Source organism: Artemia sp. Qi Xiang Cuo, chromosome 17 (assembly GCF_049724085.1).
Source record: "Artemia sp. Qi Xiang Cuo chromosome 17, ASM4972408v1, whole genome shotgun sequence".
NCBI lineage: Eukaryota > Metazoa > Arthropoda > Branchiopoda > Anostraca > Artemiidae > Artemia > Artemia sp. Qi Xiang Cuo.
In genome coordinates, this window is record NC_142810.1 from 10,837,574 (window position 1) to 10,981,752 (window position 144,179).

General features: G+C 34.1%; 1 protein-coding gene across 2 annotated transcripts; it reads right to left on the minus strand.

Annotated features, from left to right (window-relative positions):
* Positions 1 to 18,420: 18,420 nt before the first annotated feature.
* LOC148941882 (putative sodium-coupled neutral amino acid transporter 12) lies at positions 18,421 to 86,581 on the minus strand. Of its 2 annotated transcripts, none has more exons than XM_089103730.1 (8): positions 86,461 to 86,581; positions 79,384 to 79,505; positions 54,493 to 54,640; positions 48,644 to 48,832; positions 38,707 to 38,837; positions 30,782 to 30,884; positions 26,556 to 26,649; positions 18,421 to 20,545 (listed from the first exon to the last, which is right to left on the minus strand). In XM_089103730.1, the coding sequence occupies exons 1-8, from the start codon at positions 86,494 to 86,496 to the stop codon at positions 19,764 to 19,766; spliced, it is 1,605 nt and encodes a 534-aa protein (XP_088959856.1). In that variant the 5' UTR covers positions 86,497 to 86,581; the 3' UTR covers positions 18,421 to 19,763. The 2 variants fall into 2 exon arrangements, with proteins under 2 accessions (XP_088959856.1, XP_088959857.1); XM_089103731.1 differs by having other exon boundaries at positions 86,445 to 86,541.
* Positions 86,582 to 144,179: the final 57,598 nt, after the last annotated feature.

Sequence of the window (144,179 nt, forward strand, 5' to 3'; positions counted from 1 at the left end):
ACAATGATGGAGTAGACCAAGACTTGGTTGTAATGAAATATAGACACTACTGTCAAACAGGTCAGTCATGTTAAAAGATAAATACAACATTTTTGTTAACAACATAAAAATAAATTTCACAATAATAAAAAAAAACAAGAATCGGCTATCTACATACCAATTGTTTAGATTATACCAATATAGTGGTTTAATGAAGAAGATAATTCTTCTAATTACACTCATGGCTAGAGTAGCTATTACAAGAGGTATTTCTGGTACTTTTAATATTCAGGCTGATTGTCAATTGAAACTTCTTTGGTCAACTTGGTATCAACACTTCTGTGACTAAACTTCATGTGTTTGGCAAAAATATAATAATAATTGTGAAAGTTATTTGACTCATATGGAAAACTTCATATTCTGAGAATTAAACTAGAACATCTTGGGTTTGCCCTCTAAGGCCATAAATCAAGGTCAGGCTAGTGGGTGTAGCAAGCTTAGAGAATTGGGCCACTTAAACCCCAATAAAAAAATTAGTGATTAATCATTCTAATTTGCATTTTGAATCAAACTATGGTCCTAAAAGATCTATATGACACTGTTGGTGACATTTGATTACAGAATTGCAATTAAGTGTGAAGGCTCATTGCAATACCAAAATGCGCCTTATAGCTGAATCAGTTGAAAATAAAAATCAATAAGTGAAATATTTGAACATTATTCAATGGGTCAGGGAGGAGTCCTAATCATACTTGAAAAAGTATCATTACACTCCTCATCAGCTCTTCTCTTAAATGCCTCATGATGGAGCATGAATTTTGTTCTTTGTCAATGGACCCTAGTATTGGCGAAGTTATCTTGCCTGACTTTGGTTTTAACTGATGACTTGTACAGTTCCCAACAATTTTCTCTACTATAATATTATTGGAAAAGGTCAAAAAGCTTACTTTATTTTACAGTTTTTTCATGCAAGCATAGCATAGCAGACCTTTTGCCAAACAGGCAGCTGTCTGCCAGGCTCTATCTTATAAGTGATCAAATAGCTAAGTATCTTTTTATGCTTTTTTTTGCCATTTACAAAGGTGCTACAAATATGTGTTATTTTCATTGATTTCACAATTTGATAGACTTCTTTTATGAAATAATGTCAGTGTTGTAAGCTATATAATATTACACATTACACTGAAATGTAAGAATTAAAGAGTCCAGATTTCTATATATTAGAGCATTGCTACTAGAACAATGAGAATTATATGATGGAATTTCAAATGCAAATATCCTAAATTTACAAATTCCTTAATGTTTGAACCTTGAAATGGTATTTTCTTGAATGGTAAATTTCTTGAATTTTAGTAGGCTGTGAGTCAACATATTTTAAGGTAAACAAGCTACTTACTGCCCGTTTTTCTAAAGAAGAAAATACAATGAGAATACTCAGAAAAGAAGCTGGGGCATAATTTGCTATGGAGAAGAGAGGGGACTGCCCCTCCCAGACCTCAGTTTGTCCCCTCGACCGCCCCCCCGGACCCCAATTTGCCCCCAGCTAAACTTTAATTTCTCAAAAAATACTCTCAAATATAAGATAAATTCAAGCATCTACAGAAACAGGTCAGTTTTTTTAGTACATCTTTACCTTTTTGTTAATAAATGGTTCACTTTTCTATCTTCACAGTGATTTTCACTTGATTTAGAAAAATTAGAAAGTTTTTTCAACGGAAGGTAAAGAATAACATTAAAAATTAAACAAACGGAAATTATGTGTATTAGGGAGGGTGCCCTCCTCAATACGTCACTCTGAAGTTTTTAGTACTGTAATAAAAGCTTCCTATAGTTCTAATTAAACAGCTCTTGTGTTTCAGGAGTTGTTCTTAAAGAATTGGGACAAAAAGTCAAACTTTAAAAGAGCATGGTACTAAGGAGGGGGAGGCCCCCCATGTACATAATAATTTCTATTTGTTTCAAGTTTTAATGTTGCTCCTTATACTCAGTTGATAACTTTTTTTTTATTCAGTTTCTGATTGTTTTTTAAACAATGCTGGTAAATCCAGTTCCCCTTCCATGAAATTCCCTCCCCTTACAAAAAATCCTGCCACGGAAAGTTCCTCCCACATAAAATACCCCCTCACACCAGGAATATTCCCCCCAGACTATTTAAATCTTGCCAAAAAAAAACTCCTTTGCAAAATTTCTTGCAGACAATTCTGCTTGAAAAATTCTTCTTAGTATACATTCATTATAAAAAAACTTTCATTTCTGAATGATGCACGAGGTTCCCCCTCCATCCTGGACGCCCATAAGGGGGGGGCTGCCCCCTGGCTGAATGACGGCGTCATATATTTGTATTAATTTAAATAACGTTACACAGAATAAGTTTTCAAAGAAAAGTAAAGAGCTCTTTTAATCCAAAAATGGGCAAAAATAAAATCAAATAATCTTCCAAGCGTAAAACTACCACAAATCACTATCAACAATTAAACAAAACTCAAAACGAACAGAAATTATTATAAATTGCCAAATCAAACTGAAAACAAGCAAAAATTAACATTACTAGGGCTGACAAGCCCTATGCCTTCTCAAAAGGAAAACATAACTTAGGTTTTACTGAAAAATAAAACCAAATGACCGTGGATTGTCAGTTTAATTTACCTACACTGATATTTATTCATTAAAATAAAAATGGGTAAAAAAAGTGAAAAAAAAGTTTTTTACTTATTTAAGTAAAAAAAAAAGTGAAAACATTTATACATATTTTGTTTTCAGTAAAGCACAAATTATGTTCTGGTCTTGAAAAGGCATGGGGGTTATCAGCCCTACTAATGTTAATTTTTGCTTGTTTCTAGTTTGACTTGGCTATTTATTCTAATTTTTGTTCATTTTGAGTTTCATTTTTTCATTGATAGTTATTTGTGGTATTTTTATGCTTGGAAGATTACTTGCCTTCATTTCTGCCCATTTTTGGCTTAATGGAGCTCTTTTCTTTTTTTGAAAAGCTTATTTTGTGGAAAAAGTTTATATAGCTTAATTTCTGTTTGTTTTTTATTGAAAAAGTCATTTTCATGAAAAAAAAATATTTTATATCTTTTCGTTTTTTTTCTATACAAATCCATAGTTTGGCATAATTTTGGGGGTTTACATGCCCAGTATTCCTAAAGACATAGATGCTGGACCGTTCTACTATGCTGAACAAAATAGTTGTCTAAAAATTTTGACTAGATATGTTTGGGAAATAAATTGGCTTAAGAGACGGGCTGATTTCCCTCCAATCACTTTTTACTCTTAGAAATGATCCTAGAACTTTTAATTTTGAATCGAATTAGCTTCTTTAAATGTTTCAATAATATTTCAAGCTATTATAGAGTAGTGCTGCCTATGATATTGCTTATACGCCTTTTTGAAAACCAGCATGTATACATTTTTTTCGTTTAATTGGAACACTCCCTAAACACTTCCTAGAAGTTTCACCTTAATGCTATAAGCATCATTAAGTTACATAAACTGTAGTTGTAGTACTAAAAGCATACACATAGTGCTTTCTGGCTAGTTCAAAATCCCCCACAACTTACTCTTAAAGGTCTAACTTCACAATATAAATTGTTATCTGAATACTGCTTTGTCATCTTTTTGAAGGTTCACATGGTCATAATTTCTTTTGATTTACTTTTAGGTCTACCTAAACATTGCTTATATTTGACTACTGACGATTTTGTTATGTTCTCTTTGGGCTATTGGCTACAAAATGGCTGTCTTCAATCAAATGTGTTTGGGGAAAAGAGGATATCAGGGAGAGGGGGGCTATTTTTGCTCCATCACGCTTGACTCTTAAAATGAAACTAGAAGTATGCATTTCCAATCAAATGAGCCTCCTCTAAAGTTCACAAGGCCACCTCTTAATAAAAATCTTACATCCCCCAGGGGTATAACCTAAAACCCTTATCCCCATACTTTGAGGGGTTGTGTCAACCCCAAAGGCTGTGTTATGAGATCTTTGGACTATTTTTGAACAAATGGCTATCTTAGAATTTCTATCGCATGCATTGGGGGAAAATATAACGTGGGGGGAGGGGGGGGGGTTGTTTTATAGCTGCCCTCTAATAAATTTAACTCTCAAAAATGGCTCTTAAACTTCTGATTTCCAATCCAATGAGCCCCCTCCAAAGTGTATACCTTGTTTCCATAAAAACCTTAAATACCTTGGGGCATACCTTACAGCCCTTGCCCTGAGGACCATGAGGAGGTTCTCATCCTCAAAGACATAATTTCTGGACTTCTAAACTAAGCCAAACAAAATAACTATCTTGAGATTTTGACTGGAAGTGTTTGGGGAAATGATAGGCATAGAGGGGGGGCTGCCCTCCAATCACTTTTGACTATTACAACCACCATTTCCATAAAACCTTATATGCCCTCAGGGCATAACTTACAACCCTTGCTATGAGGTTTGTGGGAGGGGGGGGGTTCATTCTAAAAGTCATAATTTCTGGACCTTAAAACTACACTGAACAAAATAGCTATCTCAAAATTTTGATTGGATGTGTTTGGGGAAGTGATTGATGTGGGAGAGGGGGAGATGGCTGCCCTCCATGAGCTCTTTTGGAGTTCCTGTGGCAATTCTTTCTAAAAGAAGTGCCTTGGTCTAAAAAAAACAAAACAATATATCGTGCCCACATTGCTCTTAACTTAGGCAGCACTATCGCGCTGCCCACAGGGTTACCAAAACTTTTAAGGACAAAAGTGTCCAAATCAGCCAAAAATGGACACTTTTAGTGTCCCTCTAGAAAACTAGCCAATATACAGGGTTGCCGCTATGAATTTTCAAAGCCTGTGAAAAAAGTGCCAAGAAATCTGTGAAATTCGTCTTTCTTTGTTCCACTACCTCGCGGTCTGTTACCTGCATGAGTTCTGCAAGTAATTCCATCTTTGTCATTAGCGCTACCAATAAATTAAGTTTAGTACTAGTTCAATCTGAAGATATGGCATAAAAAATCGTCATTAGAATGTCAACAGAGCAAAATTTTATATCGATTATCAATACCGCTACCTATCTTATTCGAAAAGTAAAGAACCAATCATAGAGATTCATTTTCACAAGTTATGCGAAAAAGATGCGAGTCTTTTTTATTCGGTAGATATTAAGGATCTTCGGTTGCGACAAAATCCGAACGGTTTTAGTAATTAAATTTATGTTTTAACCTAAGTGGTTTTAGAATTCAACAAAATACGTCAATCTCCTAAGACGATCATTCAACAGGCTAATCATGGGTTTGAAGTCCCTAGACAACTCATTTATCTTGTCGTTTTATGAACATTTACAAGTAGCCCGGAGAAAAAATGACGTTTCGAGAACTAATAAAGTGAGAAGACAGGGTCGATTGAAATAAATTCGCTTGAGTTATAGTCGGTAGAAACTGGCGACAAACGTTAGACAAAAAATCACAGCTGAAAGTATAGAATATAAAACAGAAACATTCACTAGCGGCTATCAATAAAATTGAGCGGCAACACAGCTTTTCTGCAAAACTCCTTTCTTTCTATGACAGCAGTATAATAACAACCTTGTGCTTACTTGTACTTGTTGCACGTTCAGGCTGTAACCAGACTCATCATGGCGCCTAGCAGATGACAACTTGTCTCCTTCCATAGGTTTCGCTCGAGAGTGGCAGGCTCCACCATTTCAAACCACTGGTGATCCCAGCGACGGCCGTATTTTTGGAATCCTCCGATTGGCTCCACATCCGACTTAACTATTGCTGCCAAGTCTTCTTTAAGCCTCTTGCCCTCTTCTTCTATTCCGGAAGTGGTAGACATTTGAGACATATTTTGCTTATATGGTCATGTGGTCTGCGCATTGTGTGGCCAAACCTTCTCAGTCTCCTGTGCTTAACAATGTCAGAGACAAGTGGGCAATCCCCACATCTTCTCCTTACTTCTTCATTCGAGATTCTATCTGAGAGGTGGATACCCAGGACATAGCACAGGCATTTGTGGTTGAATATATTCAAGCTCAATGCTTTGGCTACTTTAAGTCACCATGTTTCACATCCATAGAGGAGGACAGAGAGAACCATAGCTTCATAAACTCGGAGCTTTGTGTGTGGCGAGTTAGCCCCAATACCATTATACTAATTCTTATGGTTAACACGGTCATTTATCACAATTTTAATATAAACCAGATATTTTTCTCTTTTGGAAAGATTTCCCCCCTGTCTCTCTTCAAAATAAATTTTTCAAAACCATTAAACTAATTCTTATGGTTAACACAGTCATTTATCACAATTTTAATATAAACCGGCTATTTTTCTCTTTTGGAAAGATTTTCCCCCCGTCTCTCTTCAAAATAAATTTTTGTGCACCTACCTGCCACAACCGTATACAATTAACCTTTTATAAATAATACTATAACTCTAAAATTTTAAACGAGATCGTTTAAGAATAGTGTAGATGCATGGGCAAATTTTGAATTGTTTGTAGAATTTGTTGTAAATTAACAAACATTTTGAATTTGTCATGGTCATTCTATCATATAATGGCAGTACTTCCTATATTGGCCTGCCCATGATATTTTGTCTTGAGATTTCAATTATACAGCACTGGAAATGCTGATTAGACCAGGTAAGCCCCCCGCCCTAAAATTCAGTCTATGGGTGCCCATGCCCTCCATGGAAAATTCCTCCTGATCCAGTGAAAAGTTACTCTTTGGAAAATCCTACCTCCCCCCCTCTTGGATATATCCTTTAGAAAATTCCAACCTGGTGAAAATTTACCCTGGAAAGTAACTTTTAAATCTCCTCGTGTATAACTGAGTTGGCAAAGAGAAAGTAAGACAAATAAAAATAATTATGTAAAAGAGTTCTGGCAAATTCCTCCAGTGTACAATTTCCCATAGAAAGTCACCCACCCCAAGAATTCTTCCCTTGAAAAATCCCCTAAGCAGAAAATTCTCCCCCCTCCATCCCAAAGAACTCCTGTATACTTTCCAATTACAAAAAAAATACTATGCATAAACAATGGACAAATTTCATAACTTACAAACCTCCCCCCATAGTCTGTTGGGGGTCATGTTATCCCTAAAGTCATAGTTATTGGACCTTTCAACTATGCTGAACAAAATGGCTATCTCAAAGTTTCTATTGGACAACTTTAGGGAAAAAGATGTGTGTGAGGGGGCTAGCTGCCCATCAATCTTTTCTATCACTTAAAAAATGCACTAGAACTTTTAATTCCCATTTAAATGAGTCCTCTCCCAATATGCTAGGACAATTTAATTGATACCAAAACCCTTGAAAAAACAATAAATAAACACACATTTGAGATCTTTCTTTTGCCAAAAAATACTAAATTCCACATTTTTGCAGATTGGTGCTTGGAACCTTCTATAGTAGAATTCCTTGATATGATGAATCTGATGGTGTGATTTTTATTGAGATTCCAAGTTGCTCCTTACTTTGTAACAAACTGTTGGATTTCAATCAATCAACTGTAGTCAATTTGAATAAATCATAAACAAGATTTCTTTCACTTCTTCTGAAATCTGCTTATGCTATTACTTATGTGATATGTAGAGAAACTGCCAGTTGCAAATACACAATGGAAAACAAAGCTGGCTTATAAGGCCAACAAGTGAAAATTATTATAAATATTGACTAATAAAGCAATTTTTTTGAGAATTGAACTTATTTCTTTTGTCCTAATTTATTCATCACAATAAACCAGTATTAATAGGCTAACTGGAGTTCAGTTATGATTCTGCAGGATATTCAAAAATACAATTTATCTCATGAAGTTTCAATTATGTTTTAAAGCCAGTGGTGCAATATGTAAGTTTTGGGGCTAAAAACTACTAGCCAGGGACATTTATTGCTAGCAGCTAGGATTTACTTTCCATGTCAAACCAATGGTCATCTTCCCACAAATATTGGTCTAGAAAAGTCTAGTAGCTTTCTGCTAATTAATGAATATCAAGAAAAAAAAATATTACAGCTTGCCAATACAACTTTATAGAATTATTTTCAAGCAATTATTTGGGTATTCTGTTAGCTTTAATTAAGGTACTTGTATGATAGACCAATGGTCATCTTCCCACAAATATTGGTCTAGAAAAGTCTAGTAGCTTTCTGCTAATTAATGAATATCAAGAAAAAACATTACAGCTTGCCAATACTACTTTATAGTATTGCTCTCAAGCCTTTATTTGGGAATTATGTTAGCTTTAATTAAGGTACTTGTATAATAAACGCCCTACCACTCAAGTTGTTCATTCATTGATACATTGCAGAACTGTTTTTTTTTATGTTAATTTCTTTCACTTAGTGTGAGACAAGAGAAAGAGAATTGACAGAATAGACGGGGAAAATATATAATTTGGGCTATATATTTGCACATTAGGGTGGGGGATAGGGTGTTGGTAAAGTATTTGAACAGTGTAAAGTTAGAAAACAATTCTTACTACATAATATGGATAATAATTGTACCTAAAACATTACACATGCAGACCCACTATACTTACCCCCCCCCCCCCGTATATGCAAAAAAATAGCCCAAAATTGTTTATAAAAAATTATATTTTTATCATACTTAGGTATATTTCATTAGGATTAGACATCAGAGAAACACATTAGAAGAATGTTAGGTGGGGGTGGGGTATTAATTAAGTACCTTAATTAACTGAAGAGGAGTAGGCAAACTTCCAGTTTTATTAATTACCAAAAAGCTTCCAAGAGTAATGTTAATTAATGTTAATGGTAATTGTTAATTACCAAAAAGCTTCCCAAGACCTTTTTAGTTAACTAAAGATAACATTATTCCAATTTAGTGGAATGAGGCTTTCTTAATGAAACAAATTTAAGGCCTGTTTATTAGCTTTAGTCAATAAAAGAGAAATAGGCTACTATGTATACTTCAATGTGGAACAATCAGAGTTGTTACACAAAAACTAAACTTCATCTTGTTATTCATCCTGTTCTTTCTAGCAATTCTGACAAGATGGATATTTTGCTATGGCTAACAATCTGATGCAATGGAATTGTTAGAATAGGGCTCAGATGGTGTCTTGCACAAAGTTTCAACAACTTTTTTAACTCAGAACTATGGAATTGTGACAACCAACTGATTTATATTTGGGTCACAGTGATGAACATTCTAAAACAGAGCTTTAACTTATACTAGATGGAATGTTTCTTTAGTGGCTTTCCCTTTCAAAATACCACAATTTCATCTACTGTATGATGCCCTTCAGTTGGGTGTATCTTTATATCATTATTCCATATTCTGATATCCACCACTATTCTAACAAATATTACCATTCTATCTACTGCATGGTGCTCTTCAGTTATAATATTTCTTTGGCAACTTTCCCTTAAAAAATATTGCTATTTCATCTGCTGCATTGTCTTCTTCAGTTGGGTTTACTTAATCTTTATCTTTGAGAGTGCTTCCAACATATTTCTTGCTACTGTCAATACTAAACCAACAACTACAGGTATACAAACCTCTGACAGAAATACTACAAAGACATAGTTCCAACTTGTCATGAGGCCTGTTTTTTCACTCATCAATGTGCTAAGATCTTACATCTTTTGTCAGAAAATGCTTAAAAGTGAAATCTTTGAACTAAGATCTTACATCTTTTGTTGTTTTTATGCAAATATCTTTCATCATTCTGCTCTGATCAGCAGTCTGAGAACAATAGTCTTCTAAGTCTCATAGCTTTTTTAAAGTCCAATTTGTAAGGTTTTGAATAATTTGGAAAAATGTGTCCTAAACAAAACCAAAAAAAAAAAAAAAAAAAAAAATGTAACATGACTGAAAATCCTGCTCAAACCATTGAAACTGAATTTTCAAAACCTGGAGTCAACAAAAAAGTACATTCAAACCAAAACTAATGGAAAACATAAGCAAAATATTTTTTCCAAATTTAAGATTGATTTTCACTACAATATTCTTGGTTTTAAATAAACATTGTAAGAAAAAAAGGTTGCTAGGATTCAAAGAAAAATCCAACAAGTTCAGTGTTTATCTAAGGCTGTATCCAGGGATTAGGGGAGCAGATGAGGCTAGGATGAAATTAGAATAAAATGAAAAGGCTATGAAAATCAATTAAAAGAGTTACTCAAAGATGAAGCAAGGATTTTTGGTAAATTTGCAGTTTACAGCATAATTTAGCTAGGCTGATAGTGAACATATTACTTGATGACTTCTTATGCTCTTTCCTAACTCAGTACTTGCTTCTCGGCTAGATTGCATTGTGAGCCTTAAAAGGGTTCAAAACAGCTCAAATTAGCCAACATTTTAAGAACATTTATCCCAAAAAATTCTAGTGACCAAATTTCCATTTAGCCTATAGCTGTTTCAGAAATGGTAATTGTTATTTTACTTAGGTTAGCATAAATAGTAAACTTTTATTTTGAAAATAAACTTATAGGAATTCTTAAAGAGAGATAGTGCCCCCCCCCCAAAAAAAAATAACTGCAGTTGTAATGCCATTTTCAAGGGATTTCAGGTTCTTTTTAATAATTCATACAAATTTGTTTTCAAAACAACATTTTACTATGAAGCCTAGAAAAATATTAGGGTTGGTCTTTTGAATTAAGATCCTACATTTTTCTGCAAAGATCTCTATTCTTTTGTTCATCTTTGTTTTAAAATTTTACAGCTTACTGATGTTAGCAAGGATGCTATTTTTTTGCCACATAGGCTAGAATAATGATGAGAGGACTTTGATGGTATACTCATCATTGTTCTTAGACTGCTGCTTAGAGCAGAATGACAGAAGACATTTGCAAAAGAATGCCATAAGGTGTAAGATCTTAGTGCTAAGATTTCACTGTTGAAAGATGTAAGATCTTAGCACATAGATGAGTAAAAGAATAGGCCTAATCTATTATAAAGATTAGCATTCCTGGGTAAATTTTTTTACAAATCATATTATTGACTTACAAATAAAGTAAACATACCACTTGATGCCTTTTTTATGCTCTTTCCAAATATTATAATCATTTTTGTTGGACATGAATTTTACTCCCACCCCTATATATACTAATTCAGGGTATACAGGCTATTTGAGCATTAGGGAGAGGGGATAAATTTTATTTCTGATGTAAATGGGAGGTAAGTTTAAAGGTAAAGTTCTACCAAATCATATTATTGAGTTAGGAATAAAGTGAATACACCATTCGATGCCTATTTTTATGCTGATTATAAATATAATAATCATTTTTATTGGAAATGAATTTCAGCCCCCCCCTATATATGCCAATTCAGGGTTAGGTTAGGTTGTAGAAATATATAGCCTACCCTGAATTGGCATATATAGGGGGGGGTACTGAAATTCATTTCCGATAGAAATTATTACTATATTCGTAATCAGCATAAAAAAAGGCATTCAGTGGTATATTCACTTTAGGCATAAGTCAATAATAGCCTATGATTTGGTCGAACTTTACCAGTTTAAACGGTAAAGTTCTATGAAATCATATTATTGAGTTAGGAATAAAGTGAATACACCATTCAATGCCTTTTTATATGCTGATTACAATATAATAGGCTAGGCTAAAGGGATATGTTACCTTTCATCATAGCTAAATTATGTTGAAAACCGCAAATTTACTGGATTTTTTATTATAGTAGCTAGTTTAGAGGGATAGTTTGTGGATATCACCAATCATCACCATGATTATGAGGGGAATAGGCAGATGGGCATTTTCACTCTGGGCTAAGAGTAAAAAATAGGCTACTCAGTCGCTTAGTTCATTCCTAATAGACAACTAGTTCCTATGAGCAATGAAATTTACCTGAATTTGGCCTTTCAGGTGAGAGTCAAATGGAGGAAGTGGTACAAAATGCATTTCGGTGACCAATTAGGCTTGCGTTCAAATCTATTCCAATTTTCTTTCCTTCAAAAAGAATATCCCGCCAAAATTATATTTTCAAAATTCATGGGTGGACTTTGCCACATAAATAAGATAAGCCATCATCATACCCCTCTAATTGTTTTCAAAGTTCGGCTAGACGTGAACAGTGCTGATGATTTCCTAAGTGTAGAAAAGTAATTATGTAATCAACCAGGATTACGGTTCATGATTATAGTTACAGGTAAATATTGAGCAGTTCCCAAAAATGACATACAAATAAAGTGGACATACCACTCGATGCCTTTTTTTATGCTCTTTATAAATATAATAATCGTTTTTGTCGCAAGTTCAATTTTAACCCAAAATTCATAACCTTACTCAAATATATCTATCATATTATGTATTTCCTATGAATTTAGTGATTCTCGAATTTGCCACTGTCGATTCAATTTACGGGTAAACCGGTTTTGACAAGAATGACGCCAACCGAGGTATATAAGCCGTATCTAAACAAAGAGAAAACAAGTATCATCTTTGAGGGTCCATAAACGGCTTAGAATTGAATTTACGACAAAATTGACTATTATATTGAGAAAGAGCATAAAAAAGGCATCGAAGGGTATTTTCGCTTTATTCGTAGGTTATTTGTGTGAACAGCTCAATATTTACCGAATAATGTATTTAGCTGCATTGTAGTATTTATCATATTCTTGGTTTTACATAGTTGCTTACATTGAGTAGCTCACATTACAGAGTTATTAAAATATGATTGGTGAACTTAAAGGAATATACTTATCAGAGACTTGTTTATTTTATATCAGACCTTGTATAAGCCAGTGCGTTAATTTCCTTCCAATTAGAAATCAAAATTCGGTAAAAAAAAAAACAGCTATAGATGTTGTTTTTCGTCTGACTTGTTTCTTCAAAGTTGTCTAGCTCATTTCATGCTTATATGTGGATTTTCTATTATAAATTCATTCCAAACCTCAATTTTGAAATTATGAACAAAAACACGAGTTTAAACTTTAAATGCCACAAAGAAATGATACTGATATTCCCTGAAATTCATTGAAAGCCATGAGCGTTGTCTATGCTATATCGAAAACTATTTAAACACCACCGTTCTTCTTTTAGAATTTTATCTTCATCATCCAATAGACTAAAAAGTATCATCATACAAATAATTTGGTTCCTACAGAAACCAGGCTAATGCCTCTGTAGTTGCCACACTCACTTTTATCGTCTTTCTTATAGAGGAGTTTAGTTAAAGCTTTTGTAAAATTGCTAGGTATTTTCCCTTTCCAAAAATCACTAACATAATCTCAGGAATTCATTTCTAACTTCACAACCTCCTTTTCTAAGAAAAACACACCACACTATTATCATCTGGGGCCTTATTATTTTTATTCCTTTAAGTACTGTCACTAATTCTTCCTCACTAAATAAGTTTTTCTTCACTTCCAAAGTATTACAACTCCTTTTGTTTGGATCTGTCATTTTCTTTACTTTTAAAGAATTAATTTAAATATAACCATATTAAGCATAAGCATATTAGATTAGTATAGGTACTGATGAATTTATTATAGAATATTGACTTCACTTTGGTAGGAAGCGAACTGCTTAAAAAACAGGATAACACACAAAGATACACTTTAGATAAAGGTTTCAGAAACGAACTGAGTAATTTCTAAGAAGGAAGAAGATGCATTGACAATAGTAATTTCTATATTTCGTCGCTGTTGCGCCTAAGGTTTATATCTCACTTTTGGACTTCTACCACTTCTAATAGCTCACTGCAGCACCAAGCCACGTGTGGCCGACATGGCTACGCACGCTCCTCCTCCTCCATCCCAACCTAACTAAAGACTTCCTCTTTACACTCTACCAAGAAGTTCCATTTTCCATTAAGTCATTCCTTATGACCTCTTCCACCCCCATTCTTGGACGACCTGCTTTCCGTTTGGCTTTAAATTGTTGGCCAAAATACGATCTTAGGCAATCTGAGATCCTTTATCCGTAGAACGTGTCTTAGTCATTTCAACTTTTCTCTTGTTATAGCCTTAGAAAGGGCTAACACCTAACAGCAATGAATAATGACCAGGCATTTAATTCTCCAGATGGAATAAATTTAGAGAATGATTTACCTTAGTGAATCATTTTATATTTATCTACTTGTTTAATTGATGCAATCTTGTATAATGCGTGGTTATTGTAAATACCATGAGCCCTGTAGCCCGACTATTGACTCACGCAAATTCTATGCTTCAATAGAACAAGATAAAATTTTAACCCGAGCGGGGTGAGATAGGAAAATTTCAAAGTGTAAAATTTTATAACGCTTCTTCTAACAATGTAAATGGCAATGTTTATAGTTTACAATTTTAGATCAATTTTAAGGCTCAAGAAATTTTTCGTAGATGAAAAAAAAATTGTAAGATGAAGAAGTCTCATGACTAAATTTTAACACAGCCGCGGTGATTTTCCTTTGCAAAACACCCCAGGCACAGCAGGTATAGAAAATATAGAATTTGTAGGTCAAATCGGTTGATTCTATATATTAAAGCAAATTCGGCAAAACTAGAAACAGAAAATCGAGTTGAACACGATTTTTATTTAATAGATAAGTTTTTCAACGGCTCAGTTAAAATATTTCAACAAATCCGTTATATGACACATGCACTTACCAGCAAAAACCGCTTATAGCCAAACGGCCTTACATTCAACGGTCATTTTTGCGAAAAAAGTAGCTGTCTAAGCCTAGGGTTAGAGCTACGATCAGGAAAATAGAAGCTAGACAATAACAGGCATTCAGCATAACCCTGAAATGTTGACCGTTTAAACAGCTTATAAAGATGCGTTAGATGTTGCATTTGGAATGGTCTCCCGAGGAGGGGTATTTCTAAAAGCCCATATGTTGGTTCCTTTAAAACGAAGTTCAACAAACACAATTTTAGGGTAGCGACAAACACAATGTTTGAGTAGCGACAAATATGGTACCAAGTTTTAGCAGACAGGCACCATGAATGATGTCATAAATGATATTTTCCATAGGAACTAAACAAGGGTACTTTTAGATACTCGTTTAGCAGGGTCGCTGAAAGGGGGGAGGCGTAGACTTTCCCAGGGACAGTGGATGGGTGGCACACCAGCTGGGGCTTTTATGTCTATGTTTGAGTCAGGATGGGGTAACTAATTTTTCCCCGGGTGCCACCAGCCCTAGGAGCGACCCAAAGGTGAAGCAACTGCATACCAAACAATAAACCAATAAAAAATATGGTTTGATACCACAATCTAGGTTTATAAGGAAAAAAAGGTAGGGATCGTCTGGTCACAGGTTTGGTTTCCAAGATGAAGTTCCAAAAATTATGATTCTCTCAATAGATTCCTAAAACCCAACTAAAGCTCACTTCCCCCTCTCTCCATTTTCTTTGGTGAAGTGTTTTGTTAAGCTATTCTGTAGATTGAACAGCAAAACTTGGTATTTTTAAATCTCATTAGAGTTAAGCCAAATTGCAAAAGCTGAGTTCTCTCGTGTCTTCTGTCCTCTTTCGCACAAACTTTTACAAAGCTATCCAACAATTGGGACAGCGGAACATTTTTCATCTTAAAAATGCAATTTTTAATAATTAAATTTATATTATTTTTTATTATTTAATAAAAAATGCAATTTTTATTAATTTAATTTACGTTACATGGACAATGTGAAATCTTGCAACAGCCCTTTGTCGGCTTTACCAACAGAAATATTGCATGAGCAACACTGATAAAAAAATCAAGGCAGGGATTTAAAGATATTTTATTGAATTTGCAGCCGGGTTAGCCTTGAATGCATACTACAACTACAACTGCTAACAACTCACCACAGCACCAATCACCAGAACACCTGAGGTATACATGTAGTGTATCATTAAATGCACCGAAAATAAATAAAATGCAGACAAATTTGTTTAAGTATTCACTGAAAGGGAACCCCTTCCAACTTCTGCCATCGAGGTTAGATCCGACAGGGACACCAAAGAAGGATAACATTATTTCTAAAACCCCGTTCTTATATGTCCCTCTCTTTAGCGAACAGGAAACCGAATTGTTGGTACCCTCAGACGCATCAGAAGCGAATAATAGGTATACCCACTAGTAAATGACACTAACCCATCATAGACGAAGATGACCATGGCAAAGAGTATGGGTAATAGTGCATTTACACACTGCAGAAATCCGTCCGGATTTAGCAGTCCGTACATCTCCGTCCGTTTTCATGCTTGAAAAACTCTAGCTTTCTGTAAAGATTTGGTCGAATAAGGGCGGATTCTTGGCAGGGTTTTTAAATGAATAAAACTATAACTATGAATCATCAAAAACTTGATGATCTTATAACATTGGTTCAAGGCTACCCCAGCTTGTATGGTACTGCTCAACCAGGCTGTAAGAAAACCAAGAAAATGATTGTCATTTGGCCCTCTATTGCTCAACAACTTTCCGAGGAGGGTAAGAACGTTATATCCTTGATATTTTGATTATAGCTACAGGCGCAGCGGCTAATTCCCAGATTTTATTGTTTCAGACAGAATTTCTTTCTCTTTTTGTCTTCTGCGCCTCCTTCAAAGTATAAGGACTAAAGCGAGAGTCAAATTAGCCAATATTTTTCTTTTAGAACTTGTCCTTGTCTGGAAAACATAGGTCATGCTGATACATTTATTTGAAAACTTTTCCTTAAAACGTGGCGTTTTCTGGGCCATCGTTTAAAAATATACGGACGGATTCCCGCAATGTATAAATGAACCATAGCTTATAAGATTGGGAACTGGTATTAGTGTCGGCGAAAAAGCTATAAATACCATCTAGCAGTTGACGACAATTGACATTTTCCCACTGTAATAATACGGATAATTAATTTAATTAGTGTAATTGGTAAAATCAGGGAAGAAATAAGCGTCTGATCTCAGTTCCTGACAAAAAAAAAAAAAAAAAAAAAAAAAAAAAAAAAAAAAAAAAAACGATTAGAAAGTTTGAAACATTCCAAGTGTCGCCAAACGCTAGATGGTGGTAGTGATAGTTTTTCTGGTCAATACTAGCGCCAGTTTCCACTCTTACAAGTTACCCACATTCTTTAGACCATGGTATACGAAGTCATTGAAAAGAAAATATACACTGACTTTGTGAACCTTATTGACCTTATGTGACCACTTGAACCTTATCATTTTTAATCGGCGGCATCAATACGGATTAAAACTTAAAATATCATATAGCCTAGTTAGTATATAGCCTATATAGCCTAGTATAAAACCTAGTTGGTACCATGAATTTCATACCAGCTTTTAGGAATTATATTTCTGCAGCTACTCTTTACTGTAATAGTTGGAAAACTAAGTCATAGTAACGCAATTTTATTTACAATCGCTGTTACCGAACGGAGACAATATTTCTTAAAGCTAGTCTCCATTTGGTAGATTCTGCCATTCTGACATCTTGCAGAAAAAGCAACGTCGAAGGTTGCAGTATCTGCAAACTGCCAATACAAAAGGAAAAGAAGTCTCCATTGAAATAAAATTATGCAGATTGGCGGTGCAGATTTGCAGAATCTGCCAAATGGAGACTGGCTTTTACCCTCAAATGTATCGGAAGCAGATAATAGGTACGTGAAGCAGCAAAAGATGCCAACCACTGATCACAAAGATAACCAAGGCGTAACAGCAAATTGTTACTTACAAGTCTATCCCTCATCTCAAAATTTGAACCAGATCTTTTTCAAATGCGTACAACAACACTATAGTTGTTAACCCCACGAAAATTTTAAAACAGTGTATCGCATGAAGTTCATCAATGTGGCTGACATTGTCGTTGATGAGGCCCCCCTCATAGCAGCACCTTGATCCACCCGGAGGGGTAAAATTTTGGTACTTTTTACGCCGCCAACCATGCGGCAGTCTTGGTCAGGTCTTAAGGAGTCTTAAGTCAAGTATCGATTGAATGGATTTGTGTACGAAAAACTAATCTCATATTCTTTGATCAGCTCCATCAATGACTTGAAATCAGCGTTGTAAAAAAAAATTTTGTTTGTCTTGATTCAAAAGTTGATTTTCTTGCCGTGGGCCAACTTCCTAATATTATTACTTTGAAAGGAACAAAGGACATACTCGACTTCTTTATCGATCTGACCAGATAACCGTCACATATCTTAATCACTTTTCGATTTTCAAAAATTCGATTCGAACCTAATCAACTATCTATTTTCGAGTCCATAAAACTCCCCACCTTGAACATAGCCTTGAAATACGGGGGATTGAGGCACTGAGGGTTCTCGATTTTACCATAAAAAAGAACTCCTCACTAACCATACCTCTCCAAGAAAATCACAACGCCAAAGCTCTTCAGCCTACAACTTCCTAACACCACAGAACCCCACCTACAAAGACCTATGGGGTAGACCTCCACCGATACATCTTGCTTTTTACCATTAATTCTATAATTACGTATAGCTCACATGTATTTTCTAAATTTGATAGCAAATATTGCAAGATATATAAAAGGGGCTGTATTTGCCAGGCAAATACAACAAAACCAGAAAAATATGTAAAAGATACAAAACCTCAAATAAATCGCTTTAATAGAAGAAACTCCGTCTATACAAAAATAGTACAAATGAAGAATAAGTTTGCGAAAAATCACAGCAAAACAAATAAACTGTTTCGAACAATATTTACATACACCCTAAAATATTCACACAAAAAACCCTGATCTTTTCTAACAGGAACAAATATGGTTGCTCACGTTAATACACTTCAGTAAATCTAAGGCAAAAGTGCAAAAATGAAATTTTTCTAATTTTATACTGAAGCAAATTTCAGTCGAAGAATAATTGGCAAAACAATTTATTTACCTAAATTGATAAATAACGAACCTATATATAGATAATATTACAATCGCTGTTACCGAACGGAGACAATATTTCTTAAAGCTAGTCTCCATTTGGTAGATTGTGCTATTCTGACATCTTGCAGAAAAAGCAGCGTCGAAGGTTGTAGTAGCTGCAAACTGCCAATACGAAAGGAAAAGAAGTCTCCATTGAAATAAAATTATGCAGATTGGCGGTGCAGATTTGCAGAATCTGCCAAATGATAGCTTGATAGTTAAAAATTGATAGTTAAAAATTGCGAAATTGATAGTTAAAAATTGCGAAGGAATGAGAAAGGCTGTATTCAAAGTAAGATTTTGCTTTACAGAAAAACTTCGAAAGCGACTCAGAAAGAATTTTAAATCCAAACTGTAATCATATTTTCTGAAAAAAGAAAAGAAAACGTAACTATACCAATCGAGCCAGCGTAAAATGTTGCGCAATACAGTAATTAAAACAGTAATTTAGTGAAAAACAAGTTACTTAAAAAATTTAGCTTTAAATTAATACAAATGGGAAAGAAAAAACAGCTTGTAACTTACTGCCCTAAAATAAAAGCCCACAAAAGCAGCATTTTCAAACAGGTATCATCTTCAACAAAGGGGGAGTCTAAACCCTCCCCTCCCCCCATAATGATGGCAGTGCATTTACGTTTCCTATAAAAGTGTAAAAAAGTGAGAAATAAATGAACTCATTTCTTGAGTAATTTCTTATTTATTATAATATTTTCTCAATACCTAAACAAGATCCTATTTCGAGTTTACGATTTCAACCATCTTTAAAATAACATAGAATCACGAACTAATACCAACAATTGTGCATTTTGAACATTTTTGTGCATTTTTATACATCACAGACTCATTTTTCAAATAATAAGATTTCCCATGATTAATCTATTAGAAATGTTTCCCAAATTAGTCAAAACAATAATCAGAGAAAAATTAAATTCTAAATGGACTTATTTTAGTTCCAGAACCCCTTCTTCAGGAACGACTCACTGATACCCCTCAAACCCCAAAAACGGTGATCCCTAGCTTTCCCCTAAATCATCCCTCGGACGAAAAATGATTATATGTAACTAAGCCAATACAAGCAGTAGCCCAAACAATAACAAAAACAATCCAAACATTCCCTCCAAACGGAGATCTGTATTTATTATCAACATTCTCCAAACGCAGCTTTCGGGAAAGAATTCTCCTAGCAGAAAATACAAGAAAAGCGGGGATGAAATATTGAATCCCTGAGCCAGCATAAGACCCAGTAATACCAATCAGTGTTTGAAGATTATGAGTGCAAAAAGCTAACATTAATGGCGGCAAAAGCGCTAGCAAAGGGAAGAAATAAGTAATAAACCCCTTATTATAATGAATATCAGGTTTTTGTAAAAAAAGCGACCTTAAATTATTTCTAAGCGTAATGGCAATAATAGGAAAACTTGCAGATAATGTAAACACTGGAAATAATGCCAGAAAATATCGAAAAACTTGATCGGCAACACTGGACGATCCAATATCACAACGACTAGGAATAAAATTCAACGTATACAAGTCTTCAACAAACGGAAATGCAAATATCCCAGTTAAGGATAAAAGTAAATAAAAAAGCAAGATTAGCATATAGTCTATAGATAATAGAGAGAATATATGTTTTTTGTTTGAGATCGGAGTCACCAGAGAGGGTAGGCTATGGTGACACATAAAAGAGTAGACACAAACTCCAAATAAATTTGGGAGACCTTCCCAGTTCACCATAGTGGGAGTGGGAGGTTTCTCTCCGGTTGGAGTATGAATCAATCGACGGATGGCCAAGACAATCATGCTGGCGAAAGCTATAATTAAAATAACAAAAATTAAAATAGTACGCGATCCAGGAAAAAACAAAATCCAAAACAAGATTAAAGGCTATTACACTGTTAAGAAAACAAGCAATAATTAACTGTTTAGTATGATTGAATTAATTGAGTATGATAATTAAAACATAAAACACAGCAAAATAATTAAATAAATAGTAATTTATTCTTTCTAAGCGTAATCTTACATTATTAAACGAACAATTACTGTATATATATACATTTATCTATTTTTCTGATAATTTTACTCAAAACAGAACTATAATTTTTTCTGATAATTTGCAAAGTACAATTTTTCGGTGAAAACGATCAAGATAGACCATGAAAAAAAAATCGTTTAGGACCTTAATTTTGGAAGGACCAAATTGCTTTAATTTTTGGAACCAATTAAATTTTTTTAAATATAATCTTATAACCAGGCCAGGATTTACCAATATACCCACTAGGTCCAGGACTAGGGGCGCACAATGTCGGGGGGCACGATAGATTATCACTGAGTGATTTTTTTTCATATCAAAAACTGGACTGATGTGATTTAACGTCAAAGTGCCAGGTGCACTCCGCCGCCGTGCTGCCTATTCACAGAAAAGTGATTTTAAAACAACAAAGGGATTCCATGGCCACTTATAAACTGTCAGATGTCTCCCAAGAATAGTAGTTGATAGCTTGGTATCACCTCCCTCTTTCATTACTGTTGGCTCATCAGTTACGTTCTGTTCACTGCTTCCAATATCCCCGAGTTTTTGGGGATTTCCCCGAAAATCTCACAAAAGGGAGTGGCAAATACGGCTGGGCCGCGTTTCAACTCTTGGGCCGCGCAAAATCAAAGCTTTAAATCCGGCCGTGCTTATCACATATTAAATAAATCATATTGTTGCCGAAATAAACAATACTGTGACAGAATACTAGGCCCAAAGGTCCGGTTAGCTTGGCTTAGCATTAAATCCTACCAAGATGAAGTTATTTCTGAGTCCAAAAACTATTTTGACGGAATGTTGTGTTGGGAAAATTTTTTCATAAGAAGGATGTCACAAATGCTTGGAATAGTTATAATCAGTTTTGCTGAGAATGAGCATCTGTGATAAATATTTTAAAAAGCACATTACAATTTAATTTGAATGTCGATAAAACAGAATAATTTTTCGGGAACCGAGGAACCGAGCTTCGCTCAGTGAAAAGAAAACAAACTTTTTTGCTTAATCTATTTCGCGAAACAACTTAAATTTCGTTTTATTTTATTCTGCAAGCCTTGTTGCATATTATTCTTCACATGACAAATTATTCACATTTTTTCGAATATTTTTCACATGAAGTTATGCAGTTTCTGGTGATAATGGGTGCCAAAGACTTGCTTTAGATAAAAACCAGAAACCCCTCAAAAACGGCGTAAAATCAAAATGAAAAGGGCACCATTGGAATCAGAATAGTCGAAAACCTTTTACAAGGGAATTACAAGGAAATTAAGTCTTTGGCACCCATTACCACCAGAAACTGCATAACTTCATGTGAAAAATATTCGAAAAAATGTGAATAATTTGTCATGTGAAGAATAATATGCAACAAGGCTTGCAGAATAAAATAAAACGAAATTTAAGTTGTTTCGCGAAATAGATTAAAAAAAAAGTTTATTTTCTTTTCACTGAGCGAAGCTCGGTTCCTCGGTTCCCAAAAAATTATACTTACTACTTACTAACAGCTGAAAATGGGAATTTGATGTAAAGTTATTATACTGACCTATTGAATTATTTATTAGACTAAGAACATCAATTGTATTATTTTGAAGCTGAAGTTGTCGTCACCCAAGGAGAGAATCTCACCGGAGCTAGATTCTGACAAATTCAAATAACCATCAAACTAGGATTTATCACGAAAATTTAAGTTGTTTTGCGAAATAGATTAAAAAAAAAGTTTGTTTTCTTTTCACTGAGCGAAGCTCGGTTCCCTGGTGCTTACACTAATCAAAACCAAAAAACCCGGCAAAATAATAAAATAAGTAATAATTTATTATTTCTAAGGTTAATAGCAATAATAGGAATGAAACCATAGAGTGTAACTAAACATACTAGAATTCAACAACGTCATTTACCACATACTTCTGATGATTTAATTTAACACCTTTATCTGTGTCAGGGGTATCGAATTAATTTTTTTTTTAAAGGGCAGACTATCCTTTGAAAATAGATTTGTAGTCCATAATTTAACTATATATTTATAGCCTTGATTTAAATCTAAAACGTTAAACTTAAATCTGGATGATATTTAGTAACAATAGATTAGACCAGATGACATATAAAAACTGTTCATTACAAGATCCTGATACTTGCAATATTTTCAAAGTATCAAGGACATGACCGTATCCAGAGGGGTTTACCCGATTTGATTCCCTCCCCCCGAAATTCTTGTCCAACACATCAAAATTTTAAAAACTGCATGGTAAGAAATTTTTGTAAAACGGATTTTTTATCTCCCGCCCTCCCGGAACGAAAACACCCCTCCTTCACTTCCAACAAAGTGGATATTGTCCTGAACAAGCACACTAAAATAGAACATTTTTTCCCCCTTGGAACCATCTTAGGTTTATTCATGTCTGATAACCATGTATTTCTAAGATTTTTCTTTTGGCTGTTTCAAAATTATGATTTCTACGGCAGTATTACATTTTCGTCAGTTACCACGCTAAACAATGGAACTAAATAAGCAAAACTAATTATACGAATTTGACAACGCCGTCCATAGAAATTCAAACATCAACTACCTGTTGATTCCCAAAGACACCTAAACCTTCAAAGGAAACTACGCCTTCTTAACCTGTTTGGTACCATACATTTTTAGCTTATTTTTTGCCGATATTTCACGCAAGTCTGGTACCCATTACCAACAGAAACTGCATAACTTCATGTGAAAAAAAAAAGTTCCGGTCCCGCGTTGCGAAGGGAAGATCTTTTTCAGTAAACAATGAATTTTTGATTTGTTCCTATTTTTAAAGATAATTAGAAAAAAAAAGTTCCGGTACCGGGATTCGAAGGGAAGGTCTTTTCCAGTAAACATTGAATTTTCGATTTGTTCCTATTTTTAAAGATAAATATGGCTATACAGCCAGATACAGTCAGAATAATTACGCTTCCTTTTCACTTTACTTAGTACTTTACGCTTCGTTGGGCATCCGTAATATATTTATAATATCTTTTAAACAGTTAAGCGAAATTATTTAATAAAATAATCGTTAAAATAATCAGAACATAGCAAATTCTACACGCCCATATACTACTTGGCATATTAGATCATGTAATTTTATGATTTTGACAATTTTTAGCAGAATGCTGTGCAATAGAATGCTGTTAAACCTCCATAACTTTATAACTTAATATACTCTATAGCATGATGCAAGACATTTACTAGGATGAATAAATCATGTAATTTTACGATGGTGACGTAGTTGCATTGTCAGAATGCAGCAATGCTGACACTGACACTGAATGATAACGTAGTTGCATCGTCACATAGTTGCAATGTTAAAACACTACCAAATCTTTAGAATCATGTCGCATGCAACATTCATTTTGGCCACTCCTTTGACAATTCCTTGTTGATTTTTTCAAGCCAATGAGAAGCTCCAACACCTCTCAAATATTTATGGGTGACTCTTGCAAAGAATAATAAACCCTAAAAGTTAGCTACCGATCTCGTAAGGTTTGGCAGACATTTACAAGGAGGGATAAATTACGTAATTTTGAGATCACCTCTACTGGTAAGTCCCAAAATTATTGGATATTAGGATTTATTACTCCCGTAAAAAAGAAAGGTAACAAGCAGGATTTTGATGGTGCCCGGCCCATTACTCTTACTCCAGTTTTTTTCAAGTTATATGAAAGCTTTTTCGCTGAATGGTTGAAAGTAAAGATAATCCCCAATGTTGATCAAAGACAATTCGGAAACTTACGCTCTACATCTACCACCCAGTATCTCCTTTACCTCATGGACACAATATGTAAAACACTTGAAAAACAGAATACCTGGCTCAATCTTAATGCAGTGGACTTGCAAAAAGCTTTTGGTTTAATCAACCACTATGCATTGGTAGAAAAACTATCCAATGACTTTCAAGTTGACCCCTACTTAATTAGAATAATTGCGTCTTTCCTTTCTAGTAGAACGCAAGTCGTTAAATACCTGAATGTATATTCTGATCTCCTCCCAATCTACAATGGTGTGCCCCAAGGAACGCCCTAGGCCGAATTTTATTTCTCGCAATAATAAACAGCTTTGGCCTCAGTTCCACGGATGGATAGAAATTTGTTGATACCTAAGTGTCTTAGAGATATTTCTTATACATATAAAAAGTAGCCCTATGGACATCTTGGACCCAATATCAGACAAAGCCGTTACTAGTTATATGAGAGTCAACCCCTTAAAGTCAACAGTTTTAACTATTAATTTCCTTAAAACTCCCCCTTCTTTCTCCTGACCGATCCCCCCTGAAATGTCTGTCACCACTTTGAAATTTCTGAATGTTACCATCTCAAGCAGCAGAAAATGGGATTACCATATTAATGATATTTTAAAACACGCAAATGCCACATTTTTACTACTTGAACTCCTTAAAAAACTTAAATGTCCCAAATCGCATCGTTTGAGGATTTTCCTCTCATTTGTACGCCCAACCCTCGAGTACCTTTGTCCTGTTTGGCATCCTGGCATCTCAATTGAATTGTCGGATAGCATAGAGCCAGTCCAAAAAAGGTGCCTAAGAATTATCTTACATGAAGGTAAAGTGCCTTATATTTCCCATCTTTGGAGAGCCAATTTAGTTACCCTTAAGGAAAGGAGAGCAAAAATTTCCTTGCGTTTCCCTAACAATGCCCTTCATAACCCGCGGACAAATACCCTTGTCCCTAGTCAATATTGACCCATAAGACCCCGCCTCCCGTGTTCTGTTTCAAAAAATCTCCCCCGTTGCCCCAATAAAAGTTCCCACAGAAAGATATAGAAAACTTTCATCCCTTACATAGTTTACATGTTCAATCAGTGAATCTCCTCACCCCCCTATACCTCCCCTGTCACCTTATATTTTGGTGTTTATTTTGCAAGTTTTGATCTTTCTATTTTTTTGTTCGCATAACTAATTTGACGTTGAACCATTTATAATTTTTGTTGTTGTTGTTGTTTTCGGTTTTTTCTTTGTTTCATTGACGCTAAAGTGCAAAGTCGGCCCATTTGGGCTTCTGATTACCGTTTTTCAGTAATAAATCTTATCTTAATTATTTGATGCTGGCATAGTTGCAACGTTAGAACGCTATCAAACCTTTAAACCATATCGCATATAACAGTACGTTTCGTCACCTCCTTTTGAGTGACTCAGGCAAATCAGTCACTCGGAAAGAGGGGACAAATAGGAGTGACTCATGCAAAAGAAGGGGACAAAAGGAGTGACTCATGCAAAAGGAGGGGGACAAAATAAGTGACTCAGCAAAAGGAGGGGAGAAGAGTGACTCATGCAAAAGCAGGGGACAAAGGGAGTGACTCATGCAAAAGGAGGGGACAAAAGGATTGACTCATGCAAAAGAAGGGGACAAAAGGAGTGACTCATGCAAAAGGAGGGGGACAAAAGAAGTGACTCATGCAAAAGGAGGGGAGAAGAGTGACTCATGCAAAAGCAGGGGACAAAAGGAGTGACTCATGCAAAAGGAGGGGACAAAAGGAGTGACTCATGCGAATGAGTCACTCAGTTTCATCAATGATACATGCAAAGAATAGCAAAACCTATCCATTAGTTACCCATCACACAAGGTTTGGCAGACATTTGATAAAAAGCATGAGGCTTCACACTGTTGGCACATTTACCATGTCAAAACCCTTTTCAGCCTCCATGAACAAATTGCAAATTATTTTTGATAAGTTGAACATTTTTCTTTCACCCAAAAAGAAGACTTAAAACACCTGCAACTGTTTTAAGCGATACTTACAAAGAATTAAGTACAAAATTAATTACCTGACCACCTCATGAGAAGCGTCATAACTTGCAGATATTTGGTTTTCTGAACATTGAAAAAAACAAATGGACCAAGAAGACCAACGAAAACTCCCTGAAAATATTTAGCAAATATAAACTTTTGGGGCAAAAATGACAAAGAGGCTACCTAGAGAATAATTCTAAAGGCCCATTCATAAAAAATTCTAAAGGCCCATTCACACGAAGTCACAATAAAATTCGGACCAATATCTCAGGTGCGAAACTTACATTTAAAAGAAAATAAACGCCAAAATTTTCAGATGCTCAGATTAAAGCAGAAAAGGCCGTAACTCTATTCTGTTTGAATATTTCAGTCAATTGTCCGAACATCAAACATTCCCTTTAAATCATCAACTTCGCATATGTCTGCGAAACTCTTTATTTCTAAAATTTGTTTCTTTGAATTTGACATGGCCCATTTCGCAAAATAGCACTAATATTAAAATGCGATTTAATATACAGTATTTCCAACCTTTGGGTAAAATAGGCAATTAAATCACGAAATGGCAAAACAGCCATTTTAGATAATTTATTTGTAAAGTCTGTTCCATTGGATTTGATTTTTCTCTGTTTCATAAAATAGCTCTAACAAAAATATGTATTTGATTTAAAGTATTTCAAACTGTTTAGTAAAACGGGCGATCAAACCGAGCAACGGGAAAATACCCTTTTTATATTATTTTATTTATCGTTTATTTATTTAATGTTTATTTTTTTTATTTAAACATTAATTATTTTATTTAATGTTTATTTTGGCTTTTTATATTATTTTATATTATTTTATTTTTTATATATTATTTTATATTATTTATTTATTTATCAAATTCGTTATTCGTCCTAATATTAAAGCGTGGTTAATCTTTTAAACTGTTTGGCAAAATGACTGACCAAATCTAACAACGGTAAAATAACAATTGTTTTATTATATATTAATAAAATTTATGTATTTGAATTTGAAACTGCCCATTTTGTCAAATAATATTAATATTAAATCTGTTTAAAATACTGTATTTATACAGTTGGACAAAATGGCCGATTAAGTCTATTAAAACATGGTCCTTAAAGGTCTTTAAAATATTGGTCGAGGAATACTCAAATTCCTTTTAAATTCGTAATTATATTCATGAAGAGAATGTATTTTGTTCTTTAACTATTTTCGTAATTCTTCTTTGAATTGGTGTTTCATTCAATTGGCTGAAGACAAATCCCAGATCACCCTGACAAAAATAATTGCCACATCCCGTAACACTGTTTGATATAATACAGAGAAATGTCATATTTTGTAAAGAACCTTTCCAACAGTTACTCTCCAAAAAACTACTATAATGATTGATTACCCCCTTCAGGGCTAGGGCTTAGCCCTTAAAAATACTTCTAATACATAAAAGGGGCTAACATTGAAACTTGTTCTGAATTTATAGTAATACAAATTTCCCATAATTTTTGTCATCAATTGTCTTGGAGCAATATTAATGCCAAATAATTATCATTATATTATAATTAAGCTCGGGAACACATCCTATGTCTTCTGAAGTCGTATAAAAGACAACAATAAACATAATTTAGCTTATTAGCGAAATTCTGTAGACGTCCAATTGTGGGAAATTTGTGCCAATGTTCCAGAACTTAATCATAATTAATTCTGTTATTATATTCAGCATAAAATGACAGGTAACAACAAATTAAGGCCTTAAAATACTTGTGATACATAATAAGGGGGTAGCATCGCAGCCCGTTCTGAATTTATAGTACTAAAAATTTCTTCTTTGTCATCCATTGTTTTCGAGTGAAAATAATAAACATTAAGGATCATCGAATTCTGGAACATACCCTATGTCTTCTGAAGTCACATTAAAGACAAATTAATCGTAATTTAGCTCACTAGCCATATTCCATAGACGTTAATCATTGTGAAATTTGCAGCTGCTTTCCAGAACTCAATTATAATTAATTTGTAATTATTTACAGCATAAAATGGTAGATAACAATAAACTTAGCCCCTATAATACATGTAATCCATAAAAGGAGTTGAGATTGCAGCTCGTTCTGCATTTATAGTAACATCAAGTAACATAAATGTTCCTTACTATGTTTCAATACATTGTCTCGGTGTAAAATTAATAGCAAATAATAATCATTAAAGATGATTCAGTTCTAGAACATATACTATGTCTTGTGAAGTCACATATCAAACTTAATTTAGCTTACCAGGGAGTGCATACACGTCAAATATTGTGAAATTTTCAGCTGTAAAAGGGAAATTTTAAGCTGTAAATCCATAAAAGGAGTTGAGATCGCAGCTCACTCTGCATTTATAGTAACATAAAATTTCCTTAATATGTTTTAATACATTGTATTGGTGTGAAATTAATAGCACCTAATTGTCATTAAAGATGATTCAATTCTAGAACATACACTATGTCTTGTCAAGTTACATATCAAACTTAATTTAGCTTACAAAGGGAGTGCATACACGCTAAATATTGTGAAATTTTCAGCTGCGTTCCAGAACTCAATTATCATTAATTATGTTATTACATTCAGCATAAAATGGCAGGTAACAATAAATTTAGCCCCTATAATACATGTAATACATAAAAGGAGCTGAAATTGTACCCCATTCTGCATTTATAGTACGTTATTTTCTTATATTCTTTTGTCTTCCATCGTCTTGGAACAAAAATAATAATAGATGATTGAATATAATTTTGCTAATTTATTAATTATGATAAAGTTCTGGAACATACTTTATGTTATTTTCCTATATTCTTTTGTCTTCCATCGTCTTGGAAGAAAAATAATAATAGAATATTAAATATAATCTTGCTAATTTATTAATTATGATAAAGTTCTGGAACACACCCTATGTCCAGTGAAGTCATATAGAAAACAAATATCCTACAATTCTTTGTCGCCCATTGTCTTGGAGCAAAAAGAATAGCAAGGGATAATTAACAATAATTCCCTATTTACTTAAAATTAGACAAATGTGACGTAATTCTCTGCTTAATTATTCATTACTTTCATCTGAAAGAATCTTAGCTACTTTTCTACCTTCTTAAAGAGAGCATTGTTTACTGTTAGTCGTTGGATAATAGTGAGCAGCTAGCTTTTTTTTCAGTTGGGTATTTTGGCTTTTAATGTTTTCAGTTTTTTTAATTATGATTGTATCGGTTGTTGTATTATTTTTTCCACGTTGTCAGGTTATTTCTTAATTCTTTCAGTTTAAATTTTCGTTTGTTGATTTTATTTTCTCCACGTTTGTTGGTTTTGGTTTTTGTTTGTTGATTTTATCGGTTGTTGTATTATTCTTTCCACGTTGTCAGGTTATTTCGTAATTCTTTCAATTTAAATTTTCGTTTGTTTTTTTGTTCTCCATGTTGCTTATTTTGTCTTTTAATTTTTATCTGGCTTCTATCGTTCGCGTTTTCACTCGGAAAATGTGAACATGTTTCTTTGAGACTATCTCTTATAGCCCTACAGAAGGGAAGCGGTTGCCCTCCCAAAATAGCCCTGAAGAAGGGAAGGGGTTGTCTTCCCAAAATATCTGTCTTGTTTGATCCAGCATCTCCTTTGACCTTATAAGACCCAATTCTCCTTTTCCCTCTCTTTTGGTTTTTATTCTCCGTCACGTCAGGCCAATGCGGTTTACGAAACTATCTGGATGATTTTGAGTTTGAATTTTAAACGCAGTTTAGCTTATCTGCGAGATTCTATAGCCGTCAAATCTTATGAAGCTAGTATGTTTGAAGCATAGGTCATCATCAGCAAATGTGTCATTATCACAAAAATTGGGTACTCCTATGTTAAAAACACTCTTTTATATAGTGCTAGTTTGGTTAATGCTAATGAAATAAAATAGGATGAATATATAATAGTTTAGAAACACATTTGGGCTATGAATTTCCACATTAGGGGGATGGGGGGCAAGGCATAGCATATATTATTACGTAACCTAACATAACCAAACCTAGCCTAACCTAACCTTTGTACATCCCCCCCCCTAAACCCCAAAAAACAACAGTTTAAAATATCGTATACGCAATGAAAACCACGCTATACATCGTATTACCCTATAGCGGTGTCTTGAATTAAACCTGTTTTCGTGACTGGTCTCCATTGCAGTATAAAGGAGTGCGTTTAACATAGGAGTACCAAAAATTGTTACCAAAAATTAGCTTACTTTTTAGCGCAATTTAACTTACCAGTGAGATTCTATAGACGTCAAATCTTGTGAAGCTAGTATGGTTGAAGCATAGGTCATCATCAGACATGGTTGCATTACAGGATCCATTTGTCATATGCGTGCTGTCACAGAGAAAGTTACTATAAATTAGACTATATCTTAACCACAAACAAAATTTAAATTTGATAACAGAAGTTCCTCTAGCTGTAGCACCTATCTTACAATCTGACAAGCTTTTCAAAGAGAAAATAAAATCGACAAAAAAAACGTTTGGATATTTATTTTAAATGTAAATTTAAACCTGTTCTTAGCAAAAAAAAAAAAAAAAAAAAAATGATGAAGTACTTTAAAAATATTCTTAAAAAATTTATCGATGACTTCTTGAAGCCCTAATTGTTTTTTGGCTGATCTGAGAAAGGTACACCTCAAGAAACTTTTAAATTGACGTTCTAAAATAGGATGGGAAGGTGGGCAAGAAAGGTTTAAATGTAGAAGAAATTTCTCAAATGAGAGTCAAGACTGAGGCTCCAAATCGAGCAAAGAGGAGGAGGAGTACGCAAAGCAGCATTGGCCACAGACAAGCTATGATGAGTTATGATTAGTATAGTACTAATACGTCGTGGTGAATTTGTCTAACTCAACCATGTAATTATGTAATCCGAGATATTCACAGGGGGGGGGGGCTCGCCCCTCCTCCCGAAATCCTATATTATTATGAATTTCTGGGTACTTCTATTTCAAATTATCAAATATTTTTTATATCATCATTAACCCCACCTCCAAGAAAAATCCTAAATGTAACCATATATTTAGAATGAATTTCCTATCTTAACGTAGACAAAAATCAAAACATTTGTTTTGAAATTTACTCTTGCATTACTGCAAGAAGTATTAATTGCTTCTTAAAGAACTTGTTACGCTGAATTCAAATACGCACCCGAGTTTTTCAATTAGCTTCATTTTTGCTTCGTTTCAAAAAAAAAAAAATTTTTTTGCGAAATTTAGATATTTCGGATTGTTTAAAGTAATGAATATTTATTGATTAGAAAGGTTTTCCAGCAGAGTTTAGTATGCTGGATTCCATTATAAATATTACTATAATAATAAAAGTTAGTATAAACATTACTATAAATTTAAATGTTTTGGATTGTTTATAGTAATGAATAATTATCGATTAGAAAGGTATGCCATTTCTGGTAAATTACTCTGGTGTTCCTCAGGGATAGAAGCACTGATTTTGAGGCCAAACACTTTCCTCGTTGCACAGTCAATCAGAAAACAATTTCAATTAGAAAAGACTTGCTTCATATGGAAAGTGATTCACCTGAAGAAAACTTAGGAATGAGTTAACATGCACGTTTAAGGCCTTAGGGTAACATCAGAGCTCCAGGAGAATTCGTATCCCCTTCTCACTTCTCGTAATTCAATGCCTCTTTCCTTGTCTAAGAAACGAAACAAATTAACTGGGAAGAAGGCAATTTTTAGAACTTTTGTTTAAGACTGTATATATTTTTAAGTTTACAAGTCGCATTACTGTTCACTTCCCTCTCTAAAAGACAGTGGAAATGAACCCTAATCGCTTGAATTAATCAAGGGGAAGGTGAAACAAACACACATTTCTTTAGAAAATTAGCAAAGATCGGAATGAAAAGACCCATGTGGTAATACAGTTTTTGATAGCAACGGGAACCAAATAAAAAAAAAGATACATTGGTGAAGAATCAACAAAAAATAAGCTAAATACATGCAGCACCAAATAGATTGAGAATTTGTAGCTTTCTTTATTTACTCAGGCAGGAAGGATGGGGTACATAGACAGGGAGTAGGGCTCATAATGATTAAGGATGCTCTTAAGTATTGTTTAGACTGGGAAGGTATTAATAATAAAATATGAACCGCTCATTTTATGACTAATAGTGCTCGGTATCAGTCATAGCAGAACATGCCCCTGCAGAACCGACTGACGGAGATAGTACAGACTAAAATGAATCTTACTTGCCAAAAAAAAGAAAAAAAAAGCACGACTTCGATAAGGGCCTCAAGTTTGGTATTAAAGTTGAGTATATCCTGTTTCCAGTATCAAAGACCCTTACAAAGCTGCTAGTGCTACAAATGTCAGGGTTTTGGTCACCGTGCGAACCAGCGTCAAAACGGCAGTAAATTTAGCAACTATGATGGCGATCAAAGCTACTCAGAGTGCACATAAGACGCGCTCAAATGTGCCAACTGTGGATATAACCATGCAAGTAAAAGCTTTCGGTGCCCGATTCTGAAAAACGCAGCCAATGCTCGTGGCAATACACAAAACCAAGGTGCACTGATTAAATAAATTCTTAGACTGGATAGATAAACGGTGAAGTTCGTGTGTTTTTTTTTTCAAAACATAAACGGCGCAAGAAAAAAAATAGATATCATTCAAATAGTCTACAAAGCGTTCGATATAATCTGTAAATGAACATCTGCTAAACGAAGACAATAGTACAAGACTCGCTACTTATTCCAACCACCAGTTTTTTATCTACCCAAGAAAAAATGTCAGCTTATCTACCCAGATCTGTTTATATGTTGTTGTTCATCTTTGTCAAAATTACTCGACATAATAGCTTTTATTCGTAAAGCTTGTGTCGTTATGGGTGATTTTAATACAGATATTGAAGGTAATACTATTAGACTTTCACAGATGTTGAATGCTACACTGCCACAGAAACAGATCTTTTACTAACGTCCACAATAGTGGTAGCACTTCTGATCTTGACTTTTCTGTTTACAGATGTGGCAAACCTTCAGCGACAGATAGTAGAAGTTTCCGGTTCTGGTTCTTTGGAGACTTGTGCTCCCTATAGGCCGAAGTGGTTTACTAAGCAAACGTGGAGTCATATTGATGCTTTACTTATCAGATGCTTCTTGATTCGTATTTAAATAAGATAAGGGTTCCGTTTAATCTGATTTCACGAGAAAAATCTGACCGGTTTTTCGATTTAGATTGTAATTTTGTGGAATTTGTATATAGTATGAAAATTGCTGCATCTATTGCAGTTCCGTCTCAAAAATAAAGCTATTTACCCGTAAAAAAAAGCCTGGTCAGATTTTCCTGGTTTGAGAGAGGGAAAAGTATCGCCATGTATTTTGGAGACAAATTTGGATCGAGTGTGAAAGACGAAGATCAGGATGGGTCTTCAATATTATTAAGTTGAGTAAAAGCAAGTATTAAAATATGGAAAATCTTGGAAAAGAAGCCGAGTAAAGGAGCTATCACGCGATGATCCTTATAAGTTATGATGTGAAGTGTCTAAACTTACCCATTCTGCTTCGTCACCGCCTGATAGTATTGAAGTAAATAGCTGGTTTTAACACTTTCTTCTTTCGACCTTCCACTACTATATGGTAATTTCCTGGGGACATTGTTGTACCTATTTGATCGTCTGAACCAGTATAGCAACTGGCTTACCATTACACCGTCTTGTATTGAATCTTTTGTTCGGCTTCTTCCTCTAGGTAAATCATCTGGGGCAGAGGGTATCCAGCCGGAACATCCGAAGCATGGTAGCCCAAAACTGGTAAGTCACATAGCTTTATTATTTCAGGCAATAGCACCACAACAGTATGTTCCGCAAGGTTTATGCCAGGGGGTCGTCACTTGTATTCATAAGAAAGGAAAACACCTTAAAGATTGTGCTTCATATAGAACCATCACTGTTTGTTCAGTGTTAGCAAAGCTATGGAAAAGATGTTGTGCCCGGTAGTGACGGGGCGAGCGGATGTGGGGGACAATCAATTCGGTTTTCGGCCAGGGCTTGGTGTTCAGAATACTTGTGCGGTATTTACTTCAAGTGTCTAAAAGTTTCAACAACCTAAGAAACCGTTATTTGTCGGCGCACTAGACATATCCAAGGCGTCTGATTCTGTCCTACATTCGCAAGTAATTCTGTCACTACTGAGGGCAGGGGTTGATTCGTTTGTCTGTAAATGTCTGTGACAGTGGTATGAAAAGCCCCAAGTAAGAGTTGAGTATGGAGTACAGCTTTCTGAACCGATAGAGATACGTAGAAGTGTTAAACAGGGTTCGGTAACCAGCCCCGTAATATTTAATAATGCATTGCATTCTGCGACAAGACCGATTCAAGAGTTTTAGATAGAAGAGGGTATTGATGTCATTCATCTGCCCTACGCAGATAACCTACTTCTAATAAGTGATAATTTAGAATCTCTAATAGAAGCTGTTCATAGAGCGTCGTCTGCTCTTGGTGATATTCGGTTAACTTTAGAACCGTCTAAGACTGAATTCGTCGTATTGAACGAAAATGCACTACCAAGCCGTGCTCTTAACTTATTTGGGGAGACAGTTGTCCAAAGAGATACGTTTGAGTACCTCAGACTTCGATATAGGAATTCCATTAAAGCAACTTAAAGTTTAGTTATTGTGGCTCTTAAAGGAAAACTAAAAAAGACTTACGCTAAGTTTGCAAGAACTAAAGGTCAATTTGGTAAAATAAGGCTTGGCCGCTTATGTAATGCCATGTTCGCGCCCCTTATTTTTTTTTTTTTTTGTAAACCCTCTATGGAATTTGTTTAATAAAACCGGGCGCAAGTAAATCTGTTCAAATTTTTTCTGGTATTGTAGATATTTACTGGGAATTTCCATATGGTTCTAAAACTCGTATGTTTCGCAAAAATACCATATTTTTGAAATAATCGAGAAACTGGATGAGCTTTCTATCCGTTTCATTAATCGAAGTAGAAAAATCCACGACTTTCCACTGGCTAGTACTATTGTGTCACGATTTTTGCTTCCGTTTCACTGCAATATGATTTTGTTTCGTTGTGTTAAGTGATTTTTCAGTTTGTTTTTCTTTTTTTTTGTCCATTAAATCCTTCGAGCATTTACATGTATTTGTATGACTATTATTATATAAAATTGTAATAAAATTACAATTTTAAACTATGTATAATGTGTAAAATGTATTAGTTTAAAATTATAATTTTAAACTAAAAAAACTATGTAATAGAATTATTACTATTATTAAATAGAAATATGGTTATTTAATTTGGAGATTTTAACAATCAGGTCAGTAGAAATAGGGATAGACTGTATCATGGACTAGTTAAAATTTGTATACGAATTGACAACCTTAGTTGCTACAGACTGCTGCAATTTTGTAGGTACTACAATCTAGTTTAACCAATACAGCGTTTGGTCATAAAATGGCCCATCCGTTAATAAGCTATGCACATGATGGTAAGACAGCTAACTTTATTGATTATGTTATTGTGAACCGAAGACTGGCAGGGTCATTACAAGATACTAGGGTATATAGGAGTGCTGTTATTGATGTTAAAAGTAAATAAAGATAGAGAGTAGTGTCTAGGGTTAATTTAAATATGACTTGTCGAAAGAGAAACTACCTTCCGGGAAATTATACAGGTGTGAGTAGACATTAGACGGGTCCCGGGGAAAAAATGTTTTCATTTTGATGTCCTTGGTACATTAAAGAGACAAACAGAAAACTATAACCAATCACAATGGTCATTGAAAAATAAAGGTGCTAAGAGATTTGAAACGAAGAAATAAAACTAACGAAAACCAAAGTTAGCGTGGCTCATTAAAAACTTGGGAGGTTTTCAGAAATTTAAAAGCGAAATAAATATTTTTTTTAGAGATACCAGATAGGATATTTTAAAACTTGGAAACGGAGTTACTGCTTTCTCTTATTCCTTAGAAATCAGAGGGAAAACTAATACAAAACAAAAATTATTCAGCTCATAGAAAAGAAGAGAATTTGGATATAATGATGGTAATTTGTCTGAGGAATAGTAAGGACCTTTAAACCTGAAAGTAAAAGCACTGCTCTCATCTCACTTCTAGGAAAAAAAGAAAAATTTATGCACAAATAATGCTACCACTAACGATTCACTAAAGTAGCAAGCCACCTGAGGATAACAAAGCTAGGCACACTCCTCTACCCACTTCTATTTAAAGCTTCACCATTTACAGCTACCATGAAAGTCTAATGTCTTTTAAATCCTTCCTAAACAACCCTTCCCACCCAATTCAGTGAAGACCTGCTTAATCTTTAATCAGGAACGACTTGCTTAGCCCTCTTAATCTTTCTTTCTAAATTGCCATGGAAACCAGGATCGAACCACTGCTCCTTGCTCATCGAACATTGAACCACAGCTCATTGCTTGATATAGGGTTAGTCAAAATGAGTCTCAAAAGCAATCCCTGGACAATTCTTCCGGAACACATTTAGTAAATTTTCCTCATCCATTTGAAGCGCTCACCTTTCAGACTATACTTGACCACTGTTATTACAGTAGCTTCCAATGTTCTAATCCTAGCTTGCGGATTTGTCTTCCTATTCTCCTAAAGTTTTTCAACTATGGAAAACACCCTTCTCCTTGGTTATTCTACTTTTTACATCTCCACTGCATTCACAACCTTTAATAATAATGCTAGCCAAAAAAGTGAAGCTATCCACTTCATAAATTTTATCGTTTCTCTTCACCCTCTTCCTTCATCCTCAATCCTTCTCTTCACCCTCTTTTATTCCAAGTTTAAGCGACTTAGTTTTCCTAACAATGATTTTCAAACCCGTTCTTGCACCATGAACTCTTAAAATCTCCAATTCAGTTCAATGAAATAGCATTCACCGTGTTCCTTAAGACAAATGAATAAAAATAATCCACATAAACTGGGATAGGACACAACCCTGCTCAACTCCTGATTCCACACCAAACCAACAGCTATCCTCATTTTCTCTCTTAACCTCTGCAATATTGGTCTTTTATATAGCAATAATCACAATGAAAATCATCTGGTACAAAACTGACACAGTCCACAGAAATTCGGTTCCTTAAATTAGGGATTTTAAATATACTTTAGTTTTTTGAACATATTTCGAATTTTGAAAACATTAACTTAGGAATTTCGAACATGATTCTGAAAGTTCAGGTAGATATTTTTATAGCGGACAGCAGAAGTGTTGAAAATTTGAAGGTAATACCCCCCCTCTTCTAGGATATAAGGGGAAAAAACTGATACAAAGTAAAGACAACAAAACTCACTAAAAAATAGGGGAAACAAGGATTCTAAAAGTAAAGATAATAGGGGTGAAGTAAAATTAAAAATAGGAGACAGTAAAAGTAAAAATAGGGGAAACTTAAGGACAGCGGTGGATCCAGCGGGGGGGGGGGGGGTGAGGGGGCGCGCACCCCCCTACCGTAGACTAAAGTAGTGTAATTTACTTAATTAACTAAAGTTTGCGTTACTTAAACTTGCTCCTAACGCAAGTTTATCCGATCAACCTATTTTGCACCCTCCCTAAATTTTTTTTATCGGATCAACCTATTTTGCCCCCCCCCCTAAAATAAATCCTGGATACGCTCCTGCTTAAGGAGTCTAAAAGTAAGGATAGGGTTTTTATGGAGGATGAATAGGATCTCTTGGCTATTCTTACCCATCTATTCTAGGTAATTTAGAGAGAAACTTATAATAACCAAAGAAAATACAGCTCAACGAAAAATAGTTGAATTTTAGGGATTTTGAGTTAGTGATTTTTACGAAGTAAAGTAGGAATTAATAGATTTTGGAAGTAAAACTTCCAAATGGGAGGAGGAAACTTTCTTTTCCTCCTTCGCCCCAAACTACAAAATAAGAAGAAATTCAATATTAACAAAAGAAAATTCGACTGACAGAAAAATATGGGAGACTAAGCAATCTTAACGGTAGAGACAGTATACAAAAATTGCTCACAATCTAGAAATAAGGAAAAAACTGATAATAACCAAACACAATTCAACTCAATAAAAAAATTGGAATTGTAGGGATTTTAAAAGTAAATATAGGGATTTTCTGGCGGACAAGCGGAATCTCTTAAAATTCCGAAGTGGCAACACAGCTCCCTCTCCGTTTCGTAGAACAAACTCGAAAATAGTGATACAAACCATATGACATCTGTAATGGTTCTTGACATAGCTGCTCCATATATTGCTAGATCCCCGTAGAGATATATGCAGACGCACAGAAAGAAGAGAGAAGTCCCAATTCTATTGAAAAAAAGACGTGCCATTGTCCCCTAGAAATTAAAGTTAATATTTGATTAATCCGTAATTTTAATTTGGGTGACACTAGAAGTTAACCGTATTGATAACAAACAAACAAATTCCACAATTTAGCAAACATAGTACTTTAATCGTTTCCAGACAATATTAATTATTAATTAGACTACCAAACATGGCTGGCTATACAGTTCAAAATTTGGGCGAAAGTGGCAATTCAATCGCGTAATAGGCGACGCTGGCTATTGGTAATCTTGAATGACACTGGCAAACGTGGCAAATTTTGTAATTTATAGCTCTTTGGCTAGATTTCTTGACTTTTGGGGGCGTTTTCCCCTTTTTTGAAAATTTTCTTAGGCTCGGAGCTTTCGATGGGTAACATTAAATTTAATGAATTATGTAGAATTGAATCACTATTTATTGAATTTCGTTACCACAGACTGCTTGACTACCTTGACTACTATGGATGACGCCACTCGTGTGATATATCATAATGTATATGAAAATGCACTTTTTGTCAAAAAATGTATTACAAAGTTGTAGTGGACAAGGAAAAAAACACCATGAATGAAGAAGAAGAAGGAAACACGTTGGATAGAGAAGAAAAAGGAAACACCTTGGATGGAGAAGATGAAGAAAATAATTTGGATAGAGATCTGAACACACGGAGAGATAATAACAAAGAGAGCATAAAAAGAAGTACAATAATTATTAAACAAGTTTATTGAACACAATAATTCAATATTATACTAAAATTATTTAACAGAATAACAGATTAACAAAATAATTTAATTATTCAACAGGATGATTCAAAAAAATATATTGCAGCAAATGCAGTTGAACGTGAGGTAAGGTGTTTTACACAGACAAAACAATTCTTAAAACAAGATTACAAAATACTAAGTAACAGAGGAAGTTACCAGATAAATTTCATAAAATCGGTGGAATTACCAGAGGTCATTCTTTGCTGTAATGATATTCAATAAAGTACAATAATTAAATAAGGTTATTCGACAATTTACTGTAGTTCATTTTAATAGACTAAGTTGAAAATGGCGTTAGGTCTTTTCAACTGACAATCCAATTCTTAAAACAAGATTATGAATTACCAGAGGAACAAAGAAGTTCGTAAAACCAGTTTATAGAATTTGTCAATTATAGAATTGACACCCGTTTATAGAATTTGTCAATTATAGAATTGACACCTGTTTATAGAATTTGTCAATTATAGAACTGACCAGTTTATAGAATTTGTCAATTATAGAATTTGTCAATTATAGAATTGACCAGTTTATAGAATTTGTCAATTATAGAATTATAGAATTTGTCAATTATAGAATTGACACCAGTTTATAGAATTTGTTAATTATAGAATTATAGAATTGTCAATTATAGAATTGACCAGTTTATAGAATTTATAGAAGTTGTCAATTTTCAATCTGTCGAAAGAAAAGGAGATACATAGCTGAATTCCCGACGAAAGCAGTTTCCCTTGTTGCTCAACCTAGGGGCTGAAATTCTACTGTATGGGGTTTTCAGGTATGATAATCCCAATGGTGCAGTTTTAATTTCAATCTGACGCCATTTGGACACAAAGCTAATTCCCCTGCGTGATTTTCAAATGATTTTCATGGTTTTCTCCTGGATTATAAACAGACCTGTGTGGCAAGTTTATCTTTAATGAACTTAATTTACTATCAGCGCTCGTCGCCTGACCATCACTTGTACTTCGCGTGTGTTGGTTTAAATTATTTTTGAAGTGACTTTATAATGTGATGAGCGTTTCCGAACTTTTGTATTCACTGTTGTTGAACTTTGTTTTTGAAAATTTAAGTGGTTTTGATGAAGCCGTTATTTTACGGAAAGGGGTGGACTTTTTTACAGATGTAGAAACTGTTAAGTCAAAGAAACCAAAGGTTTGGAGTTTTGTGAATGAAAATGATCCCCCTGTCAGGAGGGGCACTAATGCAATTCTCAGTCACCTGCAAGATATTATAGACTTTATGAAGAAATGTGATGCCGATGGAAAACAGCTCCCTTGTTTTGTCATCAAAAGACCAACAGAAGTCCCTGTTATCTCTGCTACAGCGTTTACACACGCCACATCCAAGCTTACGAGCCTTGAACAAGCGATTTCGCTAGTTTCTGCCAAGATTGATTCGTACAATCTGAACTTCCTCAAATACATGTGATTAGCCAACCTACAAGTGTAAAACGCATACTACAATTTTGATCTCCGATCCCCCACCTGAGCATGGTGACCCGCTAAAGCGAAAATCAGTAATAGATTCAATTTCTGGACATCAGCTGGTGTCTAGAGTGCAAGCGACTAAAAAGCGGTGGACGGTGAATATGGAGAAATCTGCAGCTAAAGATTTTTGCAAATCAGCAAAGGAAGCTCTACCTGGTTCTAGTGTGAAAGTTTTATCTAAAAAACACGCTGGTGTTATTCGAGAAGTCCCGTCTGATTTTGACCTTGAAATGCTACGGAACTAGTTTGGTATAATCGGTTCTAGTCGGTTTGGAACAAGCAAATCGGTTAAGCTTGAATTTGCAGACGCGATTACTAAAGGATCATTTCTGCGAAACGGTGTGAAGATTGTGTATGAAAACTTCCGTGTTTATGAGTTCAAGCAATTGCCAAAGTGTTGCTTCAAGTGTCGTTCCCCTGGACACTTGGAAAGTGCATGTACTAGTAGCGCTCCCAAGTGCACTCGTTGTGCTGGACCTCATTTATCTACGAACAGTGATCGTTGTACGGAATCTCCGAAATGTGCCAATTGTGGAGGATCTCATCCTTCTTACAGCCTACGATGCCCTGTGATTAAGAAGATCACTGATAAGGTCTATTCTCAGAAATGAATCCTGACATAAGTATAGTCTCATTTAATATTAATGGAACGAGCGGCAAGGACTTTTTTTATTGATGATCTGTATGTTAATTACGACGTTGTTTGTCTCCAAGAACATTTACTGACTGCCTTTAGCGAAAATTTTCTGAGACGAAGCAGTGATTACGTTGTTTTTGTGCGTTCAGCTAAAATTACGCATGGCCGCCCTTCTGGCAGTTATCTTGTACTTTTAAAAAAAATATTTCTGGTGCGAGTCCTGCGCTTTTCCATTCAGATGACACTTTTCTTGCGGTGCGTGTTGGTAATGTTGTATAAATTAATGTGTATCTGCCATATATTGATCCTTCCATTCGTTCACTTCATAATTCCTCTTGTGCTTGTAATGGTCTTAAAACTTGAATTCAAAAGATATCGGATTACGGGTTGCATTTTGTTATTGCTGGTGATTTTAATACTGATCTGGTTTCTGATAATGTAAGGAATGGTCAGCTTTTTGATTCTCTCCCGGCTAATAAAATTGTTCGGAAGTCCCATGATTATATGTATATTCATCATTCAGATAGTAATTCAGACATTGATTACGCAATTTGTTCTGCAGCTCTTGTCTAGTTGCCAGTTACGGTTCATTTGGCCGAGAATGATCTTGATCACCTTCCGCTATCTTTTTGTTTATCAATGTCTTTTGTTTGTTCTGGGAGTATTTATAAGAGTCATGGTGTACGTTCTAAATGGTTTTATAAGCCTGTTTGGAATGATGCGAATTTTTCTGTTTATCTTATAAATTTGGCTTCACTTTTAAGTACGATTTGTGTTCCTTATCAGCTTTTGCAGTGTAGTCAGAATTTTATTTATGCTAAATATGAAATAGACCGATATTATCATTCTATCCTCTCTGCTATGAAAGAAGCTGAAAAAATTTCTGTCCCAGTTAAGCGAATCCGAAAAAATACTCAAAAGCCTCTTTGGTCACTTGACCCTAACCTTAAGGCCTGTAAAAATAAAGCTAAATTTTGGCTAAAAATTTGGACAGATTGTGGTCGGCCTAGGTCTGGTAATGTTTTTTTTATTAAACAGAAAACTAAATTAGAATTTAAGAAGTATCTAAAAAGTGTCCGATACCGAGGGCTTGATTTTCCATCTTCGCCTAAGGATTGGAGGAATGTAATTAATTCAAGTAAAACAGACGATTCTGATGTAAGTAGTGTTGATATTCCACCAAGTTCTTGGCATGCATATTATTCGAAGATTTTTTCCGTTTTGAATTATTCTGTTCATAAAAAGTTTGGTGAAGCGTTTGTTAAAATTGTCCCTAGATTTCTAAGTCAGCGCTTTGTTTTGCCTATATCGCGTTGTGAAGTTTTGAATGCTTTGAATCATCTTAAGTCGAAATCTATTGATGCTGGTTGTATCTCTAAAAAGCATCTAACTCCCCTGTGGGCTGAACTTGTATCACATGCTGCGCTTTTTTTTCAGATTTGATTGGCGTCTTCTGTCGTCCCGGAAAGTTTTTTGTGTGGCAGCGTGACTTCAATTTTAAAAAGAGGTAAACTGCCAACAGATTGCTCTTCTTACCGTCCAATTTGTGTTTCTTGCAATATTAGCAAGGTCTTCGAGTATATTCTTTTACCTAATTTAACTCGAAATATTTCTTTCTTTGGTGAAAATCAACTTGGTTTCAGACCTGGTGTGGGGTGCCAACATGCTCATCGTATCCTTTCTTCTATTCTACTTTCTAATTCTTCTAAGGGTAAAGGCGTATATCTCTGTACACTTGATCTTTGAAAGGATTTTGATTCTTTTTTTCACAGCCAGTTTCTCTTTTATTTAGCTTCATCTGTGACTAATTTCTTTGTTGCTGACAATTTGCGGTTTGGGTATTCTACGGCTTACCTAAACTCGAAATCTTCTACAGATACAACTATCAAATTAGTTTTTTACGTTTTACAGGGAGGTGTTTCATGACATATCATTTTCTATAGATGTCTCTATACTGTTCTGTAAAATGTCTCTGGCGATTATTTTACCGGTTCTACTGATGTTTCTTACATTGCCTATGCTGATGACATTCTGTTGATTAGTCGTACTAAGTCTGCTCTTTCTGCGATGGTTTCCTTAGTTTCTCAGTCTTTCCTAGATATTGGTCTATCCTTGAATCTTGACAAGTGTGAATTCTTATCTTATAATATGTCTTCATCTACTTCTCTGGTATGTAATGAATTTTCTGTACTTTCTGTCTCTTCCTTTCGGTGGCTTGGTATTACTGTTTCTAATTCTCTAACTCTCTTCCGTAAACAGACTGTTGCTGATTCAGAAAGAAAAAATTAAGTTCAGTTATTCAAAATTATAGCAAACCGTGGTATACATAACAGGATAGCTCTTGGGTACTTATTTCTGACCTTTTCTGATTAGTCTTTACTGTATTTTTTGGGTGTTCATTCTATTCTAAAGGATTTGAATAAGATTAATGTTACATATTTCAAGTTTTGCCAATTTCTTCTGTCTATGACACCTTGGACTAGAAATCGGTATCTAGTTAATAATTTTTATGTTACGGATGTAACTCAAAAGCTCGGTGTCCTACACAAAAAGCTTTCTGCAGATGCATTTTGTAAATTTGGCCCTGACCACGGTCTTTTACAGTTCTTTTCGTAGTTTAATTTAATTGCTAGTGTTTGCTGAGTTTTTTTTTTGTTTTGTTTTTCTTTTTTTATTATTATGTACTCCACTTGTACTACTTTTTGTTAGTTGTGGGTAATAAATGATTGATTGATTGATTGAATTCTCCTAAATTGGGTTTTTAGACAAGGTGTTTTCAATAGAGCAATTTTTGATCTGATGTCATTTTTGTGGGGTTTCAGACAATTTTTCGAAACTCCCATTAGTTAATTTTTCTCCCCGGAATTTTTATCATTAAAAGCAATCGAAATAATTAAGAGCAGTCACCATTCCCGAATTAGGTCCAAATGGTCATTCTGTCTCACTTGACAGTTTTGTTTTGCAAGCGTGTTTTTAAATTTTCAGTTACCATGGGCTAGAGTTCACTCTTTACTAGGTTGCCCCTAAGGAGGCAACCATAATTTTAGCACTATCACTTTTAGCCAAGAAGGTCTTTCAAGACAAAAACATGGCATAACCATCTTAGCGCATAATTCTGTAACGTACCTAGACAATTAGATTGAGATACAGGATTTAATTTAGTTCAAAATTTTGCTAGAAGTTTTAACTAAATACTTCTATACAGTCCTTAGATGCTGAACATACACCCTTTGGACATACTGGATGCACATAGTGTCTTTTGCTTTAGTTCAACACTACCCTCAATATCCACTGAAATCCTCACCTTAATATTCTTATTCTTTTTGGAAATACTTCCTCTTTCGATATCTGTTTTTTACGTTCATTGTAATATTCGTAAACCAATGCATCAAGAATGAACGTCATCCATGATGATGAGATATATGATAAAAACATAGTGTTAATTTATTTATATCATACACAAAAAAGCCTTGGCCTTTTCTTAGCAAGAACCTAGTAAAGAACAAACCACATTTTCATTAACTGCTGTTCCACCCAAAAAAAATGCACTTTTTGTCAAAAACAGAGCATTCGGCTACAATTGGGACAAAGAACAAAATCGTTACCGTAGAGTGGACTGCAGTCACATTCCCTTTTACTGAAGGAGAGGTCCATTACTACTGCGCTAGGGTAACTGCATATTATTTAGACGTTATCAGCTACAATGTGATTGGAGAGGGGGCCACTATAAATCCAGGATATTTCTAATAGTAAGTTGCTCTTTGCTAGTAGTACATAGGAGCCACGTCATTCTTTACATTAACAAAAAAACAAACAAAAAGTTCTTTTAATTGAAAGTAAGAAGCAACATTAAAACTCAAAAACGAACAGAAATTATTCCGTATATAAAGGGTTGCTCCCTACTCAATACCTAGCTCTTTACGCTAAAGCTGTTAGCACTGAAAAAAAAACTTCCTATTCTAATGAAACTACATTTCAGTAGCCGTTCTTAAAAAATTAGGGCAAACAGCCAAATTTTAGTGTAAAGAGCAAGGTATTGAGGAAGGGGCAACCTGTCATATGCAAAATAATTTATGTTCGTTTTTAGTTTAATGTTGCTTCTTACTTTCAGTTAAAAAAAAACTTTTTTTTACACATTTAATTTCTGATCGTTTTTCAAATAATGCCAGTAAATATGGTTCACCTTCCATGAAATGTACCCCCCCCCTCGTCGCAAGCTCCTCTGTGGAAATTTCATCCAACCTAAAGTGCACCTCCTACCTCCTCGTAAAATTTCTTGCGAACGATTCAGCCTGAAAAATTCTCCTTAGCAACACTTTCATTTGAAAAAGACTTAAATTTCTAATCGGTTTCTCAATCACTCTGGAAATGCCCCTTTCCGCCAAAATTTTTCCCGGAGATCAAAACACGTGGAAAAAAAAAAACACCGGAACATCTCCACATGCAAAATTGAGTGGCAAAGAGAATGCAAGACAAATAATAAATTTCATATAGGAATTCTGTCAAATCCCTCCACTGTAAAACTTCCAGCAATTTCACCCCCTGGAAATTTCCCTCCCCAAGGAAAATTCTCCCTATGGAAATCAGCACCAAGTACAAATCCCCCCCCCAAAAAATCTCTGTATACTTCCCAATAACAAATACTATAGGTAAACAATGGGCAAATTCTATAGCTTACCGGCCCTTCCCATGGACTGTGGGGGGTCATTTTATCCCTGAAGACAGAGTTATTTGATCTTTCAACTAAGCTGAACAAAATTGCTATATCAATATTTTGATCAGATAACTTTAGGGAAAAAGGGGCGTGGCAGGGAGCCAGTTGCCCTCCAATCATCTTCCGCACTTAAAAAGGGCATTGGAACTTTTAATTTTGTTCAAATGACCCTCTCCCTACCGTCCAAGACCATTATTTCGATACGATCACCCCCTTCCCCCAAAAAAAGACGAATCCGTGATCTTTCTTTTGGCAAAAAATAGCAAAATTCCGCATTTTTATATATAGAAGCTTGAAACTTCTACATTAGGGTTCTCTGGTACGCTGAATCTGATGCTGTGATTTTCTTTAAGATTTCTTGAGTTTTAGGGGGTGTTCCCCCCCCCTCTATTTCAAAAATCAGCCAAAGTTTCTCAGGCTCGTAGTTTTTGATGGGTGAAACTAAACTTGATTAATCTTATATATTTCGAATCAAATAGTTCTTGGCAACAAACTGTGAGTAAGAATCAACCCGGCTCAATAGTAGCCAAAACTGTAAATATTGGAATTGTGATACCAACAGATTAATCAAAAGAATCGCCTTATTATGCTGATTCTAAGTATTAAGGTGCATTGAGTTTAGTCTTACCTATCAAAGGCTACGAGCCCAAGAAAATTTGCCTGATTTTCGAAAAAAGAAGGAAACACCCCGATGTTAATTAAAATCCGATGGTCGGATTTAGCGTATCAAAGAATTCCGCTGCAAAGGTTTCAAACTCCTATCTGGAAAAATGTGGAATTTTGTATTTTTTGCTAGAAGAAAGATAATGGATGCATGTTTATTTGTTTGTTTTTGTTTTGTTTTTTTCTCCAGGGGTTATCATATTGATCCAATAGTCCTAGAACATCGGGAGAGGGCTCATCTGAACATGAATTATAAGTTCTAAGGCCCTTTTTAAGTGACCAATAGTAAAAAACAAGTTTTTTCAACTGAAAGTAAGGAGCACCATTAAAACTTAAAACAAACGGAAATTATTACTTATATGAGAGGGATTGCCCCCTCCTCAACACCTCGCTCTTTACACTAAAGTTCGAATGTGTCCTAATTCTGTAAGAATGACTCCTGAAACATTGAAGTTATTTTTTAAACTTCCCACAAATTAGTTTTCAAAATGAACTTTTGTCATTAAGATTAATCAAAATGACAGTTACCATTCCTGAATCAGATTCAAATGACGAGCCTTGCCAATTCATATTTTTTTTTAAATTCGTTTTGAATTTTCGATTACTATGGGCTAGGTTCCGTTCAATACTAGGTAGCTCCTACGAGGGCAATCGTGACACTATATATGAAGTCATTTAAAAAGTGAACGTGATTACAATTAAGAACATTAAGTAACGGAATCAATGACACTCCTTGTCCAAAGATAAGTGTATCAGATTTGTAAGTTTTATCTGTGTTAGAGTTTTTATCAAAAATGTATTTTATTTTAACATTAATTTTTGCTAATTACAAAAGATACTTGACGGAGCAATTTTCTTTCAAATTAGCAATTGAAAGAAATTGGAGCAAATTTCTTTCAAACGGAGCAATTGCCTTCGAACATCTCTACATAATGCTTCAGTGGCGCACTAGTGGCGAAATAACAAGGAGATACATCACTACTTCCCATGAGAAAAAAAATATTTCCTGTTTATTCAGGATGGAGGCTTGTAGTTCCCCTATATGTGGTTTTCGGCTATGAAAACTCCAGTCGGACAGCTTTCATGCCATTTTTGTGGGGTTTCGGGCCGTTTTGTTTTTCTATAGGTTTGTTTTCGCAAAAAAACTTTTACCATTAAGATTAATTGAAATAATAGTTACCGTTCTTGAATCAGCTTCGAATACCAAATCTCAATTGACAGTTTAAGGGCGTTTTAAAATTTTTGTTATTATGGGTTAGGGCTCGTTCTTTCCTGGACTACCCTTTTAACTCAGCTTGGTAATATGGGACCAAGAGTTCTAACTCAGCTACAGTACCCAACTGTAACCTCGACATTTTATTCCAGTGATGAGATTATGCAAAAGCGTCTTCATTTTAATCCAAAAAAGAAGAAGAAGAAATCATTTGTGTATTTATAGAAGACGGAGATTATAAAATTACGACTTATTCATCGTCAGCGTCAACAAAAGATTAAGATAAGAATATAAAGAAAATAATAGCGGTAAACACAAGACAATAAAGTAAGAGAGAAAACTGACCATTTCTACGGTATCAACAATTTCACAGATACTATCATCCTCTTCTTCAGCCCTAGCATCACTAGTTAAAAGAGGCTCAATTTCATTTATATCAACAATGTTATGGCTTGCTGTCTCTACAGTTGGTAGGTGTCTGGGTGAGCTTCCTGGCGATAAAGGTTTTTTTCTTGGTATTGCTTCAGTCTCATACTAAAAAAAAAATGAGAACAAAAAATAAAGATTCGAAATAAATTTCGACATATAGGATAAATAAACGCATATCAGACACGATCACATTCCAAACACCATTGCGACCACTCCGAACAGCAGCTACAGCAGTACTGGTATTGTATTATATCGAATTAAAGACACTTCTTGACTACTGAAGTCCTTGCGTTGGCCCTGCAGCGTGTTGCTACAGTCGGGTGTGAACCCAGCGAAATGGGTTTCGCAATGCCGGTAAAATGACGTCACCACATTTAAAAAAACTGAATTATTTACCATAGCATGGTTAAATGACTTGTCAAATTAAACAGTGGTTTATTTACTAGAGGTGTTGAGGTAAAAAGTTGTACTATTTGGCTTAGTGTGGTGACCAGTGGCGCAGAGGAGGGCGTGTAAATATTTTTCCCATTCCTTTTCTTTCACTTGTTATATCAGTTCGATTAAATTTTCAAAACAATATTGTCCAAGAAGCCATTATTTACCTTAATATTAGCAGTAGAATTTATGCACTTTAAACCTGGTTTCAGGTTCCTATTTGCACGTGTTCTTGTACCTACACATAGTGATAAGGTAGTAATCCCTGTCCTTTTTTCCTTCATCTAAAAACTTAATCCTGAACAGGTAGGGAGTAAATACACTCAGGTAAAAGGTTGAATGGGATTTATGAGACCCCAAACACTTAAAGAAGATGCCAGTGTCTTCCTTTTTTGCATGTATTTTGTTCATCTTCGTGAGTGGGAGGATCAATATTAGGTGCATTTCGTTAATGTTTTTATTGTCAGTGCAATACTTTTCTCAAAGAGGCTACTATAAAAAAGTTACGCAACTGGCACGCTAGCATCAAATAAGCCTAAGCCCTCTCCCTTAATTCTCCTTAACTGTATGCAAAACTACTACTACTACTAACAACTGACCGCAGCACGAAGCCGTCCGAGACCAACACAGCCACGCACGCCCCTCCCCTCCATGCTAATCTGTTCAAAGCTTCCCTCTTTACATCATCCCCCAAAATTCCCATTTCCCTTAAATATTTCTATACGACATCATCCCACCCCAATTGGGGACAACCTGCTTTTCGTTTGGGCCAACAAGCACAATCTTTGACAATCTTTCATCCACAGAGCGTGTTCCAGCCATCTCATCCTTTCTCTCATTAAAGCCCTAGAAAGCAGGATCGAACCATATTTGTTGTATAGCTTACTATTTGAGATACGGTCAGTTAGCCGGGTGCCCAAAACAATCCGTAAGCAATTTTTTGTGGGAAACATCTAGCAAATCCTCCTCCGTTTTAAGAAGCCACCCATAGCAACGTGTCCCAGCTATCAAATCCTTTCTCTCATTACAGCTCTAGAAAGCAGTAATGAATCACATTTTTTTGTACAGCTTATCGTTTGAGATACGGTCAGTCCGCCAGGTGCCCAAAACAATCCGCAGGCAATTTATCTGGAAACATATAGCAAAAGTCTCCTCCGCTTTACGGAGCACCCACGCTTTAGAGCCACACTTGATCACTATTATCAGTGTAGCTTCCAATATTCTAATCTTGGTTCACAGACTTATCATCCTATTCTTGCAAACTTTTTCCAACTGTGAAAAAACTCCCTGGGCCTTGGCTATTCTACTTTTAACATCGTCACTGTGTCTTTACTAATAGTGTTACCTAGGTAAGTGAAGCTATCTACTAGACCGATCTTCTCGTTACCCAGCCTCACCTCTTCAGTTTCCCTTATTTCCAGTCTTAACGATTTATTCTTCTGAACATTAATTTTTAAACCTATTCTTGCACCCTAAAATCGTAAAACCTCTAAAATTCATCCATTTTGCTTTCACTTTCATCATAGATCATCAGCATAATCAGTAAAGTTTTACTTCACCATCTGATTCCGTATTCTCCCATTGCCTTTGCTGTGCTCCTTAGGACACAGTCCATTAAAAGTATCCATATAAACGTGGACAGACCACAACCTTACTAAACTCCTGTGAACCGTGAGATCGTAAAATTCGAGAATTTTTTTTAATGTTTCAGTAGTGTCACACCTCCTAGTTTTGAAGTGAGACTCTCGAAACAAACATTTCAAACCGCATGCCTAAGGAATACCTTCCAGAAAGCACTGAAATTTCACTAGAAATGTTCTTAGGGCTCTACAGTCCTATTTCCAGAACTTTAAACCGTTTTGCATCAATTTTCAAACAGGTTTTTGGCTACATTGACGAGCTTGTTGGCAAAAGTCACATAGCTGGTTAGCCTTTTCAATACGACACAAGTAGAAGGAAATATCTCAATAGAGGTCTACTTGTGTGTCACGCAGCAGGTGATCTGTCAGGTGTCTTCTCTGAAATTTGAGAACCTACAATTTTACATTCGGAGATGTGAGATTTGGACGAAGCAAATTTTGACGTTTTTTTTTTTAAATTTGACGATTTTGTAGTCAAACGCCGACTGGCAACCTTTTAAGCCAGTACGATGATGTGTATCATTACTTTTCTACTTGAGTGTCAGCAGGTGATCTTTAAGATATTTACTCTGAACTCTAACGTGCTGAAATCTGAAATTTCGATTAGCTGAAAACTGAAATCGGACATTTTTCTTAAAATTGACTGCTTGTTGGCAGACCATCTGGTTAGCCTCGAATATGACACCAGTACAACAACATATGTCAGCAGAAGGCTGCTGGTGAGTCATAGAAAAGGCGGTCTGTTGGATGTTTTTTTTGAAAACCCTTTTATAGTTTTTGCAGTCTTTCAAGCATATCTGATGAAATCCACCAAAGCAGTTTCTTCTATGATTGCTCTAGTTTATGCTTACTTCTGGCAGTCACATACTTTTTTTTTAGACTTACGGTATTCCATCAGAGTTCTCATCGAGTCTGATTTGATATTCAAAAGTAAGTCATGATTCCTAAGGAACTCTTTGATTTGGTCAATGGCCTTCTGGGTCAGGAACCTTCTTCTGCGTTCTGCAATGAGTATCTTATTTAAGTTGGCTATAGCATCATTGCTTGTAGTTTGCCCCAAAGATTATAGGCCATTTACATGAGTAGAAACTGGCACTAGTGTCAAGAAAAGAGCCACGCCATCTAGCATTTGGCGTTTCTTGGCCTTTTTCATTGTAATAATAAAGTAAAAATCATGTGATTAGGCAAAATTAGTCTAGTAATAAGTGTTTGGTCTGAAAAATAGAATTAAGAAGCTTGAAAAAATGCCAGCAAACGCCAAACGCTAGATGGCATTGCTGAGCTTTTTTCGACACCAGAGCCAGTTTCCAACAAGTTTCCCACAGTCTTTCGTTTCTCAGTCTAGAATCAGAACCCAGTCCATGCAGAAGATGTGTTCAGAGTATAATATGCCATAAATTTCGCACTCCTCCTTCGTGGGTTGGTAAGGTCTGCAAATTTGTTAGAAATATCCTTTTTATTTCTCTCGTTCAATACCCACTATTTACAATCCACAAGACCACGAGACTTTAAACTTAACAGCTAAGAACTTGTTTAACATATGAAGATTAGATCAGATTTATTACCAATACACTAAACATACCATAAATGCATAGTACTAATCCCCATGAAGGCTCTTTGGCCTGTAGAGAAAGAAGATTCACAAGTTAATTAAACACTATTGACACTGACTCAGAAAGAGAGCAAAAAATTATAGAGTAAAGAGCGTAATGAAAAGAACGTAAGAGAAAGAAAAAAAAAGAAAAAACGAGTAAAAAAATTAAAGAAATCAAAGACAGTAACAAAAAAAGGGTAACATAAAGAGAAAAATAAGAAAAAGAGATAATTTTTTTTTTTTTATCTAAAAAAATCAAATTTTTTAACCACCTAAATGAGTACACCTTTGAGGTGATCCAGATATTATGTTCCATACAGTATAGCTCGCAGTCACAGCCCTGAAATCTTACCAGACGGAAGGAGTAAAATGAGTTTACTCCATTTTACTCCATCAGTAATTTAAAGTTCTTTAATAATCAATAAAAAAAACTTTATCACAGAACTATTAAATTAATGACTCGCAGTGAGGTTAACTCGTGTGTGGTAAACTCAACAATAAATCAATAAAACTATATCCAAATACCAAAATAGAAAGATGACCCTTCAACTCTCCACATGGTAACACAAAACAAAACGGATTTGAAATAACCATGCTAACAAAAAATTCAATAAATTGGAAAAACAAATAACAAATGAAATGAGGAGCCTCCACCCCATAGTTCAGGTTAAATTAATAGCAACGAATTAATTGAATTTTTAAACTAATTTTATTATTAACCAGGGATTTATTCAAATCTACGAAACTAGAAAATTTATTCCCATAATATTTAATACTATGCCGTAGCGAAAAACGCGACCTCTCAGGTTCTATTAAAGGCTGACGAACTACAGAACTGCCAGGGGTCAAATAAGCATGTAAAATCTGAATATTATCCAGAAAAAAATATTATGCAAATAAAGGTGATACTTATTAATAGTTCAATCAGAGGTAATAGGCAATAGAGTACTAAAGGGCTCAGGGGGGTCACCATGGAGCTGAAAAATTACAACATGTACTCAGAGTACACAAGGATTCAAGATCAAATAACAGGATAGCTTATGAGCAATTGATTTTTGAATGAGGCTCCTACCTTCATGATAAATCTTAACAAGGGATTTAAAAAGAGAAAGAATTCCCATATATTATTATTAATTATTTATTTTTAATTTACTATTGATTATTATTAATACATATATAAATATTATTGGACAATGAGAAGCGTAAGATTGGATCAAAGAGTTTGTCAACCTATTTTCTATAGCTTGTTTGTATGCCTAAGTTCCTTTATTGGTTTCCTAAATTCTTTAATGTCATACTAATACAATAATTTTTTTTTTACATTTTACCAACAGGTAACAGTGGGGGGCTTAAGAATCGTTCTAATCTTTATAGAAAAACACCAAATGTTATAACGGTTCCTATTTTTCGTGATTTTTCGGGAAATTAGTAGATTTGCAATATTAGTTTTACAAAAAAAAAAACATGTGATTTGTCAATTTGATCGAAGTCTACTCAAAATACCTACTATTTACAGTACACTCTGCAGGAGATTTTGTAAAATTTTATTAAATTTAAGAGATATTTTGCTGTGGATTTAATTATTTTACTACATTTTTTTAAAAAGAAAGCTCCGTTAATTTACAAACCCTGTTTTGTATACTTACAATTTGTGATAAATAAGTTGCAGCAAAATTTAATATTGTTAAGGGAAATTTGTCAGGGAGGCAAAAAAAATTAAAGATTCATGTTGACAATGTTAAATGTCATCATGACATGTAATTTTTGGTGACATGACATGATGTCATGTAATTTTTTTTTTAATCACTGAAAAAAGTCTACAATTAACTTAGAGCCAACATTTTTTCCCCTTCTTCGAAAAAGAAGTATTCAAATCTAAGGTGTGCATATGGCAACCATGACGTACTAACACTACCACTGAAATATTTCGACCCCAACAAAGTATGAATTTAGATTCCTGTGCTTCTCATTTACTTTCTTTCACATGGTGAACTACCTCAGTGAAGAAGAAGAAATTATTCAGATTCATAATAGTTGACATTCATAAAGATGTAAAACTTTCAAAGCGTTTTGGAAATATTTGGGTTAAAGCTTACTAAATCCTGTGGCTGCGATGTGCCAACACTGTTTACACTGGCCTGTGATTGTACAACATCATCCTTTTCTTCTCCCAGGCGTCTTCTTTTTCTTAGAACTGCATTTGCCACAGCCATTGACTCAATAACAAAGGTCAGGGTGACATAGCTGAAAAACACAAAATCTAAATCAAACTCTGTTAGGTTTCCCTCCTAAAAAGTTATCTGCATTTTTTTATGTTAAAGGGTGAGCTTAAAATTCAAATCTGGCGAGGTAAAAAACCACAACGACATAAATAGGTCGTCACTTCCCTGAAATCCATTTTTTTTTAATTTGATGGTATAATAACTTCCAGAATATTGCCATTTGTAGAATATCTGATTTAAAATAAACCCTGAAATTTTTCAAATGCTCAAAAGCAATATTTTGAGCCTTTTAGTTTCTGCACTTTTACCGTAGCTTCGTGTACATAAGACTGAGGTTGTTTAGTTTTGCAGCAGAGTAAGAAGTGAAAAAGAACACAGAAGTTTTTACACAGGAAACATAGTTGCAAATGTTGCTTCACAACTGCAGCCCAAGGGTTAAAGTTGCTGCTATACTTCACAGGGCGTCAGCACAGGCCTACTAGTCTTTATAAGGGCAATGTGAAGACAGTGTGAACAGTAAAAACGATGACCAGGGGTAAAGGCCGGTTTTTTTCCTTCGGGAAAGGAATAACTCAAGAAAACCCAAAAAACTCAAGAATATTTGCGAAATGGAATATGCCACTTTTCGCCCATGAAACATAATCGTAAATACTGTTTGGCAGCTGCGGCCCATGTGTCACAGCTTTTGCAATTGACAGTACTTGTCTAGTTATTTGTTATTGTTTTGACACCAAATAGTTAATCTAAATTTTAGCTAAAAATTAGAAAAATATTTGACGCTTTTCTGGCAAAAATGTTAACTTTTTGAATCCTGCCAGTTTGACAATGTTGAGACTCAAATTATTGATTTGAGCAATTTTCCAGAATTCAAGTTTTGGTTGGCTTGACCAGCTCTTGTGGCTCATTTTTTGTTTGTTACTTTATTAAACTTCTTCTGCATAAAATTCGTGTTGACAAGTACTCCATTTTACTCTTCCTTTCCATTAATGGCGGTCGCGATATGATAAACCCTTCACCTTGTTCCCTGATGATAAGAATTTAGGACACCTCTCCCTCCCCCACAAAGTATGATCAGCTTCGAATCCTCAAAAGGTACTACTCTGACTTCCCACAAGATTGATTGAGGTCCAACAACCTTTCCTGGCGGATGGTATGAATCCAAGAACGAAAACCCCCTCCCTTCTTCGCAGCCACACAAGGAACATTTTTTTTAGGGAGGGGCGGGGAAACAATGAAAAAAATTATTTGGTAATTTGATTAAGAAGGCCCTGAAATTTGGAAAATTTGCAATTTGTGGGGAAGTCGCAAGACCCCCTCCTGCGTTCGTCCCTGCATTCCTCATAGAGGTCATTAACACTCAAAAGGGTTTCAATATTAGAAACAAAATTTTTACAAAAAGCAACACGCTGGAACTTGGGATTTAATTTAACATTAAAGGAAAATAAGATGTAAAAAGAAAAAAAACATATAAAACAAGAAAATGTACAGTTTAAGATGAAAAACAAAGAGAATCAGAAAGAAAGAAGATGAGAATGAGGATCCAAAATGTCAAGGAAAGAAAGAAAACTGATAAGAGAAAACAGTTTTCTGTCAGACAGCAGAAAGCACGGATATTACAGGGTTAATACTAGTCATTGCATTAGACCAAAAGAACGACCAAGGAACATATAAGAGTTGACCATGCCTACACCTTTTGGGCCAGCAGAACCCTAAAAACTGTGTCAGAAACTCGTAAAATACAGCTATCATATAAAAAAGGAACATCATAACAGCTCTTGATCCTTTCAAAAAAAAGTAACCAGACCGTGCCTCCATGTTCCAGGCCTTCAGATCGTTGAAAACGATCTGAAGGCCTGAACAAATATGTCTTAAAAAAGGCTTCAATTTAAGAATAATCTTAAAATAGGGTGATTTATGTACTCAGAAAAATTTCAGTAAAAAAAAAAAAAAAAAAAAAAAAAAAAAAAAAAAAAAAAAAAAAAAAAAACTGCCATGTTATTGTTAGGCTATGTCAGGTTTTGAGCCAGTAAAAGAATGCAAAAATGGATGATTGTCAAAATACAAATTTTTGAATCTCACTTTTCTTTCCATGAAAAATGTCAGTTAATTATAAAAAGAGATTTCTGGGAATTAAAAGAAAAGAATTGAAAGCCGTCAAACATGAATTTAAGTGAAATAAAAAGTATAACACTGAAATTAAATTTTTAAGAAGCCTTTGCTGGGCCTTTGCATATACCAACAATAAGATCCGATTTTTATCCTATTGTTGCGTGTCATTTGACATAGAAAACCCTTCCCAATTCGGCTCGAGAATGCCACTCGTTTGGCATATGAATTTTTGTTTCCATATAAAGTCCCGCCATCTAGAAACATCCTAACAAAAGAAACATCCTAACAGCTCTTGATCCTTTCAAAAAAAGTAACCTGACCATGCCTCCATGTTCCAGGCCTTCAGATCGTTGAAAACTGTGTTAGAAACTCATAAAATGCCACTGCGTTAGAACAAAGGAACATCCTAACGGCTCTTAGTCATTCAGATGTTGTAAGACTTCTCCAAAGTTTCGTATAATTTCATTGTGTTAGACTGCAAATCTTAAACATACAAATTCCTCTTGGTCCTTCCAAAGAAAAAGTAACCTGACCATGCCTCCATGTTCCAGGCCTTCAGATCGTTGAAAACTGTGTTAGAAACTCATAAAATGCCACTGCGTTAGAACAAAGGAACATCCTAACGGCTCTTAGTCATTCAGATGTTGTAAGACTTCTCCAAAGTTTCGTATAATTTCATTGTGTTAGACTGCAAATCTTAAACATACCAATTCCTCTTGGTCCTTCCAAAGAAAAAGTAACCTGACCATGCCTCCATGTTCCAGGCCTTCAGATCGTTGAAAACTGTGTCAGAAACTCGTAAAATACTGCTATCATAGACAAAAGGAACATCATAACAGCTCTTGATCCTTTCAAAAAAAAGTAACCTGACCATGCCTCCATGTTCCAGGCCTTCATAACGTTTAAAACTTTGTCAGAAACTCGTAAAATACTGCTATCATAGACAAAATGAACACCATAAAAGCTATTGTTCAATTCAAAAAAATGTAACATTACCATGCCTCAATTTTCAAGGCCTTCAGATCGTTGAAAACTGTGTCAGAAACTCGTAAAATACTGCTATCATAGACAAAAGAAACATCATAACAGCTCTTGATCCTTTCAAAAAAGTAACCTGACCATGCCTCCATGTTCCAGGCCTTCAGATCGTTGAAAACTGTGTCATAAACTAGTAACATACTTCTATCATATAAAAAATTAAAATCATTACCTCAATTTTTACTTTCAAAAAAAAGTAACATTACCATGCCTCCATGTTCCAGGCCTTCAGATCGTTGAAAACTGTGTCAGACGCACGTAAAATACTGCTATCATAGACAAAAGGAACATCATAACAGCTCTTGATCCATTCAAAAAAAAGTAACCTGACCATGCCTCCATGTTCCAGGCCTTCAGATCGTTGAAAACTGTGTCAGAAACTCGTAAAATACTGCTATCATAGACAAAAGAAACATCCTAACAGCTCTTGATCCTTTCAAAAAAGTAACCTGACCATGCCTCCATGTTCCAGGCCTTCAGATCGTTGAAAACTGTGTCAGAAACTCGTAAAATACTGCTATCATAGACAAAAGGAACACCATTACAGCTCTTGATCCATTCAAAAAAAATTAACATGACCATGCATCCATGTTCCAGGCCTTCAGATCGTTGAAAACCGTGTCAGAAACTCGTAAAAAACTGCTATCATAGACAAAAGAAACAACCTAAAAGCTCTTGATCATTTCAAAAAAAGTAAACTGACCATGCCTCCATGTTCCAGGCCTTCAGATCGTTGAAAACTGTGTCAGAAACTCGTAAAATACTGCTATCATAGACAAAAGAAACATCCTAACAGCTCTTGATCCTTTCAAAAAAATTAACCTTACCATGCATCCAAGTTCCAGGCCTACAGATCGTTGAAAACTGTGTCAGACACTATTTAACTACATATATAACAGACAAAAGTAAAAACCGCAAAGCTCTTTATACTTTCAAAAAAAAATAAAAATTACAAGGCCTCCATGTTCCAGGCATTCATATCTTTTAAAACTTTGTCAGACACTCGTAAAATAATGATATCATAGACAAAAGGAACATCATAACAGCTCTTGATCCTTTCAAAAAAGTAACCTGACCATGCCTCCATGTTCCAGGCCTTCAGATCGTTGAAAACTGTGTCAGAAACTCGTAAAATACTGCTATCATAGACAAAAGAAACATCCTAACAGCTCTTGATCCTTTCAAAAAAGTAACCTGACCATGCCTCCATGTTCCAGGCCTTCAGATCGTTGAAAACTGTGTCAGAAACTCGTAAAATACTGCGATCATAGACAAAATGAACACCAGTACCGCTCTTGATCCATTCAAAAAAAAGTAACATGACCGTGCCTCCATGTTCAGGGCCTTCAGATCGTTGAAAACCGTGTCAGAAACTCGTAAAATACTGCTATCATAGACCAAAGAAACATCCTAACAGCTCCTGATCCTTTCAAAAAAAGTAACCTGACCATGCCTCCATGTTCCAGGCCTTCAGATCGTTGAAACTTTTTTTGAAAGGATCAAGAGCTGTTAGGATGTTTCTTTTGTCTATGATAGCAGTATTTTACGAGTTTCTGACACAGTTTTCAACGATCTGAAGGCCTGGAACATGGAGGCATGGTCAGGTTACTTTTTTGAAAGGATCAAGAGCTGTTAGGATGTTTCTTTTGTCTATGATAGCAGTATTTTACGAGTTTCTGACACAGTTTTCAACGATCTGAAGGCCTGGAACATGGAGGCATGGTCAGGTTACTTTTTTGAAAGGATCAAGAGCTGTTAGGATGTTTCTTTGTCTATGATAGCAGTATTTTACGAGTTTCTGACACAGTTTTCAACGATCTGAAGGCCTGGAACATGGAGGCATGGTCAGGTTACTTTTTTGAAAGGATCAAGAGCTGTTAGGATGTTTCTTTTGTCTATGATAGCAGTATTTTACGAGTTTCTGACACAGTTTTCAACGATCTGAAGGCCTGGAACATGGAGGCATGGTCAGGTTACTTTTTTGAAAGGATCAAGAGCTGTTAGGATGTTTCTTTTGTCTATGATAGCAGTATTTGACGAGTTTCTGACACAGTTTTCAACGATCTGAAGGCCTTGAACATGGATGCACTGTCATGTTACTTTTTTTTGAAAGTATCAAGAGCTGTAATGATGTTCATTTTGTCTATGATAGAAGTATTTTACTAGTTTCTGACACAGTTTTCCACGATCTGAAGGCCTGGAACATGGAGGCATGGTCAGGTTACTTTTTTGAAAGGATCAAGAGCTGTTAGAATGTTTCTTTTGTCTATGATAGCAGTATTTTACGAGTTTCTGACACTGTTTTCAACGATCTGAAGGCCTGGAACATGGAGGCACGGTAATGTTACTTTTTTTTGAAAGGATCAAGAGCGGTTATGATGTTCGTTTTGTCTATGATAGCAGTATTTTACGAGTTTCTGTCACAGTTTTCAACGATCTGAAGGCCTGGAACATGGAGGCATGGTCAGGTTACTTTATATTGAAAGGATCAAGAGCTGTTATGATGTTCCTTTTGTCTATGATAGCAGTATTTTACGAGTTTCTGACACAGTTTTCAACGATCTGAAGGCCTGGAACATGGAGGCATGGTCAGGTTACTTTTTGAAAGGATCAAGAGCTGTTAGGGTGTTTCTTTTGTCTATGATAGCAGTATTTTACGAGTTTCTGACACAGTTTTCAACGATCTGAAGGCCTGGAACATGGAGGCATGGTCAGGTTACTTTTTTTTGAAAGGATCAAGAGCTGTTATGATGTTCATTTTGTCTATGATAGCAGTATTTTACGAGTTTCTGACACAGTTTTCAACGATCTGAAGGCCTTGAACATTGATGCACGGTGATGTTACTTTTTTTTGAAATGATCAAGAGCTGTTATGATTTTCATTTTGTATATGATAGAATTATATTACTAGTTTCTGACACAGTTTTCTACGATCTGAAGGCCTGGAACAGGGAGGCATGGTCAGGTTACTTTTTTGAAAGGATCAAGAGCTGTTAGGATGTTTCTTTTGTCTATGATAGCAGTATTTTACGAGTTTCTGACACAGTTTTCAACGATCTGAAGGCCTGGAACATGGAGGCATGGTCAGGTTACTTTTTTGAAAGGATCAAGAGCTGTTATGATGTTCCTTTTGTCTATGATAGCAGTATTTTACGAGTTTCTGACACAGTTTTCAACGATCTGAAGGCCTGGAACATGGAGGCATGGTCAGGTTACTTTTTTGAAAGGATCAAGAGCTGTTATGATGTTTCTTTTGTCTATGATAGCAGTATTTTACGAGTTTCTGACACAGTTTTCAACGATCTGAAGGCCTGGAACATGGAGGCATGGTCAGGTTACTTTTTTTTGAAAGTATAAATAGATGTTATGATGTTCCTTTTGTCTTTGATATCAGTATTTTACGAGTTTCGGACACAGTTTTCAACGATCTGAAGGCCTGGAACATGGAGGCATGGTCAGGTTACTTTTTTTTGAAAGGATCAAGAGCTGTTATGATGTTCCTTTTGTCTATGATAGCAGTATTTTACGAGTTTCTGACACAGTTTTCAACGATCTGAAGGCCTGGAACATGGAGGCATGGTCAGGTTACTTTTTCTTGATAGCAGTATACTGCTATCATAGACAAAAGAAACATACTAACAGCTCTTGATCCTTTCAAAAAAAAGTAACCTGACCATGCCTCCATGTTCCAGGCCTTCAGATCGTTGAAAACTGTGTCAGAAACTCGTAAAATACTGCTATCATAGACAAAAGAAACATCCTAACAGCTCTTGATCCTTTCAAAAAAGTAACCTGACCATGCCTCCATGTTCCAGGCCTTCAGATCGTTGAAAACTGTGTCAGAAACTCGTAAAATACTGCTATCATAGACAAAAGAAACATCCTAACAGCTCTTGATCCTTTCAAAAAAAGTAACCTGACCATGCCTCCATGTTCCAGGCCTTCAGATCGTTGAAAACTGTGTCAGAAACTCGTAAAATATTGCTATCATAGACAAAAGAAACATCCTAACAGCTCTTGATCCTTTCAAAAAAAGTAACCTGACCAAGCCTCCATGTTCCAGGCCTTCAGATCGTGGAAAACTGTGTCAGACACTCGTTAAATACTGCTATCATAGACAAAAGAAACATCCTAACTCCTCTTGATCCTTTCAAAAAAAGTAACCTGACCATGCCTCCATGTTCCAGGCCTTCAGATCGTTGAAAACTGTGTCAGAAACTCGTAAAATATTGCTATCATAGACAAAAGAAACATCCTAACAGCTCCTGATCCTTTCAAAAAAAGTAACCTGACCAAGCCTCCATGTTCCAGGCCTTCAGATCGTTGAAAACTGTGTCAGACACTCGTAAAATACTGCTATCATAGACAAAAGAAACATCCTAACAGCTCTTGATCATTTCAAAAAAAGTAACCTGACCATTCCTCCATGTTCCAGGCCTTCAGATAGTTTAAAACTGTGTCAGAAACTCGTTATATACTGCTATCATAGACAAAATTAAAATACTTACATCTATTGATCAATTAAAAAAAAAGAAACATGACCATCCCTCGATGTTCAGGGCCTACAGATCGTTTAAAACTGTGACAGAAACTCGTAAAATACTGCTATCATAGACAAAAGTAACATCATAACAGGTCTTGATCCTTTCAAAAAAAGTAACCTGACCATGCCTCCATGTTCCAGGCCATCAGATCGTTGAAAACTGTGTCAGAAACTCGTAAAATCCTGCTATCATAGACAAAAGAAACATCCTAACAGCTCTTGATCCTTTCAAAAAAAGTAACCTGACCATGCCTCCATGTTCCAGGCCTTCAGATCGTTGAAAACTGTGTCAGAAACTCGTAAAATACTGCTATCATAGACAAAAGAAACATCCTAACAGCTCTTGATCCTTTCAAAAAAGTAACCTGACCATGCCTCCATGTTCCAGGCCTTCAGATCGTTGAAAACTGTGTCAGAAACTCGTAAAATACTGCTATCATAGACAAAAGAAACATCCTAACAGCTCTTGATCCTTTCAAAAAAGTAACCTGACCATGCCTCCATGTTCCAGGCCTTCAGATCGTGGAAAACTGTGTCAGAAACTAGTAAAATACTGCTATCATAGACAAAAGGAACATCATAACAGCTCTTGATCCATTCAAAAAAAAGTAACATGACCGTGCCTCAATGTACAAGGACTTCATATCGATGAAATCTGTGTCAGAATCTCGTAAGATACTGCTCACATCGACAAAAGGAACATCCTAACAGCTCTTGATACTTTCAAAAAAAAGTAACCTGACCATGCCTCCATGTTCCAGGCCTTCAGATCGTTGAAAACTGTGTCAGAAACTCGTAAAATACTGCTATCATAGACAAAAGAAACATCCTAACAGCTCTTGATCCTTTCAAAAAAAGTAACCTGACCATGCCTCCATGTTCCAGGCCTTCAGATCGTTGAAAACTGTGTCAGAAACTCGTAAAATACTGCTATCATAGACAAAAGAAACATCCTAACAGCTCTTGATCCTTTCAAAAAAGTAACCTGACCATGCCTCCATGTTCCAGGCCTTCAGATCGTTGAAAACTGTGTCAGAAACTCGTAAAATACTGCTATAATTGACAAACGATACCTCATAACAGAACTTGAACATTTCAAAAAAAAGATAACAGTAAATGACTCCATGTTCCATGCCTTCAGATCGTTGAAAACTGTGTCAGAAACTCGTAAAATACTGCTATCATAGACAAAAGAAACAACATAACAGCTCTTGATCCTTTCAAAAAAAGTAACCTGACCATGCCACCATGTTCCAGGCCTTCAGATCGATGAAAACTGAGTCAGACACACGTACACTACTGCTCTCATAGACAAAAGAAACATCCTAACAGCTCTTGATCCTTTCAAAAAAAGTAACCTGACCATGCCTCCATGTTCCAGGCCTTCAGATCGTTGAAAACTGTGTCAGAAACTCGGAAAATACTGCTATCATAGACAAAAGAACCAACCTAAAAGCACGTGATCCTTTCAAAAAAAAGTAACCTGACCATGCCTCAATGTTCCAGGCCTTCAGATCGTTGAAAACTGTGTCAGAAACTCGTAAAATACTGCTATCATAGACAAAAGAAACATCCTAACAGCTCTTGATCCTTTCAAAAAAAGTTACCTGACCATGCCTCCATGTTCCAGGCCTTCAGATCGTTGAAAACTGTGTCAGAAACTCGTAAAAGACTTCTATCATATACAAAAGACACATCCTAACAGCTCTTGATCCTTTCAAAAAAAAGTAACCTGACCATGCCTCCATGTTCCAGGCCTTCAGATCGTTGAAAACTGTGTCAGAAACTCGTAAAATACTGCTATCATAGACAAAAGAAACATCCTAACAGCTCTTGATCCTTTCAAAAAAAGTAACCTGACCATGCCTCCAAGATCCAGCCCTTCAGATCGTTGAAAACTGTGTAACAAACTCGTAAAATACTGCTATCATAGAAAAAAGAAACATCCTAACAGCTCTTGATCCTTTCAAAAAAAGTAACCTGACCATGCCTCCATGTTCCAGGCCTTCAGATCGTTGAAAACTGTGTCAGAAACTCGTAAAATACTGCTATCATAGACAAAAGAAACATCCTAACAGCTCTTGATCCTTTCAAAAAAGTAACCTGACCATGCCTCCATGTTCCAGGCCTTCAGATCGTTGAAAACTGTGTCAGAAACTCGTAAAATACTGCTATCATAGACAAAAGAAACATCCTAACAGCTCTTGATCCTTTCAAAAAAAGTAACCTGACCATGCCTCCCGGTTCACGGCCGTCTGATCGTTGAAAACTGTGTCAGAAACTCGTAAAATACTGCTATCATAGACAAAAGAAACATCCTAACAGCTCTTGATCCTTTCAAAAAAAGTAACCTGACCATGCCTCCATGTTCCAGGCCTTCAGATCGTTGAAAACTGTGTCAGAAACTCGTAAAATAATGCTATCATAGACAAAAGAAACATCATAACAGCTCTTTATACTTTCAAAAAAAAGTAACCTGACCATGCCTCCATGTTCCAGGCCTTCAGATCGTTGAAAACTGTGTCAGAAACTCGTAAAATACTGCTATCATAGACAAAAGTAACATCCTAACAGCTCTTGATCCTTTCAAAAAAAAGTTACCTGACCATGCCTCCATGTTCCAGGCCTTCAGATCGTTGAAAACTGTGTCAGAAACTCGTAAAATACTGCTATCATAGACAAAAGAAACACCCTAACAGCTCTTGATCCTTTCAAAAAAAGTAACCTGACCATGCCTCCATGTTCCAGGCCTTCAGATCGTGGAAAACTGTGTCAGAAACTCGTAAAATAATGCTATCATAGACAAAAGGAACCTCCTAACAGCTCTTGATCCTTTCAAAAAAAAGTAACCTGACCATGCCTCCATGTTCCAGGCCTTCAGATCGTTGAAAACTGTGTCAGAAACTCGTAAAATACTGCTATCATAGACAAAAGAAACATCCTAACAGCTATTGATCCTTTAAAAAAAAGTAACCTGACCATGCCTCCATGTTCCAGGCCTTCAGATCGTATAAAACTGTGTCAGAAACTCGTAAAATAAGTCTCTCATAGACAAAATTAACATCCTTAAATCTATTTATCCATTAAAAAAAATGTAACATGACAATGCCTCCATGTTCAAGGCCTTCAGATCGTTGAAAAACGTGTCAGAAACTCTTAAAATACTGCTATCATAGACAAAAGAAACACCCTAACAGGTCTTGATCCATTCAAAAAAAAGTAACCTGACCATGCCTCCATGTTCCAGGCCTTCAGATCGTTGAAAACTGTGTCAGAAACTCGTAAAATACTGCTATCATAGACAAAAGAAACATCCTAACAGCTCTTGATCCTTTCAATAAAAGTAACCTGACCATGCCTCCAAGTTCAAGTCATTAATATCTTTTAAAACTGTGTCAGAAACTCGTAAAATACTGCTATCATAGACAAAAGAAACATCCTAACAGCTCTTGATCCTTTCAAAAAAAGTAACCTGACCATGCCTCCATGTTCCAGGCCTTCAGATCGTTGAAAACTGTGTCAGACACTCGTAAAAGCCTGCTATCAGAGACAATAGAAACATCCTAACAGCTCTTGATCCTTTCAAAAAAAGTAACCTGACCATGCCTCCATGTTCCAGGCCTTCAGATCGTTGAAAACTGTGTCAGAAACTCGTAAAATACTGCTATCATAGACAAAAGAAACATCCTAACAGCTCTTGATCCTTTCAAAAAAGTAACCTGACCATGCCTCCATGTTCCAGGCCTTCAGATCGTTGAAAACTGTGTCAGAAACTCGTAAAATACTGCTATCATAGACAAAAGAAACAAACTAACAGCTCTTGATCCTTTCAAAAAAAGTAACCTGACCTTGCCTCCATGTTCCAGGCCTTCAGATCGTAGAAAACTGTGTCAGAAACTCGTCAAATACTGCTATCATAGACAAAAGGAACATCATAACAGCTCTTGATCCTGTCAAAAAAAGTAACCTGACCATGCCTCCATGTTCCAGGCCTTCAGATCGTTGAAAACTGTGTCAGAAACTCGTAAAATACTGCTATCATAGACAACAGAAACATCCTAACAGCTCTTGATCCTTTCAAAAAAAGTAACCTGACCAAGCCTCCATGTTCCAGGCCTTCAGATCGTTGAAAACTGTGTCAGAAACTCGTAAAATATTGCTATCATAGACAAAAGAAACATCCTAACAGCTCTTGATCCTTTCAAAAAAAGTAACCTGACCAAGCCACCAAGTTCCAGGCCTTCAGATCGTTGAAAACTGTGTCAGAAACTCGTAAAATACTTCTATCATAGACAAAATTAAAATCCTAACAGATCTTGATCCTTTAAAAAAAAGTAACCTGACCATGCCTCCATGTTCCAGGCCTTCAGATCGTTGAAAACTGTGTCAGAAACTCGTAAAATACTGCTATCATAGACAAAAGAAACATCCTAACAGCTCTTGATCCTTTCAAAAAAAGTTACCTGACCATGCCTCCATGTTCCAGGCCTTCAGATCGTTGAAAACTGTGTCAGAAACTCGTAAAATACTGCTATCATAGACAAAAGAAACATCCTAACAGCTCTTGATCCTTTCAAAAAAGTAACCTGACCATGCCTCCATGTTCCAGGCCTTCAGATCGTTGAAAACTGTGTCAGAAACTCGTAAAATACTGCTATCATAGACAAAAGAAACATCCTAACAGCTCTTGATCCTTTCAAAAAAAGTAACCTGACCATGCCTCCATGTTCCAGGCCTTCAGATCGTTGAAAACTGTGTCAGAAACTCGTAAAATACTGCTATCATAGACAAAAGAAACACCCTAACAGATCTTTATCCTTTAAAAAAAAGTTACCTGACCATGCCTCCATGTTCCAGGCCTTCAGATCGTTGAAAACTGTGTCAGAAACTCTTAAAATACTTCTATCATAGAAAAAAGGAACATCATTACATCTCTTGATCCTTTCAAAAAAAGTAACCTGACCATGCCTCCATGTTCCAGGCCTTCAGATCGTTGAAAACTGTGTCAGAAACTCGTAAAATACTGCTATCATATACAAAAGTAACATCCTAACAGCTCTTGATCCTTTCAAAAAAAGTAACCTGACCATGCCTCCATGTTCCAGGCCTTCAGATCGTAGAAAACTGTGTCAGAAACTCGTAAAATACTGCTATCATAGACAAAAGGAACATCCTAACAGCTCTTGATCCTTTCAAAAAAAGTAACCTGACCATGCCTCCATGTTCCAGGCCTTCAGATCGTTGAAAACTGTGTCAGAAACTCGTAAAATACTGCTATCATAGACAAAAGAAACATCCTAACAGCTCTTGATCCTTTCAAAAAAAAGTAACCTGACCATGCCTCCATGTTCCAGGCCTTCAGATCGTTGAAAACTGTGTCAGAAACTCGTAAAATACTGCTATCATAGACAAAAGAAACATCCTAACAGCTCTTGATCCTTTCAAAAAAAGTAACCTGACCATGCCTCCATGTTCCAGGCCTTCAGATCGTTGAAAACTGTGTCAGAAACTCGTAAAATACTGCTATCATAGACAAACGAAACATCCTAACAGCTCTTGATCATTTCAATAAAAGTAACCTGACCATGCCTCCATGTTCCAGGCCTTCAGATCGTTGAAAACTGTGTCAGAAACTCGTAAAATACTGCTATCATAGACAAAATAAACATCCTACAAGATCTTGATCCTTTCAAAAAAAGTAACCTGACCATGCCTCCATGTTCCAGGCCTTCAGATCGTTGAAAACTGTGTCAGAAACTCGTAAAATACTGATATCATAGACAAAAGAAACATCCTAACAGCTCTTTATCCTTTAAAAAAAAAGTAACCTGACCATGCCTCCATGTTCCAGGCCTTCAGATCGTTGAAAACTGTGTCAGAAACTCGTAAAATACTGCTATCATAGACAAAAGTAACATCCTAACAGCTCTTGATACTTTCATAAAAATTAACCTGAACAGGCCTCCATGTTCAAGGCCTTCAGATCGTTGAAAACTGTGTCAGAAACTCGTAAAATACTGCTATCATAGACAAAAGAAACATCCTAACAGCTCTTGATCCTTTCAAAAAAAAGTAACCTGACCATGCCTCCATGTTCCAGGCCTTCAGATCGTTTAAAACTGTGTCAGAAAAACGTAAAATACTGATAAAATATAAAAATTAAAATTACTAACCGATCTTTTAAATTTAAAAAAAAGTTACCTGACCGTTCCTCCATGTTCCATGCCTTCATATCGTTGAAAACTGTGTCAGAAACTCGTAAAATACTGCAATCATAGAAAAAAGGAACACCATTACATCTCTTTATCCTTTCAAAAAAAAGTAACAAGACAATGCATCCATGTTCCAGGCCTTCAGATCGTTGAAAACTGTGTCAGAAACTCGTAAAATACTGCTATCATAGACAAAAGAAACAACATAACAGCTCTTGATCCTTTCAAAAAAAGTAACCTGACCATGCCTCCATGTTCCAGGACTTCAGATCGTTGAAAACTGTGTCAGAAACTCTTAAAATTCTGCTATAATATAAAAAAGGAACAACATAACAGATCTTTATAAATTCAAAAAAAAGTAACCTGACCATGCCTCCATGTTCCAGGCCTTCAGATCGTTGAAAACTGTGTCAGAAACTCGTAAAATACTGCTATCATAGACAAAAGGAACATCCTAACAGCTCTTGATCCTTTCAAAAAAAAGTTACCTGACCATGCCTCCATGTTCCAGGCCATCAGATCGTTGAAAAATGTGTCAGAAACTCGTAAAATACTTCCATCATATAAAAAATAAAAATACAAAAATAACAGTATAATTTCAAAAAAAAGAAACCTGACAGTGACTCCATGTTCCAGGCTTTCAGATCGTAGAAAACTGTGTCAGAAACTCGTAAAATACTGCTATCAGAGACAAAAGGAACACCATTACAGCTATTGATACATTCAAAAAAAAGAAACCTTACAGTGCATCCATGTTCAAGGCCTACAGATCGTTGAAAACTGTGTCAGAAACTCGTAAAATACTGCTATCATAGACAAAAGTAACATCATAACAGCTATTTATACATTCAAAAAAAAGTAAACTGACGATGCCTCCATGTTCCAGGCCTTCAGATCGTTTAAAACTGTGTCAGAAACGAGTAAAATACTTCGATCATAGACAAAAGGAACATCATAACAGCAATTGTTCCTTTAAAAAAAAAGTAACCTGACCATGCCTCCATGTTCCAGGCCTTCAGATCGTTGAAAACCGTGTCAGAAACTCGTAAAATACTGCTCTCAAAGACAAAAGTAACAACATCACAGCTCTTTATACATTCAAAAAAAAGTAACATGACCATCCATCCATGTTCCAGGCCTTCAGATCGTTGAAAACTGTGTCAGAAACTCGTAAAATACTGCTATCATAGACAAAAGTAACATCATAACATCTCTTTATCCTTTCAAAAAAAAGTAACCTGACCATGCCTCCATGTTCCAGGCCTTCAGATCGTTGAAAACTGTGTCAGAAACTCGTAAAATACTTCTATCATAGACAAAAGAAACATCCTAACAGGTCTTGATACTTTCAAAAAAAAGTTACCTGACCATGCCTCCATGTTCCAGGCCTTCAGATCGTTGAAAACTGTGTCAGAAACTCGTAAAATACTGCTATCATAGACAAAAGAAACATACTAACAGCTCTTGATCCTTTCAAAAAAAGTAACCTGACCATGCGTCCATGTTCCAGGCCTTCAGATCGGTGAAAACTGTGTCATAAACTCGTAAAATACTGCTATCATAGACAAAAGAAACATCATAACAGCTCTTGATCCTTTCAAAAAAAAGTAACCTGACCATGCCTCCATTTTCCAGGCCTTCAGATCGTTGAAAACTGTGTCAGAAACTCTTACAATACTGCTATCATAGACAAAAGAAACATCCTAACAGCTCTTGATCCTTTCACAAAAAGTAACCTGACCATGCCTCCATGTTCCAGGCCTTCAGATCGTTGAATACTGTGTCAGAAACTCGTAAAATACTGCTATCATAGACAAAAGAAACATCCTAACAGCTCTTGATCCTGTCAAAAAAAGTTACCTGACCATGCCTCCATGTTCCAGGCCTTCAGATCGTTGAAAAATTTGTCAGAAACTCGTAAAATACTTCTATCATAGACAAAAGTAACATCATAACAGCTCTTGATCCTTTCAAAAAAAAGTAACCTGACCATGCCTCCATGTTCCAGGCCTTCAGATCGTTGAAAACTGTGTCAGAAACTCGTAAAATACTGCTATCATAGACAAAAGAAACATCCTAACAGCTCTTGATCCTTTCACAAAAATTAACCAGACCATGCCTCCCTGGTCCAGGCCTTCAGATCGTTGAAAACTGTGTCAGAAACTCGTAAAATACTGCTATCATAGACAAAAGAAACATCCTAACAGCTCTTGATCCTTTCAAAAAAATTAACCTGACCATGCCTCCATTTTCCAGGCCTTCATATCGTTGAAAACTGTGTCAGAAACTCGTAAAATACTGCTATCATATACAAAAGAAAAATACTAACAGCTATTGATCCTTTCAAAAAAAAAGTAACCTGACCATGCCTCCATGTTCCAGGCCTTCATATCGATAAAAAATGTGTAAGACACTAGTAAAAAACTTCTATCATAGACAAAATTAACCCCATTACATCACTTGATACTTTAAAAAAAAAGTAACATGACCATGCCTCCATGTTCCAGGCCTACAGATCGTTGAAAACTGTGTCAGAAACTCGTAAAATACTTCTATCATAGACAAAAGTAACAACATAACAGCTCTTGATCCTTTCAAAAAAATTAACCTGACCATGCCTCCATGTTACAGGCCTTCAGATCGTTGAAAACTGTGTCAGACACTCGTAAAATACTGCTATCATAGACAAAAGGAACATCATAACAGCTCTTGATCCTTTCAAAAAAAAGTAACCTGACGATGCCTCCATGTTCCAGGCCTTCAGATCGTTGAAAACTGTGTCAGAAAATCGTAAAATACTGCTATCATCGACAAAAGAAACATCCTAACAGCTCTTGATCCTTTCAAAAAAAGTAACCTTACCATGCCTCCATGTTCCAGGCCTTCAGATCGTTTAAAACTGTGTCAGAAACTCGTAAAATACTGCTATCATATACAAAAGAATCATCAAAACAGATCTTTATCATTTCAAAAAAAGTAACCTGACCATGCCTCCATTTTCCATGCCTTCAGATCGTTGAAAACTGTGTCAGAAACTCGTAAAATACTGCTATCATAGACAAAAGAAACATCCTAACAGCTCTTGATCCTTTCAAAAAAAGTAACCTGACCATGCCTCCATGTTCCAGGACTTCAGATCGTTGAAAACTGTGTCAGAAACTCGTAAAAGACTGCTATCATAGACAAAAGAAACATCCTAACAGCTCTTGATCCTTTCAAAAAAAAGTTACCTGACCATGCCTCCATGTTCCAGGCCTTCAGATCGTTGAAAACTGTGTCAGAAACTCGTAAAATACTTCTATCATAGACAAAAGAAACATCCTAACAGCTCTTGATCCTTTCAAAAAAAAGTAACCTGACCATGCCTCCATGTTCCAGGCCTTCAGATCGTTGAAAACTGTGTCAGAAACTCGTAAAATACTGCTATCATAGACAAAAGAAACATCCTAACAGCTCTTGATCCTTTCAAAAAAAGTAACCTGACCATGCCTACCTGTTCCAGGCCTTCAGATCGTTGAAAACTGTGTCAGAAACTCGTAAAATACTGCTATCATAGACAAAAGAAACATCCTAACAGCTCTTGATCCTTTCAAAAAAAAGTAACCTGACCATGCCTCCATGTTCCAGGCCTTCAGATCGTTGAAAACTGTGTCAGAAACTCGTAAAATACTGCTATCATAGACAAAAGAAACATCCTAACAGCTCTTGATCCTTTCAAAAAAAAGAAACCTGTCCATGCCTCCATGTTCCAGGCCTTCAGATCGTTGAAAACTGTGTCAGAAACTCGTAAAATACTGCTATCATAGACAAAAGAAACAGACTAACAGCTCTTGATCCTTTCAAAAAAAAGTAACCTGACCATGCCTCCATGTTCCAGGCCTTCAGATCGTTGAAAACTGTGTCAGAAACTCGTAAAATACTGCTATCATAGACAAAAGAAACATCCTAACAGCTCTTGATCCTTTCAAAAAAAGTTACCAGACCATGCCTCCATGTTCCAGGCCTTCAGATCGTTGAAAACTGTGTCAGAAACTCGTAAAATACTGCTATCATAGACAAAAGAAACATCCTAACAGCTCTTGATCCTTTCAAAAAAGTAACCTGACCATGCCTCCATGTTCCAGGCCTTCAGATCGTTGAAAACTGTGTCAGAAACTCGTAAAATACTGCTATCATAGACAAAAGAAACATCCTAACAGCTCTTGATCCTTTCAAAAAAAAGTAACCTGACCATGCCTCCATGTTCCAGGCCTTCAGATCGTTGAAAAATGTGTCAGAAACTCGTAAAATACTGCTATCATAGACAACAGTAACAACCTAACAGCTCTTGATCCTTTCAAAAAAAAGTTACCAGACCATGCCTCCATGTTACAGGCCGTCAGATCGTTTAATACTGTGTCAGAAACTCGTAAAATAATGCTATCCTAGAAAATATAAACTCACTAACTGATATATTAACTTTCAAAAAAAAGGAACCAGACCATGCCCCCCTGGTCCATGCCTTCAGATAGATATAAAAGGTGTAAGAAACTCGGCATCTCCAGCTCTAAACTAAACTATGACAATAAATAACTCTAATGTTAAATTCAAAAAAAAGTAAAATGACAGTGCCTCCATGTTCCAGGCCTGCAGATCGTTGAAAACTGTGTCAGAAACTCGTAAAATACTGCTATCATAGACAAAAGAAACATCCTAACAGCCCTTTATCCTTTCAAAAAAAAGTAACCTGACCATGCCTCCATGTTCCAGGCCTTCAGATCGTTGAAAACTGTGTCATAAACTCGTAAAATACTGATATCATAGACAAAAGAAACATCCTAACAGCTCTTGATCCTTTCAAAAAAAGTAACCTGACCATGCCTCCATGTTCCAGGCCTTCAGATCGTTGAAAACTGTGTCAGAAACTCGTAAAATAATGCTATCATAGACACAAGAAACATCATAACAGCACTTTATCATTTCAAAAAAAGTAACCTGACCATGCCTCCATGTTCCAGGCCTTCAGATCGTTGAAAACTGTGTCAGAAACTCGTAAAATACTGCTATCATAGACAAAAGAAACATCCTAACAGCTCTTGATCATTTCAAAAAAAGTAACCTGACCATGCCTCCATGTTCCAGGCCTTCAGAACGTTGAAAACTGTGTCAGAAACTCGTAAAAGACTTCTATACTAGACAAAATGAACACCAGAACATCTCTTTATCCATTAAAAAAATAGTAACCTCACAATGCCTCCATGTTCCAGGCCTACAGATCGTTGAAATCTGTGTCAGACACTCGTAAAATACTGCTATCATCGACAAAAGAAACAACCTAACAGCTCTTGATCCTTTCAAAAAAAAGTAACCTGACCATGCCTCCATGTTCCAGGCCTTCAGATCGTTGAAAACTGTGTCAGAAACTCGTAAAATACTGCTATCATAGACAAAAGAAACAACCTAACAGCTCTTGATCCTTTCAAAAAAAAGTAACCTGACCCTGCCTCCATGTTCCAGGCCTTCAGATCGTTGAAAATTGTGTCAGAAACTCGTAAAATACTGCTATCATAGACAAAAGAAACATCATAACAGATCTTGATCCTTTCAAAAAAAGTAACATGACCAAGCCTCCATGTTCCAGGCCTTCAGATCGTTGAAAACTGTGTCAGAAACTCGTAAAATACTGCTATCATAGAAAAAAGAAACATACAAACATCTCTTTATAAATTCAAAAAAAATTAACATGACCATGCCACCATGTTCCAGGCCTTCAGATCGTTGAAAACTGTGTCAGAAACTCGTAAAATACTGCTATCATAGAAAAAAGAAACATCCTAACAGGTCTTGATCCTTTCAAAAAAAGTAACCTGACCATGCCTCCATGTTCCAGGCCTTCAGATCGTTGAAAACTGTGTCAGAAACTCGTAAAATACTGCTATCATAGACAAAAGTAACATCATAACAGCTCTTGATCATTTCAAAAAAAGTAACCTGACCATGCCTCCATGTTCCAGGCCTTCAGATCGTAGAAAACTGTGTCAGAAACTCGTAAAATACTTCTATCATAGACAAAATGACCACCATTACATCAATTTATCCATTCAAAAAAAATTAACATGACCATCCCTCCATGTTCCAGGCCTGCAGATCGTAGAAAACTGTGTCAGACACTCGTAAAATACTGATATCATATACAAAAGAAACACCATACAAGCTGGTGAACATTAAAAAAATAGTTACCTGACCATGCCTCCATGTTCCAGGCCTTCAGATCGTTGAAAACTGTGTCAGAAACTCGTAAAATACTGCTATCATAGACAAAAGGAACACCAGTACAGCTCTTGATCCATTCAAAAAAAAGAAACCTGACCGTCCCTCCATGTTCCAGGCCCGCAGATCGTTGAAAACTGTGTCAGAACCTCGTAAAATACTGCTATCATAGACAAAAGAAACATCATAACAGCTCTTGATCATTGCAAAATAAGTAACCTGACCATGCCTCCATGTTCCAGGCCTTCAGATCGTTGAAAACGGAGTCAGAAAATCGTTAAATAATGCTATCAAAGACAAAAGTAACAAAATTACATCTATTTATACTTTAAAAAAAAAGTAACATGACAATGCCTCCAGGTTCCTGGCCTTCTGATCGTTGAAAACTGTGTCAGAAAATCGAAAAAAACTGCTATCATAGAAAAAAGTAACATCATAACAGCTCTTGATCCTTTCAAAAAAGTAACCTGACCATGCCTCCATGTTCCAGGCCTACAGATCGTATAAAACTGTGTCATAAACTCGTAAAATACTGCTATCATAGACAAAAGAAACAACCTAACAGCAGTTGATACTAAAAATAATAGTTAACTGTCCAGGCGTCCATGTTCACGGCCTTCAGATCGTTTAAAACTGTGTCAGAAACTCGTAAAATACTTCTATCATAGACAAAAGAAACCTCCTAACAGCTCTTGATCCTTTATAAAAAAAGTAACCTGACCATGCCTCCATGTTCCAGGCCTTCAGATCGTTGAAAACTGTGTCAGAAACTCGTAAAATACTGCTATCATAGACAAAAGGAACATCATAACAGCTCTTGATCCTTTCAAAAAAAAGTTACCTGACCATGCCTCCATGTTCCAGGCCTTCAGATCGTAGAAAACTGTGTCAGAAACTCGTAAAATTCTACTATCATAGAAAAAATAATATACATACAAGATATTTTTACATTCAAAAAAAAGTAACCTGACCGTGCCTCAAGGTTCCAGGCCTTCAGATAGATGAAAACTGTGTCAGAAACTCGTAAAATACTGCTATCATAGACAAAAGGAACAACATAACAGCTCTTGATCCTTTCAAAAAAGTAACCTGACCATGCCTCCATGTTCCAGGCCTTCAGATCGTTGAAAACTGTGTCAGAAACTCGTAAAATACTGCTATCATAGACAAAAGAAACATCCTAACAGCTCTTGATCCTTTCAAAAAAGTAACCTGACCATGCCTCCATGTTCCAGGCCTTCAGATCGTTGAAAACTGTGTCAGAAACTCGTAAAATACTGCTATCATAGACAAAAGGAACATCATAACAGCTCTTGATCCTTTCAATATAAATTAAACTCTCCCTGCCTCCATGTTCCAGGCCTTCAGATCGTTGAAAACTGTGTCAGAAACTCGTAAAATACTGCTATCATAGACAAAAGGAACATCATAACCGCTCTTGATCCTTTCAAAAAAAGTAACCTGACCATGCCTCCATGTTCCAGGCCTTCAGATCGTTGAAAACTGTGTCAGAAACTCGTAAAATACTGCTATCATAGACAAAAGTAACATCATAACAGCTCTTGATCCTTTCAAAAAAAAGTAACCTTACCATGCCTCCATGTTCCAGGCCTTCAGAACGTTGAAAAATGTGTCAGAAACTCGTAAAATACTGCTATCATAGACAAAAGAAACATCCTAACAGCTCTTGATCCTTTCAAAAAAAAGTAACCTGACCATGCCTCCATGTTCCAGGCCTTCAGATCGTTGAAAACTGTGTAAGAAACTCGTAAAATACTGCTATCATATACAAAAGAAACATCCTAACAGCTCTTTATCATTACAAAAAAAGTAACCTGACCATGCCTCCATGTTCCAGGCCTTCAGATCGTTGAAAACTGTGTCAGAAACTCGTAAAATACTGCTATCATAGACAAAAGTAACATCATAACAGCTCTTGATCCTTTAAAAAAAAAGTAACCTGACCATGCCTCCATGTTCCAGGCCTTCAGATCGTTGAAAACCGTGTCAGAAACTCGTAAAATACTGCTATCATAGACAAAAGAAACATCCTAACAGCTCTTGATCCTTTCAAAAAAGTAACCTGACCATGCCTCCATGTTCCAGGCCTTCAGATCGTTGAAAACTGTGTCAGAAACTCGTAAACTTCTGCTATAATAGACAAAATTAACATCATTAAAGCTATTTATACTTTCAAAAAAAATTCACATGACAATGCCTCAATGTTCCAGGCCTTCAGATCGTTGAAAACAGTGTCATAAAATCTTAAAATAATGATATCATAGACAAAAGAAACATCATAACAGCTCTTGATCCTTTCAAAAAAGTAACCTGACCATGCCTCCATGTTCCAGGCCTTCAGATCGTTGAAAACTGTGTCAGAAACTCGTAAAATACTGCTATCATAGACAAAAGGAACATCATAACAGCTCTTGATCCTTTCAAAAAAAATTAACATTACAGTGCCTCCATGTTCCAGGCCTACAGATCGTTGAAAACTGTGTCAGAAACTCGTAATATCCTGCTATCAAAGAAAAAAGTAACATCATACCAGCTCTTGATCCCTTAAAAAAAAAGTAACCTGACAATGCCTCAATGTTCCAGGCCTTCAGATCGTTGAAAACTGTGTCAGAAACACGAAAAATACTGCTATCATAGACAAAAGAAACACCCAAACAGCTCTTTATCCTTTAAAAAAAAGTAACCTGACCATGCCTCCATGTTCCAGGCCTTCAGATCGTTGAAAACTGTGTCAGAAACTCGTAAAATACTGCTATCATAGACAAAATTAACATCATAACATCTCTTGATCCTTTCAAAAAAAAGTAACCTGACCATGCCTCCATGTTCCAGGCCTTCAGATCGTTGAAAACTGTGTCAGAAACTCGTAAAATAATGCTATCATAGACAAAAGAAACATCATAACAGCTCTTGATCCTTTCAAAAAAGTAACCTGACCATGCCTCCATGTTCCAGGCCTTCAGATCGTTGAAAACTGTGTCAGAAACTCGTAAAATACTGCTATCATAGACAAAAGAAACATCCTAACAGCTCTTGATCCTTTCAAAAAAGTAACCTGACCATGCCTCCATGTTCCAGGCCTTCAGATCGTTGAAAACTGTGTCAGAAACTCGTAAAATACTGCTATCATAGACAAAAGAAACATCCTAACAGCTCTTGATCCTTTCAAAAAAGTAACCTGACCATGCCTCCATGTTCCAGGCCTTCAGATCGTTGAAAACTGTGTCAGAAACTCGTAAAATACTGCTATCATAGACAAAAGAAACATCCTAACAGCTCTTGATCCTTTCAAAAAAGTAACCTGACCATGCCTCCATGTTCCAGGCCTTCAGATCGTTGAAAACTGTGTCAGAAACTCGTAAAATACTGCTATCATAGACAAAAGAAACATCCTAACAGCTCTTGATCCTTTCAAAAAAGTAACCTGACCATGCCTCCATGTTCCAGGCCTTCAGATCGTTGAAAACTGTGTCAGAAACTCGTAAAATACTGCTATCATAGACAAAAGAAACATCATAACAGCTCTTGATCCTTTCAAAAAAAAGTAACCTGACCATGCCTCCATGTTCCAGGCCTTCAGATCGTTGAAAACTGTGTCAGAAACTCGTAAAATAATGCGATCATATACAAAAGCAACATCATAACATCTCTTGATCCTTTCAAAAAAAGTTACCTGACCATGCCTCCATGTTCCAGGCCTTCAGATCGTAGAAAACTGTGTAAGAAACTCGTAAAATTCTGCTATCATAGACAAAACTAACATCATAACAGCTCTTGATCCTTTCAAAAAAAAGTAACCTGACCATGCCTCCATGTTCCAGGCCTTCAGATCGTTGAAAACTGTGTCAGAAACTCGTAAAATGCCACTGCGTTAGACCAAAGGAACATCCTTAAAGCTCTTAGTCATTCAGATGTTGTAAGACTTCTCCAAAGTTTCGTATAATTTCATTGTGTTAGACTGCAAATCTTGAACATACCAATTCCTCTTGGTCCTTCCAAAGAAAAAGTAACCTGACTATGCCTACATGTTCTGGGCATTCAGATCGTTGAAAACTGTGTTAGAAACTCATAAAATGCCACTGCGTTAGACCAAAGGAACATCCTAACGGCTCTTAGTCATTCAGATGTTGTAAGACTTCTCCAAAGTTTCGTATAATTTCATTGTGTTAGACTGCAAATCTTAAACATACCAATTCCTCTTGGTCCTTCCAAAGAAAAAGTAACCTGACTATGCCTACATGTTCTGGGCATTCAGTTCGTTGAAAACTGTGTCAAAAACTCGTAAAATACCACTGCGTAACACCAAAGAAACATCCTAACAGCTTTTGGTTGTTCAAATGTTCCAGACTTTTCCAAAGCTTTGCATAATTTTCAGTGTAATAGACTGCAAATTTTAAAAATACATTGCTCTTAGTCCTTCACAATGTCAAAATTTTTAAATTCTACATCCAAAAGAGTTGTAGCTGATCCCATCATTCCATGAGCCAGTTGAGCATAACAGCCCTATAGGCACAATAGCAATTAAACTATAGGCCTATTACAAAATCCGAGCAGAAAAAAACAAACATAGATATTGGTAAGGGGGATACTTACCTCATAAATGCAAGAGCCAATATAGCTAAAACTGATAAGATCCAACCAGCACGTTGGAAAACAGCAGGCAGGGTTAGAGCACCAGTTCCAACAATTAGATTAAAGACAAAGATGAATCCAGTCTGAAAATCAAGAACCACAATTATTAACAATATTACATAGCTAAAACTTATCATGATTTACAAGCATTATAGATTAGTTTCTTGTTTTCAGGCTACGTAATTATTTTTTACTCCTAAATCAATGTTCTTTCTTTTTATGCTTGGCTTTTGTGTTTTCAGTGAAGCGAAATTTTGTTTTATAATCCTAAAAACATATGAAAACATCTTCAGTTGGTTTATTTGCACTAGTTTTATTGATATATGATAGATAACCTGTGAGCTAATAATTTTTGTTTGATTTAAGTTTCAATTTCGCTCTTTACTTCCTTCATAAAAACTTTGCGTTTTTAAATTAATTAAGGATTTAAATTATTCTTTGCCTGTTTTCATTGTTTTGTGTTTTTAAACTCCTCTCTATGATGTTCTGGTAACCCACTAGCCCTGCTAATGCTGCAGTAGCCTGCTGATCAGCAGACAATTTATGGAACTTACAGGGAGGCTGGGACTTACAAGCAGTTATGAAACTTACAAGCAGACTCCTATTTTCTTAGGACAATGAGAATAGAATTGTTAGCTAACAAATAATATTTGCTAACAATATGCATAATATATCTTCAAAATATATGGAGCCATTTTACTGTAATTTCTCTTTCTTTTTTCTTTTGGGGTTGTCTTATATATACAGGGTTGCTGGGCCAACTTGAAAGGCTTTAAATTTACAATTAGTTCCAGAAGTAAAAACTAAAAACTTTGTATTATAACCTACATCCAGCCTGTAAAGTATGTAATAGTTCCAGAATTGTGTTTAAGCTTCATTGACTTGTGGGATTCTAACATGGAAAGAGCTAATCTTATTTTGTATGTATTTTTAGAATAACTTTACTAGTAGGCATGTATTTCACAAGTTTTACTAAACATGAGGATACCATAAAAGAGCTTTATGGTAGATACTCAGGGGTGAATCTATAACATTTTCGTTGGGAGGGCAAAAGGGGTCTACTTTCAGATATTCAAGGAGCATAGGCTATATAATAATTTTTTCTCCACATTATTGGGGAGGCAACTACCGAGATAATTGGATAGGTGAGCAAGGTCAAAACCTTGTTCAAGTGCTTGTTTATCTCAATTACTAAAGTAGGAAAACCAGTCTTTTCTTCTTCTTTTGTTTCCTTTTTTCTAACCAATTAATTACCTCTAACACATTATATTAATTGGATGGGAAATTTAAAACCTCAAGCTAAGAAATAATCTTGAAAATTTTAGGGATTGTGTGCAAAGCTAAGAGGATGTTAGCAAAAATGTTTACAACAATTTGCAGAACATAATAATTAAGTGGGGAATTCAAAAACTCAAGCTTAGAAATAATGGTGAAAATTCTAGAAAATGCCTATGAGAATAAAAGGCCCCAAAGGCAAAAAAAACTATGCTGAAAATATGCAAAATGTAAGAGATATTAGCAGTCCTGAACTCTCTATCACCATAATTAGCAAAAACTAGTCATGCTTCTCTGCTGCATTATCTAGTTTTTTAAAATTGAGCTGGAAGTTCTTCCATAATTTTCTTCAACAATGGTTGGATGGACAAATTCTCTAACCTTTTTTGCTGGAACAGCAGAAAAAAGGTTTATTTGCCAAGAATTGTTATATTAATCAGTAGGCTTATGGTAAATATAAATTTTTTGGTACTTTCCCATTATATGGGCACTTTGGCTATAGACAGTCAAATGAATACAGTGATGGAGACTTGTAAAGTGGGTAATTGTTATCTAAATTGATTAAAGATCTTGGTTTCTCATTGAATTTACAATATTTAAACTTGTTTTTTGGGGTTTAGGGTGAGAAAAAGGTACCTAGGTTAGGTTACATATAATAATAATAATAATAACATTTATTCGCCCACCATCTGTAAAAATAGATTATAGTGGAGCACTACAAAAAGGGAAAAAGAAAAGAAAAAGAAACCAGCTTCTAAAAGATAAAGATACAACACTCAGTGTAATTCACAACACTCAAGTAAATGCAGATGAGAAACGTCGTCTATCTAAATTAACTTTTAGCACTGAATTATTTCAAATGTGAGACCATTGTTTGGATGGCTCCTTAAGACCATATTTTTCAAGGCAGGAATTCCTATAACGCTTGGGTATATGCAGTAAAAATTTTGCAAATTTATAGTAGCACTTTTTGATGTTTTCAGTGTCTCTCACTGACAGCATGTGGGATGAACCAACAAGGTAGGTTATGAGTGGTGAGCAGACTGAACAATAAATTGAGGCAAGAGATTTCCTGGAGTAGCGTCTGCGAATCGGCACTACAGACGCATAAGCACATTTGATGGCTTTAGTTGTTTGCTTAACAATTGCTTGTCTAGTTTTAATAATCGTTTCCACAATCATTATACCAAGATATCTCAGCTCCAATACTGTAGGGACAACGTGATTTCCGAGAGTGACAGAATCACTTTGAGGTGCATTAAAGGACAAAACTTCGCACTCATCAATATTGATAGAAAGCCCAGTAGATTGAAAGTCACTTCGGAGTCGATTAAGGTTCTATTCCAAGTCTGCTTTGGATATACTGAGTAGAAGTACGTCATCAGCGTATGCTGAGTAAGATAAGTAAGTGCCATACAATAGGAGAGAGGGCGAGATACGGCCCAGAATCCTGGAAATGGCATGTTTGAAAATAAGAGGACTTAGAACGCTTCCTTGCCTCACACCTCTTCCAATTTTTACAGGATCTGAAATTTTGCCTTTCCACTTGGCCAACACAGTTGAATTTTTGTACCAAAATTTCAGAGTACTCACTATGGATGAACTTACTCCACTGTGCAGTAGAGCATTCATTGCTTGCATGTGATTGATGCTATTGAATGCTTTTGATATATCAATAGTGCACATATACAGAGGCAACTTTTTTCATTCCAAGTCCATAAGTATATTAGCCAGAAGGCAGTGAGCTTATGGGCACCCAAGAGCTTTCTGGAATCCAAGCTGATTGTCCCCAAAGTGTCCAGTATCAAGCTCAGAGAAGATCACATTTTCAAACACTTTGCTCAAGATGCACAAGATGGTTATAGGTCTATAAGATTTGCATTTGTTTGGATCTTTTCCTTTTTTGGCAACAGATGAAATGACCCCTTTCAGAAAAGAGTTTGGAACAAAACCCCTGGAGATGCACATCTGGAAGATAAGCTGATGGTGGATATAGAAGCATTCAGGTAGGTGCTTGAGGTGTTTTATTGAAAGACCATTGCTGTCCATCCCATTCTTTGCTTTGGAAAGTAAATTTCTGACAGGTAACTCAGTCTTCTCAAGGGAAATGGGAACAACCCAATGCTGCCCTGAGAAACATGCAAGCCAGCTGGAAACTTCCATTCCATATTGATTGGTTATAATAAGATTCTCATCTCCGTACATTGAAGTATAGTAAGAGAATCATATAGTGTCAGAGAAGTACTAGATGGACGATTGTCTGGTCTAATTAGGCTTAGCCATGATTTTTTATCTCCAGTGAACTGTTGCCCAATAATTTGGTACCTCTTCATTTCAGCTTTATTTTTGTATTTTGTGCTCTGTTTCAGCTCGAATACAGTCCCGCATAGCAGTCTTACACAAGCAATCCAAATATTTAGCCAGGTTTTTGCATGTCGTTTTGCCAACTGGAGTTCAGTGGATTCAGACCACATTGGTTTTTCTGTCCCAACTTTGGCTTGTCTTGTAGGAACTGCTTTTGCTTTGGCAACTTTGAGAGCATGGATTACTTGATGGTAATAAGAGTTAAAATCAACCATGGTTGAGACATTGGAAGGGCCAGAGCAGAGTAGCTGAAATGGAACTTTGATGCAACTTAGGACTAAAGCAACTGTGGTGACATAAAGGGGAATATTGCATTTCTCCCAATTTTGCTTGTAGACCCACTTTCTGGAACAAGTGTAAATAGTCCTCTGTGTTGGCTCCATCTGAAACAAAGGTCCAGAATGGTCACTAATTGGATTATCAGTGCAAACTGTAACTGGAAGACTAGGAATGGATGTGCATGAAAGTATGTGGTCAATATTGGAGGTATGACCACTAGTATGGGTGTTTGTAAAATCCAGAGACTTTGGCCAAATCTTAAAAGTGGAAGGGAGACAATTCATAAAAATATTGGATAGAATATGGTCCTTGTATGGGTCTCAGTTGGGGTCTCCAGCAATTAGCCACTTACACCCACAAAGCTCAAGAGACTCCAAATGCTGTCTTAGGACATCTGCTGCTTTTGAGAACTTTGTCAGAGAGACATTATTGTTGTAATTACATTGCATATATTTAATATATGCAATGTTTTACCCCCTCCCCCTAATGTGCAAATATATAGCCCAAATTTGTTTATAAACTATATATAAATCCTATTTTATTTTATTTCATTAGCATTAACCAAACTTGACTTTTTAGAAGTGCCTGTATAATAGGAAAGTACCAATTTTTTGCTTACTTTGCTACATAAGAGGCAAAAATACCAGTCAATGCATCTTCCAATGCTGATTCAAAATATATTAAGTGCTATCCTGCAAATTCGCCTTAACCCTCCCCCTAATGGGGCAACTAGTCTAACTCATGTTCAAAACTTTACTGATTTTGCTTGTTTACGCTATTTTTGGTGCTCAGCAGTTTCTTATGAAATATATTTGGTTGCTGACCCTATTCATAGTGTTGAAGACCTGGCCTCTGATCAGGGTAGAAAAAAGAGATAGATCACTTCTGGATCAGTATTCTTTTTTGAATTGTTTGTAATTGGTGTTATGAATTTTTGCATATAGTATTGTTTACTGTTTTTCTCTCTTTTTGTGCTCCTATCATTTTCACTTTGTGCATTGATGGATAAAAAAAAATATTTCAATCACACACTCCTATAATTCAGGGATATGTCTGACTACTTTCATAACCATAGCTTTTGGGGATTTATCTTCTTATTTGTCTTTATTTTCATGGCTCCAAAAATGTCCTGTACCTTGACTATTGATCTTTTTATACCTTCTGTATATCTACCACATATAGTAATAAAACTACCAAGGTAAGGACAGCTAGCCATCCTTGCCAAGTGGTTAGTATGCTAGATTTTAAATCTTTTGTCCATGAGGACAGTGGTTCAAGTCCTAGTATCTTTTCTCCAAGTGACATGGGTTCAATCCTGGTATAGCCAGTTATTTCATCCAGAACATGGGTCAGAAGCATGACTTTGCAAGCTCAGTCTGGATTGACCTAGTTTTAAATGGGTACCTGGAGAATTCTGGGGAAGGTAAACAGGAAAGGTGCAGAAAAGCACAGCATGGCTGGCCCCCAGCCACCCATTGTACTTCCTGGCTAAAGGGCCCTGAACAGAGGTATACATTATTTCAAAATTCTGGGGGGGGGGGAGGGTCAAAGTTGGAGTCAATTTTCCTAAATCAGGCAAAATTGACAGAGAAAATTAAAAAATAAGCCATATAGTACCATAAAGACAAAGATACACTAAAGAAAACTAACCATTTTCTGTGGATGGTTCAATAATATTGGCTTTTCTTGCTTCTGACAAGATTTATGTAGGAAGTAAATTTCAGCTGGAGGTGGGGGGCAAACTGATGTCTAGGAGGGGATTACCCCATAGCATATCATGCCCCTGCCCCATAGCAAATTACACCCTGCCATAAAACAAAGATTAGCACTGCCAGTAAGCATTGTAAAGTCTTATGTTGTATTCTTTATCTTTACCAACATAAGCTATTCATTGGTAAACACATACAAGATTCCACAACTGAGGTAAGAAAAGGGTGAGCACAGTATTTGATGCCTTTTTCAATGTTCTTTCTAATTATGAAGTCATTTTACTAAAAAATCCAATCTGAAGCCATTTAATGAACCCTAAAGTGCCATCCAATTCCTTATATTTGGCACAATAATTGGGTGAAGAAAAGTGGTTAAAAACATTTTGGTAAATTTTTGTTATTCATATTACTGACTTACAAATAAAGTAAACATGCCACTTGATGCCTTTTCTTATGCTCTTTCCAAATATAATAATCATTTCTGTTGGAAATGAATTTTACCCCCACCCATATAGGGTAAGACAACCAGTAGTCGGCCACCTGCCTATTCTTAGACAGAATCTTTTATACTATTTTAATAACTAATTTAAAATGAGCCATTTGTAGGTCCGACTTTAGGCAGAATTGTCTCTTGTTTGTAAATTCAAAAATAGGAGGCACTGTACAAGTGAAACTATAAGAATTAGTAACCTACTTGTTTAGAAATTCTTCAGAAATTTTTTGATACAAAATTAAGTTTTTAGATGGTATAATACAGTAATTAGAGTAGTTTAAATGTCAAAAAGTTTTCAAAGTGATTAAAGTGTCCGATTACTGGGTGTCTTACCCTATATACAAATTCAATGTATATATTTGCATATAAGGGGGGTGGGGGTAAATTTTATTTCTGATGAAAATGAGAGGTAAGTTTAAACTTTCTCCCCATCCTCTTAATGTGCAAATATATACTCTGAACTGGTACATATAGTGGTAGGGGGGAAAAAATCATTTCCAACAAAAATGATTACTATATTTGGAACGAGCATAATAAAAGGCATTGAGTGGTATGTTTACTTTATTTGTAAGTGAATAATATGAATAAAGGCAAATTTACCAACATTTCAAATAATTATAAATCATTTTTTTTTCAAAGGAATTGCATTTTCAGAACTAAAGCCAGAGAAAAAGAATCTGATAAACTGAAAATTAAGGTAAAATGTTGTTTAGTCAAAATTTCAACCAGTCATGTAGGCAAATTTCACGACCCTCTAGAGGGAGAAGGAGTGGAGGTACTTCAAAATATCTTCCCAGGACATAGGCTAGCTACTTTAGCCTGTAGACACATCCCTGAAAATTTCATGTTCCAAACCTAGCCCCTTTTCAGGATAGCCAAAAGAAGCTAAAGTAGAATTTTACCATTTTAGGAACTTACAAATTGGCTGTAGCCTTCTGTTGATAAAGCCAACATATTAGTTTGGATACAGAAGGAAATAGCATGTACAGCATTTGAATTTCAGAAAACTTATGTACAGCAACATTGTTGCCGCTTGATGGATACCAAAAAGCAGTACTGGCCAATGAAAAAAGCAGTATTTTTTGTGGTGTCCTTTTACCAAAACATGGTATAGTTTAAATTATATTTTGATACCTGTAATGTAAATATGTTGTCACTAGTTTCAACAAAAAACTTACTTTAAAAAAGCAATTAATTCCTTGCTACTTTTCTAGCAAATGGATACTATTGTTTATTATTTTTTTTAAGTGGTGGATTTTACCATGGACTTTGAACAAGAAAGGTAGAATAAAATGAAAAGAGACATCCCCCAGATACCCACCCCATATAAAAAAGGGAAATATAATCCCCAATGATAAATTCATATTGTTTTCCCACTTTCTGGCACTCTTTACCCATTCTTCATCACTAATAGCTAGTCCAGATCCCCCATTCTCTAGAAAATTGGAAGCAGGATAATCTACACTTTTCTGTTTTAAACTAGATTAAAAGTTTATTTATCAATATTTGTTTCATTTTCGGCACTTTTTCCAGAAGTGATGTGTATACTGTCGCTTTTGTCTCATTTTTCTGTTTTTGGATCCTCTGATATACCGGCCTTGAAAAAGAAAAAAAGAGACAAATGTGAAACAAATGTGTGGCGGAAGACGGGAACAAATGTTCCAGTCTTCCGCCACATTTTTCTTTTAACGAAAGTAGACAGTTTGACACACTCCAAAAGATGAGAATGCTAGATTGAAAGGTTTTCACAGAAAATATGCAAACGTCATTCTCGAACCAGATGCTCATTTTTTTTCCCTTTTTAATTTTAGACGCTTCGCGCTACAGAAGCATTTTTTACACAAATTACTTCCTTAAAATAGATTTCAAAAACATTAATGTAAAGAATAATAAAATTTGTATTGATGCTTTTCTACAATTCAACTTTTCGAGAGAGCATATTATTTACTTGCTTTAAAAAAATCCTCAACATGGTTCGGTTTTTGATTTGTCAGCATATTTTTATTCCTTCACTCGCCTCAAAGCAAAAAAGGTAGTGACACCCTTGTCTACATAAGTGCCCAAGACATAATTACTTTAAACTTTGTTTTTTGAGCTCCCCTTTCTTTACCGAAGCTTGACTCCATCACCGGGACAAGCCCTAGTCAAAATGACCGATCGAAATCAAATGTTGAAGGTGTTTGGAGACATGAGAACTAACTTTGAAAAGATTGGATATAGCTTCATGTGCACTTACTGGGTTTTTGGTAACCTTAAGGCCAGTTTTTTATACCAAAAATAACTCTTGCAGCTTTTATGGGAGAAATGATGTATAATGACCCTGAGTTGTGGCATTGTCTGAAAAAAAGATGGAAAAATAGAAAACAATATGGCTAGCGAAAGAGCGTTACTACGATCACAACTAGATTTAATGACAATTATCACATCAAAGATAATAAAACGTTAAAAGGAATCATTAGCATAGACAGAAAAAAGGTCACTCGGTATCAGACAGCGAGGTCATGCTCGTAAAGACCTACATTGACCGCACTATAAAAAACATTTTGCTTCACAGCAGTGCTGTCACTTGAGGATGCTTTGCCATTCATCTGAAGCACACGTTTAACAAGTCTCAGTTCTAGCCCCCCCCCCACATTGTCATGGCTTGACCTACCTTTTTGCTGACGGTTCCGACTACATTCCGCTTTTAATGTAGCCGAAAGAGATAGTAAATGGATCTGCTGAGGTTTAGTGAACTAAGATGATTTTTCTGACCTTTTATTGAACTAAGATGATTTTGCTGACATTTCATTGAACTAAGATGGTTTTGCATGTCAGTTTTGACTTCCTCTAAAAATAATAAAGGCCCTCAGCATTGACTTTTGATATTGGCAATGAAAAATGTATTGCATCAATTTTGAAACGTTTGGAAACATTACTGCTCCTGTTGGAGATTTTAGTGTAAGGATACAATACCAATACACTACTATGGCAGAGTTGTCCAAATTTTCAAGATTCCAACCTTCAGATAAATTTACACTCGGTATGAACTGTTATTCCTGGCCCATCTTTGCTTTATTCCATATGCCAGAGGTGTAGTACTAGAAGAATTACTAATGACTAGGAACTCTTAGCCCGTAACTAGAGGGATCAGGAAATAGAAAAAGTCATTTATCTTTTCAGAGAAGCAAAAAAGATCTTGATGTGGTTTAATATTCACATGTGAGAGATCTTTAATAACAAGCGTCCCAATACAACGTGTGAGCATCCCACAACTCGAGAATATGCCTTGTCGAGTTTTCAAATGAATTCCAACAGGTGGGAGCCAAAGCAAAGAATATGTGTTGTTCTACCTGAGTAAAGACTCAGATATATTTATTCCTATATGCACTTTGTCATTTTGCACTGTGTTAAAATTGATTGCAAAATTTTTCACATAAATCTTCCAGACTCTTAGACTTTTTTTTACAATACGACTTGCAACCAGGGCATATTAATGAGAGCTGAATTTCACAACTGTAACCCATGGTTATTTTTCTTCAACAAACCTCTTGACTAAATGAGTTATTCCAATTGGCGGTGTAATATCCAATCTAGTTCTGTATGGGAACGCCCGTCTTCTTAACATAGTCTGTCCCTCCGACCAACTGACTGAAAAAAACAGATACTGATCCATGATTAAACTCAAACAGAACAAGTAAATCTACCAGTAAATCCATTATGATATTACAGAGACTGAAACACACAGAGTTGTTCGGCTACAGACTGATCTATTGTCTAGTCAATATCCACAGAGAAAAGGTTAGTTTTTAGGTTGAAAAGAAACTTTTCATGAAAATGAAATGCCAGAGCCTGTTAGCAATGTTGGTTGCTTTTATTCTAATCAGACTAGCATGGCTCTGCAAATTCGGCCGTGGCATACTTCTCACGAATTTCAGTAAGTTGTCTGTCACCTAATAGGGTACATCATGTTCAACTAGAAATGAGAAAAGGCATGTTTCAATTGTGGTCACCTTTTCGTTTTTGAAAAAAGTGGTGAACAAGGGGCAGAGTCGGAGAAGACGAAGCAATCCATTATTTTCATTAACCTCTGAGAATAAAGGTTACAGATGGGCTGAACAATGGAACCGAGAAACAGTCTAGGCTACAAGAAGGAGTAAGTGGTTTATAACCTGCTTCCTCTGGACAGCAACTCAGCAACTTTGCATTCACATTTGATCTGAATGAATGATATGCAATAAGAAATAAGGTAAAATTAAAAAATAGATAATTCTCTAAATTTCGGAATATATGTTCTACAGGAAATGAATGTTAGTCTATATTTGAGTACAGTATTAAGCTCTAAATGAAATAGCATTTTTATTTCTTAACCATTGTTCTGCATTCTGAATTTCCCATATATTTACAGGAACTTCTTTTACTGCATACTCTTCAGCCTATTGGGCTGTAAAACTGGAAAGGTAATGCCCAAAAGAAACAAGATAGGATAGCCCGACACTACTTATTTACTCAATGCTAGTATAGTAATCGTTCTGCATTGCAGTGTCTGTACACCTTTACCATATTAATAGTGTATTACAGGTAATTACAATTACTTGTTTAAAAAAAAAACAAAAAAAAATGTCTTCCTAATTTGGTAACTGAGATAAATGAGTACTTGAACAAGGTCTAGACGTTACTCATCCATCTAATCTTCTAGGACAAAACAGTACATCCAACCGAATAGTCCGAAAATCAAGTCCGAAATAGAGCAAAATCAGCATTAATAAGTGTAAATCATTGTCCCAAAACCAAGCCATAGCACCTTAAATCTACAAAATTTAATATTCACCAAGTAATCACCACATATCACGGTTCCTCAGAGGAAAACTTATTGCCTAAACAGGTTTCGGCGCTTAATTTCTTTACCCAGGCAAAATGAGCGCGCCATGCCATAGAACCATATGGCATACCCCTATGTAGTGACACCTGTGGAACATCTATAAACAATACAATACTAAAAACATAAAAATGTACCCAAAAAATTTTTAAGCTTCTTTCACCATCACTCACTTAGAACTGAATCAAAGTAAAAACATCCCAACTCTGAAAGAATAACCCTTCAGTCAATTTATCTTCCGCATTTGCATAACCCCAACTGTCAACCAAGGCCTTTTCACTTTCAAGCTCAATGTCTACGAACTAATTTCACTATCCTCCGTAACTCAGCACCTGCTTGTGTCGAAACAAACACTAAATTCCAGAATTATAAAGGGAAGAAAAAAAATTTCATCCGACAAGCTACCTCAAAATATCATTCAAAACATCTTGATAATTTCTATTATACTTATTTAAAAGTTGATTATATTGAAAACTAAGCTTTTTAAATTGCCAAGTAAGTTTACTGGCGGAAAAACCTGTCACGATTGACTTAGGGCTAAGTGTTCGACTTCTACTTTTCAAATCAAAACATTTAGTACAGATCCTCGCATATCTAAATAGTTGGGAAAAATACGATGAATATGTTATATTTGAATGTATATTACTCTTAGGAAATGGGAAATTAAAAATTTCAAAATTAAAATCAGCTGTTTTATTATATATTTTAAAAACTGTATTATTAGATGTAACATTAATATCTAAATCTAGAAAGCATGGGTGCCTATAAGCTGAATTCCAGAGGGGGGCAAACCTCGTATAATTGGCACTTTTAATGCTATATAATAGAAATCTCAGAACAAAAATATAACAATAGGGCAATATAATTCAGCCGGGGGGAGCGGGCACCCCCCGGCACCCCGTCCCCCCTCCCTTATGGCTGCCCTGGCTAGAAAATGGTCATAATTGTCATTCCAATTGCTGGATGCCAGCTTTAACTCTGGTAAGTATATCTTATTCGAAATCTCTAAGAATTCTGCACAGTTTATCACCAGAGGGTCATCTAAATATCTTTTATTATTTGAAAGCAAATATTTTATATTACTTGGGTTCTTTTTATCAATCATAAATTCATATTCTAAATAGCTTAAAAACAGGTCCACTCAAAATGGACTAGCATTACCCCCCATAGGAATTCCAATACTTTGACTATATAGATTACCATTAAATTCTATAAAAGTATTAAATGTAATACATTCTAGTAGATCTCAAATCATATCTAAGCTATAACATCTTTAACTAGTGGTAATGTTAAAATATTTATTCCATTTCGCCTTCATATTATATGTATCAATTTTTAAAAAGCCAAATTAGACAAAAGAAAAGCCTTCTTGATAATCTTTTTTAAATTTACAAATACTAAATTAATTGGTAGATTTGTATATAATGTAGTGAAATCAAATGAGTCCACTTTTTAATTCATTCACAGATTCATTTTTAATTTCTCCTAAAATACATGACAGGTCAGTCGCCACAATTCTGGTAGGGCATCTTGCTGCACCCGCAATAAAGTGTGGTTTCGGGGGATTCTTTTGAAATTTTGCTGTCCAATTCAATTTTTGAGAGCTGACATAGATTAGAAATAAAGCCGTGTATTCGGGTGGTGAGGTAAGAGTGTCACCACTTATTGGTGCAAAAATGGTTGCTACACAACATACTGGAGGGGAAAGCCCCTGATGGCCCCAAATATTATAATGAGATACCCGCGCTTACCACAACGGTTCTGTAAATATAGGGTATGTTAGTACCCAATTTACAATACACCCTGCCCCAGGGTATGATAACGTGGTGGTCGAAAGGTCAAATGGCCAACCTCTAAGGCCAAGGGTGCATCCAACTCGGGCCACCACTAAAATCTTTAGCTGTCTCCTTGAAAGGTAAACGAATTCCCCCCCCTCCGCTGGTATAATAATGACGGTATTTAGCGCAACTCTTTTCCTACCCTGTCTGGGTTCCTAGAAAAAATAGTCTACACAGCTGTAGAAAATAGCTTACTTGTGATCTTCCAAAAAGTCACTTAACAAAACACATATCAACTCTTAAAAAAAACAGACTCCCCCAAACGGGGTCTCAATATAAACTAACTAAATAATATTGGTTCTGTACAACAAACTTTGCATAGGAGTGGACCTTCGCTTGGCTCTGGCCAATCCTCTAAATCACCATCCAAGATCCATTCTACTTTTGCGTAACTTTGTCTTTCAATGGCCCAGACCCGGAAGACCAAAATAGAATTTAACTTCAAAGCTTACTTATTGCAAAAGAATCTAGCTTAGCAACCAGAGTTCAACTTATTATTAAAATTATCTTGCAGGCAAATATAATTACAGAAAAGAAAATAGGTCATTTATCTAAAAAGAAAAGAAAAAAGGGGTGGAACCCCGACACTGTGCATTTGCTTTGTTGAAAATTTGTCTTAAAAAAGTAGTAAGTTGATAAAATTATGTTAATATTCATATTTCGGAATCAGTAAGCTTGTCTTAAAATACCTGCTGCTTTAAAGCATTTTAGAAAGAGTCAAAACTAACCATGGGCATATTGCTGTCACAAATGATTTGTGAGCGACTCAGATACCCATTTGAATTAAAATCAAGTTTCCATCAAGCCATGGTTTACTGGAGGGCTAATCGTGCATGAACATTTTTCTGGGTTGTAAAAACTGATGCCATTTAACTTGTTGATAGCTATTCTATCATTCATCCATCCATCCTAAGGCAGAACTAAGGGATGATGAAGATTTTTGGGTTGACTCATGACGGAGAATGTCCATTGGACTAGTATGCAAAATACTGGACTGAATTTGCTGGGACTCACAGGACCAAAAAATGACCTAAGTCTAATAAGCTTGGCTCCTTAGTCTCAGACGGCTCTATTTTACCAGCTTTAGGTAGTTCAAAGATGAAACAAATGTCTAAGTAACGACTTAGCAACTGAGGCCTTCTTTTAAACCCATTAAATGTAAGATTGAATTGTATGTAAGAAGGTCCTTACCTTAGTCTGATAATTGGAAGTATAGATGAAAATGCGGGTTATGTGATGTGTGTGTGTGTATATAATTGAGTGATTTGAGAAACAAAGTATATTGAAAGTGTAGGTGTGATGGGAGATAGATTGTGAATGTATAGAAAGAGGAATGTCTTGTACGATTCAAACACCTAGGATAATTGCTCATGTTTGCAATAAAGCACAGAAGAAGAATTTCGTGATTTCTTTTTGTTTGTTTCTGTTATGTTTATACAATATAAAGTAATTACAAGTTATTTTTTTCTCTTTGTTATGTATTTCCATGGCCCTAGGACATTAGTGCAATAAAATCTACCTATGTGAATCCATTTTCTTTCATGAGGAAGGAGGTCTATGCCTCCTAACTTCAACAAATTCAAATATAATTTTGATACCAGGGATTCTAAAGTGGGTTATCAATATGTAAATGAACCTCTGATGTGAATGAGTCGGTTGTAAAAAAAAAATTTATTTCAACTTAATAATTAAACAATACTCTTTTAGAAACAAACAAGATAGGATAGTAAAGAAAAGAGCCTTTCCACCCCCATCAAATGTAATCATAAGTGTAGGGCACACTTGAGATAGAAAAGGACAAACCTTCAATTATACATCTGTGTTCTTAAAACATACAGATAGGGTAAATCTCCAGGCTTTGACAGGTTCAACCTCATTTTTGAGCTTTTTCTTTTCAAAGGAGAATTTCTTTGGATTTTTTTTTTCCATCCAACTAAAAACAGTAATGACAACATAAGGTATAAGTGACCATCTACTTTGCCTACATACCAGAGAGAAAATCATTTAGCTCTTTTACACTTTACCCCCAACCCCCCTAATTTGCAAATATATAGCCAAAATTATATATTTCAAATCCATTCTGCTGCCTGTCACTGTTTTTTCAGTTCTTGGGTTGTCACTGGGTTGATCAGGGTTGCCACTGGTGACACTTTTGTGCCACTTTTGGTACTTTTTTTTTAAAGTGGTACTTTCGGGAAATGTGAAACTGTTGTGACACTTTTTAGTAAAAGTGTTATTTTTTTCAAAGTAGCACTTTTTTACAATTTTTTTTTTAAACGGAAGAAAGACTGTCAATGTAGAAGCATTGATATCCTTATTTCTTTCATTTTTCCATCTTCTCTGTTTTCAGATTCAGACACACTCTATTGATGTGTTGATACTCCTTTGTATTAATCATAAATCTCATGCTTATCATCATCATATTGATCGTAAAAAAAGACATTTTGGGAACCTGCTGATTAATCACCACCAAAAAAAGGATTGGACGCACTTTCTCCTCATCGCTATTTCCTGGTCACGAAGTTTTGAGTGTAATAAGTCATAATTTTCTCAAGTTTTGTCTCCCATGAACCTCAGTAGAACGATATCCTAAAGTTTTTGTTAAATAAATTATTTGATAGAGTTAGTGTCTTATCGACTATTAGTTGTATTTATCATAGGGTCATCAATAGCTGCAATCTATTTTCGTGGCATTCTGTTCAGTATTTTCAGAGAGAAGTCCCAAGTACCCGAACGCATTGTAATAATCCAGATAGTCCACTGTATGGAAAAACTGGATGGACAACTCTCGATGTAGACGAGTATTGCTGTCCCTTTTTTTCGTTTTCTCAAAAGAAAAAAAAAACCTCGGACGACTTTTTCTTTTTTATTTCCCTTTTAACATTATGGGCAAATACTATTCATAAAAAAGAGAAAAAACACTCTATGGGACGAACTCCCATTTTATACAGTAGGTACCATTTGCGCATTAGCGGGTTTTAAGGGGAGGCCTGGAAAGTTGAGAAGAGTGGAATTGCTGCGCAAAGCGGAGAAACAGCACTGCCTAAGTAAAATCAGTATTACTTTTTTCTAGTTTATGGATGGCATTTGAGCCGAATGCTCATATTTGAAAATTAAAAGACGCGGAAAACCGCGCGGAGGTGATCCTCATCGGATTGGCCAATATTTTAAATTTGAAAAGCTTGCTGGTACCTGCGCGAGCGATGCGAAGCATCGCGAGTGGCAATTTTTTTTAAAATGACGCTTTATACGAAAGTGGCACTATTTTGCCGCCCAAAGTGGCACCAAAAAAACTTACTGAGCGCCAACCCTGCAGTTGATTGAATTTATAGGTACATGGGTTGAAACTAGAGAGACAAATTGGCAAAATAAATGGGAAATATGTCTTGCACATTAGAAGAGTTTGGAGTAAAGTAAAGCAGGGTTGCAGGCAAAATATGCTAGCTACAATTATTCTGGATGGTATGTTTGGGAAGGAAATGTTGTTCTTTAAAAGTTTTGAAATAAAATATTGTAAATATTTTTTGGAGGGAAGGAGAGTTAGGCAATGGAAGTCCAAGGGTCAGCTACCATAAAATTTGGAAAGTAGTTGTAATCAATGATATCGATGAATTCCACCTAAGATTTTTCCAAAGTGCCCCTAAGAAATGTGGAAAGTGCTTGGTGCAAAAACTCCTTCCATAAACTTGTTAAATGATATAAAAGCTCTGACACATCTACAAAAACAAATTCCTACCATTTTCAGATGAAATATCCCATCCACAAAACATACAAAGTTAAGCAAACACAGACACTGGATTGTAGTTTGTTTAAGTATGGTTTTCGATTTTAAAACTTGGCGCTCAAAAGTAAAACCAAAATAGTGAAACTGAGTATGAGGCTCAGTTCGTCGTTCTAAGAACGACGCACTAAGAACGAAGAACGGCATTTCAAAGAACGACATATTAGCGCAAAATAAAACCGAACGGTGAAAAGAACGGCTTATTAGTAAAACCGAGCATTGGATTTCGATAGAACGACGGAAACGAACACAGCTATTGTTTCTATGCGTTCCCAGTATCAAGATAAAAAGGAATCGAAACTGATTCTCGCTAGTGGAGCCATACCACGTGAGGGGGGGGGGGGCAAAGCATTAGGGTTTTCTCAATGTCACCAATAAATTTTACTCGGTTAACCCCCAGTGTTACCAAGCCATGCTGTAATTTTACGAATAGTACCACAGTTTTCCATTCGGTTAAATAAAGGGCATGAAAATAATGACTTAACATATGCTAAAATCTTAATTGTTAAATACATCAATTTTAAAAACTCGTAATCACTAGACGATATGGGATTGTGCAGCAATTTTGTGCATGTGGCTAAAATTTCCTTTTCGGTTAAATCAAGATACGAAAATACTGACATAATATTTAATGAAATCTCAATTTGGTAGATAAATACAGCAATTTTACTGACTTGAGTCGTGAATTTATGGACGGTGCCGAAATTTTTTCATTCAGTGAAATACTATTAATGCTCTTAACAATTCATCGCAGCACTAAGACGCCTGAGACCCACACAGCTACGCACGCTCTTTCTACATCCCAATATATTTAAATCGTCCCTCCCTACGCCCTTCCAGGAAGTTCCTATTTTCCTTAAATCTCTTTTTTACGACATCCTCCCATCCAAATCAATGACGACCTGTTTCCACAAAACCTTAGGCATCTCCTTTTTCTAATTATACCCTTAGAAAGTGAAACTGAACAACTCTTTTTGTGAAGCCTTCTTTTTGAAATATGGTTAGTCAGTTGGGTGCGCAAAAAAATCCATAGGCAATTTATCTAGAAAACATTTATCAAATTATCCTCCATTTCTTGGAAAATCATGCTTCAGAATCTAACTTGACGACTGTCATCACTATTGGGTTAAATAAAGAATATATAAATACTGACATGACATATACTGTGATTTCAATTGGTAAATATAGCGGTTGTACCGACTCGTGCGGTGATTTTACGGACAGCATCACAATTTTCCAATCGGTTAAATATAGAAGATGAAAATGCTGACTCAACATCTATAAAAATCTCTATCTAGGCGGATAAATGCAACGATTTTACCAACTCGCGTCACGATTTTGCGAACAGTGCCAAAATTTTCATTCGGTAAAAGAACATAAAAAAAAAGGACATAACCTGCACCAGAATTTCGATCTTGATCGGTAAATGCGGAATTATATCGACTATTAACACATATCAGCCAAACTTGGAAGGAAAGTACGGTAAATTTGATTCATTGATCATAGAGAAAAACATACTGTGGAACACGCTTGGATCAATACAGCAATAGTCCGACAAATGCTTGATATCTTACACGGAGGAACACTGTTTCTCCTTTACAGGTCAAATGTAACAAATTGTGGCCTGCAAAAGATTAGTTGAGTGTGCTGAATTGACACAGAACCTTAAGGATCTGTCAATGACAAGATGGATGTCCAGGTAAAAAAGTTTGATTGCGTTTTTTTACCAGCTTTGACGTTATTGTTGAAGTTTCCAAAGAGCAAATAGTATAGAACAACCACCAGACAAGGAAAGAAAAAGCCCTGCTTCTGCATCACCACATTACCTGCTTGCATTTATTTTGAAACTTATGTTCATATGCCAAGTCCTATTTAAGACCAAAGTTCTTGCAGAAAAGCTTCAGACTGAGCAGTTTGATTTGGTAATTGCAAACACAAAACTCAAGGCGAAATGCAACATCTTATATGCTCTCGTCCGATACTGATCATATAAAAAGCGGAAATTGAAGTACCAAAAGCAGCAGTGGTAAAAAAGTTGGTTCACTAGCCGAAGACAAGTTCCAACTTAAACAAAATCATAAGCATCCACCTGTTCGATATTCAGTTGCAATTTCCAATCCCAGAACCAACCTGCTTGATGACTGAAATTGCTTTATGTTAAGGAACCCTGCGACATCTTCAGAGCCCTAGTAAACAGCTTGGACGATAAAATGCATGATAATTCTTCTTTTCTGGAGCTAGCATACATAGGTCTACTGGAAAAATGGACATCAGCTATGGAAGCCTTTCCAAGGTCACTAAGATGTTACCGTGTAAACCTATATCCTGCGGAACTATTGTTAGATCTATTGGCCAAGACTGATGTCAAAAGCTATAAAGTCATTGACCAGACCATCTTTCAAAACCTATTTCGTGAAATTTGTGCAGTTAAATACATATTCGCCACTCCCTGGTCAGATTAACAGTGCATTATAACAGCATCACCCGCTTTGACCATGGTGAAAAAAGTTTTAGCATACTAAAACTGGTCACGACATGATGACGTAAGACGTTGGAAAATGACTGTTTCGATCATCTCGTCTTGAAGTGCTTTAAGACTACCGAACCAAGACGTTTGACTTTAAAACTGAAGTTTTGAAGTTGTATTTTCTTCATTCTGTGTTAAATCCATATATTTTAATGGAAATTACCAATTTCTCACTTCATAGTTCTGTTTTCTATTTTCATGTTATCTTTTTCTCTCTCTTGTATTAATCCTTTCTACACTAGACCGCCAACTATTTGTACGCCTGCTTCTTACGAGAAACTGAACTAAACTAAGGATAAATTCTTCTTCAGGCTATATGATTCTTTAAGCTGCACTGTCCACTCTAGTTTCGTATTTGGAAGGAAATAATGCTAAATATTGGTAAAAAAAACATTTGGTAAAAATGACCAGTCAGTCGGTAAAACCCTTTCCCCCTCAAAGAATTTGGATAGTAATGCCACCGCTTTCTAGACGGTGTCGGTTTGTTCTACTCTTTAGTTACAAAGTTCTATTATAGATTATTATCCAAACCTGATGGAATTTGACTATGGAATTCTGCTTTGACGTATCCAAATAGGCAAATCAGCAGAAAAAAACAAAATATATAATCTGGCCTCGATTCTTTCTTCTATATTTATAGAGAAAAATAGATAGGGCTCATGCTATACAAAATTTCGCTGTCAGTTGTTGTTATTAACCAGGCATATACTTTTTATCACATATTTTTATTTTTAACTTTCTGTTTTATCAAGGAATAATGCTATCTTTAGCTAAGAAACAAGGAATGTACAAACATCTTTTATCTTGTTTTATAAGAACCAATGGGTCCTTCCGTGTCCAATCATAATAAATAATGATAAAGACTTGCTACAGTGGCCAGTCTATCACAGTGCAAATGGCAAGTAATCAGTGCCACTACAGTGGCAAGTAATCAATCCTTAATAAAAAAAAAGTACTAGCCACTCTAATTTCCAATCGAATCAGCCCTTTTCGAAGTTTCTACGACAACTCCTTCGATACAAAGTGCTCTGGTCTAAAGAAAAGAAAAGTATTACATTGTGCCAACATTGTTCTTTACTTAGGCTGCACTATTCCGCTGCCTATAATAACACTGCTGCGGTTAAGGTAGGAAATGAAGTTAGCAGCTGGTTTGTTTTAAATCAGGAGTTACGCAGGGTTGTGTTCTATCCTCGTTTATACCGATCATTTTGACGGTCGTAAGGAGCATATGAAAGGCATTGAGAGACTACGGAATAAAATGGGGAGGAAAAACAATCCTGGACTTAGATGATGCTGATGATTTAAGCATCCTAGATGAAAGTCTTAGCAAAATGAATGAACCTTTAGAGCTTTTGCGAGTTTGGGGTTTTAGAATAGATTTGAAAATTAATGTTAACTAAGTCACTAAGGCTAGGGAAAAGTGAAGATGAAAAGGTGACATTAGGTAACGAAAATATTGATCAGGTCACAGCTTCACTTACCTTATTAGTATCCGATGCAGCGTAATAGCACTGACTAAGTAAAGAACGATGTTGGCACAATGTATTATTTATTTTTGGTTTTAGCTTTTAGACCAGGACACTTTGTATCGAAGGAGTTGTCGTAGAAACTTTGAAAATGGCTCATTCGGTTGCAAATTGGAAGGGCTTGTGCTCTTTTTAATTGTGGAAAATTCTTTTAAACTTTTCACTTTTCAAACTTTAAGAAATCAAAATCAATTAAGATTTTAAGGAATAAATATCAGCATGTGTATGTTAAACTGTCAATGCAGATTTTTTTTCAGTAAATTCATTTGACTTTTTTCAGTAAAGTACAAATTACATTCTGGCTTTTAGAAGGCATGGGGTGTAAAACCTACACATAATAATTTTTGCTCGTTTTGAATTTGATTGTTATTTATTTTAAATTGTGTATGTTTTGGGTTCCATTTATTTATTTATACTGATTTTTGGTAGATGTATTCCTAGTAGATTATTTGATTCTATTTTTGTTCAATTTAGTATAATGGAGTTCTTTACTTTAAAAAAAAAACTTATTTGTTGAAAAAGATTTTTTTAACTAATTCTCGTACATGGCAGTAATCCCTTCAATATAATTGTCTGGTATGCCATACAATGATAAGACTGCTAAAGCTCTTCTATCACAGAATCAAACACTTGTTCGTAATCTATAAAACTGGGGACCAAAGGTGTTTGACAACTCAGGTACAACTCGATTATCAACCTACGAGTGAAAATTTGGTTGACACATCCTCTGCCTTTTCTAAACTCGCACTGTTCTTCTCTTAAAACTTTGTCCACAGCATCTCTCAGTCTAAAAAGTATAATTTTTACTAAGTAATTTGTTACCCACAAAGACCAGACTAATGCCTCGATAAATACCACACTCACTCTTATAAATTTTCTTATACAGAGATTTTCCTAAAATCGTTAGGTACTTCCCCTTTTTCGGAAATCGTATTCATAATCTTCAGTAACTTAATTCTAACCTAAGAGCCACCATATTTGAGAAACTCATTTACCACACTATCAGCACCTGAAGCCTTATTACTTTTTAATCCTTTTATTACTGTCGGTAATTCTACCTCACAAAACAAATCTTCCTTCACATCCAAGGTATCACAAACTTTTTCATTTTCCTCTATATCTTTTCCGACAACTCTATCTCAGCTTAGAACATTCTCAGGATGTTCTGGCCATCTCTCTCTAACTCCTTCCTTATCACTAATTGTAGCCCCCTTCCTATCTTTAACTTGGACAAGTCCAGATTGACTACTCTCTCTCAATTTATTATCATGCCAGTACAATATTTTACTGTTATGCCGTCTAGCCGCATCTTCCAGATCCTTGGGAATTTTATCCATGGCCTCCACTTCACACATCCTTAGTTCATATTTTAATACTATCTCCATTTTCTTTATATTCCTTGTGCTTTCAAATGATCTATCACTCAGATAATTCTTGCACAAGCCCCTTCTCCTCTCTTTTAAACATAAAGCTTTTTCACTAATATTCCCAGCTGCAGTCCTAACTTTCTTGCCTAAGACACCATCAGCAACTTCACAAAGTGTTTTTCTAAAATTATTCCAACCATCTTCCACATTGTCAAATTTTAAACTCTCAAGTTTAGTATTCAACTATTCCTGGAAAGTTTCTCTCAAATTCTCATCCTAGAGTATATCAACATCAAAACTTCCCAGGAGGTAATTACCATTCCAAAATTTCAGTTTTAAAATAATCCTTGACACTACTAGATGATGTTCTTTACTTTTAACATCAATCACAGCACTCCTATATACCCTAGTATCTTGCGTTGATCCTGCCAGTCTTCGGTTCACTGTAAAAAAACCAATAAGGTTTGCTGTCTTACCAACACGTGAATACCATGTTAACTTATGGGCCATTTTATGCCCAAACACCGTATTGGTTATAACTAGATGGTTAAACCTACGAAATTCCAAAAGTCTGCAGCTATTACGGTTTTTTAGGATACCAATATATCATATATATCCTAGGTTAGGATACCATCTATCCCTATTTCTACCAATATAGGTGTTAAAATCTTCTAGTAGAAATACTATATTTCGAAAAGGGATTCTGTCTATTTGCTCCTGTAGCTGAGAGTAAAATTCATACGAGCCACTAGTATCTCTGTCAGTCGATTCTACAGGGGCATATACTACTATAACTGATATCCTGAACTTTTTAGTCATAAAATGAGCAATTATTATTTTATTATTAGAACATTCCCAGCCTATACAAGAATTAGCAGCTTCCTTATTCATCATGAGTCCTACTCCCTTTCTATGTATCCCATCCTTCCTACCTAATAAACAAATTCTTTATCACCTAATTTCATGCTTCCTACCCCTGGAATATGAGTTTCTGAAACCCCAAACAAGCCCAGTTCGAATCTTCAGAATTCGTCAGTCAAAAAGTCAATACGATAGTCATTTTTTAACGTCGTAACATTCCAAGTTCCAATTTTCATGTTCTTTAAGATATATTATATATTACTGTTATATTATATTTCTTTTATATAAAAATATAATATTGTTACAATACAGTTACAATATTGCTTAAAATGTTTACCTTAATACCCTTAGGTTTATTAGTTATAGTAGAAGCACCAGTAAATATAGTAATAGCAGTAAGAGTGCAGTTAATAGTAGTAGTCTTAGCTTTAGTAGTAGTTGCAGCACTATCAGTAATAGTAATAGTAGCAGTAGTTGTAGGAGTAGAAGCATTAGTTTTCAGATGCAAATATTGTCTTTTGGTTAGTTCAACATCCCCCACAACAAGCTTTGTAAGTTTTAATTTCACATGCGAAGCTGTACCTGACATATTGCTGATATGTCTTTTTGACAGCCCGCATACGGATGGCAGGTTGTCATCCGTACAACAGGAATATTCTCTGAAAATTTTACCTTCATACCTTCATAGGTTGTGGATTTTGAGCTAGCCAGAAGACAATCTGTGCATTCATTTAATGTTGCTTCTACGGTTACTGTAACTAACGACACTAATGGCATTGAGTTGAAACTCTTAGGGAACGTTCAGGAGGAGTTTCAATTAATTAAAAACCTATATGCATGCAGGTATTAAAAGGGCATATAAGCACTATAGGACGTATTAGGACATAGGCAGTGATGCTCTACCATAGCTACTAATATCATTGATATTTTAAAGAAGCTAATTTGATTGAAAATTTAAAGTTATAGTGCCCTCGGAAGAGTCAAAAATGATTGGAGGGCAGCTTAGCTCATAATTTTCCAGACACTTCCAATCAAAATTTTAAGGGAGCCATTTTGTTCAGCATAGCTGAATGGTCTAGTAAATATATCTCTAGGGTTATTGGGTAGGTCAACCTCCCACAGTTATGTAATTTGCCCATGATGCTTAAAAACTAAATGTTGCTTTAAAATTAAATCAAAACGATAAGACATCTCAGCAACATACCAAGAACGATTAAAGGTATTAAGTTCAAATTTTCGGGGCCAAATTTATTACTACTTCTGCTCTTAAAATTTTACCAAATCTGATTAAAGCCGATAAAGAGCCCCTTAGGAAACTAGCTTGACCCAAGTCTTATGCATTTGCATAGATTTGTAGTGTATGTACCATAGGCATTTCTTATGCACTTGTCTTGAAGGTAAGAAAACAGAAGTTCAAGAAGAAGTTCCAGTGATGCTAATGCAACCTAGGCATTTGTTTTTATAATTAAATCAAGTAAATATGTTTACTTGTCAGTTCAAAATCATATTTTACTCTTATGTCATTCGTTCAAGAAGAAGTAGGAAAGCTGGAAACGTAATTCACGTCTTACCTCATGTCCCCATTAAATCTTCCCTGTTTTTTTCCATGAAAAGAAATGGGGTCTGGATGATGATCAATGAATTTTTTCTTTATTTCCTTATATATTAATTTTCTTATGCAGGTAAACTTATTATAGGTTTAAAGGCATTTTGTGCAGAAAAATCATAATTTTATAATACTTAGTAATTTGGATTATGGGCGTAGGGGAGAGGGGCAGGGATGCAGCTGTCCTCCTCCCCCCACCTAGAACTTCAAATTTGCACTTGATATTAACGAGAACTTTTCATATGTTGGAACTTTTCTGTTGGATGTTTGATGCTTGAAAAAGCTGAAAATATACAAAAAATAGCAAATACCGTTTCCGATATCAATATTTACTTTTCAATATTCAATATTGATTTTTGATCCGATATTTAATATCGATATTTTAATATTAGAAGGTATTCCTTCTGCAAGAATAGAAGATGGAATCAGGGTTGCCACCAAGGTTACGTTCGTACCATTTTTGGTACGTTGTAAATAAAACGGTACGTTTTACGATACGGTCCTAAAAACGTTATATTTTTGTTACGTTTTTGAATTTATGTTACAAATATGTTACGCTTTTGAATAATGAGTAAGTTTCAGATTTCCTGAGTAATTTATTATTTTTTCCCCCGTGAAAAAATCTGCTGTTCCCATTTTAATTATACTGACATGAGTATCGATATTCTTTCACATCACAGTCATTTAATCTTATCACACAATCACTCAGTTATTAGGATGAAAAAATACCCACTTCGCTTACTTGCGTAGTAAGTTAAGATAACATTCTCTCTCAGGAGCATAAGATTATCATTTGTTTAGTGACAAGTGACAATAGTCAGTTAGTCACCTCACCAACTTTCAATTTCATCACTGTTGAGTTTGAATCTTGTTCCGTCAACTGTCATACTGTAATTATATGGAGAAGGAGCTAGCTGAAGTCAGGAAGGAAAATGTATAATAAAAAGTAATATATAGGAATAAACAGATTTGGGCTATTTATTTTCACATTAGGGGTGGGATGTAAAGCGTAGTATTTAAAAATACTTAACCTAACCTAGGTTCTTTTGCAGCCTAAACAGCAAAAACCAATAGTTTAATTATTGTAAACGCAATGACAAACCACGCTTTGCAATCCAATTCTCTATTGACTGATACCTGTTTGACTAGTTTCCTTTAGAATCTATCTTGTGTGCGTACCAGCTAATTGGCAAGTACCGATGATATATTATATATATATTATTCGTTGCTTAAGCCCTAACACTTAAGCCCTTTGCACTTTACTGAAAAAAATATAAATGTTTTTACTTTTATAACTTTAATAAATCAAATAATTTTAATATTTTGATTACTAAATATCAGTATATGTATATTAAACTGACAATGCACATTCATTTGTATTTTTTCAGTAAAGTGCAAATTTTTTTTCTGGCCTTCTGAAGGCATAGGGATTTTGAGCACAACTTGTGTTAATTTCTGCTCGTTTTGAGTTTGACTCGGTTATTTATTGTAATTTCTGTTCGTTTTGGGTTTCATTTATTTATCGATGCTGATTTGTGGTAGTTTCGAAAAAAAAAAATCTTGGTAGATTATTTGATTCTATTTTTGTTCATTTTTTGTTTAATGGAGTTCTTTACTTTTCTTTGAAAAACTTATTTTGTGGAAAAAGTTTTTTTTAATTAATTTCTGTTCGTTTTATATTTACATAGTCTTCAGGGAAAAAGAAACTAACACTTTAAATCTTTTCGTTGTTTAAGACTTTATAATTTGGCCTGCTATTTGTATGCTGGAGAAAAATTTTCAGCAACATACACCATTTTAAAAATATGGACACAAATAGTACCGTTCAACTTAGTTTCATACCTCCTCTAGTTGACCTGAGTAGTTTAGCTATAACAGTCTCAAGCAGAGTGTCTCCCCATATAGCTATAACAGTTTCAAGCAGAGTGTTTTAGTTACACTTAAAGTTAAGTTTAGTTTCAGTTAAGAGTTTTAGTTTAGAGTTATAGTTTAGTTTAGTTTTAGTTAAGAGCTTTAGCTTAGAGTTTTAGCCTAGAGTCTTAGCTTAGAGTTTTTTTTAGTTAAGCTTATAGTTTAGTTTATTTTAATTTAATATTTGTAATTTATTGTTATAGTCTAGTTTTATTTAAGAAATTTATATTTGAGTTTTAAACTAGACTCATAGCTTACATTTTTTAGTAACACCTATACTTTAGTTTAGTTTCAGTTACAAGTTTTAGTTTAGAGTTATAGTTTAGTTTAGTTTTAGTTAAGAGTCTTAGCTTAGAGTTTAAGCCTAGAATCTTTGCGTATAGTTTTTAGTTACAATTATAGTTTAGTTTAGTTACAGTTAAGAGTTTTTAGTTTAGATTTATAGTTTAGTTTAGTTTTAGTTAAGAGTTTTAGCTTAGAGTTTTAGCCTAGTCTTATCTTCGAGTTTTTAGTTACACTTATAGATTAGTTTCAGTTAAGAGTTTTAGTTTAGAGTTATAGTTTAGTTTAGTTTTAATTAAGAGTTGTAGCCTAGAGTCTTATCTTAGAGTGTTTAGTTAGACTTATAGTTTAGTTTAGTTGCAGTTAAGAGTTTTAGTTTAGAGTTATAGTTTAGTTTTAGTTAAGAGCTTTAGCTTAGAGTTTTAGCCTAGAGTCATAGCTTAGAGTTTTTAGTTACACTTATAGTTTAGTTTAGTTTCAGTTAAGAGTTTTAGTTTAGAGTTATAATTAAGATTAGTTTTATTTAAGAGTTTTAGACTAGAGTCTTAGCTAAAAGTTTTTAGTTACACTTACAGTTTAGTTTAGTTTCACTTAATAGTTTTAGTTTAGAGTTATAGTTTAGTTTAGTTGTAGTTTAGAGTTTAGAGTTTTAGCCTAGAGTTTTAGCTTAGAGTTTTTAGTTACACTTATAGTTTAATTTAGTTTCAGTTAAGAGTTTTAGTTTACAGTTATAGTTTAGTTTAGTTTCAGTTAAGAGCTTTAGCCTAGAGTCTTAGCATAAAGTTTTTAGTTACACTTATAGTTTAGTTTAGTTTCAGATAAGAGTTTTAGTTTAGTTTAGTTTTAGTTAAGAGCTTTAGCTTATAGTTTTAGCCTAGAGTCTTAGCTTAGAGTTTTTTAGTTACACTTATAGTTTAGTTTATTTTCAGTTAAGAGTTTTAGTTTAGAGTTATAGTTTAGTTTTAGTTAAGAGCTTTAGCTTAGAGTTTTAGCCTAGACTCTTAGCGTAGAGTTTTTAGTTACACTTATAGTTTAGTTTAGTTTCAGTTAAGAGTTTTAGTTTAGAGTTATAGTTTAGTTTAGTTTTAGTTAAGTGTTTTAGCTTAGAGTTTTAACCTAGAGTCTTAGCTTAGAGTTTTTAGTTAAACTTATAGTTTAGTTTAGTTTCAGTTAAGAGTTTTAGTTTAGAGTTATAGTTTAGTTTAGTTTTAGCTAAGAGTTTTAGCTTAGAGTTTAAGCCTAGAATCTTTGCGTATAGTTTTTAGTTACACTTATAGTTTAGTTTAGTTACAGTTAAGAGTTTTTAGTTTAGATTTATAGTTTACTTTAGTTTTAGTTAAAAGTTTTAGCTTAGAGTTTTAACCTAGAGTCTTAGCTTCGAGTTTTTACTTACACTTATAGATTAGTTTCAGTTAAGAGTTTTAGTTTAGAGTTATAGTTTAGTTTTGTTTTAGTTAAGAGTTGTAGCTTAGAGTCTTAGCTTAGAGTGTTTAGTTAGACTTATAGTTTAGTTTAGTTTCAGTTAAGAGTTTTAGTTAGATTTATAATTTAGTTTTAGCTAAGAGCTATAGCCTAGAGTTTTATCCTTGAGTATTAGCTTCGAGTTTTTAGTTATAAATATAGTTTTGTTTAGTTTCAGCTGAGATTTTTAGTTTAGAGTTATACTTTAGTTTAGTTTTAGTTAAGAGTTTTACTTTCGAGTTCTACCTTAGAGTCTTATCTTAGAGTGGTAGTTTAGTTTTAGTGAAGAGTTTTAGTTTAGAGTTTAGAGTTTTAGCTTAGAGTCTTATCTTAGAGTTTTAGTTAGATTTTATAGTTTAGTTTAGTTCTAGTTAAGAGTTGTAGTGTAGTTTTAGTTAAGAGTTGTAGTGTAGTTTTAGTTAAGAGTTTTATTTTAGAGTTTATAATTTTAGTTTAGAGTCTTAGTTTAGAGTTTCAGTTAGAGTTATAATTTAGTTTAGTTTAGTCAAGAGTTTTAGTTTAGAGTTATAGTTTAGTTTTAGTTAAGAGTTTTAGTTTAGAGTCTAGAGCATTAGCTTAGAGTCATAGCTTAGAGTTTTAGTTAGAGTTATAGTTTAGTTTAGTTTCAGTTAAGAGTTTTAGTTTAGAGTTATAGTTTAGTTTTAGTTAGTTTCAGTTAAGAGTTTTAGTTTAGAGTTGTAGTTTAGTTTAAGTTAAGAGTTTTAATTTAGAGTCTTAGCTTAAAGTTTTAGTTAGAGTTCTAGTTTAGTTTAGTTTTAGTTTAGTTTAATTTTAGTTAATAGTTTTAGTTAAGAGTTATAGTTTAGTTTTGGTTAAGAGTTTTAGTTTAGAGTTTAGAGTATTACCTTAGAGTCATAGCTTTGAGTTTTAGTTAGAGTTAAGTTTAGTATTAGTTAAGAGTTTTAGTTTAGAGTTGTAGTTTAGTTTTAGTTAAGAATTTTAGTTTAGAGTCTTAGCTTGAAGTTTTAGTTAAAGTTATAGTTTAGTTTAGTTTTAGTTAAGAGTTTTAGTTTAGAATTTAGAGTTTTAGTTTAGAATCTTAGCTTAGAGTTTTAGCTAGACTTATAGTTTAGTTATAGTTTACTTTAGAGTTGTAGTTTTGTTTAAGTTACGAGTTTTAGTTTAGAGTTTCAGTTTAGAGTCTTAGCTTAGAGTTTTAGTTTAGAATCTGAGCTTAGAGTTTTAGTTAGAGTTATAGTTTAGTTTAGTTTTTAGTTCAGGGTTTTAGTTTAGAGTTAGAGTTTTTGTTTAGAGTATTGGCCTAGAGTTTTAGTTTTAGTTTTAGTCTAGTTTAGTTTAAGTTGAGAATTTATAGTTTTATTTTAGAGTCTTGGCTTAGAAATTTATTTAGAGTTAGGATTTAGTTTAGTTTTAGTTAGGAGCTTTAGTTTAGATCTCTTATTTAGTTTTAGTTAAGTGTTTTAGTTTAGGGTTTAAGTTTTAGTTTAGAGTTTTAGTTAGAGTTATAGTTTAGTTAAGTGTTAGTTAAGAGTTTTAGTTTAGATATTGGAGTTTTAGTTTCGAGTCTTAGCTTAGAGTTTTAGTTAGAGTTATAGTTTAGTTTAGTTTTAATTCAGAGTTTTATTTTAGAGTCTAAGCATTGAGTTTTAGTTAGAGTTATAGTTTAGTTTAGTTTCAGTTAAGAATTTCAGTTTAGAGTTGTTGTTTAGTTTTAGATAGGAGTTTCAGTTTGGAGTCTTAGCTTAGAGTTTTAGTTATAGTTATAGTTTAGTTTAGTTTGAGTTGAGAATTTAGTGTTTTAGTTTAGAGTCTAAGCTAAGAGTTTTAGTTAGAGTTATAGTTTAGTTCAGTTTTAGTTGGGAGCTTTAGTCTAGATCTCTAGTTTAGTTTTAGTTAAGAGTTTTAGTTTAGAGTTTATAGTTTTAGTTTAGAGTTTTAGTTTAGAGTTTTAGTTAGAGTTATAGTTTAGTTTAGTTTCAGTTAAGAGTTTTAGTTTAGATGTTGGAATTTTAGTGTCGAGTCTTAGCTTAGAGTTTTAGTTAGAGTTATAGTTTAGTTTAGTTTTAATTCAGAATTTTGGTTTAGAGTCTTTGCATCGAGTTTTAGTTAGAGTTATAGTTTAGTTTAGTTTAGTTAAGAATTATAGTTTAGGGTTGTTGTTTAGTTTTAGAAAGAGTTTTAGTTTAGAGTTTAGAGTTTAGAGTTTTAGTTAGAGTTAGATTTTAGTTTAGTTTTAATTTAGAGTCTAGAGTTTTACTTTAGAGTGTTAGCTTAGAGTTTTAGTTAGAGTTACAGTTTAGTTCTAACTAAAACTAAACTAAACTATAACTCTAATTAAAACTTTAAGCTAAAACCCTAAACTAAAACTCTAAACTCTAAACTAAAACTCTTGACTAAAACTGAGTCTAAACTAAAACTCTTAACTAAAACTAAACTAAACTGTAACTCTAACTAAAACTCTAAGCTAACACTCTAAATTAAAACTCTAGACTCTAAAGTAAAACTAAACTAAACTAAACTATAACTCTAACTAAAACTCTAAACTAAAACTCTTATCTAAAACTAAGCAACAACTCTAAACTAAAATTCTTAACTAAAACGAAACGAAACTATAACTCTAACCAAAACTCTGTGCAAAGACTCTAAACTAAAACTCTTAACTAAAACTAAACTACAGCTCTTAACTAAAACTCTTAACTGAAAGTAAACTAAACTATAACTCTAACTAAAACTCTAAGCTAAGACTCTAAGCTAATGCTCTAAACTCTAAACTAAAACTGTTAACTAAAACTAAACTACAACTCTAAACTAAAACTCTTTACTAAAACTTAACTACAAGTCTAAACTAAAACTCTTAACTAAAACTAAACTAAACTGTAACTCTAATTAAAACTCTAAGCTAACACTCTAAATTAAAACTATAGACTCTAAATTAAAACTAAACTAAACTCTAACTAAAACTCTAAACTCTAAACTAAAACGCTTTCTAAAACTAAACAACAACTCTAAACTATAATTCTTAACTAAAACTAAACTATAACTCTAACTAAAACTCTATGCAAAGACTCTAAACTAAAACTCTGAATTAAAACTAAACTAAACTATAACTCTAACTAAAACTCTAAGCTAAGACTCTAAGCTAAAACTCTAAACTCTAAACTAAAACTCTTGACTAAAACTAAACTACAAGTCTAAACTAAAACTCTTAACTAAAACTAAACTAAACTGTAACTCTAACTAAAACTCTAAGCTAACACTCTAAATTAAAACTCTAGACTCTAAACTAAAACTAAACTAAACTATAAATCTAACTAAAACTCTGAACTCTAAACTAAAATTCTTATTTAAAACTAAGCAACAACTCTAAACTAAAATTCTTAACTAAAACTAAACTAAACTATAACTCTAACTAAAACTCTATGCAAAGACTCTAAACTAAAACTCTTAACTGAAAGTAAACTAAACTATAACTCTAACTAAAAATCTAAGCTAAGACTCTAAGCTAATGCTCTAAACTCTAAAATAAAACTCTTAACTAAAACTAAACTACAACTCTAAACTAAAACTCTGAAATAAAACTAAACTAAACTATACCTCTAACTAAAACTCTAAGCTAAGACTCTAAACTAAAACTCTAAACTAAAACTCTTATCCAAAGCTAAACAACAGTATCGTTTTGGCGTCTGTTCAATGCAGTGCGATTCATTCCAATTTGGATATAGTTAACCCATACCGTAATTGCAGCGAAAGAGACGGTCAATAAGCAACAAGTTGTTCTCCTTGTGTTTTGTTAAGTAGGGAATTGTTTTAGTGAGGAAAAAAGAAAGGGGTAAAAAGGAAAAGAAGAAAAGGGAAAAAGAGGAAGGAAAAAAGGGGAAAGGAAGGAAAGGAAGAGAAGGGAAAAAAGGGAAAAAGGTGAGGTTTTTTCTTTTTTCTTTTGGTAAGGGATATGTAATATGGGGAAGGCAACAGTGTTTTTCAGTTTTAGAGCAGTACCAGAAAATATAGCCCAAGAGATTTTAGAGCTAGATATACATCGATGGCTAAAATCTCTATACCTGAATGCTGGATATGTCCGAGCGATAGATTCTGAATATTTTAGAAAGCTTGGCATAGTCCGTGTCACGCTGGCGTCCCCCATTATTGCAGATACAATGTGCGAACAATGGAAAGAAGAAGACCTAAAATTTAATTACAATAACGAAAGATATCCTGTTACGTGCGACAGAGTAGGGAAAAGACCAGTTGTGGCTACTCTGAGGCGCGTACCGGGCGAGGCAACAGAGCAGGATATCGCAGCGGTCCTTGCAGGCTATGGAGAAGTTTTAAATATCCGGAGGAAAAAATACGAAGGAGTAGGACTAATTGAAGTTTTCACTGACCGAGCCGCAGCTTTGATGAATATAACAAAAGATATTCCTCCATCAATCATGTGGAAAAATGAGAAAATATTCGTTCGTTACGAAACGCAACCCAAATTGTGCTTTATCTGCCATGAGGCTAGCCACGAAGCTGAGCACTGCCCCCAAAAAAAGAAAAACTCGAACTGGATCAGTGGTTTGAAACCGAGAGAACAGTAGATCATTAAGAGATCACCCCGATTTCCCCCCACTACCCCCAAACCCCACAAATCACCAAAAGCAGCAAAATTTGCGAAGATTCACTCCATTAGTTTCAAAAACGCCTGACTTTTAAACTCCAGAGATCCAAAAGCTTACCCCGTCACAGGCAGTAGATATAGTCCTACAAGATGTAGGAAGCTTAACCAACGAACAGACCACAAACCAAACAGAAGCAACCCCGGAAAGTACAGAAAACAGGATAGCGGAGCCTAAAGGGGAAGTAACTAAAGAGAAACCAAAAAGAGAAATCCAAAGACCGATAGCGAAAAGAAAAGGCACAGAAAAGACTGAATGCGGGGCATCAGTCCTTCCTGCCCCATAAAAGAAAAAGGAAACTCCCAAAAGACAACTAAGCAATTCTTCACTAATAGAAGAAAGTGAGAGGCCTGAAAAGAAAAAAGGGGCAAATATACCTACAAGGAAATGAACTTGAACATAGGAACATTGAACTTAAATGGTTTAAAGCAGTTGAAGTGGCAAGAAATGTTTTTAGATTACCTAAAGAGATCATGCTGGGACGTCCTACCCCTACAAGAACTACACACTCCGAAAATAAAAAACTTAAAAAAGTTACCATACATGCTTTTCACCGCAGGCGCAACACATGACACAGGCTTCATTCTAAAAGAGGAATTAGAAGTGAATCCAGAGGATTTTGCATACGAGGAAGATGGTAAAATATGTTCTATGAAACTTAGTGGAATGACCCTTGTAAATATACGCATGCCATCAGGTACCAATAATGCAAAGGAGAGAGTTTTTGTAACTGAAACAATAATACCAAAGTACACACCACCAAATGGAAAAATAGTCTTACTGGGAGATTTTAACTGCGTATTAAGAGAAGACGACATTTCGGTAAAAAATAAGAAAGTTGCATGTAGACGTATAAATGAAACGCTTAAAAAATTTATTCAGACTTACAGTTTACTAGATGTATGGACAGAAAATAATAATTGTATATCTTTTACAAGAGTGGGAACTCGAAGCGCAAGCCGTATTGACAGAATTTATTTAACATCCAGAATGGATAAATTAATTAGTCAAGTAATACACGAACATGTAACTTTTTCTGATCACGAAGCTATGCGAATGATTGTTGGAAAAAAAACGAAAGATCAAATAATGAAGCCTGTTTTCTAGAAGCTGCACCCAGACTCGCTGAAAGATAGGTGGGTAAGGAATCAAATCAAAGGAAAAATCTGAACTAGCTAAAACTCTAAGCTAAGACTCTAAAGTTACTAAAATAGTTTACTAAAGTAAACTATAGCTCTAACTAAAACTCTAAACTAGAACTTTTAACTAAACTACAACTCTAACTAAAACTAAACCAAACTATAACTCTAACTAAAACTTTTAGTTAAAACTCTAAACTAAAACTCTAAACTCTAAACTAAAACTCTTAACTAAAACTAAACTAAAGCTCTATACTAAAATCTTAACTGAAAATAAACTAAACTATAACTCTAACTAAAACTCTAAGCTAAGACTCTAAGCTAATACTCTAAACTCTAAACTAAGAATCTTGACTAGAACTAAACTACAAGTATAAACTAAAACTCTTAACTAAAACTAAACTAAACTGTAACTCTAAATAAAACTATATGCTAACACTCTAAATTAAAATTCTAAACTCTAAACTAAAAGTAAACTAAAATATAACTCTAACTAAAACTCTAAACTCTAAAATAAAACTCTTATCTAAAACTAAACAACAACTCTAAATTAAAATTCTTTTATTCTCTAAAATTCTCTAAACTATATTTCTTTTTAGTTTTAGTTTAGATTTATAGTTTATATTAGTTTTATTTAAGAGTTTTAAACTAGAGTCTTAGCTTAAACTCTTTAGTTACACTTATAGTTTAGTTTAGTTTCACTTAATAGTTTTAGTTTAGATTTATAGTTTAGTTTAGTTGTAGTTTAGAGTTTAGAGTTTTAGCCTAGAGTATTAGATTAGAGTTTTTAGTTACACTTATAGTTTAGTTTAGTTTCAGTTAATAGTTTTAGTTTAGAGTTATATTTTTGATTAGTTTTAGTTAAGAGCTTTAGCATAGAGTCTTAGCATAGAGTTTTTAGTTACACTTATAGTTTAGTTTAGTTCTTAACTAAACTAAAACTCTTAACTAAAACTAAAGTAAATTATAACTAAACTATAACTCTAGCTAAAACTCTAAGCTAAGAATCTAAACTAAAACTCTAAATTCGAAACTAAAACTCTTAACTAAAACTAAACTATACTAAAACTAAACTATAACTCTAATAAAAACTCTAATCTAAGACTCGAAATTAAAACTCTTAACTAAAGCTAAACTAAAACTCTAAACTCAAACTAAACTAAACTCTAACTCTAACTAAAACTTTAAGCTATGACTCTAATCTAATGCTATAAACTCTAAAATAAAAATATTAACTAAAACTCTTAACTAAAACTAAACTATAACTCTAAACTAGCTAAAACTCTAAGCTAAGACTCTAAACTAAAACTCTTAGCTAAAACTAAACTTACCTAAAACTAAAGTAAAAAATAATTCTAGCTAAAACTCCTATCTAAGACTCGAAATTAAAACTCTTCACTGAAACTAAACTATAATTCTAAGCTAAAACTCATAACTCAAAATAAACGAAACTATAACTGTAACTAAAACTTAAAGCTATGACTCTAAGCTAATGCTCTAAACTCTAAACTAAAACTCTTAACTAAAACTCTTAACTAAAACTAAACTATAACTCTAAACTAGCTAAAACTCTAAGCTAAGACTCTAAACTAAGACTCTAAACTAAAACTCTTAACTAAACTAAACTAAACTAAACTATAACTGTAACTAAAACTCTAAGCTAAGACTCTAAACTAAAACTCATAACTAAACTAAACTACAAATCTAAACTAAAATTCTTAACTGAAAGTAAATTAAAATCTAACTCTAACTAAAACTCTAAGCTATGACTCTAAGCTAATGCTCTAAACTCTAAACTAAAACTCTTAACTAAAACTAAACTATAACTCTAAACTATAACTCTTGACTATAACTAAACTAAATTATAACTCTAACTGAAACTCTAAGCTAAGACTCTAAACTAAAATTATAAACTCTAAACTAAAACTCTTAACTAAAACTACACTACAACTCTTAACTAAAACTAAAATAAACTGTAAAATCTAACTAAAACTCTAAGATAAGACTCTAAGCTAAAACTCTAAACTCTAAACTAAAACTCTTAACTAAAACTAAGCTACCACTCTAAGATAAGACTCTAAGGTAAAACTCGAAAGTAAAAGTCTTAACTAAAACTAAACTACACTATAACTCTAAACTAAAACTCTTGGCTGAAACTAAACTAAACTATAAGTGTAATTAGAAACTCTAAGCTAAGACTCTAGGCTAAAACTCTAAGCTAAACCTCTTAACTAAAACTAAACTATAACTCTAAACTAAAACTCTTAACTGAAACTAAACTAAACTATAAGTGTAACTAAACACTCTAAGCTCAGACTCTAGGCTAAAACTCTTAATTAAAACTAAACTAAACTATAACTCTAAACTAAAACTTTTAACTGAAACTAATCTATAAGTGTAACTAAAAACTCGAAGCTAAGACTCTAGGCTAATACTCTAAGCTAAAACTCTTAACTGAAACTAAACTATAAATCTAAACTAAAAACTCTTAACTGTAATTAAACTAAACTATAAGCGTAACTAAAAACTCTACGCAAAGATTCTAGGCTAAAACTCTAAGCTAAAACTCTTAACTAAAACTAAACTAAACTATAACTATAAACTAAAACTCTTAACTGAAACTAAACTAAAGTATAAGTGTAACTAAAAACTCTAAGCTAAGAGTATAGGTTAAAACTCTAAGCTAAAGCTCTTAACTAAAAATAGACTATAACTTTAAACTAAAACTCTTAACTGAAAATAAACTAAACTATAAGTTTAACTAAAAAACTCTAAGCTAAGACTCTAGGCTAAAACTCTAAGCTAAATCCCTTAACTAAAACTAAACTAAACTATAACTCTAAACTAAAACTCTTAACTTAAACTAAACTAAACTATAAGTGTAACTAAAAACTCTATGCTAAGACTCTAGGCTAAATCTCTTAACTAAAACTAAACTAAACTATAACTCTAAGCTAAAACTCTTTACTGAAACTAAATTAAACTATAAGTGTAACTAAAGACTCTAAGCTAAGACTCTAGGCTAAAACTCTAAACTCTAAACTTACAACTAAACTAAACTTTAACTCTAAACTAAAACTATTAACTGAAACTAAACTAAACTATAAGTGTAACTAAAGAGTTTAAGCTAAGACTCTAGTCTAAAACTCTTAACTAAAACTAAAATAAACTATAACTCTAAACTAAAACTTTTAACTGAAACTAAACTAAACTAAAAGTGTGACTAAACACACTAAGCTAAGAGTCTGGGCTAAAACTCTAAGCTAAATCTCTTAATTAAAACTAATCTATTATTCTAAACTAATACTATTAAATGAAAGTAAGCTAAACTGTAAGTGTAGCTAAAAACTCTAATCTAAGACTCCGGGGTAAAACTCCAAGCTAAAACTCTTCACTAGAACTCAGCTACACTATGACTTTTAACTGAAACTCTTAGTTGAAACTAAACTAAATTATAAGTGTAACTATAAACTCTAAGCTAAGACTCTAGGCTAAAACTCTAAGGTAAAACTCTTAATTAAAACTAGACTAAACTATAACTCTAAACTATAACTCTAAACTAAAACTCTTAACTGGAACTAAACTAAAACTATAACTCTAACTAAAACTCTAAGCTAAGACTCTAAACTAAAACTCTAAGCTAAAACCCTAAACTAAAACTCTTAACTAAAACTAAACTAAACTGTACCTCAAACTAAAACTTTAAGCTAAGACTCTAAACCAAAACTCTAAGCTAAAACCCTAAACTAAAACTAAACTAAACTATACCTCTAACTAAAACTCTAAGCTAAGACTCTAAACTAAAACTCTAAACTCTAAACTAAAACTCTTATCTAAAGCTAAACAACAACTCTAAACTAAAACTAAACTAAACTATAACTCTAACTAAAACTCTAAGCTAAGAATCTAAGCTAATACTCTAAACTCTAAATAAAAACTCTTAACTAAAACTGAACTATAGCTCTAAACTAAAACTCTTAACTAAAACTAAAGTAAACTATAGCTCCAACTAAAACTCTAAACTAGAACTTTTAACTAAACTACAAATCTAACTAAAACTAAACTAAATTATAACTCTAACTAAAACTTTAAGCTAAAACCCTAAACTAAAACTCTAAACTCTAAACTAAAACTCTTAACTAAAACTAAACTACAGCACTAAACTAAAACTCTTAATTGTAAGTAAACTAAACTATAACTCTAACTAAAACTCTAAGCTAAGACTCTAAGCTAATACTCTAAACTCTAAAATAAAACTCTTAACTAAAACTAAACTAATACTCTAAACAAAAACTCTTAACTAAAACTAAACTAAACTGTAACTCTAACTAAAACTCTAAGCTAACACTCTAAATTAAAATTCTAGACTCTAAATTAAAACTAAACTAAACTATAACTCTAACTAAAACTGTAAAGTCTTAACTAAAACTCTTATCTAAAACTAAACAACAACTCTAAACTAAAATTCTTAACTAAAACTAAACTAAATTATAACTCTAACTAAAAGTCTATGCAAAGACTCTAAACTAAAACTCTTAACTAAAACTAAACTACAGCTCTAAACTAAAACTTTTAACTGAAAGTAAACGAAACTATAACTCTAACTAAAACTCTAAGCTAAGACTCTAAGCTAATACTCTAAACTCTAAACTAAAACTCTTAACTAAAACTAAACTACAACTCTAAACTAAAACTCTTGACTAAATCTAAATTACAAGTCTAAACTAAAACTCTTAACTAAAAATAAACTTAACTGTAACTCTAACTAAAACTCTAATCTAACACTCTAAATTAAAAATCTAGACTCTAAATTAAAACTAAACTAAACTCTAACTCTAACTAAAACTCTAAACTCTAAACTAAAACTCTTATCTAAAACTAAACAACAACTTTAAACTATAATTTTTAACTAAAACTAAACTAAACTATAACTCTAACTAAAACTCTATGCAAAGACTCTTAACTAAAACTCTGAATTAAAACTAAACTAAACTATAACTCTAACTAAAACTCTAAGCTAAGACTTGACCCTAAAACTCCAATATCTAAACTAAAACTCTTAACTGAAACTAAACAAAACTGTAACTCTAACTAAAACTTTAAACTAAAACTCTAAACTAAAACTATAAACTGTAAACTAAAACTCTTAACTAAAACTAAACTATATATTTAAACTAAAGCTCCCAACTAAAAATAAAGTAGATTATAACTATAACTAAAACTCTGACCTAAGGATCTAGACTATAACTCTAAATTCTCAGCTCAAACTAAACTAGACTATAACTATAACTAAAACTCTAAGTTAAGACTCCCAACTGAAAATCCTATCTAAAACTAAACTTCTTAACTTAAACTAAACTAAAATATAACTATAACTAAAATTCTATGCAAAGACTCTAAAATAAAACTATTAATTAAAAATAAAACATACTATAACTCTAACTAAAACTCTAATCTAAGAGTCAAAACTAAAACTCAAATATCTAAACTAAAACTCTTAACTAAAACTAAACTAAAACTATAACTATAACTAAAACTCTAAACTAAAACTCTAAACTAAAACTCTTAACTAAAACTAAACTAGAGATCTAAACTAAAGCTCCTAACTAAAACTAAACTAAACCATAACTCTAACTAAAACTCTAAGCCAAGACTCTAAGCTGAAACTCTAAACTAAAACTCTTAACTAATACTAAAGTAAACTATAACTAAACTATAACTCTTGCTAAAACTCTAAGCTAAGACTCTAAACTAAAACTCTAAATTCTAAACTAAAACTCTTAACTAAAACTAAACTATACTAAAACTAAACTAAAATATAACTATAACTAAAATTCTAAGCTAAGACTCTAAAATAAAACTCCTAACTGAAAATAAACTACAACTCTAAACTAAAACTCTTAACTGAAACAAAACGAAACTATAACTCTAGCTAAAACTCTAATCTATGACTCTAATCTAATACTATAAACTCTAGAATAAAAATCTTAACTAAAACTCTTAACTAAAACTAAACTATAACTCTAAACTAGATAAATCTCTAAACTAAGAATCTAAACTAAAACTCTAAACTAAAACTAAACTAAACTAAAACTAAACTAAACTATAACTCTAACTAAAACTCTAAGCTAATACTATAAACTAAAACTCTTAACTAAACTAAACTACAACTCTAAACTAAAACTCTTAACTGAAACTAAATTAAACTCTAACTATGACTAAAACTCTAATCTAAGACTCTAAACTAAAACTCTTAACTAAAACTAAACTACAACTCTAAACTAAAACTCTTAACTGAAACAAAACGAAACTCTAACTCTAACTAAAACTCAAAGCTATGACTCTAAGCTAATGCTCTAAACTCTAGACTAAAACTCGTAACTAAAACTCTTAACTAAAATTAAACTATAACTCTAAACTAGCTAAAACTCTAAACTAAGACTCTAAACTAAAACTCTTAACTAAACTAAACTAAACTAAACTATAACTGTAACTAAAACTCTAAGCTAAACTAAAACTCATAACTAAACTAAACTACAACTCTAAACTAAAACTCTTAACTGAAAGTAAATTAAACTCTAACTCTAACTAAAACTCTAAGCTATGACTCTAAGCTAATGCTCTAAACTCTAAACTAAAACTCTTAACTAAAACTAAACTATAACTCTAAACTATAATTCTTGACTATAACTAAACTAAATTATAACTCTAACTGAAACTCTAAGCTAAGACTCTAAACTAAAATTATAAACTCTAAACTAAAACTCTTAACTAATACTACACTACAACTCTTAACTAAAACTAAAATAAACTGTAAAATCTAACTAAAACTCAAAGCTATTACTCTAGGATATAACTATAAACTCTAATATAAAGATCTTCACTAAAAATAAGCTACCAATCTAAGATAAGACTAAGGTGGAACTCTAAATTAAAACTATTAAATAAAACTAAACTAAACTATAACTCTAAAATAAAACTCTTAGCTGAAACTAAACTAAACTATAAGTTTAACTAAAAACTCGAAGCTAAGACTCTAGGCTAAAACTCTAAGCTAAATCTCTTAACTAAAACTAAACTATAGCTCTAAACTAAAACTCTTAACTGAAACTAAACTAAACTAGAAGTGTAACTAAACACTCTAAGCTAAGACTCTAAGCTACAACTCTTAATTAAAAATAAACTAAACAAAACCATAACTCTAAACTAAAACTCTTAACTGAAACTAATCTATAAGTGTAACTAAAAACTCGAAGCTAAGACTCTAGGCTAATACTCTAAGCTAAAACTCTTAACTGAAACTAAACTAAACTATAAATCTAAACTAAAAACTCTTAACTGTAACTAAACTAAACTATAAGTGTAACTAAAAACTCTACGCAAAGATTCTAAGCTTAAACTCTAAGCTAAAACTCTTAACTAAAACTAAACTAAACTATAACTCTAAACTAAAACTCTTAAGTGAAACTAAACACTCTAAGCTAAGACTCTAGGCTAAAACTCTAAGCTAAAACTCTTAACTAAAACTAAAATAAACTATAACTCTAAACTAAAACTCTTAACTGAAACTAAACTAAATTATAAGTGTAACTATATACTCTAAGCTAAGACTCTAGGCTAAAACTCTAAGCTAAAACTCTTAACTAAAACTAGACTAAACTATAAATCTAAAATAAAACTCTTAACTAAAACTAAACTAAAACTATAACTCTAACAAAACTCTTAGCTAAGACTCTAAACTAAAACTCTAAGCTAAAACCCTAAACTAAAACTCTTAACTAAAACTAAACTAAACTATACCTCAAACTAAAACTTTAAGCTAAGACTCTAAACTAAAACTCCAAGCTAAAACCCTAAACTAAAACTAAACTAAACTATAACTCTAACTAAAACTCTAAGCTAAGACTCTAAGCTAATACTCTAAACTCTAAATAAAAACTCTTAACTAAAACTAAACTATAACTCTAAACTAAAACTCTTAACTAAAACTAAAGTAAACTATAGCTCTAACTATGACTCTAAACTAGAACTTTTAACTAAACTACAAATATAACTAAAACTAAACTAAATTATAACTCTAACTAAAACTTTAAGTTAAAACCCTAAACTAAAACTCTAAACTCTAAACTAAAACTCTTAACTAAAACTAAACTACAGCTCTAAACTAAAACTCTTAACTGAAAGTAAACTAAACTATAACTCTAACTAAAACTCTGAGCTAAGACTCTAAGCTGAGACTCTAAGCTAGTACTCTAAACTCTAAACTTAAACTCTTGACTAAAACTAAACTACAAGTCTAAACTAAAACTCTTAACTAAAACTAAACTAAACTATAACTATAACTAAAAATCTAAGCTAACACTCTAAATTAAAACTATAGAATCTAAACTAAAACTAAACTAAACTATAACTCTAACTAAAACTCTAAACTCTAAACTAAAACTTATCTAAAACTAAAGAACAACTCTAAACTAAAATTCTTAACTAAAAATAAAATAAACTATAACTCTAAATAAAACTCTAAGCTAAAACTCTAAACTAAAACTTTTAACTGAAGATAAGCTACAACTCTAAAATAAAATTCTTAACTGAAAGTAAAATAAAATTTAACTCTAACTAAAACACTAAGCTAAGACTCTAAGCTAATACTCTAAACTCTAAACTAAAACTCTTGACTAAAGCTGAACTAAACTCTAAACTAAAACTCTTAACTAAATCTAAATTACAAGTCTAAACTAAAACTCTTAACTAAAACTAAACTTAACTTTAACTCTAAATAAAACTCTATGATAACACTCTAAATTAAAAATCTAGACTCTAAATTAAAACTAAACTAAACTCTAACTCTAACTAAAACTCTAAACTCTAAACTAAAACTCTTACCTAAAACTAAACAACAACTCTAAACCAAAATTCTTAACTAAAAATAAACTAAACCAAAACTCCAACTAAAACTCTATGCATACACTCTAAACTAAAACTCTGAATTAAAATGAAACTAAACTATAACTCTAACTAAAACTCTAAGCTAAGACTTGACCCTAAAACTCCAATATCTAAACTAAAACTCTTAACTGAAACTAAAAAAACTATAACTCTTAACTAAAACTAAACTAGAGATCTAAACTAAAGCTCCTAGCTAAAACTAAACTAAACTATAACTCTAACTAAAACTCTAAGCTAAGACTCTAAACTAAAACTCTAAATTCTCAACTAAAACTAAACTAAACTATAACTAAAACTCTAAGCTAAGACTCTAAACTAAAACTCCTATCTAAAACTAAACAACAACTCTAAACTGAAATTCCTAACTTAAACTAAAATAAACTATACTCTAACTAAAACTCTATGCAAAGACTCTAAACTAAAACTCTGAATTAAAACTAAACTAAACTATAACTCTAACTAAAACTCTAAGCTAAGACTTGACCCTAAAACTCCAATATCTAAACTAAAACTCTTAACTGAAACTAAAAAAACTATAACTCTTAACTAAAGCTAAAATAGAGGTCTAGACTAAAGCACACAACTAAAACTAAAGCAAACTATAGCTGTAACCAAAAATCTGACCTAAGGCTCTAAGCTAAAACACTAAATTCTGAGCTAAAACTAAACTAAACTATAACTTTAACTAAAATTCTAAGCTAAGACTCTAAACTAAAACTCCTATCTAAAACTAAACAACAACTCTAAACTGAAATTCCTAACTTAAACTAAAATAAACTATAACTCTAACTAAAACTCTATTCAAAGACTCTAAAATATAACTCTGAATCAAAATTAAACTATACTATAACTCTAACTAAAATTCTAAGCTAAGACTGAAAAATAAGAATTAAATCTCTAAGCTAAAATGCTAAATTAAACTAAAACTATAACTCTAACTAAGACTCTAAAATAAGACTATATACTAAAACTCTTATATAAAAGTAAACTGAATATATAAACAAAATAATCTATCTAAAACTAAGATAAATCCAACTTATAAATAAATTTCAATCTAAGACTCTAAACTAAAACTCTGAATTATCAAATTAAACTAGACTAGACTAAAACTAAAATTAAAACTCTAAGCTAAGACTCTAAACTAAAACTCCAAACTCAAAAACTAAAACTCTTAACTAAAAACTAAACTAAACTATAACTTTAACTAAAACTCTAAGTTCAGATTCTAAACTAAAATTCTAAGCTAAGACTCTAAACTGAAACTCTAAACTAAAGCTCTTAACTGAAACTAAACTAAACTATAACTCTAGCTAAAACTCTAAGCTAAGACTCTAAACTAAAACTCTAAATTCGAAACTAAAACTCTTAACTAAAACTAAACTATACTAAAACTGAACTAAAATATAACTCTAACTAAAACTCTAACCTAAGACTCTAAGCTAAAACTCCTAACTAAAACTAAACTACAACTCTAAACAAAAACATTTAACTGAAACTAAACTAAACTCTAACTCGAACTAAAACTCAAAGCTATGACTCTAAGCTAATACTCTAAACTCTAAACTAACTCTTAACTAAAACTAAACTCTAACTCTTAACTAAAACTCTTAACTAAAACTAAACTATAACTCTAAACTAGCTAGAACTCTAAGATAAGACTCTAAACTAAAACTCTAAACTAAAACTCTTAACTAAAACTAAACTAAACTAAAACTAAACTAAACTATAACTCTAACTAAAACTCTAAGCTAATACTCTAAACTAAAACTCATAACTAAACTAAACTACAACTCTAAACTAAAACTCTTAACTGAAAGTAAATTAAACTCTAACTCTAACTAAAACTCTAAGCTATGACTCTAAGCTAATGCTCTAAACTCTAAACTAAAACTCTTAAATAAAACTAAACTATAACTCTAAATTCAAACTCTTGACTATAACTAGACTAAATTATAACTCTAACTAAAACTCTAAGCTAAGACTCTAAACTAAAATTATAAACTCTAAACTAAAATTCTTAACTAAAACTACACTACAACTCTTAACTAAAACTAAACAAAACTATAAAATCTAACTAAAACTCTAAGATAAGACTCTAAGCTAAAACTCTAAACTAAAACTCTTAACTATAACTAAACTACCACTCTAAGATAAGACTCTAAGGTAAAACTCGAAAGTAAAACTCTTAACTAAAAATAAACTACAGTATAACTCTAAACTAAAACTCTTAGCTGAAACTAAACTAAACTGTAAGTGTAACTAAAAACTCGAAGCTAATACTCTAGGCTAAGACTCTAAGATAAATCTCTTAGCTAAAACTAAACTATAACTCTAAACTAAAACTCTTAACTGAAACTAAACTAAACTATAAGTGTAACTAAACACTCTAAGCTAAGACTCTAAGCTACAACTCTTAACTAAAACTAAACTAAACTATAAATCTAAACTAAAAACTCTTAACTGTAACTAAACTAAACTATAAGTGTAACTAAACACTCTAAGCTAAGACTCTAAGCTACAACTCTTAACTAAAACTAAACTAAACTATAACTCTAAACTCAAAAACATTTTTAAACAAGAAAAACGGGTTTTAATTTTATATAAAGCAGTGAAATACAAAACAATTAATTATGCACAAAAGCTCCGAATATTTCGGCCCCACATCCGGGAGCCTTTCTCAACGGAAAAAAAAAATAAAATAAATAAATAAATAAAAAAAACTTAACTTACATCACAATAAAACATACTAAACACATAACGAGAAAGAAAAAAAAACAAAAGAAAAAATATAAATAAATAAGAAAAAAAACTCACGTATTAAATATACACTTCCATGCACTGAATGTCTATAAGTATTCAACTCGCCTCCTCCCAGTGCATAAATGGAAATATATTAAATAAACACTTCAATGCACTGAATGTTTATAATGATTCAACTCGCCTCATCCAAGAATATAAATGGAAATCTATCAAAATGAAGAATATATTTATACTTAGACCAAAACAATAAAAGGTCAACTAACACCCCGGCCCATAACTCCTAATTAAATCTCACAAATTCATCAACAAATTTATGAATTATAAATTGAATTGATTCGTTTGGTTGAAAGCTTAGCTGCAGTTCGTTTACTTTTCTCATCATTTAACCCATTCTGACCTTTGTTCGCAAGGTTATCTTTCGTTTCAGAAATATTATTAAAATCAGTACTGGTTGAATATCTTGCCTGCATTTTAATTAAACTGTTATAAATTGAATTGATCCCAAATTCCCATTCATCTCTATTGATACTAATACCCCATATATTATCTTTTTTATTTCTATGATTTCCCTGAAGCTTTGTAAAAGTCCTACAGACGTATTTACTAGTTTTGTTTGATCAAATAAAATACTGTGATGAGGAAAATTATAAACATGTTCTGAAACAGCTGACTCAAACGTTTCTGGTGTTTTGTTTTGTTTTAGAGTGCAATCTATTGCATTCTTGTGTTGTTGTAGCCTATTTTCTAAAGTTTGTTGCGTTCTTCCCACATAAAATTTACCACAAGAACATGGAATTTTGTATACTCCCTTTTGCAAATTTCTCAGTACCTTGTCTTTCCCTTTATTTAACAACGAGCTTATATTTTGTTCTGATTTAAATATTGTATTTATATTATGTTTTTTTAATTCTCTTCTTAATTTTTGTGATAATATTGGGATAAAAGGCAAAGTTATGTAATTTGTTTATCGATTTGACCAATCTTCTTCTAATATTTTTGGTTCCGTCAACTTTTTTTTCCTTTTTTCAATTATTTGAGAAATCATATTTTCCGGATGGCCATTACCTATTAGAATATCCTTAATAAAAATTAGTTCATTTCTTATGTATCCTGGTGATGCTAATTTTAATACCCTATCAACTAAAGAAATAACCACACCCTTTTTACCTGGATTGGATGATTTGATGTGAAAGACAAATAACGGTTGTTACTAGTCGGTTTACGGTAAATTGAAAATGCTAGTTCGTTATTATTTCTATGGATCAAAATATCTAGAAACGGTAACTTATTCTCTGTTTCCTTTTCAATTGTAAAAATTAATTTTCCTCCCAGATTATTCAAATGTTCCAAGAAACCTTCAATTTGTTAGTCCCCGTACTTCCATATAACTAAAATATCATTCATGTATCTGCCCCAAAATTAAAGTTTTAAAAAATATGTTTCTATAGCTAAATTGTCTACATATTCTACATAAATATTTGCTAACAACGAACTTAAACGCCCTCCCATTGCTAAATTAGGGGTTTAGCAATGGGAGGGCCTTTAAGTCCGTTGTTAGCAAATATTTATGTAGAGTATGTTGAAAATTTAGCTATAGAAACATATTTTTTAAAACCTAAATTTTGGGGCAGATATATGGATGATATTTTAGTTATTTGGAATTACGGGGAATCAGAAATTGAAGGTTTTTTGGAACATTTAAATAATTTGGGAGGAGAATTAATTTTTACAATTGAAAAGGAAACAGAGAATAAGTTACCGTTTCAAGATATTTTAATCCATAGAAATAATAACGAACTAGCATTTTCAATTTACCGTAAACCGACTAGTAACAACCGTTATTTGTCTTTCACATCAAATCACCCGATCCAGGTAAAAAGGGGTGTGGTTATTTCTTTAGTTGACAGGGTATTAAAATGAGCATCACCAGGATACATAAGAAATGAACTTATTTTTATTAAGGATATTCTAATAGGCCATGGTTCTCCTGAAAATATGATATCTCAAATAATTGAAATAAGGAAAAAAAATTTGACGGAACCAAGAATATTAGAAGAAGATGGGTCAAATCGATAAACACATTACATAACGTTGCCTTTTATACCAATATTATCACAAAAATTAAGAAGAGAATTAAAAAAACACAATATAAATACAGCACTTAAATCAGGACATAATATAAGCTCGTTGTTAAATAAAGGGAAAGACAAGGTACTGAGAAATTTGCAAAAGGGAGTATACAAAAGTCCATGTTCTTGTGGTAAATTTTATGTGGGAAGAACGCAACAAACTTTAGAAAATAGGCTACAACAACACAAGAATGCAATAGATTGCGCCCGAAAACAAAAGAAAACAGCAGAAACGTTTGAGTCAGCTGTTGCAGAACATCTTTATAATTTTCCTCATCACAGTATTTTATTTGATCAAACAAAAATAGTAGATACGTCTGTAGGACTTTTACAAATCTTCTGTGAAATTATAGAAATTAAAAAGAGAAAAGCGGGGTGGACTAGCACAAATAGAGATGCTGGGAAATTGGGGATCAATTCAATTTATAATACTTTAATTAAAATGCAGGCAAGATAATCAGCCAGTACTGATTTTAATAATATTTCTGAAACGAAAGATGACCTTGCGAACAAAGGTCAGAATGGATTAAATGATGAGAAAAGTAAACGAACTGCAGCTAAGCTTGCAACCAAACGAATCCATTCAATTTATAATTCATAAATTGGTTGATGAACTTGTGAAATTTAATTAGGGGTTATGGGCCGGGGGTTAGTTGACCTTTTATTGTTTTGGTCTAAGTATAAATATATTCTTCATTTTTGATAGATTTCCATTTATATACTGGGAGGAGGCGAGTTGAGTCATTATAGACATTCAGTGCATGGAAGTGCTTATTTAATATATTTCCATTGTTATACTGGGAGGAGGCGAGTTGAATCATTATAGACATTCAGTTCATGGAAGTGTTTATTTAATATGTGAGTTTTGTTTCTTATTTATTTATATTTTTCTTTTGTTTTTTTTTCTTTCTCTTTATGTGTTTAGTATGTTTTATTGTGATGTAAGTTAAGTTTTTTTTTTTTTATTTATTCATTTTATTTTTTTTTCCGTTTAGAAAGGCTACCGGATGTGGGGCCAAAATATTTGGAGCTTTTGTGCACAGTTAATTGTTTTGTATTTCACTGCTTTATAGAAAATTAAAACCCGTTTTTCTTGTTTAAAATTTTTTTTGTTTTTAATGGAAAAGCAGTGTGGTTTAAGAAATTATTTAACTCTAAACTAAAACTCTTAACTGAAACTAATCTATAAGCGTAACTAAAAAATCGAAGCTAAGACTCTAGGCTAAAACTCTAAGCTAAAACTCTTAACTAAAACTAAACTAAACTATAACTCTAAACTAAAACTCTTAACTGAAACTAATCTATAAGCGTAACTAAAACTCTAAGCTAAGACTCTAGTATAAGAATAGAAACCAAGACTCTTAACTTAAACAAAACTAGACTATACTATAAACTGATTCTATTAGATGAAACTAACCTAAGCTACAAGTTTAACTAAAAACTCAACTCAAAAACTATGGGCTAAAACTCTAAGCAAAAACTCTCAATTAAAACTAAACTAAATTATAACTCTAAACTAAAACTAGTAAATGAAACTAAACTGAACTCTAGGTGTAACTAAAAAATGTAAGCTAAGAGTCTAGGTTAAAACTCAAAGCTAAAATTCTTAAATAAAACTAGAATATAAATATAAACTACAACTCTTAACTAAAAGTAAAAAAAACAATAATCGTAACTAAAAAAAACTTTGAACTAAAACTCTATCCTAAAAATCTATGATAAAGCTCTAAACTACAACTCGATTGGACTATAACTCTAAAATAAAATTACTAACGAAACTAAACTAAACTATAAACGTAGCTAAAAACTCTCTGCTAACAATCTAGTTTAAAGCTCTTAACTAAAACTAAACTAAACTATAACTCTAAACTAAACCTCTTAACTGAAACTAAATTAAACTATAAGTGTAACTAAAAACTCTAAGATAAGACTCTGGGCTAAAACACTAAACTCTAAACTAAAACTATTAACTGAAAATAAACTAAACTATAAGTGTAACTAAAGAGTTTAAGCTAAGACTCTAGTCTAAAACTCTTAACTAAAACTAAAATAAACTATAACTCTAAACTAAAACTCTTAACTGAAACTAAACTAAGCTGTAAGTGTAACTAAAAACTCTAAGCTATGACTCTAGGTTAAAGCTCTTAACTAAAACTAAACTAAACTATAATTCTAAACTAAAACTCTTAACTGAAACTAAATTAAAATATAAGTGTAACTAAAAACTCTAAGCTAAAACTCTAGGCTAAAACTCTAAACTCTAAACTACAACTAAACTAAACTATAACTCTAAACTAAAACTATTAAATGAAACTAAACTAAACTATAAGTGTAACTAAAAAGTCTATGCTAAGACTCTAGTTTAAAACTCTTAACTAAAACTAAACTAAACTATAACTCTAATCTAAAACTCTTAACTTAAAATAAACTAAACTATAATTGTAACTAAAAACTCCAAGCTATGACTCTAGGGTAAAACTCTAAGCTAAAGCTCTTAACTAAAACTAAACTATAACTCTAAACTAAAACTCTTAACTGAAACTAAACTAAACTATAAGTTTAACTAAAAACTCTAAGCTAAGACTCTAGGCTAAAACTCTAAGCTAAAACTCTTAACTAAAACTAAACTAAACTATAACTCTTAACTAAAACTCTTAACTGAAACTAAACTAAATTATAAGTGTAACTATAGACTCTAAGCTAAGACTCTAGGCTAGAACTCTTTGCTAAAACTAGACTAAACTATGAATCTAAAATAAAACTCTTAACTGAAACTAAACTAAACTATAAGTTTTACTAATAACTCTTGTCTAAGACTCTAGGCTAAAACTCTAAGCTAAAACTCCTAACTAAAACTAAACTAAACTATAACTTTAAACTAAAACTATAAACTATAAACTAAAACTTTTAACTAAAACTAAACTACAGCACTAAACTAAAACTCCTAACTAAAACTAAACTAAACTAGAACTCTAACTAAAGCTCTAAGCTAAGACTCTAAACTAAAACTTTAATCTAAGACTCTAAACTAAAACTAAACTAAAATAAGACTCTAAACTAAAACTCTAAACTCTAAACTAAAAATAAAAAAAACATAATAAAAAAGTTAAATAATTTCCAAAAGTCCAAAAAAAAATTTAGTTCTACAAAAAAAAGTGCTACTACAGACAATATTTTTCTAGTAGTAAAAGTCATGACTAACATTTCTATATCATTCTCATTTTGAACTTAGAAAATATTAAATGTGATTTTTTTTTATGTTTTAAGCATGTTACATGTCATTCTAATAGATGTAAAAAAAAAGTTGAAAAAAAAAATTTCAAAAAAATGGTCACTACAAACATTATTTTTCTAATAGTAAAAGTCGTGACACACGTATCTATATCATTCCCATTTTGAAGTTGGAAAATAAGAAATGTGATTTTTTTGTGTTTTAAGTATGTTTCATGTCATTCTAAGAGATATAAAAAAAAGTTTAAAAAAACTGTCACAAAAAAAAGTTGGGGGGGGGGGGGTTAGTGGGAGGGAGGAGGGGGAGGGGATGGAGGGAGGGTGGAGGGATAGGGTTGAGGGATAGGGGTAGGACTTGGGGCCCAAGCATCAGAAGAAATTGTCTGTCTAGTATGCATCTCAAATCATCGTGGTATGCATATTCTCACGATGATGCCATAAAAATGCCCCAAAACATGTCACTTTTAACACCTATCAAAAACCCAATTGATAAATTGAATGTGCTTGAACTTGTTCCAGTTCAATGGAATGAACTTGTTACGATATTGTGACGCTTAATATCAGTTGGGCAATGTCCCAGAAACAATACATTGGATGTATTTCTAAAATCATACTATGTTCAATGGCTTGTTGGTTCAGTCGATTAACGTGTCGTTCTTTTACCTTAGGAAATCACTGGTCTCACATTCGATTCCTACTTCAAACACAAATTTCATAAAAATCGATGGAAAGATACTTAGAATGTAAAAAATCGTATCATTGGAAAAGAAAAATATCATAATTAGAGTATAATAAAATGACATCAATAAAAAACTATTAAAATAAAAATCCATATATCCATACCATAAAACATTCATACAAAAAAAACATTAAATAAAACATCAACCATACTGCCCCGTTGGAATGCAAGGGGAAAGCCCCGTTGGAATGATGATTGAAAAACCATATATCCATACAATAAAACATAATGATGCTACAATGAAGAATCATGTCCAACATTAAAACATCCCTAACAGGCATAAAAACTATTAAAAACCATAGATCCATACAATAAAATATCCACACAAAAAAAAATATTAAGTAAAACACCAACCATATAACAATACCATGAAAAAAAACCCATCTATGCATGAAAACAGTCCTGACTTTTAACAGAAACATGATATTTAACACCAGTACAATGACCAATAAAAATCCATAAACATAACACATCCATAAACATAAAACATCCATATACCTGTCTTCTCTCTTTAATTCATACAGTAATGTCCTATCTGTCTGCTACCTTAGATTAACACAGAATGGGAGTACTGTCTGCTTGTATGGCGGGGGGGGGGGCGGTCACCTTGGAGATATTATAGCTACATTGGCTACCTGCCCTCCTGAAACTGTTATAGCTACATTGGCTACCTGCCCCGTTGGAACTGTTATAGCTATATGGTGGGACACCCCACTCTTAACTGCTATAGCTATATGGTGGGACACCCCGCTCTTAACTTTTATAGCTCTATGGGGGGGGGGGAACTCTGCTTGAAACTGTTATAGCTACACTACTGACCTGAAATGGAAAACCTGATACCATTCGCAAAAAAAAAACTGTTTACTTTCTTTGATAGCTTGGATACACTTACACTATTTTGATTTGGTTAAATTTTAAGAGCAGAAGTAGCCTCGAAAGTTTGAACATAATAACCTCAGTCGTTCTTGGGATACAGCTGATATACCTTATTGGGAATTAGCATTATCACAGTCCATTTTGATATAATCTTAAGGCAACATTCAGTTTTTAAACATAATGGGCAAATGGGAGGGTGGGACTGGAAGGGGGATTAGTTGCCCTCCAATCACTTTCGGCTATTGAAAAGGGCATCAGCCCTTTCTATTTTCAATGGAATGATCCCTTTTCGAAGTTCCCACGATAACTCCTTTGATACGAAGTGCCCTGGTCTAAACAGCAACAACAACAAAAAATATTACTAATCACTTTCGACTAATAAAAAGGGCACCAGCCCTTTGAATTTCAAATCGAAAGAGCCCTTTTCTGAAGTTTTTATGACAACGTCTTCTATAAAAACCTTATAAACCCCCAGGGTATAACTGAAAACCCTTGCCCTGAGGGCTGTGGCAGAGTATCCTTCTCAAAAACATAATTTCTATGTGTAAATCAACTATGCTGAACAAAATGGCTATCTCAAAATTTTTATTGGATGTGTTTGGGGTAATGATGCGCGTGGGGGGGCTTGTAGCGATGACAACTTTTAGTATTTGTAGGGATGGAAAAATATTATTTGTGGCGATGAAAAATTGGTTGGCTATACTAAATGTGGTGCTAAATACTGACCGTGTCAAAGGCGATATTATGCCCAAAGGTCGTGAACTTGATGGGAGAAAATAGAATATGTAGACATATAAATGTGGCCTCTTTTTTCTTGAGCTATCTGGAGATCAAATTCCTCTGGGAGCATTACCTTGGAGACATGCGAACTAATTACCTATTATTAGACTAGATGCAGACATATAAAATGAAATAAACACAGATAAAAAAAGGCAATAGATTTATTGAACTTACATACTTAGGTGCACAGCAATGGGTCACTTCAAATGACAATAACGGTGACAACGATGGAAGAATATAAGAATTTTGTCTGAGTGGTTTTGACTCTGATTTACGAATTATCTCAAAAAGCACTTCTACCCCACTATCAAACATAGCTCTTCAGTCCTGCGCTGTAAGAACTGGCTCACCATTAGCCCAAGTGGACCAAGGATGTGAACCCGTCGTCCATTACATTGTTTTAATTTTTTCTGATGATTCAAGCGTTCACATGGCTCTTATAGTTTAAATTTCCTTAGAAATATTGTAGGTAGCATATTTATCATTACTTAATTTCTTAGTGAAATCTAAAGCTTGGATTGCGCCGTTCTTAGTCTGGGGGTGACTGCACTTTTTTTCTTTGCTGATTGAGGACTTTTCATTTTTGAAACTAGATTTAACTTAATTGGAGGAAGTTGGAATTATCTTTAAAAAGAAGGAACATTGGTATTTTAAATACATCGCATTTTACTCATGGTACATATTACCCTTCCCATCAATTAATGACGCCCAGTCATCAGTAACTGCTTGCCTTGGGCTTTTAAAATGTTCGCCATTTATTAACTATTGCTTCTACAAATTATTTTAGAGCGTAGCAATTTTTTTACTAATTATCTTAGCGAAATTTGAACGGCTAGCGTCGTTGTTTGACTGAAGCTAGAATGCAATTTCTATTTTTGCTGATTAAGAATTTAGACTCTTTGAAGCGGTATTTGAACTCAATTAGGGGACGTTTAATTTCTGTCCGAATCATCTTTAGAAGGAAAGAATCTTGTATTTTAGATATATAGCATTTTGCTCCCGGTACATATAACCCTTCCCATCAATTAATGACGCCCCGTCATTAGTAATTGCTTGCCTTTGGGCTTTTTAAAATGTTCGCTATTTATTAACTATTTCTTCTACATAATTATTTTATATTTATGTTATGGCTTAATCAGGAGTGCTAAAAATTTTCTCTATTACTTTTCTTATTTTATTCTACATCCCTATCTAAAATTCATCTGCCGGACTAAGATTATTCATGGTTCTAGGCTAGCTACTATACTAAAGATTTTTTTTTTCGATTTTTACAAGGCTTTTTTTTTTATTTTACTGTCTATATGACATACTACATTCTATCTACACTACATTAAACGGATAACATGATAACACTACACCTAATTCTTCTTGAACATCTAGCGGTACATACATGAATGATTTATAATAAACAGTATTGGGTTTACCATATTCACTGGTAACATTAAAACACTTTCACTATTGGGATTTTTGAGTTCTCAAAGTTATTAGGAAGTAACATATGTAAATTCACATCTATTTTTTTACCTTCGAGTCCTTAGTGTGCTCAATCCTCCTGTTGTAAATTATTGTCCTTCATTGCTTTCGTCTTGGCAAAATTTTATAAAGCGCTTACGATATGGTTTCTTCATGGTACAGTTCAAGCATGATTGTTTTCACATGATGAGCCTTCTCTAATTTTCAACTGGGAAATGAAGCTTCCAACTATAGGTATTGGCATACGCTATAAGGGTTCACTCTAACCTGCTTTCCCTTTGATAGTTCATAGGGTGCCTTATCATTAAGTGGTCGAACACTGGGCGTGCGTTTATTTTCTTCTCAGCATATCATTTTTAGGATATTTTGAGGCACAGAGAATGTATTCTCGTATAAAATTGTTCATTTGTGCCTTTTATGAAATTGTTAGCTCATGGCTTGCGTCGATTACCCTTTGCGGTGATTCCTAGGCTAATCACGGGGGAATTGAAGTTTGGATTTGGATCGGGTTGACATCCAACTATAATGACTATTTTAACATATTGTCTTTAATTTCAACTTCAAACATCTTCAAATATCATTTAACTTCAAATATCGCTAAATATCGTTTATCTTGTACTGATCGATAGGGTTCTCAGAATTAAACTTCAAATTGTATTTAACTTCAGCTTCAAATATCTTCAAATGTCTTTAAATATAATTTAACTTCAAATGTCGTTAAATAACATTTAGCTTCAAATATCATCACTATACTGTCAAATGATTCTGGGGTTCATAATGAGTATCAAAGGCAATATCTATGTATTTATATCTTGTACTGACCGATGGGATTCTCAGAATTTATGTGATTATATAGTTCGTTAAAGCACTGGATACTGAGATTCAAATATAGTGTTACCTGATACGTAATATGGTTCATGGTCGAAGAAAAAAAGATCAAAGGTAACTTTTGTTTTCGTAGACGAAGCTGGGATGAAAATTGCCTGGAGCCTATGGTGAGTACTCTTCGTTGGTTGAGATATGATTAAAATAGATGCTACTAGGTTGTATGTGTACTGGGCAGCTCATTGTAATGCTCAATATCCAATGTGTCCATTACTTCCTGTAATAAAAATAACGAGGCAGAATCAAATGTTCTTTGAAATAAATACTCATAGTACAAATAAGTCACGTATTAATTGGGTATATGAATTTTTACACTATGAGACAGAGTTAAATAAATACACTAATATTAGTACAAAAACTAAATTTTTATCGTTTAGGTTATAATAAAACGACACGATTCTCATTGGGAAATTCAATAGATCTACATTTCTTCTAAGATGTATTGACCTAACAATGTCATAAAATTATTAACTCTTTAACTTTAAGCGTTGTTTCTTATTGTACTTTATAATATACACCGCTGCATACACTTTATTTTAAATTATTTCAATACTTAGTTAGTTTTACATTAGATATTAAATAATCATTTAAACAGAGTTTATGCTACATGGTTAATTTTGAGGTCTAATTTTACAACATATTTCATGCCTGCATTGTTCACGCACGTCCGTGCTGTTTAAGAAACGCATGTGCAGTGTCATAACCACACGGTTTTACGTAAACGATACTACAATGAGGGAAAAAGACGCAGCGAGGACGAGTGGAGACTTCTATACCCACTCGTTTTCTAACGTCTTCCATATTTCTTGGCTTAGACGTTCTCAGGGGTGTCGGGTTTAACCTCTGCATTTCAGCTGTTTTCCCGTGTTCTTTTCTTGGTTTTCGCCTTCTTAGTCTCAGGATTTTTCCGTAATTACAGTCAACATTGGTGCCTCATATTCGCCTTTCGAATAAGGTAATTAGATGCAGGATTTCTAAGCTTGCCCGCGTAGATTCCAGTTGATGCTTGGCAAAGAATATAAGCGTAATGAAGAACTGACATCAATATCTTTTTAGAAGGCTAATGTTTGAGCAAACCCTTCAGCACTAAATAAATAAATATGATACTAAAGTCTTATTAGAATCCGTTAAGCGAAAAACACCTTCACATTAATAGGGAATTCCTTTTGGGTTTTACTTAGTCGCCATTGGACATACACGGGGTTTCAATCCATATATCTTAACTGGTCAAATGGTTTTAAAATATTACATATTATTATTGAGATATAATTCCAGATCCGCCATGAACTTCAACACATAAACGTACCAATAGCCAACTATAGATAAAGTTCGGATCGGATTTTTTTGTAGCCCTCCGTTTAAAAGTATTTTTGCCCCTAATATTGACTGGTGGCCCATACATTAGGACTGCCTCTATACATTCTCCAGCTTATAATGTGTAACCCTAACGTGTCATACTTAGTTTTTTTTTGATGTATACAGGGTTTTCTTACGCAAACTTCAACCAATCAAATGATTTCAAAATTTAAGCGTAACTTTTGAGCTTTACAACAAATACCTGAATGCTCCATTTGTACTAGATTTATCTCAATTTATTATAATTAAACTGTTTTTAATCAAATTCAATTCAGTTTGAAAAAAAATTAAATATAGCTCAATTTAGTCAAACTCAATTGCTCTAAAACATGAACAGGGTGTCTGTGTAATATACTGATGTTTTACCCTTGTTTCCTCCCCAGGCTTCCCACAAAACATGGTCCAACGCCAGTTATCGTCCTCAGTAGACCACTAGCTTCCTACCTTTGGCTATTTTCGGTGATCGTCGACGTTTTGACATCACTTGTATTATTATTATTATTTTTCATTAATATTGACTTGGTTAACTTTACTGGCACACTGTTAAATTTATTATGGTGGATCACAGGTTGATTTTCATAAGGGATTTAAAATTTGTCTTTACATTAATTAGGGATATTTCCATCTGTCAGGTTTTTTAACCGTTCTACCTGACTGTGTCGTGATTTTCTACGCGTTTTCCTTCTGTTTTTTCTTTTTAGTTTTGTCTAGCGAAAAAATGTCGAACATTTTGTATTGTTTTTTCAAAAAATCTTTACCATTTAATTTATTTTGTTTAACGTGTGTGGCTGCTGAGGTCGGTCTTGATTTCTCTATTTCTTTAGCTACTGTATGGTCTGATTCGCCATCAGACTCTTTGGAACTAGTTTCCGACGAATCCGGATTAGAACTTTTAGAGGTGGCACTTTTTGAGGTATCACCTGCCCTTCCTTCGTAAATTTCTACTCCCCTGGAAGTAAAAGGTTTATTCCCTAGGTCCTCGCCTTGAGTTCTCAAATCGGGGGTTTGAAAGATTCTTGAGTGCTTTGGGAGGAATCAAGAGTTTTCGCGGGGTTCCTCAATTGTTTGAATGCCATGTCCTCAGGTGGATGGGGCATTTTTTGCACTAGGGTTTTCCTCCACGAAGTCCACTTTTTAGGTTTGACCTTGGACACAGTTATATCATGATACTGACCTTGCTGGTCATCCTTTGGAGTTTTATTCTCGGGCAATGTACTTTGACTCGTTTTTATGGGAAAATTTATTAAATCCATAGCTTCTCGCAGGTTTGTTTTAGTTAAATCTTTGGGAGGAGTTTTCTTTACAGTAATACCGGGGGCTTCTAAAGCTCTGTTTAATTCTTCCTGTAAAGACAGGGGCCTTTCTATCGGTGTTGCAGGGGAAACCATATCGTCTGTAAATCTTTTGGGGGGACATGGGGTCAAAATTCTATCGGGGAAGAACTGGGTTTTTGGAGATATTGTATAATCTAAATCTCCTGCGCTCACCGATGAATAACTTTTTGGACTTTTTTGCGTTTTTATTTCAGGAAGAAATCCTGGTATTAGGGATTTTTTTTTAGGAATAACTAGATTCTCCATAGCTAAAAATTCTTCAAAATTTTCCTGGTCACTGTCATTCTCGAAATAGTCTTGCTTGAAATTAAAGGGTTTTAGCTCTGCCAATCTTGACCTAGGGGGCTCATTTTCTGCATCTGACGAATCAGTAGAGGAGGGATGTGATACCCATCTCTCTGTAAATTTGGCACTTATTATTTGGCAAACATGCTCCTCGTAAGTTCTTCCACCATCACGTCTTTCCATTTTAAAGTATATTTCTTATTGCACTTTTTGACTATTCTATAAGGTCAAGAATACTTGTTTAAAAGTTTTTTGCCTTCCGTTCTTGATTTGTTCTTAAGGTAGAGGCAGTCTCACTTTGAAATCTATACTCCCCTTGACTTTGGGTTGGTTTCTTAGCTCTTGGTTTATTTTACATTTTTCCAACTCTTGCCTAACTATTTTATAAGTTTTCCTCATCCTATTTATGAATTCTTGTTTGTAATCTTCCAAGCTATTATAGTTTTGCGAGATTCAATAATCTCATTATACGGGATTCTAAAATCGCGACCAAAAAGTAAATAAAATGGATTGTTTTTGGTTGTTTCTGAATAAGCAGTGTTGATTACGTTAGTTAAATAAGGTAAGAATTTATCCCAGTCGTTCCTATTGTCTCTCGTATAAATACTTAATACGTTCGAAAATATTTTATGCCTATTTTCTATTTTACCAATAGCTTGTGGGGGGTACGGAGCTGTCACCATTTTCTCTATATTAAGAAAACTCATTAAGTCTTTTGTTACTTTCGAAACAAAATTGCTCCCGTTGTCACTAAAAATTTTATTAGGAATGCCAAATTGTAAAAATAATTTTGCTAACGCTTTACTTGTGGCATAAAAACCTTGATTTTTTAATGCTTTTGCAAAAGTAAATCCGGAAAAATGATCTATAACCGAAAGAATACAATTATGGCCTCTGCTAGAAAAAGATAAGCCTCCACTTGTCCTGTATAGGACAAATGAGATAATCTCAAAGGGGTGCTTTGCGATTGGAATACTTCCCGTTGGAGGAGCCGGGTCAGTTAGGGTAAGTATTCTTCGGTAACATACTTTACATGTACTTATAAACTATTAATGTTTGGTCGATGCAGTCGGCATGTAAAAATATTGTTTCAATTTATGGAACGCTTTCCTTACCCCAAAATCTCCGCCTGTGTCTGAATGAAAATACTCAAATGCAGGCACTATTAAGTTTATGTGTAAAACAGGAATTATCGAGCTTCGGTTTCTGTTTTTCTCATCAGTCACAATTCTACACGGTATTTCTTCATCCAGTAATAGTAAAAATTATTTATTTCTTTTCTAAGAATTTTGAATTTATCCGGTAACGCATCATCATTCACAAAATAATCAATTAGTGCTACAAACATTTCGTCCTTTTTTTGCTTTCTTTTTATATTTTCCAAAGACAAGGGACAATAGGTGATCTTATTTTCTTTTACCGTGTGTTTGCATTCGTTTTTCTTACATCCATGTTTGCTTTTAGCATTTATAGCGTTCACTTCATTTTCCTCAGTTTCCGACGGAATAGTTTCTGGGAATCTACTCAAAAAGTCACAAGCTGCATTTTGTTTACCTTTTAAATGTTCAAATTCGTAATCTAGGTCTTGGATCTTCATAATCCATCTAGCTAGAATGCCCGTGGGGTTTTTAAATGTGCGCGGGTACTGCAAGCTCTTATGGTCTGATCGTAGTATAAATTTTCTACCAATTAAATAATGTCTAAATTTATCCAAATGGTGGATTATAGATAGTAATTCTAAATTCGTGGCGGAATAACTACTTTCGCCTTTTGATAAGGTTCTACTCGAATAGCATATAACTTTTTCTATTTGTTTTTGTTTAGGTGTTCCCTCTAGAGGATTAGGGTTTTCTACCGGGATTATTTGCGAAAGAATTGCACCAATGCCTTTTGAACTAGCAGCGTTTGTAACCATAAATTTTCCGTTTTTAAAATCAGGGAGTGATAATATTGGTTCAGAGGTGAGCGCCTTTTTGAGACAGTGTAGGGATGTGTGAGCTTCCTGGGACCAGGTAACATTATGGGAGTTCCTTTTAGTTAATTCTGTGAGGGGTTCGCAATTTGGGCGTAATTGCGTACGAATTTTCTAAAGTAGCCAGTAAGACCTAAAATTCCCCTTAATTCTTTCATAGTTCTGGGGGGCTTGAGGTTTTCAACACATTTTATTTTATCAGGGTCTGGGGATATCTCTCCTTGGGTTACTACTACTCCTAAAAATTTAATTTTAGGTTGAAATAAATTTACTTTCTCAGGCCGGCATTTTAAATTGCCTTGCCTGAACTTCTCGAACACCTTAGCTAACGTTGCTAAGAGTTGTTCAGTGTTTTCTCCCACGCATATAACATCATCAACAAAATGAATTATATTCTTTAATCCTCTTAAGAGGTGCAATAGGGGTCTACATAGCGCGCTTGAACTTGTTTTCGGTCCAAATGGTACCCTTAAGTATTCATATGAACCACATTCAGATGCTGAAAATGCAGTTTTATGGACATCCTTTTCGGCTATTTTCACTTGGTGGTAGCCTTGGGTAAGGTCCAAAGAAGTAAAAATTTTGTTTTGCTTGAAATTAAGTCAAGAATTCCATCTATTCTTGGTAGAGGAAATTTATCGCTAACTACTTGTTTGTTGAGGGCTCTATAATCTACTACGAGTCTAAGATGTCCATTCTTTTTTGGTACTAAGATCACTGGTGCACTATACGGACTTATACTTGGGCGTCTAATTTCGTTTTTTCTAATTCATTGATTTTATTTTTTAACCACTCTTTGTGTTTATATGGCACACGATATGGCTGTTTCGCTACGGGATTACCAGTCGTTAAAATTGAGTGTTCATAAAACGGTATCAGCCCGATGTCATCTTCAGATGCAGAAAACACATCTTTAAAATTCCATAATAATTAGTATAATTTTTTTTTAATTTCCAAGTCCGTAATATGATAGATATTAAATTTGTTTAAAAATTGCGATTTAGTTAAAGGATATTTGTTATTTGAAGTTTTAATACCGTTAACTAGGTTTCTTTTAAAATTTTCCCATCTATTTAAATCATTCCGTTAAAACCTGGATTTGAACTAAACACGTCCCCTTTTTAATTGTAATTGTATCATTTTCGTGATTATTAGTTACCCAAATAAAACCTTCTCCTTTGTCATAAGATATAATCTGTTCCCCGCATAGCAGATTTTCGGGTATTTCAGATGGGGTCGCAAACCATATTTCTGATTTGCTAACCACTGGCTCAATCATCTGTGATATTTGAATTTTTTGCATCGTTTTGGGAGGGACTTTTGTTTTCCTTATCGCGAATCCGTCATATTTCTCATTGTTAATATTTTCATTGTTTATTAGATTCATACTGGCGCTATGCTGCGCCATTGTGGCATCTTGCGGCGTCACGTTGGGTTTTACTATGTTCTTCCATAATTCCGCTATTTCCTTAATTTCGTTTGACCTGTACTGTCGCATATCTCCTATTTTTATTTTTGCAGATTCAATACTTTTATTATTTAAATTTACTTCATTTCTGCAATGTCTTTCAGGGTAACTGAACAAATTTCCAATTATGCCATGTCTTTGTGCGACACGAGGTTCAAAATACTGCGACATTATACCACCAGAAATTTTGTTTACTGTTATGTTGTCTTCGTAACCTATGTTACAATTTCTTAGGGTAAAAATTTCTTCCCCTACCTAAGCTGGGTAGACAAGCTTCTCATTAGCCACGTCTAATAGTATTCTATTAGACCTTAGAAAATTTGCGCCTATAATAGCCTCATATGGGAAGTTATCGCATATTATAAAATTTGTCATAAAGGTTCTATTGTCTCTTTTTACGTTTAGGCAAATTGAACCTTTTGCATTCAATTTATGACCTGTCACACTTGTTAAATTGGGATTATTAGGGTTCCTCTGTCACCTAATATGCAGAGGTAACATATTAAATACGCAAGAGTTTATGATACTAATTGTTGCACCGGAGTCAGTCAAAGCTTTAAAATAAACATTTTCTACACAAAAATCATTAAATATAGGTAACTTGTTGTTAGTATCACTACAAGATGGCACTAATATTGTCTTAGACCTATTAAATACTCTGGGCACCCTCTGGGTCCAATTTATATTTCTGAGGGGCCTGAAACGTTTCCCTGAGAATTTATTTCATGTGTCGGTGCCTGTAATAGATATTCAGACGTATGAGTTTCCGTAGGCATATCTAATTGATTTACGTCTGTCTGTCTTCGCCATGTATTATTATGGTAAAGTGGATGTTTCGTGTCGGTGCCGCTTGCTGGCGTTGACTGCCAATGCCGTTGGCTTGCAAAATTTTCGTGATTTCTATATGGCATTCTCTCATTATATTGGCCTTGGCGAGTATTTGGGTTTTCAAATCGGTAATTAATTTGTCTGCTAGAGGAAGGGTTATACATATTTGGTTGGTAATTGCTGTAAGGTACTGATTGGTGCAATCTTCCCTGGTTGTAGCCTAGTGCACCACCGGTGCTAAAATTTGTTCTTCCGAACAAATGGTTGCCGTAATTTTGCGTATTATCGACAGCAATTTTTGGTATGCGATTGGGGACATAACGGCACTCTCTCACGATATGGCCAACACGATTACAATTATCACACCTTATTATTGTAGGGTTATTTCCGTAATTAGATTGTTTAATAGGCTGAAAACGTACTGTTTTCTGCCTAGCGGTTTCTTGCGTTTTATTTCTTTGTGGTATTGGGGAGTTATACCTTGAAAAGAAATTGGGGGGTTCCTGATCGCCCTTGAAGATTAGGTTCGCGTTTGAATCGCCTAGGCTATTTATTTTTGCTTTACTATGATTAGCAACCATCGTATCAACTTCGATCAATCGCTCTACCTCCTGAACTACAAGATACAAAGTCTGAACATATATGGATACTACCACTCTATAGTTTTGAGGGTAGCCTATGCAAAAAGGTATTAAGTATAAATTTTTCATACATTTGTCCTAAACCACATCCATATTTTGCCTCTACTGAAATGCGTATGTTATCAAGGTATTCTCTTATATTCTGTGAAAATTCAAAGCTCACTGCTCCGTGTTTTAATTTATTTATGGAACTGGTGTCTATAAGCCTATCTTTAAATGCTTTTAACAAGTTATCAACCGTATTTATTGGCAAGTTACAGTTATTGCCTATGGTATCTTCAATCTGTTTTAGAAAGGTGAGGGCCTGGCCTTTTAATCGTAGTGGGAGCATGTCTTTTAACACTCCAACGTCTGTTTTTGTTAGTTGTACGAACTGGGCCAATTGGATATTAAATTCGTCAATATCTGATTGACCATTGTACTCTGGTATAGATTTTGCTATTATATATTTTTCGCGACTAAGTTCTGCACTATTAATAAGTCATTAAATTCGTCCATTTTTTTTTGTTGAATGAATTCAAAATAAATTTATTTTTTCGCTTAACCTATTTTGGGGGAGGCTATTATCTCCTATGTTATATAAGGGGTTTCCTGTCGTAGCCTAGCGGTTATAGGCCTAATCACTTTACTTATATGTCTGTATCTCTCTAATAATTAAATTCAAATTACAAAGTTTATAGCGTAATTAGTTCGCAATTTTTCTTCCAATTTCGAACTGCGCCATTTGTAGCGATGACAACTTTTAGTATTTGTAGGGATGGAAAAATATTATTTGTGGCGATGAAAAGTTGGTTGGCTATACTAAATGTGGTGCTAAATACTGACCGCGTCAAAGGCAATAATATGCCCAAAGGTCGTGAACTTAATGGGAGAAAATAGAATATGTGGACATATAAATGTGGCCTCCTTTTCTTGAGCTTTCTGGAGATCAAATTCCCTGGGAGCATTACCTTGGAGACATGCGAACTAATTACCTATTATTGGACTAGATGCAGACATATAAAATGAAATAAACACAGATAAAAAAGGCAATAGATTTATTGAACTTACATACTTAGGTGCACAGCAATGGGTCACTTCAAATGACTATAACGGTGACAACGATGGAAGAATATAAGAGTTTTGTCTGAGTGGTTT

Bases quoted from the DNA above. Each gene is read 5' to 3' on its own strand.
- LOC148941882 (XM_089103730.1), bottom strand. From the start codon at position 86,496: ATGTTGGCTTTATCAACAGAAGGCTACAGCCAATTT. The intron at 79,506-86,460 runs GTAAGTTCCTAA...CTTGATTTTCAG, and splicing joins CAGAAGGCTACAGCCAATTT to ACTGGATTCATCTTTGTCTT. The intron at 26,650-30,781 runs GTAAGTTAAATT...AAATATTTTCAG, and splicing joins ACGTCTATAGAATCTCACTG to GGAGTTTTCGTTGGTCTTCT.